We start from the raw sequence: 144,179 nt of genomic DNA, 5'->3' as shown, positions 1-144,179 counted from the left end.
TGGTGCAACAGCTCAAGCAAGTCTCCCCACCACACGATTCTTGACAAAAACTAGCATATTTTGATATTTTGATATTATTTATTGTAAATATCCTAAAAATATATGAAAACTTCTAGAACATGGTATCATGTAAAAAACGCAAGTGGCTTTTTTCAATTCAATTTTGGAGATTTAATTCAAAATAAGGATTGGCGAAATCGTGCGTATCACGATCATAGTTTAAGGAAACAAATAGCACTCCAAACGGGGAGAAAAAGGAGTGACTTGGAAGATTTCTTATCATGTGTCCTGGGGTTTTACCCCCCTCATGGAGCCAACAGAACCATCAGATTTGCGATTTGAGCATCAAGTTGCATCTTGGAAGATTCAAATTGTTGATTTTGCCAAGATCCCCTCCATAAAGAGCTCTTTTTCTTAGTCACAATTCTTCTTCTCTAATTTAGCTAGAAAAAAGAGGCATGGGGAGTAGTTGAGGAGGTTTGAGCAAGATGGAAGAGGCCCTTCTTAGGAGTGTAGAGCAAGAGGGAGGTAGAAGGATAACCCCCCCGAGAGGCTACTAGAGGGAGCTAGAGATGGGAAGAATCACAAAGAGAGAGAGAGAGAGAGAGAGAGAGAGAGAGAGAGAGAGCGAGAGAGAGAGAGAGAGAGAGAGAGAGAGAGAGAGAGAGAGAGAGAGAGAGAGAGAGAGAGAGAGAGAGAGAGAGAGAGAGAGAGAGAGAGAGAGAGAGAGAGAAGATCTCGAGAGGCTATGAGAGAGGGAATTAGAGAGGGGGCTAGAAAGGAAACAAATTAACTCAATCTCCCCCTATCTCCATCTTTAACTTGACAAGCTGCTCTCACGCTCTTCCATCCCGAAATCATTCCACCTTCTCTATCTCTAAAACCTGCTTGCGAACGATGGCTCTAAAGCAATGAGGCAAAGAGACCATGAAATCCACTGCAATTGATCAAAGAATGGGTATTGCCAAAGAAACGAGAGTACCTGAGGTTGCGGGAATCGCCACTACCAATGGAACATTGAGTGTGGCAAACGCAAGTGCAAGCAAAAGATGAAATTTCCAATGATGTCATGCCAAACCAAGTTGTTCATAACTCAGAAATATGCTATTATTTTCATATCACCCCATAAAAGAATAAGGTTTTTTATCAAGTACATAAAATGTTAGCTTTTGCATTTACACTTACACGAGATGTCAGCTTCATCTAGAGAGCATATTAATACATGCACAAACGGTTAACTGCTATCTAGGATTTGTAGATAGATTAATCGAGATTATAATTCATAGAATCATGATCGAAACAGTTGTAGGAGATTATTGCACAAAATGAATAAAGAACATTATGCACACTCGAAATTAGTAAAATAACTTGATATATTTATTGCCAAATGCAACACTGGTTAGGAGTTGATTGACACTTAAAAAGTGAAAGTCGATTTAAAGAATCTTGTAAATCATATCGTTAAATTATTGTCGCAATATTTTTCTAAGTACCAACTATAGAAAATTTTCTTATGTTGGGTAAGTTAGCTCTAAATGGGAAATTCATATCTTGCTTAACAACATTGAAAGATTTGTACTCAACACTTCTTTATGAAAAGAAGAATCCTCATTAGAATGTAAGGTTACCTTGGGTTAAGGATCTACCTTGGCTATGTGAAGCTGTGAATTGCATGATGGTGTGGTTATCATTGTTTGAAAGGACTGTTTGTGTTTTCTAGAATCTAGATCTCTAATTAAAAACATTAACAAATAGGATAAAAGGAAAGATCACGCTAGGCTACCCTCAAGCTAGTTGTGAGACCCTACTCTAAGGGGTTATGATTATTACTTTGAGGCTTTTAGACTGGCTTCGTAGTAGAAAGGTATGTTCCTCCATAGGGATAGTCTCGAGCAGTAGAAAATGTGGATGCCAAGGTGGCTCTAGCTGTAAATTTCACATTGCTCCTAGAATCTAATGAGCCCCTTCATGACCTAGGATAGAATTTTGGAACCCTAATACTAGTTACAAGGGAGAAATATTGGTGGACACAATACCCTCGTGGAATTTTGTATATTTTCTATAGGATTGAAAGGATGGAAATTGTAATAAACTTCCAATATAATAAAGTAATTTTATTCTTATTCAAGGGTTGTTTGAATTGTATGCATGTATATGAAATAAATAACATGAAGGAACCTGTGATTTAACGAATTAATTAAGAAAGGTGATTGTATATGTTTCAATAAATATAATGTAGGTAATTAAAAAACTAAATATGATACCGTCATCAAAGGAAAGTAGGTGGGTCCCCGATGGCTGTGTCCAATGGTAGGGTGGTCCCGGTTAGTTGGAAGCTTTTCTAAATCAGTGATAGAAATAGAAATATGATAAATTGACCAACTAGTTGTTAGGTAGAACTGACTTGCACTGTTTTAGGGGGCCGAAATGGGATTTTGCCTTACGGTTGGCAGGAGGGTTGATGCACTGCACTCCCCTCCATCTCCCATTTTATTTGAACCAAGTGCAATGGCAAGTCTGCTTCAATTCGAGTAATCCTATAGGAAGTGGGAACTCAAAATTAGTGATGCTAGTAGCTAGCTATTAGGAGATCCGTCTGATATTAGAAACTTGGAAATTCAAGTCAATCCTAGTGGGTTTTATTGGAACTCTTTTGTTGCGATGTAGACTTAGTAGGGCCTAAGTAACAAACCATGTGATACTCCAAGGGAGCACCATGTAGTGTCATTTTGGAAAACCTACTAATGGACTACTAAAAGGTGCACCTTGGATTGAGAGTGGCGGACACCTCACACTACTCCACCTAAAATTCATCTTGCAACTCCCCTTTCAAGAAGGCATTCTTAATATCCATTTGATGTATGATCCAACCCTTTGATGCAGCCACTACTATGATAGTCCTCCTTACAATGGCCATTTTAGTCCCCACTGGAGCAAAAGTCTCCTCATAATCAATACCAAGAGTCTACACATACCCTTTGGCTCAATAGATCCATATGAATTATTATGTAATTTATAAACCCATTTGTAGCTAATAGCTTTCTTACCTTTAGGTAAAGGAACCAACTCCCATATGTCATTATCCTTAACTATAGCCATTTTTAAATCCATACTACGATCCCAACTCAATACCCACTACATCCTCAAAATAAATGGATTCTATATCTTGTACAATCTTAGCCATGGATGCATAATGATGAACTGCATAGCTATCATATTTATTGCATTGATTTTCTTCCGCTACTTGACTTACGTACATCTGGATCACTATTAGGTGCTTTAGTATCCTCTTATGCCTTCTATACACCAAGTTTTTTAATAGACAAAATCCCAAACTCCTCATTCGAGCTTGGTTCAGAGCCATATCTGAATCAACCTCAACATGAGAGAAACCTAATGATACATTTTACATAATAAGTGATTCCCCAAAATTATATTTACCTTTTGTTTATATCTATGAGATACTTGGTGGAGTACCCTATAACCTTAATCTACTAGTCCAAGATCTATTAATGGAGCCATGAATAAGAGACTCTAATGATCTACTTAATGTATGTGATTGATGATCTATTTTTGTAACGTGTCTGCTTGTCCACCTGTGGGACACGTCTTAGCAGCCTATCGGGAAGAGAGTCTAGGAAGCGCCACCTAGCACTCGTAAGGAATGTCACAGGGTTTGCGATCTAGGTCTTCTCGAGTCTTCCCCGAAGTGGAAGTATCCGGCCGTTCCTGCTTAGGACCGACCTAAAGTCAGGGTTTTTTTCCTATCAACCAAGTCTCTAGGAAGTAGCTAGTGTCGAGCTCCAGATGAACCACTTTGTGTAGGAACAACAGAGTCAAAGTGGATTTATGCTGTACTTGGTTCATGGAGAATGGAAAATGAGAGGAATGTGAAGCTCAACCTTTCTGCCCATAAGACATAGTCCCATTCCGCTTCCCTAAAACAACATAAATCGCGATTCTAACTCTACTGACTCTAGGTCTTCACAATTTCGTTATCACGTCTTTTGAGAAAAGTTCCCAGCTAACTGGGACCACCCTTCTGTAGGACCCAAGTCACGTCCACTGCAGTTTCCTCGGGTTGTTTAGTTATCTAATTACCTATCACATTATGTTTGACATGCAAAGGTAGCTTCCTTAAACATAACTTAGGCACTATCATAAAAAAAAACAATGTCAAGAAAGTTCCTTTTTCAAATATTTGATCTTTATTTATCATAGTCTTGGAATACATCAAGTATCTTGCTCGAAGGCTATCCCAGCAATCATCAGGATTGCTACTCCAAGTTTCGCCCATAGACTACTACACGGGCCTCGAGATCCCATCTTGAATCACATCGGCCTCTTGTGCAAGGAATTTATGGCCAGAGCCTCCCCTGGTACCCAAGCATGCTCCCGCTCCAAGCAGGACCCACGGAGAGACCTCTTGCAACAGGTTCGGTCCATGTGCCAGGCATGGCTAACAATGCCCTTGGATAGGGCCAAACAGGCAGTCGGAGGTAACTAAACCTGCCTCCCCTTCCAGGCTATTAACCTAAAGCATTAAGTGTTTGGCCTTGAATTAGTTCCTTGAGCAAAGAAGTTCAAACAATGTACCTAAGTGTACAATCACGATCATTTCTGTGGTCATTCGTACGACCAACTGCTAAGGTGTGATTCCTTCTTCCCAAATACTCCCAACATTCAATCCTGGATCGTTCGTGACTTGGCGAGATTCCAAGGGCTTGGCAAGCTAGGTTGCTTGTTTACCCTTTTTCTTTGGGTTAGGGTTCATACCCTATCGACCCCAATTATCATTTCCTTAGGTTTCCTTGTACTATAGTCAAATAGATCTTGGACAACCCCATCGTCCTTGGTTGGTCAATTTGCTTCTTGGTAGTTCACAATTGCTCTAAGTTTGACAAATCAATCCCCAAGAGAGAGAGTTGTAGTAGGGCGACTACTCAACTCTTAACAAATCTGACTTGTAATTAGAACTCGCCTTCCTTGGCCTGGGATGTAGTAGTGTCATCTTATGATCTAATTGCAATAGCATATGACCTTGCAGACTTAATGCATGAGATAGGTAGCAGTATCTATCTTGAGGAATTACATCTCCAATCATATGGCAATCTTTGATTAAGGTATAGGATTGGGAAGCGCCATTAACACCAATCCAAAACCCTAGTCCCACTAGGTTGAAGATTGATTTGGCTTTAGGATTTCTTGTGAGATTTTATCATTTGGTCCTTTGATCTTTAAGATCAGAACCCTAAGATCGTGCCCTTTTCCCTTATGGACCACTTGTCCCTAGTAAGATTGTCCAATCAGACAATATGCTGAAATTATCCTCTCCAAATATCCAATGCGTAGGCCTTGATCGATAATCCAACCTAGAGTTTAACCTATCGATTTATCTTGGACTAGGGAAGCATCCTTGTTCCGTAGTCTAAGGTCGTAACGACAGTTTGCAAGCAACTTGCTTGGTCGCTTAATATCCTTTGTTTGTCGATTTTACTAGTATTTGTGTCCTAAGGCCTAGTGCCCTCTCTTACTCGCAACATAGAATGATCTAAGTACGAGAACATTGGATATACTCTGCAAGCGCCTATCTTTTCATATTGAATGTAACTATCACTTCATGCCTATTACATCCTATATGCTTTTCATCAAATAAAATATAATCCTTTTTATTTTCATACATTTACTTATGCATGCAAGTTATACTATGTACATTTACAATGATATTGAAATAAAAACATAATCTTTTCTTTTCCCATGCAAGTCACGCGAAATAGAATGTAGTTGCTTATGTGAAAAGATAAGTCTTTTATTCCTCTCCATAGCATCTATCTATTCTTTAATTAAACATCCTTCTATGAATTAACCTATTTACGGTCATCACAAGGGATTTTTATTGCACAAATGCATTGTATACAACATACTTCATTCTTGCCAACGTAAATTACCCAATGTAAACCTACCAATGCACAAGAACATCGCAATATATATATAACCTATATGCAAGATGCAACTAGGACATTATTGCATAAGTGCATCTTTTAACACATGAACCATATATTAAAAAATGCAGCAATCTTTCATCATGATGGTGCAAGAATTATAAGTACCTTGACATGCAATTTAAAACTTTTTCGAACATTCATATGATCTTTTTTTAAAAAAACAAAGCGCTCAATTATATTAAATTTCCAATGCGATTAATTCTTCCCTATGTGAATTTATACTTAATGCACCCATAGCATGCGGAAATGAAGAAGGTGAATTTGATGGAACCTAAACATCCGCAGGAGGGGTGTTATCAATTCCTATGCTTCGGGTGGGGACTCCTACACGTGCTCCTCTTGCTCCCGCGTGTGCTCCTCTTGTGTGGTGCTTTGGGGCCATCACAATTGGGATTTGGGAATAAGTCGGGCAGGTTGAGGGTGTGCTGAAATTCTCTGGAAGTTGGTAGTCCTTCCTTCCCTCAAGGGAATGCACGAATTGTGTCCTCCACGCGATCTATGGGTGAAGCACCCCTAAGAAGCTTTTAGTGGAAGCTTCTTTAATTTCTTATTTTCTGACAATGGCCTTAACAGCGTCGTGCTGAGAATGGTAATGAAGACAAAAATGATGATGATGAGGGAGACGGCGGTCCTGGGAGCCTGGTGGCATTTTAGACAGAGCAAGGGGGTGGCATTGTGTGTCAGGTGGAGCAGGGGGGGCAGCCCTAAAGACCACCAGGGGGTTTCCCTTATATAGTGGGGAGGGGGTGGTTCATGGGGGGGAGACCCCTACGGGCCGCCACCCCTACACCTGGGGGGTGCATGCCCCCTCTCCCACTCTTACTCCCTCTCTCTCTCTCGCTCCCCGATATGCTGTCGGCAGGGAGAGAGAGAGAGAGGTAAAAAAATTTGAACTAATTTTTAAAATTTTAAAAGGGGGGTTCTTATGCATGGGAAATTATATTTACATTTTGTTTATATCTATGATATACTTGGTGGAGTACCCTATAACCTTAATCTACTAGTGCAAGATCTATTAATGGAGCCATGACTAGGAGACTCTAATGTTCTACTTAATGTATGTGATTGATGATCTATTTTTGTAACGTGTATACTTGTCCACCTGTGGGACACGTCTTAGCAGCCCATCAGGAAGAGAGTCTAGGAAGCACCACCTGGCACTCACAAGGAATGTCACAGGGTTTGCGATCTAGGTCTTCCCAAGTCTGCCTCGAAGCGGAAGTATCCGACTATTCCCCGACCTGAAGTCAGGGTTTTTTTCCTATCAGCTAAGTCTCTAGGACTACAACAGAAATGAGGCATAGACGCGCACGTTAGACGCGCAAAGTCGGGCACGTCTATCAGAGCGTCTATAAATGCGTGTAAATCTGCATGTAAATAGATGCGAATTTTGCGTCTATATATCCGCGCAAAAAGACGCTAATATAGATGTGCCAGCAGATGCACGATTATTTAACCACCTAAAATTAGCAATTCACATAATTGAAAAACCAAAGTTAATAATTATTTAACCACTTAAAATTGATTCTTGAGCATGCACATGTGCACATGATAAAAACCATAGAATTAGGAATACACATTGAATCATTGAATTAAAAAAATAGAGTTAATAATTACTTTTTCATTGGTCTCTAATGAATGGCAGTTCCTCTAGTTGACAAGCCTGATATAAGTAATTAGCGGCAAGCGACAGAAACCTTACAATTAGTAGCAAGCATTGCAATATGTATCTCGTAATTTCTCTATGTACTTGAAGATGATAAAAGATACTTCCTTTTTATTATGGAAAATTCAATGCTTGCTTTAAAATTGACTATTGATTCTTGAGTATGCACGTGTGCGCATGATAAAAAGCATAGAATTAGGAATACACATTGAATCAATAAGCAAATTAAGTATGTTACAGTGAATGATCCATCTCATCTTCAATGAGATCAGCCCTTGCTAAACTATCTACTTCTAGGTCTATGTTACCAAGAGGTAACGAAACAAATAAGTCTATCCCACTATCAGATGTGTTGCTATATTGCTCAATAACTTCATCAATATCATCGACAATCACATTATTGTCTTCTTTTGCGTTTCCTTGAACATCCTCATGAGGTTCATCTTGTACTATATCATGCATATCATCCATTATGGTGTCATCATGCACATCATCATTAATTGTTGGATTGTCATCTGCTATCTCCATGTCGGTAATATTACCATATATTGGTTTTGAACGATTAGATATAGGGATGACATACCACCATCGGTTATTGTATACCATTGGATGATACACAACCTGTATTTGAAAAACAAAAGCAAAAAACTTAAGTACTTATTATATTGTGTATATGTATCACATGTATACATATAAAAAAATTAGCCTTTGCATATATACCTGCTCGCATTGTTGAGGTAGTACTAATGTGTCATTCTTGTTTTGGTGAAATTTTGTAGAGTCAATGATTACAAAACCACTTGGATGACATCTGATTGTGCAATGCTCACCATTTGTTACCACTTCTTTAAACCACTTCACATCCAGTACATATATAAAGAATCGTATGAAGTCAAGCTTCAGAATATCTTGGATCAAGCCACAATAACCTTCCATGGTACCATTGGCAGCCTCGAAGTGAGCAAGGACACCACAATCTTGGGTATTTCTCTTTTCATCTATACGTTGAGTTCGAAGATGTTTACCCTCACACCAAAGTGCATTGAATGATATGCACTAGTAGTAAAAGATAAAAGATCAAACATGTCAATTATTTATATAAAATAAAACTTATAGAAACAAATTAATTGATAGTATGTCTCACCTTTGATAAGCAACCTCGTGCGTATTCCCACTCTTCTTGAGATATATTAATTTCCTCCTCTTTTTCCATTCTCTCCATTTCCTCATGTAACCAATCTATGTCAACATGACGTGGGAGCGCATTTAGATGATCTGGAAATGAGACATTACGTCCATATCTAGTGCAAAATTCTTGTATTTTGCTTTTTCTTCTTGCCCTTGCTTCATTATATAGTGTCACCCATTTGCTCATAACATCACTATTGAGCACACAAAAACTATTTAACTTACGAAGTTCTTCCTTTGTTAGCACTTTACTCATTCCTTTTCCTTGAGGTACTATAGAGGTCATCCTCAAGTCTTCATCATCTTTCCATAGTCATGGTTGAGAGGGATCCACTTCAGCAAGATATTCAGAGATATAAACAAGGGATGATTGCACTAACCAACCCTCAGCCATGCTTCCCTCAGGCCGTGCTTTTTGTCTCACAAAATCTTTCAAGATTTTCATGAAGCGCTCAAGAAAAAACATCCACCTTACATGAACTGCCCCACAAAGTGCGATCTCATCAATCAAATGTACGAGTAAATGTAATTGAGTAGTCAAAATGGATCGAGGAAAAATTTCCTCCACCAAACAAACCACCTCAACAGATAATACTCGAGCATCTTGCAATGTGTTTGGATCAATTTCCTTCGAGCTCACGTATCTGTCAAGATGTATTTGAGAATTGTTTATTTTTGTGTAGAAATTCAAAGATATATAATGAAAAAATACAATGTATACACACCTCACAAGCTCTCCCATCTTGTAAATGATATCACGTACATCTTTGGAGGCACAATGGGATATGCTAGTAGGAAGTATGAACTGAATGTAAACAATATTCATAGATCAAATGATTAGTTGAGGAAAAAGTCATCATACCCTAAAGTTTACACATAGTTACTCCACTAATTACTATATTCATGGTTAGAGATACCCTTACTTGAATCATTTTGTGCCAATCGTGGGACTTCAAACCAGATAGTTGCTCCACACCTCTTTTCTTTTTCTTTATGAAGGCTCCCTTGAGACATCTCATACATCCTGTGGGTGTTCGAAAGCTATATATTTGTTCCTTCACTATTTTTTCCTCGTTCTTTGACAACATCCAAGGTGCATAGGGTAGCTCAATCTTTCCTCTGGGTCCAATGCGTGGCCAGACTCGTCTCATGCGACCAATGTTACGTAAATCCTCCCTTACATTAACTGAATCACGAGCCCCTATCAAGTGATCCCATAATGTAGATACAATATTTTTGAATATGTGCATGGGGTCCAATAGGTGATTGATCTTGAGTTCAGTCCAGTACGGAAGACGAAAGAATATAGAGAACCTAACAAAAAAACAATATATTATGTAAACAATTCATCATGCTAAATACTTTAAAGTCAATCGAGAGAAATGCACTTCTTACCGACTCATGCCGAGTGGAGGGTGGCTGTCGGCATTAATCCATCTCTCCTTCCAATCTCGAATGGTTAGAGATTGTGGAGTAATTCCATTAGTAGGGAGAACATATTTGGGATGGTCAATAGGAAGAAATCGATGATGATTGTCGTAGATAACCTTCTTTAAACGTGCCGGCCTAGAGGAAACTAGAGAGGGACTGCAAATAGGACATGCATGATATCCTGACGTGGTTAAACCTGAAAAAACAAGTGAATTAATAAAATGCAATTGATTCAAGTCTTGAATTTCAAATATAGAGTTATATACATATACCTGAACTCTCCGTATCCTGGAAAGTTGTGCATGGTCCACAACAACATGGCCTTCAATGTGAAATCTCTAGAGGATGCAGATGCACTTGTATCTTGCACCTCAATACCTTCCCATAACATTTCTAACTCTTCAATCAAAGGCTCTAAGTAAATGTCCATGTTTTCTACCTTGTGCTTTCCAGGAATCAGAAGGGACAACATCACATGTCCCTTTTTAATTGGCATGGATGGAGGAATATTATAGTTCACCAATACCACTGGCCATACACTGTATGATGTGCTTTTGATGCCAAATGGATTGATTCCATCCATACCTAAACCAAATCTCAAATTTCTTGGCTCTTCTTTGAAAACGGGCCACAAATTATCTATATGTTGCCATGCGGGTGTGTCTGCAGGGATCCTCCATTTTCCGTCACTTGAATTATGACTAGCATGCCATGACATGAGCTTTCCAATAGACTTACACTTGAACATAAGTTTTATACGTGGAACAATCGGAAAATTTCGCAAAACCTTACGAGGCACATCCATTGACTTCATCTCCACTTCGTATCTTGATTCGCCATAAACAGGACACTCTCGTGCGAACTCATGAATCCCATGAAATAAGACATAATCATTGACACATGCATGGATCTTGACATAATCGAGGCCTCCCAGAGATGTCAAGTAATGTCTTGCTTGCTCTCTCTTAGTTGGCAATTTGTTTCCTTTTGAAAGCATTTGTGATAATAACCTACATATATTTTTAAAAGTGAGTTAAAAAACCACCAACATATATTTCTGTCTGATTTCAAAATAGAATTAACAATTAATATTATGATTCATATATAAGCCAAACTAAATTGATACCTACTTCAATAACGCATCCAAACTGACATTACTCCATCCATAAATTGTTTGCAAGTTAAGTATCTCGAGGGACGCACGAAGAACGGAGTACGTACAACCTTCATACAACGGAGTAGATGATGCTACATATAGTGGATCATCTGGCTTTGTAGAGTGACCTTCTCCCTGAACCGGTTGCGAAAATAGATGGTGTACCATGTTGTCCAAAATCTCATCCTCTATGACCTGATGGGGTATTTCATGAGGGCTACTATCATGGTCGTCAGTCTCTACTCTTCTTGAAGACTCTACCTCCTCGCGTCGACGTTTTGCAGCCTCTCGACACCCGGGAGGGAGCATCTGAGGATGTGGCACCGCATCCTGCTCAACCACAAAAGGGAGTTTCATGTACGTTGATATATAATTCCCGTAACATAGACATGCAATCTTAGTGGTAAAAAAAAACTATGAATACCGGTGATTTTTCTCGGTCCCATTCTCCATACAAGCTGAGGTATGATATTGCAATTTGACGTGCTCGAAAAATACACCCTCGACAATGATCACACATGCATTTAATTTTTCATTGTAGCCATGCATCTCGATTATGAAGACACACTGTTTCATCCTCACTTGAGGATGTGCTCATTGACTCACCAGCTTGCACCGCACTAGGTGATGAAAACGTCGACATGATTAGACCTAATTCATGACAACATCAAAATATTTGTCATTCATATGTTTACATAAGATCTTAATTTTAAATACACAAAAATCATCATAAATACATTAAAACTTATGATAAGAATTCACTATCAAAACTTATCTTAAAAACAAAAAATTATGATAAATCCTAAATGCACGTCTATATTCTGTTTAACTACGCGTCTATATTTGCGTCTATACTCGCGTCTACCTAAACAATAGACGCACATATACACACGAAAATAGACGCACACATCAAAATTCAAACCATACTTAAATCATTTCTTTTCAAACTGCGCCTTTCCTTTCCTGCATTTTTTGCGGTTCTGAAGCTTGAGTTTAGCCGACATGCAGTCTCTTCATGCCTCACCTAGTCTCTTCATGCCTCACCTCCTCATGACTCACCTCTTCTTTCATTTCAAACACACAAGAAGGGAAAAAGGAAAGCCAAGGGGGAAGAAAGAGAGAACAAGAAAGAGGAGAACAAGAAGAAGCAGCAAGCAAGCAAACAAGCATCAAGGGAGGGCAACTTACCAAGGAGAGGAAGAAGGAGAAGGAGAAGCGCCACCACCCGCCACACCAAACACCCAAGGTGAGTCTCTCTCTCTCTCTCTCTCTCCCTCTCTCTGCTTTGTCTGTGTATTTAGGATTTGTGATTCCATTATGTATTGCATTTTGTAAATCATCAATGGGGGTCATCGGCCTAAAATCGGCCGACCGAGCGCGTCTGCTAGCGCGTCTACATCTCAGTGTAGATGTAGACATAGATGCAAAAAAATGTTTCCTCTCAGAGCGTCTGAGGGCGCGTCTTAGAGCGCGTGTGCTGGTGCGTGTGCTCTGCAGTGTACATGCGATGATACACGCGTTGCACAAAAGGTTGACCTGCAGTCTACACGCGATTATACACGCGCATTGACATGGGAGGCACGTCTGGTAGTGCGTTTGTGCTGCATGTTAGATGCGCAGATAGACGGGCTGGATAGAAATTGACCTGGGATGCGCGTCTGGCAACGCGTCTGTGCTGCATGTTAGATGCACAGATAGATGCGCTAGACAGAAAGTTCACTCTAGAGCGCGTCTGGGAGCGCGTCTAACCTGCAATGTAGACGCGGGGATACACGCGCCAGGTCTCCCAGTTCTAATATTAAACAATATATTTTTGCAATGATGAATGTGACCAATCCCATGTTTGTGTTTATCGATTTTCTTGTTTAAGAGAAGCATTAGCACTTAAGTGTTATGCTCAATGTCTAAAGAAAGCTCTTTGAAAATGTAGGTAATATATGATTTTTTGTATGCAAACAAATTTGTCTTTTTCCTATGTTTTTTTTGCAGATGTCGTATCCTGGTTCATCTAGCAATGACCCAGATGTGGATCGCATGAATGATACATTGGCCTCCTTTGGCAAGGGGTCAATGCATTTTTTGGAGGTTTTCCTAGTAGGGAAGACTTCATGGGAGAGATGACCAGACACCTTGGCCGCTCTCCCACAGCGGACGAGGTGTTCAGTGTCATGTCTGGGACGCCTCTGGCATCTTTGCCTGGCACTACTTCCCAGACTCCACATGCAGGTACTCCACATACAGGTACTCCATATGCAGGTACTCCATATGCAGGTACTCCACGTGCTCCACGTGCATCGGCTGAAGCACAAGCATCTGCAGAAGCACGTGCATCTGCAGAAGCTCGTGCGTCCAGCGAGGCAGAGGGCAATCGACAGAGAGGGAGGAGGGAGAGTCGAGGGGGAGGATAAGGGTTGTGTGGGGGTTGCCTAGGAGGTGGCAAGAGATCACCCTCACCAGTAGATCATGTAGAGGAGGTTGTACGCCATTACTATAGAGTTACAGATGCTGGTGGCATCTTTCATGATGATGAGGGAAGGGATGTAATGGCGTACATGAGGAGCATCGTGCATGCGACGTATAAAGATTGTTTCATTGTCTTCAAAAATCAGAAAAGCGGCTTGTGGCAGGAGGTGTTGAGGGCAGTCCATAGGAGGTACCCAAATCCTGAGGGTCAGCGATTCTCGGATGATTGGGGACGTACAAAAGTGAGGGATATGCTTCACAACAAAAGATCCCACCTCATGACACGGGCCAGGGACTCACTGTGGAGGCTGGAGGAGGGGCGTGGAGCCTACAGCCAACCACCTATGTGCCACCGCGTAGAGTGTGGAAGAAAGCCAAGAAGAAAGCAATTTAGACATGCTCTCTGGTTTTGCGCGTTTATCAGCGCGTCTAAATTGCAGATAATTCACGTTTATTCGTGCGTCTATAATGCAGACTACACGCGCTTATATACGCGCTTCATAATTCAAATTAAAAAAAGAAATTAAATATCTTTTTAAAAAAAGGACATTTTTTGTTTTTTGTTCGCGTCTATCAATGCTTGTAAAAGCGCGTCTACCAGCGTGTCTATATGCGCGTGTATATGTGTGTCTATTGCGCGTCTATTTGTGCGTGTAAATTCGTTGATACATGTGATTATAGACGCGGAATGATAGACGCGCAAATAGACGGGTGGATAGACGCGCTCGTAAGTTTTTCTCTGTATTCAAAAATCGCGTCTAAATGTGCTTCTATGAGGCCTTTTTGTTGTAGTGTAGGAAGTAGCTAGCGTCGAGCTCCAAATGAACCACTTTGCATAGGAACAATAGAGTCGAAGCGGATTTATGTTGTACTTGGTTCATGGAGAATGGAAAACGAGAGGGATGCGAAGCTCAACCTTTTTGCCCATAAGGCACAGTCCCATTCCGCTCCCCTAAAACAGCATAAATTGGGATTCTAACTCTATTGACTCTAGGTCTTCACAGTTTCGTTATCACATCTTTTGGGAAAAGTTCCCAACTAACCGGGACCACCCTTCCGTAGGATGGATGCAAGTCACGTCCATCGCACTTTCCTCGGGTTGCTTAGTTATCTAATTACCTACCACATTATGTTTGACATGCAAAGGCAGCTACTTTAATTAACCAATTTAAACATAGGTTCACTACAACATATACATGCTATAACGACGTTTTCTTTGTATATGAAAAATATCCCCGTCGTCGCTATTAGCGTCGCTACAAAACCGTCACTATTTGCTGTTAGATATGATCAATGCCCCACCCTCATTAGGTGCTACCAATGATCCATGGTGCTCAAAGTTGTATGGCCCCCATTATGAGGAGAAGCCAAATGTGAGCCCGGACATTGGTTGAGTCCTGACTTGTATATCAGATGAGGTCTATGTGACCGGATGGCAAAAAGGTGACTGTTGTGGGTCTAATCTTTGGGTTAGACGGAGTGGTTATGCTGGTAGCAACTCGAGGCACATTGCATTGAGTTGCGTGGTAAGGGAGTTAAAAGGGGCCCCTATTGTGGGGTCCGGGGGCCGCGGAAGCGGCCCCTGGCTGGGGGGTCCCAGGGGGGCCAGCGGCCCCCCTGGCGGGGGTCCGGGGGCAGCGCCCCCGGCCCGATGGTAAAGGGAATATTCCCTGGAATATTCCCTGGCCGACTAGTGGAGGCTCATATGGTAGGTTGGTCAGCAGGCCGACCTAACGACCTTCGCGGGCTATAAAAGCTAAACCCCTTCGCAGCCATCTCACACTCATCTTTCACCCAGTCAGAGTTGTTGTTCCAGCTAGCCTTAAGCTCTTCACCTATCTTCTGTCTAGATCGCCATCTAAGCTTCATTCATTGGAAGCGCACGGGTGGACAGAGCCATCTTTGTATCAGTTGTTTGGAGTTAAAGAATTTTACTGATTCTCCTCTTATCTGTTGTGTACTCTCTATCTCTTTCTCAGATTCTGTTCGCTGCGCCGTGTAATATTTTACATGGTATCAGAGCCCAGGGGGCTCTAGAGATCGGAGAGCGTGCAAGAGGCAAAGGCTTCAACAGCAAAGAGAAACGATGTCGACTCCGGGAAGCAGTTCTGGCGCATCAGGAAGCGGTGCAGGAGGTGGTGCTGCTGTACCGGCTATTCAAACACTGAGGATTCGTCCACCAACCTTCAGCGAAGGCAAGTTAGATGGTACAAACTACACCTTGTGGAAGTTCAAAATTACAACTATCCTTGATTCTTATGAGCTTCTGGAGACTGTGCTGGGGACTGACGCAGAACCACAGCCTACCCCCGACCCATCAAATCCTAGTGTGATGATTCCTCCGAATGCAGATCTTCTACGAGCTTGGAAACGAAGGAATGCAGATGCATTGTGTGCCTTAGTTACAAGCTGTTCTGACAGTGTTTTGACTCTGATTCAGCATACAACCAAAGCGTCAGAGGCTTGGAATGTACTAAGGAGTCAGTATGAAACACGAAACCAAACAAGGATTCAAAACTTGGAGAATCAACTAGCAGCGGAGAAGTTTGCTGAAGGAGAGACGGTTGAAGCATTCATCACTCGGATTAAGAATCTGCGCGACCAGATGGCTGGCGCTGGGATACAAAAGACTAGCGAAGAGCTAGCTCGGAGGTGTCTTCGGATTTGTCCACAAAAGTTTGATGGACTAGTAACTGCCCTTAATACTCAGGTGAGACCTCAAGCTTTGACTTTTGAGGAGTTTTGTGCATTATTAATGGAGGAGGAGTTGAGGCTGAAAGCCCGAGAAGGAAGCAACAATGGAGATGCTGCATTCTCTGCCAATGCAAAAGGCAAAGGTGTTTCCTCCACCAAAAATGATGGTGACAAAAAGAAAAAGGGCGGCAAGAAGAAGTTTCAAGGAGAGTGCTTCTACTGTAAGAAGAAAGGACATGCAATTGCAGATTGTCGTGTCAAGAAGGCAGATGAAAAGAATGGTACCCTTAAAACTAAAGGGAAAGAGACAGCCAATACGGCTGAAGCAGAGTTGGAATTATTCATGGCGACCATTGAGGAAGTGTGCTCCTCGGCGCAAGAAGAATCTACCACTGACTCTTGGGTGTTGGATAGTGGGGCCTCCCGTCACATGACCAACAAGAAAGGTCTATACAGTTCTATGCAGCCTCTACAAGAATCCATCACTGTGACGGTTGGAAATGATGCTAAATGCCCTGCTGCGGGCACAGGTACTATTTCTTTTGTTGCTGCAAATGGTGAAGTCAAAAAGCTTTCAAATGTGTTGTATGTTCCCGAAATCAGGAGAAATCTCTTATCAGTTGCTGCCATAACTGATCTTGGTCATGAAGTGAGGTTCAAGAAGACAGGTGCAGAAATTATTGATAGTGCTGGCACAATTGTTGGCAAAGGAGAAAGAAGGAACAACCTGTATGAGCTAAGTGCTCTTACAGCCACCGCTGGAGTGGGCACAAGTAAGCTTTGGCATGAAAGGTTTGGACACATCGGATTTGCAGTATTGAAGGAGATGCAAAAGCAAGGTATGGTTGCTCACCTACCTACAATAACTGAATTGAAGGAACCATGTGAAGCTTGTATGATGGGCAAGCAACAGAGAAAGGCATTTCCACAAGAAAGCAAGAATAGAGCACATGCTCCTCTAGAGTTGGTGCATGCTGACTTGTGTGGTAAGATGCCTACACAGGCCTTGGGGGGATCTTCTTATTTTATGTTGATTGTCGACGACTACAGTAGGAAGATGTGGGTGTACTTCCTTCGTGATAAGGCTCAAGCTTTTGGTAAGTTTAAAGAATGGCTAATACTTGTTGAGAATGAAACAGGGAAAAGTGTGAAGAAATTTAGAACAGATGGTGGTGGTGAGTTCAACTCAAAGGAGTTTGAAGGCTTTTGCAAGAGCAAAGGGATCAAGCGTCAATTGACGACGCCTCACACACCTCAGCAGAATGGTGTTGTGGAACGCAGGAATCGTACCATTGTGGAGATGGCAAGATGCATGCTAAAGGGCAAGGGATTGCCTAACCATTTTTGGGCTGAAGCTGTTAATACTGCAGTCTACATTCTAAATCGGAGCTACACAAAGGCTCTCAAGGGAAAAACACCTCATGAGGCTTACACTGGTAAGAAACCATCTGTTTCACATTTCAGAATTTTTGGATGTGAATGTTATGCACATGTTCCAGATGAGAAGAGAAACAAGTTACAACCAAAAAGCAGAAAATGTATCTTCTTGGGTTATAGTGATGAGCAGAAGGCTTACAAGTTATATGACCAAGAGGCAAAGAAGATCATCGCGAGCCGTGATGTGGTGTTCAAGGAGGAGCCGCATACAGTGGAGGAGGAGAAGGCAAGGTCTTCCACTTTATCATCAAGCGAAGAAGTAGTCCACTATGAACCTGTCCCGAGAGCTATCCCTATCCTTAAGGAGGAGGAAGCATCATCTTCAGATGATGAGGAAAAAGTTCACCAACCTGACATCACCCCACCGGAAAAGCCATTGCCGCGCTGGGTGAAGCAGCTCTATGACCACAATAATCCTAGGCCTGCATCTGTTGAGGAGAAGGCAGACGGACCAAGGAGGTCTCAGAGAATAGAGGAGCAAAGGAGGGCTTCTGCTCACCTAGTCAACATGGCCTTGATGGTTGAGATTATGAGAGAAGTAAAGGAGCCAACTGACTTAGAAGAAGCACTTGCAGATCCATCATGGAAGGCTGCTATGCAGGCGGAGTATGACAGCATAATGAAGAATGACACTTGGGAGCTAGTGGATCGGCCAGCAAAGCGGAAGATTATTGGCACCAAGTGGATCTGGAAGGTAAAGTACAAGGCTGATGGTACCTTAGAAAAGTACAAAGCTAGACTGGTTGCCCAAGGATTTTCACAAGTTGAAGGGTTTGATTTTCAAGAGTCATTTGCCCCAACTGCCAGAATGACCACTATTCGCACGGTACTTGCAGTGGCTGCCCACAAGAAGTGGCCAGTGTACCAAATGGATGTTAAGTCAGCGTTCTTAAATGGTGACCTCAAGGAGGAGGTGTACGTGGCTCAGCCACCAGGGTTTGAGGCCCCCCATTCTGAGAACAAAGTGTGTAAACTGAAGAAGGCATTGTATGGGCTGAAACAAGCCCCCAGAGCATGGTACCAGCGGATAGATAGGTTCTTTTTAAACCTAAACTTCAAAAGATGTGCCTCAGATGCTAACTTGTATGTTTACAGGGATGGTAAAAAGTCTGTAGTGATTGTCCTATATGTGGACGACCTTCTTATTACAGGTGACTATGAAGATATGATCAACCAAACTCGAAAGGCTTTGAGTTTTGAGTTTGAAATGACAGACTTGGGCTTGCTGCACTATTGTTTGGGGATTGAAGTCTGGCAAGAGCCAGGAAAGATCTTCATCTCTCAGAAGAAGTATGCATGGGAGATCTTGAAGGCATTTGGCATGACCGAGTGCAAGGAGATAGCTACACCTATGGAGGTGAATGTAAAGTTATCCGTTGAGGATACATCAGCACTAGCAGACATTGGGAGGTATAGGAGGTTGGTCGGCAGTCTAATCTACTTGTGTAACACCAGACCAGATATCAGTTTTGCTGTTGGTGTTTTGAGCAGGTTCTCAAACAAACCTCATGAGAGTCATTGGAAGGCTGGGATGCGGGTGCTCAGATACTTGAAGAAAACTCTTGACTATGGTATCACATACAGTTTCGGAACTTCTCTTGTGGGGAACTGTGACTCAGATTGGGCAGGAGACATTGATTCCAGGAAGTCAGTTTCTGGTTATTGTTTCTCTTTGGGTTCAGGAATTTTCTCTTGGATTAGTAAGAAGCAACCAACAGTGGCATTGTCTTCTACCGAAGCAGAGTACAAGGCAGCTTGTTTTGCTGCATGTGAGGCTGTATGGTTGAGAAGGATTCTATGGCATATGGGAGTGCAGGATGAAGAACCAACTGTGCTGAGATGTGACAATCAGAGTTGCATCGCCATTGCCAAAAATCCAGTGTTTCATGCACGCACCAAACATATAGAGATCCAGTATCACTATGTGCGTGATTTGATGGAGGATGGGATAGTGGAATTGGTCTACTGTCCAACAGAGGAGAATGGAGCAGATATCTTCACCAAAGCACTTACGAAGGATCTGCTTCAAGTTCATCTTCAGAGACTCGGCATTGGGCCGAGGAGATAGTTAACCTATGGGTGGACATTGAGGGGGGGTGTTAGATATGATCAATGCCCCACCCTCATTAGGTGCTACCAATGATCCATGGTGCTCAAAGTTGTATGGCCCCCATTATGAGGAGAAGCCAAATGTGAGCCCGGACATTGGTTGAGTCCTGACTTGTATATCAGATGAGGTCTATGTGACCGGATGGCAAAAAGGTGACTGTTGTGGGTCTAATCTTTGGGTTAGACGGAGTGGTTATGCTGGTAGCAACTCGAGGCACATTGCATTGAGTTGCGTGGTAAGGGAGTTAAAAGGGGCCCCTATTGTGGGGTCCGGGGGCCGCGGAAGCGGCCCCTGGCTGGGGGGTCCCAGGGGGGCCAGCGGCCCCCCTGGCGGGGGTCCGGGGGCAGCGCCCCCGGCCCGATGGTAAAGGGAATATTCCCTGGAATATTCCCTGGCCGACTAGTGGAGGCTCATATGGTAGGTTGGTCAGCAGGCCGACCTAACGACCTTCGCGGGCTATAAAAGCTAAACCCCTTCGCAGCCATCTCACACTCATCTTTCACCCAGTCAGAGTTGTTGTTCCAGCTAGCCTTAAGCTCTTCACCTATCTTCTGTCTAGATCGCCATCTAAGCTTCATTCATTGGAAGCGCACGGGTGGACAGAGCCATCTTTGTATCAGTTGTTTGGAGTTAAAGAATTTTACTGATTCTCCTCTTATCTGTTGTGTACTCTCTATCTCTTTCTCAGATTCTGTTCGCTGCGCCGTGTAATATTTTACATTTGCCTTGCTATTTTCGTCGCTAATACCGACGATTACAGAATTATTTTGCGATGCTAATACTGACGGTTGCAGATTATTTTTTTTTGTGGCAGAGCTGCAGATGTAGCCCTGCCATAGTTAGAGCCACACAGGGCTAAGAGACAATTCCTGCTGTCAAAGAAGTTAGACAATCGATCCCAAATAATGACAAGACTTTACAAACAAGTACTTTCATGACATTAATTAACACAAATGTGCATTGCATTGATAAAAAAAATAACAGAACTTAAATTGAGAAGTGCTACTGTGACAAAGCAAATATGTATACACCTGTATATCAATATGTGGTGAATAGCATGGAGATGTGTATATGGAGTCATGCTACAACATAGAAGTCCGAATCATATACACTTAGCTATTACATATGGAGGATAGAGGCCATAAGGCCTTACATAATACAAGATGGGGAGTAATCCTATGTAGCCTAATCTGCTCTCTACGACTCATCCGCATCAAACAACTCCTCTCGTTGTAGTGGCATACTGAAGGGAGCTTGCAACAGCAAATACATATATAATTGTGAGTACCAAATACAAACTGGCATATAATGACAGATTTCTCAAATTAGGAATGATATTTATTACTACTTACCGGTCCTCTGCGAGCATAGAGCTTCTCGATCAGGGCACTCAAGCCATGCTTCTCCCCGTATGTCACTCTAGTGCAGTCGGTCGCAATTCGTAAAACCTTGCTATGGCATACAAATATTGAAAAACAACGTACTTGAGATTCATGTTCGAAATACATACATCAACATGGATGTCATTAAATTAGAGTACTCTACCCTATTAATACTTATGAAATCTTCCAGGAATGTTGCGTGGCTGCTGCTACCAAGGTGATGCACTGATCCTGCGTCCAAGCATGCCTTTGCTGCATCCTTCTGCTGCTTCCACTTGTCTGGAGTGGATGTCACCTCATCTTGGAGATTACTCCAGTCCTCTGTATCCAGCCACTCCGGCTTCGATTTGCCCTGCTTGACTACTTCGCATGCATCAGACCACCTATGCGACTGATAGTCACGCATACGTGTCATCATCCACCCTCTTGAAAATCTATCATTCCTACAGGGCTGAGGGAACTCTCGATACAATGTATTGATTATGTACTCCTTGCTGGCATCTGGGATCTCCTTCCACTTGTCTGTAATGTTGTGCCGAAATACTTGTTGGCACAACTCATGCATCCTAGAGATGACAGATTTTCCCTCATCATTCATGTATAATTGGCCAGTGGCCTTACCTATGAGATACAAATAACCTGCAAGATTTTGCAAACGGGTACTTTCATGACATTAATACAAATGTGTTAAACACAACTTGAATTGATAAGTGCTACTGTGAAAAAGGATGCGAAAATACATACCTAGAGGAGTGGGTTTCGTGTACTTCTTGTCGGCCCTAGGAGTGATCGATGGGGTGCGTGAAGGAGTGGGAGCAGTAGACATCTGCCCGCCACCGCCAGTGAAAGACGATGTCGACTCTCTGATGGCAGTGCGAGTGGGAGAGATTGCATCTGTATCCCACAACAGGAGCTGCCTTCTCCTCGACTACGTGACTCTGAAGCAAAGCGAGACCTGCGATTGCGTCTATTGGAGACCGAAGCATTGGATCATCCAGAGTCTGTCGATCGTGCTGAGGTGGAATGGGAAAGCTGTGCATCAGCTCTATCTCTGACCTGTGCTAGCTGCTCCGGTGAGAAACGTGCTAGCATTGCGTCAATGTCGTCATCTGTAAAATCGTGACTCATCCTGCCGTCTGTGCCCAAATCCTAAACCTGCACATACAAGGAAAAATAATAATATTAGATAATGAATTGCAAGACATAATAAAACTAAGAATTAATTTGCAAGACTTCATTTTAAAATAATAATAAAAATTAGATAATACAAAACACCATACTCCAAAAACATACAAACTGTCCTAACCGATTTGCAAAAAGTGGCATTGCTGTAGTGGGAGGAACGTTTTGATCGAGTCACTTTTTTTTAGGGTTCCACAATCTTATCTTGACATAGCTCAGTATACACCGAGAGATCTATACAAAATTCTCCACAAAATGAGGAATCTGCTTTATTTTCAAAAAACCCATCCTCTATCTTCTCTATTTCCATAGGTGAGATGTCTTGGTCCTCCAGGCGGTTCATCCTAGTTTCTTGTATGCCTTCTATCATTGCCGCTATTAAAGGTGTCTCTTCTACAATCGGTATGGGGGTTCTGGCAAACATGGGGATACTCGTAGATGTCATGGGAATGACATACCACCATTGAGGTTGTTGCGGATTAGGGAAAAAGATGACCTGATCCATATTACGATTAGTATAAAAGTCCACTTTGAGATTGCTAAAGCGCGTCAAGTATTAGGGACTCTTACCTGCTCACAGTGATTTGGCAAAAAAAATGTATCACTCAAATCAGTCCACTTCTTCCTTGAGTCAATCTCAACAAAGCCACTTGGCCCTCGCTGAACAGTTGCACCTGCTCTTTCGAGGGTAACCTTGAACCATTGCACATCAAATATGGTCACGGAGAAACTTGGATAGTCCACTGCAAGGATACTCTGTAAACATCCAAAATAATCCATCTCTGCAACTACACGGTTTGGATCTGTGGCACGTCGTCGGCTTTTCTGCTCAGACATTGCCATCACTCCACAGTCCATTGTCGAGCATAACTTGTCGATGTGCTCTACTCTGAAATGTCGTCCACGTGACCATGCTGCACTATGGACCTTATACTGGGAGAAGAACAAGTATATTGGTTGCGATTTGCAGTATAGATTGTAATTTCTTGGGATTGCATACCTTGGGATTGCATCCATGCCTTGGGATTGCATCCATGTGAGAAGTCCCACTCTTCTTCAGTAACTGTTTCTCCATCTTGAGATGCTTTGGTTAGGGCCTCATGTAGCCATCTAGTGGACATGAGTAGAGGCATCTCCTCTAAGCCCTTCGGATATCGAATGGGCCATTGTCGTGTACTCCCCGTCGAAAGTAAGATCTTGCAAACTCTCGCTCAACTCGAGCATCCTCATACCCTTGCAGCCACTTCTCCATCGTAGCGCTATGAAGCATACAAAATCGGTTCACCTTAGACTCCATGGATGCGTCCATCTTCTTCTCTATTCCGTTTCCCACTAGGACATCTCCATTCAGACGATCATCCTCCTTAAGTGACCATATCAAGCCTTTGTCTTGGTCCACAGTGGACAACCACTCAAAAATGTACACCAAGGCCTCCGACACTAACCAACCTTCAGCCATGCTACCCTCAGGATGAGCCTATTGTCACACAAATCCCTTTAAGGTCTTCATGAACCGTTCAAGGAAAAACATCCATCGACTATGGACTGGACCTGCAACCTGCAATTCATCTACAATATGCACTAGAAGATGGGTTTGTATCGTGAGCATGCTAGTGGGAAGATACTTCTCCAAAAGACAAGCAATCTCTACTGCCATGCATTTCACGGATTCAATCGATGATGTCTGAATCTCTTTTTGGGAGACAAACTGAACCAACTCGGACAATTTGTAAATGGTTGTCCGTACCTCCGATGTCAGAGACCTCGCAATTGCGATCGGCAATACGAACTGTGAAAACCATGTAATTAATATTGTGTATAAACAAACGGAGATTCTAAAATCTAATATGCAGAATCATGCCATATGCAGCCTCATACCATACATACTTGATACATCTTATGCCAATCATGGGATTTGAGTCCTGTCAGTTGGTCATCCTTTGTGAATGCTGTCTTGAGAGAACGCATTAGGCCAGTTGGCATGCGAAAGGACTTGATGTTTTCCTTTACTCGTCACACTTCATTGCCAGACAAAACCCAAGGAGCGCACGGCAATTGCACTTGACCGTCGACACCACTTACATGCCAATATGGTTCCATCTTTCCCACTGCTTTCAAATCCATCCTCGCTCCTAGTGTGTTTCGCTGCCCAGTGAGGTGGTCCCATAGCAAGCTACCAATATTCTTAAAAATGTGCATGGGATCTAAAAGGTGGTTAATTTTCAATTTTTTCCAATAAGTCAGCTCATAGAAAATTGAGAAGCGTCGCATTCCACTGGGAAGCGAGTCTTGGTCCACCATCCTGTGATCAAACCATCTCAGTGCGTTCATTCTTGCAGGAGGGCGACCAAGAAATCCTTCACTCATGACATGACCCTTTGGTAAAAAAGCCCGATGTCCCTCAAATACCATCTTCTTCATAGATTTTGACATACGAGAATCCAACCTTGGTCCACATAGAGGACATGCATGGTAACCTGACGTGACTAGCCCTGCAGAACACACATGTACAATGAGGCATGTCATAACACCAACATCGCTCAAAGAAAATTAGAAAAATAAGAAAACACGCTTTACCAGAGCATTCTCCATAACCTGGAAAGTCATGCATGGTCCACATAAGAATTGCCCTTATAGTTGCGGATCGCCTACCAATATGTTTGCTCATGTCCTCCACTACAATTCCCTCCCACAACTCCTTTAGCTCATCAATTAGTGGAGAGAGGTAGACATCCATATTCTTGACTTTGTATCATCCAGGCACAAGCAAGCTAAGCAGAAGGTGTCCTTTCTTGGTGGAAAGCCATGGCGGTATATTGTAGTTAACAAGGACCACTAGCCATACACTATAGGAGGTGGAACGTAAACCAAAAGGATTTACCCCATCCATGGCAAGACCGAATCGTAGATTCCTCGCCTCCTTTGCAAAGTCAGGAAAAAGTCTCGTCAATGTGATGCCATGCTTCTGAGTCAGCTGGTGTACGCTGTACACCATCAGTGGATTGATTTTCCGCATGCCATGTAGTCAACTTTGCAAAACTCTTGGTCCGCAAAATGTGACGAACACGCGGTATCAGCAGAAAGTGCCTCAAAACCTTCTGCGGAACAATCTGTCCTTACAAGTCATTTTGATACCTGTCTGCACCGCACTTGGGACATGTGGCCAATAATTCAAACTCTCCCTGGAAGAGAACACAATCATTGGGGCAAGCATGAATGCAATTATAATCCATGCCTAGCTTTCGCAGCACTTGTCTTGCATCATCACGAGACTCAGGCATTGTGTTTTGGGTAGGCAAAATGTAAGATTTCAACGTTCTACAAATTGCAATGAAGCACATTATTAGAGTACTACATAGCACATTTTAGTAGCTTTCAATAAAGAATCATACACATCATAATATACCTAAATAGCTCTGTCACACTCGCATCGCTCCATCCATACTTTGTTTGTATGCTTAACAATGCAAGAAGTGTCTTCAAACGGGATACCCGACTCCCATCATACAATGGAATGGCAGCCTCTGCAATTAAAGGATCTTGGAATGTCCTGTAACTCGGGCTCCAAAAAAGTAGGAGGATCGTCCATGTCTCCAACATTCTCACCCATAGAAGGGGGTTGAGAGTTATCACCTTCTATGAGATAGTTAGTTATCTCGGACGACATTTGTATAGCGCGTGGACGAACCCGTCTTACTGGATGCAAGAGATCTGTGGACTGCAATGTATCGACATGGCCCTGATCCTGTAAAGGACGTTAAGGAGCTAACTTCTAAGATAACCCCAAACTGTTATACTTAAATCAATTACATGTCATATAGTAATGAGAGAGAACTTACCGCAATCTCGTAATTCAAGACTGCTTGGTCGATTATCTCAACTCAAAACTCTCCATACCATTGCACATGCTCTATGGACAAACGACGTTTCTGACGAATGGCCAATTTTCATTGCATGCATGGACAGGGGACACGTTGATTGAGCCAAGCCTCACGATCCCCACCATGTTGGTCGTGAGTGCTAGACATCTTGACTGCGATGTAATGGAATGATAATTTAATAATGATTCTATATTGTATATTGGGACCACTCCACTATATATATTTCAGGTTTTTTTTTAAATTTTCGTACCTATCTCTTTGAGTTCGGCTCTAAACTTATCTATCTTTGAGGTCGGCTCTAAATTATGCTCACACACATACATTTTTATAACAGTTAATAGATCTTCCACTATGCCTTAAAAGGCACAACTCCTTTTGAAGCTTTTATTGGTCAAACGCTAGTAGTGAGTTGTTTGAAAGTTTTTAGAAGTATTACTTATGCTCATAGAAAGAAATTAGACTCTAAATCTCTCAAACATATTCTCATGAGTAATAGTAACATCACCAAAGCATTTTACTTTTATGATCCTAGAAAAAGAAGTATTTCTACATCTAGAAATATCATTGTGGATGAATATGTAGTTTAGAAAGATCTTGCAAAAGATACAATCCAAACAAAACAAGCATCTCATTTCTCTTTCTCTACATCTCTATCTCTCTCAGTCTCTCTCTAAAATTATAATCAAGCAAAACAAGCATCCCCCTTCACACTTCTTTCCATTTCTCTTTCTTTCAACACTTCCTACCCTATATATATTGCAAAGATTGAAGAGAACCAAAACAAGAAAAAATATAAAAACACTCTCTTCCATTTCTCTCTTTCAACACTTCCTAATCTACATTGCAAATTAAAGCAACACAAAGATTGAAGAAAAACCAACACTTTCTAACCTACATTGCAAAGAATAAAAACCAACATAAGAAAAAATTTGAAAACACTCGCTTCCATTTCTCTCTCTTTCAACACTTCCTAACCTACATTGCAAAGCTACACAAAGCAACACAAAGATCAAAGAGAAACCAACACTTTCTAACCTACATTGCAAAGCAAAACAAAGATTGTAAAGAAACCAAAACAGGGCATACCGTCATGCTCTCTTCTTCTTCCACGACCTCTTCGTGTGGGCAACACTCCTCTCCTAGCGTGTGGCTCGCGGCTTGCTTCCTTGCTCACCTCCCTTGCTCTCCTCCCTCTCTTGCTCACCTCCCTTTCTCTTTCTCTCCACCTTCACCTTGCTTCTGCAGTTCGCGCACGTGTTTGAAAGAAACATTCGGGTTTCCACGAAATGTTACCAGAGTAAGTCATCGCTATTTATGTCGCTAAATAGCGACGCTAATAGCGACATTTTTAGCGACGCTAATACCGACACATTTTTTGACTTAAAATATTTCAAGGATTAGCGACGTAAATAGCGACGCCGAAAAAAAAACGTCGCTACTTAGCGTCACTATATGTGTGTACCCTTGTAGTGGTTCCTTCACGTAACTTAGGCACCGACATTTAAAAAAAACAATGTCAAGCAAGTTCCTTTTTCAAATATTTGATCTTTATTTATCATAGTCTTGGAATACATCAAGTATCTTGCCCGAAGGCTATCCCAGCAATCATCAGCATTGCTACTCCAAGTTTCACCCGTAGACCAGTACATAGGCCTCGAGATCCCATCTTGAGTCACGTCGGCCTCTTGTGCAAGATCCAGAGGCAAGGAATTTACGACCAGAGCCTCCCTTGGTACCCAAGTATCCTCCCGCTCTAAGCAACACCCACCGAGAGACCTCTCATGACCGGTTCGGTCCATGTACTCGCGCGGCTAACGATCCCCTTGGATAGTGCTAGGAAGGCAGTCGAAGGTAACTGAACTTGCCTCTCCCTCTAGGCTATTAACCTGAAGCATTAAGTGTTTGACCTTGAATTAGTTCCTTGAGCAAAGAAGTTCACACAATGTACCTAAGTGTACAATCATGATCATTTCTGTGGTTGTTTTTGTACGACTAACTACCAAGGTGTGATTCCTTCTTCCCGAATACTCCCAGCATTTGATTTTGGATTGTTTGCGACTTGGCGAGATTCCAAGGGCTTGGAAAGCTAGGTTGCTTGTTTACCCTTTTTCTTTGGGTTAGGGTTCATACCCTACCAACCCCAATTATCATTACCTTAGGTTTCCTTGTACTATAGTCAAATAGATCTTGGACAACCCCGCCATCCTTGGTTGGTCAATTTTTTTCTTGGCAGTTCACAATTGCCCTAAGTTTGACAAATCAGTCCCCAAGAGAGAGAGTTGTAGTAGGGCGACTACTCAACTCTGAACGACTCTCATTTGTAATTAGAACTCACCCTCCTTGGCGTAGGATGTAGTAGTGTCATCTTATGATTTACTTTCAATGGCATATGACCTTGCAGACTTGATGCATGCTTGAGGAATTACATCTCCAATCATATGGCAATCTTTTAAAGTATAGGATTTGGGAGCCCCATTAACCCCAATCCAAAACCCTAGTCCCACTAGGTTGAAGATTGATTTGGCTCTAGGATTTCTTGTGAGATTTTATCATTTGGTCCTTTGATCTTTAAGGCGAGAATCTAAAAATCACGTCCTTTTCCCTTATGGACCACTTGTCCTAGTAAGATTGTCCAATCAGACAATCCGAAGAGTCTTCATTAGTTTTTTAGGGATATCCTCTCCCCATTTGGACATAATGAAGGACCAAAAATGGCCAATCTTGTAGGCCTCTAATGTATTGGGTGCTAAACCCCTGAAATTATCCTCTCCAAATATCCAAGGCGTAGGCCTTGATCAATAATCCAACCTAGAGTTTAACCTATTGATTTATCTTGGACTAGGGAAGCATCCTTGTTCCGTAGTCTAAGGTCGTAATGACAGTTTGCAAGCAACTCGCTTGGTCGCTTAATATCCTTTGTTTGTCGATTTTACTAGTATTCATGTCCTAAGGCCTAGTACCCTCTCTTACTCGCAACATAGAATGATCTAAGTACAAGAACATTGGATATACTCTGCAAGTTCCTATCTTTTCATATTGAATGTAACTATCACTTCATGCCTATTGCATCCTATATGATTTTCATCAAATAAAACATAACCCTTTTTATTTTCATACATTTACTTATGCATGCAAGTTATGCTATGTACATTTACAATGATATTGAAATAAAAACATAATCTTTTCTTTTCCCATGCAAGTCACGCGAAATAGAATGCAGTTGCTTATGCGAAAATATAACTCTTTTATTCCTCTCCATAGCAACTATCTATTCTTTAATTAAACATCCTTCTATGAGTTTACCTATTTACGGTCATCACAAGGGATTTTTATTGCACAAATGCATTGGATACAACATAATTCATTCTTGCCAATGTAAATTACCCAATACAAACCTTCCAATGCACAAGAACATTGCAATATATATTTAACCTGTATGGGAGATGCAACTAGGACATTATTGCAGTGCATCTTTTACCACATGAACCATATATTCAAAAATACAACAACCTTTCATCATGATGGTGCAGGAATTATAAGTACCTTGACATGCAATTTAAAACTTTTTCGAACATTCCTATGATCTTTTTGTTTTAAAAAACAAAGCGCTCAATTATAGTAAATTTCCAATGCGATTAAGTCTTCCCTATGCAAATTTATACTTAATGCACCCATTTCATGCAAAAATGAAGAAGGTGAATTTGATGGAACCTAAACATCCGCAAGAGGGGTATTATCATTTCCTGCGCTTCGGGTGGGGACTCCTACACGTGCTCCTCTTTCTCTCACACGTGCTCCTCTTGTATGGTGCTTTGGGGCCATCGCAATTGGGATTTGGAAATAAGTTGGGCAGGTGGAGGGTGTGCTGAAATTCTCTACAAGTTGGTTGTCCTTCCTTCCCGCAAGGGAACGCACGAATTGTGTCCTCCACGCTATCTGTGGGTGAAGCACCCCTAAGAAGCTTTTAGTGGAAGCTTCTAGGAAGCTTCTTTAATTTCTTGTTTTCTAACAGTGGGCCCTGAGAGCATCGTGCTGAGAATGGTGATGAAGACGAAAATGATGATGATGAGGGAGGCGATGGACTTGGCAGCCTGGCGGCATTTCGGGCAAAGCGGGGGGGGGCTCCCCTTATATAGTGGGGAGGGGGTGGTTCATGGGGGGGAGGCCACCCCTACACCTGGGGGGTGCATGCCCCCTCTCCCACTCTTACTCCCTCTCTCTCTCTCTCCCTGACATGCGGTCGACATGGAGAGAGAGAGAGAGAGAGGTAAAAAAAAATTGAACTAATTTTTAAAATTTTCAAAGTGGGGGTTCTTATGCACAGGAAATGTTACAAATTTCTACATAGCCACACTATGATACTCATAATCTACAACTTCACTCTACATATTACTATACTAGCTACTCATTTCATAAAAAATATCCCTACTAGCTCTCAACTCACGTGCAATAAGTTATAACATCTATACCCCTTATACTCAAGAGAATATCCCACAAATACACATTTTTTTGCTTTGGGATCCAATTTATTATGCAAATTATCAAGAATATGCATATAAGCAATACATCCAAATAGTTTCAGATGAGAAAAATTTGGCTTTCTACCTATAAACTTCCATTCGGGTGTCATACCATGTAGAGCAACAATGGGTGTCCTATTCATAATGTATACAATAGTAGCAACTACTTCAACCCAATATTAATGAGACAAGTTTCTTTCTAGCATCAATGCACTATCACCTTTGCAATGTGCATGTTTTTCCACTTAGCAACTACATTTTTCTATGGAATATATCTACATGTATACTGCCTCTATATACCATTTTCTACAAAAATCTAAAAAAACTCATTGGAGAGATATTTCCCCCCTCTATTTGACTTTAGATATTTAATATACAACCATGTATCCCTCTCAAACAAAGTCTTAAAACTTTTAAAGTGAGTGAACACCTCACTTTTCTCACACATAAAGTAAACCCATAGTTTTTGGTGAGTAGGGTCATTAATAAAGGAAATATAATACTTGCAATCGCTCAAAGTTGCAATCTTTGTAGGACCCCATACATCAAAATGTATCAAATCAAATGGCTTTTTGTAATGTCTCCTTTCTCCCCCCCTCTGTGACCCTCGTGCTCCCCCGGGCCTCCTCCATAGGAACAGTCCCCCCCCTTAATTTTTTAAAATTTTTTTTTATCTCTCCCTCTCTCTCCCCTTGCCGTGTGCATGGTGGGGAGAGAGAGAGAGAGAGGTGAAGTGTGGGAGCTGGGGGCATGCAGCCCCCCAGGTGGCGGCGGACAACTGCGCCCCCCTTATAAAACCTCCCCCTCCTCCCTCGCACACAGGGCAGCGCCCCCCCTCTAGCGTCCATAGGCCACCCCTCCAACAACAGACGATGGCCCCCTCCCTGGCTCTCGGTCTGTAGCAGCGCCCCCCCTAAGGGCTCCGTCAGGGTGTTTTCCTCCTCCTCGTTCGAATGACAGCTGTGCCCCTTGTAGATAGTCTAAAGGGAGAAGAGGGAAGAGACAGAAGAGGGATAGAAGAGAGAGAATAGAGAAGGAGAAGAAGAAGAGAAGAAGAGGGAGAGAAGAGAGAAGGATAAGAATAAGGAGAAGAAGAGGGAAAAAAGAGAAGATGAAGAGAAGAAGAGAAGGAGAAGAAGGGGTAAGGAGAGAGAGAAGAGAGAAGGAGAAGAAGAAGGAGAAGAAGAGGGAAGAGAGAGAAGAGGGATAGAAGAGAGAGAATAGAGAAGGAGAAGAAGAAGAGAAGAAGAGGGAGAGAAGAGAGAAGGAGAAGAAGAAGGAGAAGAAGAGGGAAGAAAGAGAAGATGGAGAGAAGAAGAGAAGGGGTAAGGAGAGAGAGAAAAGAGAAGGAGAAGAAGGAGAAGAAGAGGGAAGAAGAGGGAAGAGAGAGAAGAGGGAGAGAAGAGAGAGAAGAAAAGGAGAAGAAGAAGAGAAGAAGAGGGAGAGAAGAGAGAAAAGAGACAAGGAGAGGAAGAAGAGAAGGAGAAGAAGAAGGGGTAAGGAGAGAGGGAAGAGAGAAGGAGAAGAAGAAGGAGAAGAAGAGGGAAGAGTGTAGGAGAAGGAGAGAAAAGGGAGAGAAGAAGAGAAGGAGAGAGAGAAGAGAGGAAGTGGAGGAGAGAAGGAGAGAAGAAGTGAAGGAAGGAGAAGGAGAAGAAGAAGAGAAGAAGTAGAGGAAGGAGAGAGAGAGAGACGAATCATATAATGTTCAGTTGAGGTTATGACATAGATTGCATCCTAAATAAGTTTATAATCAATATCAAAACTGCTCTCTTAAACATCTAAGTTGTCCTACACTATGATGTATCCATTTAGGAATCTAATACATACTTAAGAAATTTCCTACGACACAATAGTTGTTGTGATATATGTTTACCTTTGCAAACACCCACACAAAGGTGGATACACTAGGGTCTAGAGGTTATCAATGCATGAACTTCTCATTGCATATCACTTTAATGGGGCTAATAGAGTGGAAAGGTGATAAGAGTGGCTATCGCATTGGTATGCTCCAAGCGCATGAAGAGTGAATTTGATTAGAAAAATTTTGCATAGTATCACACTTAAAGATAGAAGGTTAGAAGATGTTGCATTTACTTAAAGTTGATGTCCATTTGATGACCAACAAGGAGGGTTTATTGCCATATGTTGAAAACTTAAGAACCCAACTCCAAGGACTTAGTCATTTCTTTTCCAACAATAGGTTGTCCATCAAAGGCTCTATGGTTGTGAAACTCAATGAACTAGATAGATTGTCAAGTAAGTTGCAACCGTTGAGGGCCACGCAAGACAAAATGACCTAGAAGGAACTTGTTAAATCGACCCTGTGAAGCCCTAACCCAAGGGGAAGAGCGAACTTTAGGGTAGTTGATTCATGCTAAGCATGTTGCTCGGAACTGTTGAAATGGTTTTAACGAAGGTTAGTGGATAGTTGACCCAAGTTATGCTTGGTTGTTTGGAAAGGTTGTAAAAGTGTTTTGATACATGCAAGTTAAATTCTGGTTGTGCATGCAATGGGATTGCGATGCCTTGAAGTAAGAGGTTGTGCATTCAACTATTTTTTGATGTGGTTTTGGATGCTAATCCAAGTTGTTTGTGATTGATGATTGCATGGCCGGGTCTGAGATGACTGTTACAAGGCAGAATCTTGGTAGGATAAACCTTCGGGTTTTGTTGCTGGGAGATGGAAGGATTTTTCTGCGGAGGCAGAAAGGAACACTTAATTCTCCTATATGGGTGGGAGAAAAACATTAATCTGAAGATAAGTTAAAGAAGTGTTTGATCTTGTTTTATCTTGTCTTCGTGTCTATGCCCTAAATTACGTAAAGGAACCTGTGACTAACGGGTTAATTAAGGAAGCTACTTTTATGTGTCCAACATAACATGGTAGGTAATTAGATAACTAAAACAACCCCGAGGGAAGCGTGGTGGATGTGACCAATGGGTCTATCCTACAAAAGAGTGGTCTTGGTTAGTCGAGAGCTTTCCTCAAAGGAAATGGTAATGAGAAATGTTAGGAGAAAGTCGGTCTATGACCTTACACAATGCTGACTAGGAACCCGTACATCAGGTCGATCCTAGTGGGAATGGCCGGATAAGTTCCGTTGCGGGGGCAGACTCGAGAGACCCTATTTGGTAAACCCCGTGTCATTCCTTGGGAGTACTGGGCGGCATCTTCTAGATATATCTCTTGATGGACTGCTAAGACGTGTCCCGCGATTTGAGGAGCAGAACTTTTTTTGTACATGCTTTTCATGTGGAAATGCATGTTTTACTTGCTTTTCAAATTGATATACTTTACATACTTTATGCATCCCATTAACTCTAAACTTGAAAAACCCATCCATGATCTATTTTGACTATATATCTTTCACATCTTGCACATTCACATGACCAATTCTCTAATGCCAAAATTTAATATCAGTCACAATACTTAAACCTTGTGCAAACATGGCAGCATCATGCATTCCATGTAAACTTATATCAAGAGTAAATAATCTGCTATTAGGTTTCTCTTTTGCAATCAACATGTAATCATTTTTGAGATCTTCTATATAACAACCATCATGTTTGAACTAGAATTGCAATCCCTATTCTACCATCTAATCAACAAAAACCAAATTTTTGGTAATATTTGGTCAATATAGTACATTAACCAAGTACTTAGTTTTACCATCATGCATACTCACATGAACATTTCCAACATGAGTAATGGGGTGAGCTATATCATCCCCTGTCTTCATATAGCCTAGAGACTTTGAAGTATACATGTCTCTAAACCACTCTCTATAAGAAATCATGTGGTTCAAGGCACTTGAGTCTATAAATCATACATCATTCTTTGATGAACCATCTGCTGCCATAGTCCTCGACCTCGAAAAGAGCCACGGCCTCTCCCGCCTTGGCCACACTGGCTAGAGTAAAGAACAGTGTCTCTGCTTTGAGACGTACTAGAACTTGTATTCATCCCAAGCTTGACTTCCTCATGCAGCAGCAAAGCAATCATCTCATCCCAATCAAGGGATTCAACTCTCATAGAAATAGATGTATCAAATGCTTTATACTCTTTGGCAAGTCCATTCAATGTCACTGCAATCATATCATCCTCAGACACTGAAGATCCAATGGTGGCAAGCTGATCCGCTATCTTCTTTATCTCTATAGTGTAGGCCTGAATGCTTCTGTCATTCCTAAACATGTTATTGAACTGTTGCTTTAGCTGAATCTTTATTGCATGTGTTACATTTTCATAATTCTTCATGAGTATGTCCCATGCATCCTTTGGAGAACTGCATCCAGTAATCTGTATAACCATAGCATTTAATATACATAAGGAAAACCAAAGTAACACATTGCATGCTCTCTCAGTCCATAGCTTATGAGCCCTTTTTTAATCATTTTTTAGATTCCTTTCATGCATTTCATGTTCATCCTCATCACCTATACATAAGTCCCAATAACCTCTGCCAACCAAAAAATTCTTCATACGGAACTTCCATAAAGCAAAATTTTTGTTGTCCAACTTTTCTCCCACAATTTGAGTCATATTGTCAGTGCCTTGAGCATTTTCCATAGTTGCAGCTTAGGTATTCAATGATGTTTACAACTTGTAAGTGTAACGTGTCCACCTGTTCACTCGTAGGACACGTCTAGTAGCCCATCAGGAAGAGAGTCCAGAAAGCACAGCCCGGCACTGGAATGTCACGGGGTTTGCGATCTAGGTCTTCCTGAGTTTGCCATGAAGCAGAAGCATTCCGGCCGTTCCCACTTAGGATCGACTTGAATCAAGGTTTTCCTAGTGGTCAAATTCCTAGAACAGTAGCTAGCGTCGAACCCTAGGCAAACTACTTTACGCAGAAACGTCAGGGTCGAAGCGGATTCATGCTACACTTGGTTCAAGGAGAATGGGAAATGAGAGGGATGCAAAGCTCGACCTCTCTGCCCATAAGGCATAGTCCCATTTTGTTTCCCTAAAACAACATAAATCAGGACTCTAGTATCCTAGATTCCAGGTCAATATTCCTTGATGTCAATTTCCTTCGAGAAAAGTTCCCGGCCAACCGGGACCACCCTTCCATAGGACGGACCCATGGTCACATCCATCGCACTTTCCTCAGGGTTGCTTTAGTTGTCTAATTACCTATCACATTTAGTTTGACATGCAAAAACAGCTTCCTTAATTAGCCAGTTAATCACTAGTTCCTTCACGTAATCTTAGCACTGACATAGAAAAACAATGTCAAACAAGTTTCTTTTCAACAATTGATCTTATTTATCAGTCTTTGGAATACATTATATAATCCAGCTTGAAGGCTATTCCATAATCCAGCCCGAAGGCTAATCCAGCAATCCTCAGGGATTACTAATCCAAGTTTCTGCCCGTAGACTAGTATGAGGGCCTCGAGATCCAATCCCGAGTCACGTCGGCCTCTTGTGCAAGACCTGGAGGCAAGGGATTTACGGCCAGAGCCCCCCCTAGCACCCAAGCGTCCTCCTGGTCCAAGTAGCACCCACGGAGAGACCTCTCACGGAGGGTTCGGTCCACGTACCCGGCGTGGCTAACAACCCCCTTGGTTAGGGTCACGCAGATAGTTGGGGGTAACTGATGCTGCCTCTCCCTCCAGGCCTTCAACCTGAAGCATTAATTATTTTTCAGCATTAGATTCCTTGAGCAAAGAAGTACAAACAGTGCTCCACTATACAAACACAATCAATCCAATGGTCGTTTGTTTGGCCAACTGCTAAGGTGTGAATCCTTCTCTCCGAATGCATCCAGCATTCGATCTGGGATCAATTGCGACTTGGCAAGATCCCCAAGGGTTTTATTGTTAGTTTACCCTTTTATCCTTGGGTTAGGGTTTATATCCTATTAACCCAAATTAACCAACACCTTAGGTTCCTTAAATTAAGACAGTAAATCCTGGGCAACCTCGTCGCCCCAACTTGATTGGCCAATTGCTTGCTAGGCAATACATAAGTTCCCTAACTTGGCAAATCAGCCCAAGGAAGGGTGATGTAGCAGGATGTCTACTCATTCTCTTGCAAATTAGACTTGCACTAGAACCTGCCAACCTTGTTCTAAGGAGTGGCAATTCTACCTTGTGATTTAACACAAAACCATGCGACGTTGCAACTTGTTGCATAGGAGTCGCATCTGACTTGCAGGATCATCTCTCCCATCAAACGACGTTCCTTGGTCAAGAAATACATTTGATCAAGATGTAGGGTTTGGGAGTCCTCTAGATCCAACCCAACCCTAATCCAACTAGGCCGCCTTAGGGTTTCTAAACTCAAATCGGAAGTCTAGTATTAGGCTAAACTCAAATCGGAAGTCTAGTATTAGGCCAATTTATCCTAGGGTAGAAACCCTAGATCGTTATTGTATGGGCGTCTAACTAACCCTAACACTCCATGAATGTGGGTAGGATCTTGGGAACGAAAGTCTGGGCTTGGCATCCCAAGTGCGATACTAGGTAGAATTTTTAGCGTACTAAACTCTACCTAGCGCATTGAGGTAATCACCGTTTGAGTTACACCATTGCAAGTGAATTACCTAATCGAACTAATTGTCTTGCAACAAGTAGAGATCTTTCCTTAGAGATGCCAATATTTTTCCTAAAAGAAAATAATGGCAAGACATAACATTCCATGCAAATATTGCGAATCATAGACTTTTCCCTTCTATGCAACTATAAAATGTACAATAACCATTTCTTTTCCTTGCCTAATCTATAATGATAGACAATTCATGGCTAACTCATATAAAAACCTACGTTGAATTTCCAACAAGAACTATGCTCATAACCCTTCGCTTAATGCATTGAATTCTAGCTTTAATATGAAATTTCATCCATTCCCAAATCCAACTTCGATAAACGAAGTCCATGCATGAATGATATGGAACTATTATTGATTTAATTTGTTCTTTAGTAGTTAGCAAACCTAGGATGCAATTAACATCGCATACAATATGCATGGTACATAAATCCCTTCCATGCAATGCAACTACTTGGACGACATCTACTGGACGTCAGTGATTAAATCATACGAATCACAACTAGGAGATTATTATCTAAATGCATTATGTGCTATTTCTTTTCCACAAGGAATTCAAAGATGCATTTAGACAAATCTACCTTATAACCTATGCAATATGTGTTTGGGATTTTCAACTTGGAAATGCAAGCAATTTCAAAATGCACATCATGCAACTAATTCTTGTACATTGACGACCAATTTAAAATTTCCAACATGATTAAACTTGCCTATGAGAATTGGATATGCCTACTGCATTCTTCCCATGTAAAATCAATTTTTAAGAACCTGGGCATTGAGGTTCTGTGATAACACCACATGCGAGCTCGGAGTAGAAGCTCCCGCGTGTGCGCCTCACGTCTTTAGCTTTGGAGCCATCGATGACGTAGACCCTTGACTGTGCAAACTTGCCCTTGCCCTTATGAAATATCCAAAATCCCTCCAGGATTTGACAAAATGGCCTCAAAAACTGCCTACTCCCCCCCCTTGCGCATGAATCTCTTTTACAAGACGCGGTTTACAGCACCCCAGGAAGGCATCGTAAGAACAAGGCTTATGGAAGCCTTTTAGAAGATTCTAAATTAGAAGCTTCTATACCTCTTCCCAGTACAGAATGATGTGGGGTGGGGTGGAAATGATTGGGGAGGAGGGGTGAAGGCGACGATTGAGGGAGATGAAGATGATGATTATGGCGTTGATGGTAATGGCAGGTAGAGGCGACTTGGCATGGCGTGGCGGCTAATGGCGACGGCTTGGGCAGCACAGCGGGCTTCACGGCAGTAGCAGTCGTCCCTCTCCCCTTCTCCAAGCTCTAAAGGGGGAGTCTCATAGGCTGGGGGGGGGGGGGGATAGCCACAACGTGGCTCTTGCACGCTTCCTCCTCCTTCTCATCACTCTTTTCACACTCCCTCTCCCCTTGCCATGCATCGACTGAGGGGAGGGGTTAATAAATTTTTTTGCAAAATTCTTATCCATTATCCACTTTCCTTTCCCGTGAAGGGTGTTCGTGTGTGGTCTTGCGGGTTTTTAGCCTCGGCCTCCTACGCTCGATGCGGTGAGCTATTTACTGAAGCACGTGGGGTAAGGACTTAGCCCTAACATTATTCTGTTGTGGGATATGACTTAGCACTGCTTTTGCGCGGGGTGTGTGGTGGTCAAAATTCTTTAATATTCCGTGCGGAAATATTACAGTAAGTATCTGACTCCTTTTCCTACAATTCAGGACTAGTTTTCTGCTATTTGGGACAATTTTTTGCAATTTGGGACAATTTCCTTGACAACCTGTTTGCTATAAATTGTATTCCAACAATGAAAAAACACAATCAATTGAGCTTAAACCAATCTCAAATCTAACATTCTAGGATAGTGGCAAAACATCCCAGCAATAAACTATGTCCATACAAGTATCAATGTTTGTACTATATGCAAGTAGCAATACCAAATACAACCAGCCCACTGCTATAACCAACAGTATTTTATCTATTAAAACAAGAGTATTTAGACCTCAAAAAGCCCCAAAACATCTCATTCAGTTGCCACTCTATGCAGGACTTGATACATGTCCAATCAGTCAAAATATAATGGATGTATGTCAAGTGAAGATGATAGGTAACCTTCTTGGAAACAATAACCAATCAATACCTTGGTATAACCAACAACAAATCAGTCCAAACTTTGGAATTTCAACACTCATAATATCCCAAAAATCATCTACCACTCAAGTGGTATGATCCAAGCATTTGTCACTAGCAAATAAGCATCACAGATACTTCAACCTTGTAGGTATATTATTTCCAAAATCAAGACAACAACTAGTTCACTATTTCCAGCCTGCAAATAAGCTCCAAAACTAAGCATTGAACACTCCAATATCATGTTCAAATGCATGATAATAAGGGCATATACATTATTAGGATGAAATCCACCAGTGCCCTGGAATCATTTGCTGTTTACTGCAGCCAGCCTGCACAGGTCTGTGCTAAATATCTAAAAATTTGTGAGGAATTTGAAAAAACTTTCTTCTGCAAAGTTGCAAATACGTTGAAATGGTTAGGAATCACGAGTCATTTCTCCAAAAAACATTTTTGTAGCAAGATATAGCTTCTGCAAAAAAACAGACTGTAGGCACAATCTCCTTTGATGACGTTTTCTTCAGATCTAATGACTTGATGTCAAATGGCCCACTGCCAAGCCTTCAGGCTTCAGGTGTTCAAGATCTGATACCATGTTGAAAGAGAGGGAGAGAGATAGAGTGGAGCAGAAGATGAACCTCAGCTCATTTTTGTTCTTCTTCCATTCTTCTTCCATCATACTAACTGAAAGAGACTTACACACATAGGTATGACTAACCAAGACTAACTATGGTTAAGTCACTTACTACACTAACTTATTGAATGTCACACATGTGTACAGCTATATCCAACTAATGTCGATCACACATATAAAGATAGACTAATTGAAGAGTAACGGGAGCTTGATATTCTAACAGAGGTTCCATTCATCTTGGAGGAGTGCCATGACTCCACTTGTGGAGGGCACTTTGCTGGGTGGTTGACGACACAGAAGGCCTTAAGAGTTGGATATTGGTGGCCATCCATCTTCCAAGATTCATTTGAGTATGTTAAGAGATGCGATACTTGTCAACGACATGATAATAGGGAGAATAGGAAGCAACCACTTACCTCGATTATGGCTATACTTCCATTTGAAAAGTGGAGCATCGATTTTGTGTGTCCTATTACTCCATTGTCCAATAGGCAAAAGCGATATATTATCGTGGCGAATGAATACTTTACAAAGTGGTCAAAAGCACGAGTGACAAGGAAGGACAATGTAAAAGAGACTGCAAGTTTCCTATTAGAGCAGATTATATGCCGATTTGGTTCTCCAAGAGAATTAGTATCGGACCGTGGAACCCATTTCCTAAACAAGGTGATTAAAAGCTTGATTGAAGCATGGCAAATTAAGCATAACAAGACGACTCCTTATAACCTGCAAATGGGTGGCGGTGTGGGTGTATAATATGACATTTAAACGAGCCACTCGCCACATCCCATTCAAATTAGTTTATGGAGAGGAGCGTGTCTTACCCTGTAGCATTTCCGAATCAAAAACACGCACTCTGCATACGAATCTCCTCTTAGGAGGTTAAAAGGTTAAAATAAGGGCAAATTTTATTATTATTATTATTCCCCTTATCCCCCCCAACCGACTGTCGTGCTGGAGGGGAGGGGAATAGCAAGTATGATCAAGCTCCTCGATGGAGCTTGCAGGGGGGAAGATCCCATGCGAAATGATGCGTGGGGGAGGGAGGATTCCCTCCCCTCACCTATTTAATCTGTGATAGAGGCTACAGAGGGAGGGAGGCTACTGTAGAACAAGAGGAAGACACTGTCGACTCCACCGTAAGTAGAGAGGAGGGTGGAGACGCTGCCACTGCCGTGAAAGGGAGAGGAGTGGAGACCCTGATATGCAGCAGTGAAGGAGGAAAGGGTGGTCGTGAGAAAAGGAGGAGAGAAGGCTATCAGACTGCAGTCGTTGCCATAAAGGGAAGAGAAGGCTGTACATCGCCGTGAAGGGGAGGAGAGAGTCGCAACAGTGCCGCCACTGGGATTGCCCTGCGTGCCACCATCGAACTCCACCTACACCTCCATTCCTTCCACGTGGGGTTCTGAAAGCTCCAGAATCTTTAGAAGCTTCTTGGAAGCTTCCAAGGTTGGGCCTCCTAAGCCCCCTTCCACACTACACCCCCATTCCTCTTTGTGGGTCCTCTTAGCCCTTGTCCATGTGGGCTTGGTAAAACCCCACATAAAATTTCCTTTCTAAGGGCTTATACACCCTTGCTTCCCTTTTTCTGTGGGGTCTCGATAGACCTTGTAAAAAGCCACTAAACCATTTCCTGTGGCTTTACTAAGCCTTACCTCAAAAGGTTTTAAACACCCCTCCCCGGGATTTAACCCCTTCACAAGCGGGCCCTTACACTTCCTTTCCCCCAGTCTCACTCCGGAATTTAGGACCCCGTATTCCACAAAGGCCATGTTTTTAAACTCCATTTCCGTGGATTTTCCTTTCCATACATCTCCCATAAAGCTTACCATAACCGGTTTTTTGAAAAAAAAACCCATTTTCATAGCATCCCCACAAAGTTTTAAACCCGTTTCTTTCCAAGTGATTCTCCTCAAGTTCAGTTTATCCATTGAATTTAAAAAAAAAAACATCTTTCCTATTGCAACTTCCACAAGTCTTTAAGGCCTTCTAAAGCCGATTCACAAAGGGAGTTTCGCGTACGAAGAGACGGACAAGATCATAACTCTACGTGTCCAAGGTGAAAAAGCGGAATTCGCGATGGCCCCTAAGAAGGGACAAGGCGCAACCGCAGGAGGATCGTCTCCTAACATCCACGTGGACATGCAACCACAAGTCCACGTTTTTCTTCCTAATTTTTATTTTACGTCGTTATAATTTAATCGTGAGTGGATGATTTTTGGAGATAGGATGCATTTTTCGTCTTAAATACTTTGGTTCATTTAAAAGAATTAGCTCACAACGGAAGAGTTCGGTCATTAGTATTTTCAATAAAAAGAACAAAATAAAGTGAGCAAAAGATTGATATGCATTTCTAGCAAGTAGTTTTTGTGCATTGCAATGAATTGAAATTAGATTAATATACCATATTTACAAAACAGAATTATGAAAGTACACTTTGATTAAGCATGAAAGGAATAAACCTCATGTTGCATTATTAAATATATATTTTTTGAAATGATTCTTAAAGAAAGTTATTAGCAATCGTAGGAAATTGCTAGGACTACATGAAGAAGATTTAACTAGGCAACTGGTCTAAAAACTTAATTTAATGGAAGGGTGAGTAAGTTCTGCATACGACAAATTCAAATCGAAAATGAAAGTAGAAAAAGTCTGCATGTTTTAGCACGAATCTCGTTCGCATGTTATAGAATGATTAATTGGAATTAGGCTATAACCTAATCTATGCTTGATCTTAAACCAAAAAGTTAGGATTTGTTGAAAATCAACTTATGCGTAGACAATAAGTCATGTGGTTATGGAAATGATAGCATAATTATCTTCAAGAATAGGTAGGTTAAATTGGCATAAACCTAGACACCTAAAACCACGGAGTACTCGTTTAGGAAAGGGTTAATTCAATGCAATCTGTCCCAAGGAACTGACTAGGGTTAGCACGGTGAAGACATTTACCTACTCTCACGTATTGCCAAAAAACTGAAACTCCTATACCCTAAATACTTGCCCACATTCACGGAATGTAGGGACAGTAGGACATACTTGCGAGAAGTGATCTAGGGTTTTCCTAAGAATCTCTCACTGAAAAGATGAAACTCGAAACCCTAGGACTGACAAGTCGGCCTAATGCCATTAGGAACATATTATTTCGTGACTCCATTCGATGGGTAAATAGTCCCATAGTTGATGTGACACTTGTGCAACAAGTTGTAGAGTCGCATGATCTTGTGATTTGATTCAAGGGAATGGCCAATTCCTCAGAATGAGATTGGCAGATTCTTACGCAAGTTATCTTGCATGAGGATGAATAATCATCCTGATATAGTACCTTTCTTGGGTAAGGTGACCAAGATACGAGGATTGGATATTTGTTTGGAAGAAAAAGACCAATCAATAAATTGGAATAATATATGAACTTAAGGTATTGACTAAGTCAGGTTAATAGGGTACGGCTCTAACCCAGGATCTAGGGTTAACAAATAAACCCTTGGGGATCTTGCCAAGTCACAATTGATCCTGGATCGAGTGCTAGATGCATTCGAAAAGAAGGATTCACTCCTTAGCAATTGGCCAAAATTAACGACCAATGGAATTGTTTGTGCTTGTAACAGCTTTAAGAGCACTGTTTTGCTTTGTTTGCTCGAAGAATTAAAGGATAAATGGATATCTAATGCTTCAGGTTGAAGGCCTGAAGGGAGAGGCAGTTTTAGTTACCCCCGACTGCCTGCCTGACCCTAACCAAGGGGGTTATTAACTGCGCCGGGAATGGACCGAACCCACCACGAGAGGTCTCTCCATTGAGCGCTACTTGGAGCAAGAGGACGCTTGGGTGCTAGGGGGGCTCTAGCCGTAAATCCCTCACCTTTCAGGCCCTGCACAAGAGGATAACGTGACTCGGGATTGGATCTCGAGGCCCGCATACTAGTCTACGGGTGGAATCTTGGATTGGTAATCCCTGTGGATCGTTGGATAGCCTTCACACGGATTATGGATAAGCCTACGGGCTGGACTTATGTATTTCAAAGATAAATATGATAACCTGTTAAAAAGGAACTTGTTTGACATTGTTTTTCTATGTCAAGTGCTATGATTACGTGAAGGAACTAGTGCCTAATGGGTTAATTAAGGAAGCTGATTGACACATGTCCAACTAAATGTGTTAGGTAATTAAATAACTAAAACAACCTGAGGAAAGTGCGGAGGATGTGGCCATAGGTCCGTCCTACGGATGGGTGGTCCCGGTTGGCTGGGAACTTTTCTCAAATCATGGTGGACAACCAGAAGATTGTCAAAGAATACGAATAGCAAGAGCGTTGACCTAGAGTCTAAGTTATAGATGGTCCTGATTTACGCTGTTTTAGGGTAACGGAATGGGAATATGCCTTATGGCAGAGAGGTTGAGCTTTGCATCCCTCTCGTTTTCCATTCTTCTTGAACTAAGCGTAGCGTGAATCCACTTTGGACCTGGCATTTCTGTGTAAAGTAGTTCGCTCGGGTTCGACGCTAGTTGCCGTTAGGAAATGACCAATAGGGAAAACACTAAATCAGGTCGGTTCTAAGTGGGAACGGCCGGAATACTTCCGTTATGTGGCAGACGTGGAAAGTCCTAGATCGTAAACCCTATAACATTCCATGGGAGTGCAGGGCAGAGCTTTCTAGACATCCTTTCCAATGGACTGCTAAGATGTGTCCTGAAGATAACAAATGGACACGTTACAGTTGGTATCAGAGTGAACCAACAAAGGATTTCTTTTTATGAAATCTTAATGATATAAAGTAAAGCAAATGTTGCTGTTCCGAACATTTCCTTACTTTTAATACTGTCTTGCAGAATTACGAAGCATGGAACATGTTCTTAGTGTTCCGCGTCATGTTTATGACTGCAATGCATTCCCCGGATTATCAACAAAGGGTTGGGATGATGAACATCCTAGAGCGAATCTATAATCCATTACCTTTGTACATGGAATGAAGATGGACGGGTACCTTAGGAATCTACTATATAGCTGCCCACCGGTTTGCATACCTACAGATCAACCTAAAGAGGATCAAGTGGTTTGAAGACCTAAAAGTCGTGAAGTTGTTCATTTTTGTGGAAGCTCACGTAAATTCGACTTTACATATTCGAGGTCGGAGGGTTGATCTGAACTCATATGTATATGAGGAAGTGACTCGTATAATCCCTGCCGACAGATCAAGGTCAAGGTGTACAGGGAGTAGAGTTTAAAAATAAGGTTAATCTTAATAAGATTAAACCTTATTATTTCTAAGTATGCTAATATAGAGAAATTCATTGCATGTCCATGCTGGGGATGATTTGAGACCTGCAAAAGAGCTTAAAAGCTGGTTGATGGGTCGGTTAATTCCTTATTTGGAGCACCCATATCTGGAGCAGAGATACCATCAGGGGAAACTTATCTGGTGGAGCAAAGGATACAAAGTGATTGAGCAAGAAGACTAAACCTTTGTGTGGGAGATCAAAGTCTTCTACCATCACTGCTTACAACTGTTGAAGACAAGTATCCGTGTTGAGTTCAATGACGAAGGTGGGATGGAGCCGTCAGTTCATCCTCTCAACATGCTAAACTTTGATTAGCATAATTACAAATAGAGGAGTTCGTGATGGCAGGCTGTGTAAACCCATTGTGGACGTATACATTATATTTTGATGGATCGTCCAGGGGCCCTAATAAAAAAGGGAGTGTTGGAGTAGAAATCCGAGATCCTCGACGAAGAGTTACGATGAAGTTAGCTGCTTATCTCGGGTAGGATTCACTAACAATATGGCGGAGTATAAAGCCTTGATTATGGAACTGCATATTGCCAAACAAGGTGGTATTTGTCGGTTGTTAGTAAAAGGGGATTCCCAATTGATCCTGAATCAATGTAAACAGTTGGGTTATCATCGCAGGAAATGTTGTATTCCGAAAGGGCTATGCCCATATAAATACAATAAGACTTCTTTTTATCAATGTTTGTTTGTGCATGAGAATTGATAAAAAGTTAAGTGGTTAGATTACTTGGTTGATAGCTGAAATGGAAACGAAATATAAATCACAGCGTTTAACGAGTAATAACTTTAAGAAATCTTTATTCAGGCACAACCCCAGGTACAGAATCCCAGTTTGCCTCCTACATCAAGTACTGCTGTAATCTAGGAGAAGAAGTTTCTTCTCAAGCAGATTAAGCCACCCGAATTTGAGGGAGAGGCAAGTCCGTCCAAATAGATGCTGAAATTTGGATTGAATCCATGGAGGATTACTTTGAAGCAGCCGGTACTGTACCCGCCAACCAGGCTATGCTGGCCAAGCTAAAGCTTACCGGCGAAGCCAGGCTTTGGTGGAAGCAATGGTGCAGAGATCAAGGGATCGCAGAAGGATCCGTTACCTGGGAGAAGCTAAAGAAAGCCGTGCAGGGAAGATACATACCACCTACATATCGCACGCAGAAAATGAATGAGTTCTACGAGCTAAAACAACTGGGACTCAATCTTGATTCATACTATAAATTTGTCTCACTTCTTAAGTATGTGCCACAGATGGACATGACACAGCAGGTGTCAAAATTTTGTGCTGGTTTAAACCCACCAGTGAATACCCGTCTCGAATCTATGCGCCCATCGGATCTACAGGATGCTCTCATTCGAGCTGCGCCTATAATTCAGGAGGTGCAGGCTAGACCAAGGGGTAACAAAAATTGGTCTTATAATGACCCGAAAAGAGGAGCATTCAGGCCTCAGATGAAGAGAGTTCAAGGTCAGAATCAGGGACAAAGAAAGAAAGCAAGGACTAATAATGTCAACAACTTTGTCCCTACTCAAAGCAATGGCTGAAACCTCCATTGTTTCCACTGCAACGAGCCCGGTCATTTCAAGAGGCAATGTCCCAAGCTTGGAGGAGGACATCGCCAAGCACCTTTCCAAGGAACTGGCCGCGGTTAGGGAGCCGCTGTCGTATTGCTGCGCATCCGAGGTGTGAAATCCACCCAAAAGTTGTGTGTGTGGGATTTGATACTTTGTACATACTTAGTTATTATGTTTGCATCTTTATTCAGCATGGTAATATAGTAAAGAGAGGCTAGAAAAGGATACTGTTGTTGGCAGTGCGTTGGTTGGTATGTATGCCATGTGAGGTTTATTTGCGGAAGCACAAAAAGTGTTTGACAAGCATCAACTTTGTAGCATAATCTTGTGGAATGCTGCATTATCTTGGCTTGAAGATGACAAGGGGTTTTGTTTGCTTGTATTGTGATGATCAAGGAAAAGAATTCCAAAGTTTGGAGGAAGTTTGAAAGCATATGATATGAAAGAGCCATTGTAAGCTATGATATGAAGATGAGGGCTTGAATGCTTTTTTAGAGCCAATGATGGAAGGAGCTTTTTCAAATGGGCTTTTTGGGGGGAAGAAAGGAATCAGAGTGTCATCGTAATGACAGAGGAGTAAGAGCTTATGGAACATCTTCCAGATCGTGATTTTCCAACTGGTGGCAAAAGTCTTGGCTCTCTTGGTATTATTGAGGCATACAGAAGTGGTAAAGGTAAACTGAAAATACAGGGAAAAAGCTGGCAAGGTCCGAACTAAGTGATAGTATTGACAGTGAACAGGGAAGCGAGGTCATTAGTCCTTATGCTGTAAACAATTTCAAAATAGCAGATGCTCTAAGGCAGAAGTGAAAAGAGGCCAATCGTGAGTCTACAAGGCGATCGAGACAACGTAAACAAGCAAGAGGGATTTGGAGGCCTGCTGGCTGGACGTGTATCTTGACACATTTTCTCTGCTCAAGTCTTGTGGTTTTTGGTGGAAAGCATTTGGCATCCCGTATTTCTGAAAAAACTGCTGCATATTGTGGTGACTTTGTTTTTCTTGCTTTTTCAGTCCATTCACTATTATCTGGAGCAGATGGGTAGTCTGTTATTCTTTTTTTCCTTCTTCTCGGAGTTCATCTATATTGAGATCCATTACTGACGTAATGTTATTTATGAAGGAATGTGCTAAAAATAGACCAGATCAGAACAAATCATCACTTAGAGGATGGAAGTCCCCATAACTTGGAAATTTTTGGCGGTTTGAGGGAGTCTGTCCGATGCATTATTACAGCAAAAAGCTGAAAAAGAAAGTCAGCTTCGTCAGGGGTTTGGTGAATTTCATACAGATTCCTACAACTGTCATGGCATAGGTTTGGTGGTTTCATCTCACAGAAATCAATGAGAGCCATACTTTCTTAATAGTTGTCAAGTGTTCGAGATTGCTATGCAAGTCGACTCATCAGTTGGAGGAAAAACAGGGCGGATCTCTGCAACTTGGAAGAAGAGCTACAGAAGAGAAAGGGGAGATTTTGCGCCAAACGAGAAGCTCTACTGAAGGACCAATAACGAACATTGAAGATGATGCAGCAGATGTGACCGCAACGACGATGATTGACAAGAGAAAAAGGTTCGGAGCAGACAAGAGGAACATGATAGACATGAGCAGAGCATATTCAAAAATCGGACGCAATGATGAGGAAGCACAGACCCTAGCAATGTGGGACTGAATTGAAGCAAGGATGATGAAACTGTGAAGTAAAAAAAAGAGCTCGTCGAATTCTCCAAAGGTCGATGGCTAGAGTGAAAGTAACTAAGGAGTTGTGCCCCTGCGGATGCGAACAGAAGTGGAAAGGATGATAAGGCACCCTACTATTACTGTTTTAGATCATGAATACAAAAATTGCAGCAGCAGGAAATCTAGCATGTGAAAGGATAAATGCTGAAGTAGAGAGGTGTTGTCTCGGCATCAATAGCCTGTTTGTGTGACTCTTATGACGCGTGGGTGTTTTTTTGGAGATATTTTGTTAGAAGTTGAAGGTAGCAGCTCCCTGGAAGTTGCAACATCGGACATCGGCTGATTTGGAGATAACATCGTTATGATGCGCCATAAGGCAACGGCAATTGATGCAGCTGAACACTCGAGGACCATCCATGAATTTCCTCTAAAGAAGTCTGTACAAACAAAAACGTTTTTTTTCTGATGGCAAAACGGTTATTAGACTGGCTGCCCAAATTTCATCAATAGCCTGTGCATTAGCCCAAAAGAAAGAGGAGAAAAAGCAGAGGTGACCCATTCATGTTTTTTTTTTTTTGTCTTCCTTGCGGATACTTGCATGTATCAGAAAGCAACCAGACATTGAAGGATATTGGAGTGCTTTGAAGAAAACTTGGATTTGGGATGAACTTTATCGAACCAGAAATTTCAGACCTGCTTTCAAGTATGGGCTGTTTCCAGGGTTGACAATTTCTGCATTTGAGCACTACATCTCCAAAGGAAAGTTACCTTGGATTCTAATAAGAGCTTATATACATGGCATGGATCAATTGCATAGATCACATGTGGTTTTGTTATGATGTTTCTCTATGCTCACAGTGATAACTTGGCAGTAATACAATTGTTACTTGGCATCATATTTGTTTTGATTATTTGCTTCGCTTGATCTTCCGTCTTGGAATTTTTCAAGAACCTCTGTGGTTGCGACTTTGCTTTCAAAAACCCTTCAACACCGCTACTCGAGGTAGAGGAAGAACCGCCTGTGTTGCCAATAGGCAGATGTGCGAAGAAGAAGAAGATCTGACCATGGAAGCAGAGTTTGAAAGGGCGACAGTCCATGCCGCTCTTCACAAGAAAGGGCCAAATCGCCAGTTCTCGGTGATTTAGACACTGTCAGACTATCAAGGTAAAAGTTTCAAGACCTTGATTGATTGTGGCAGTACACATTCCTTTATTTCACCAGCTTGTGTAAAAAGATTAAGAATAGCCACAGTAGAAGCACCTATTTTGCTTGTGGAATTGGCAAATGGTCGTGAGATTACTTGTACCAGGAAAACTGCTAAGGTGGAATTCTTTCTGGGAGGAAAGATGACTTCGATCAAATTCAGAGTCATGAATTTAGGTATCCATGAGTGTCTACTCGAAATGGATTGGCTTAAAGCTAATGACGCCCACATTCATTATGGAAAGGGCCAAATTTCCTTTCGAAACTCTGAAAGGGAATTAGTCACAACTCAAGGAGAGGCTAGAAGTCCAAAAATTCAATTGGCCAAGGCATCTCGAATTATAAAGGGAGTCAAAAAAGGACTACCTGTCGACTTAATTAAGCTCAACAAGTTAGATCAGAAGCAAGAGTCTAGTGAAGTACCTTCTTGGCTAAAGGAATACGCGGATCTATTTCCTGAAGAACTAATAGAACTCTCGCCTCAAAGAGAAGTGGATCATGAGATTAAGCTAGTACTAGGAGTTGAGCCAATTGCAAAGAGACCTTATAGGATGTCTATACCGGAAGCAATTGAGCTGAAGGAACAACGCAATCAACTGCTAGATCAGGGCTATATCCATCCTAGCAGCTCACCATGGGGAGCTCCAGTACTATTCCAGAAAAAGAAAGACGGAACACTTTGTCTATGTATTGATTACAGAGGGTTGAATCAATCAACGGTCAAGAACAAATACCCTATTCCTAGAATAGATGAGCTTCTTGATCGTCTTCAGGTAGCTGTCCAATTTTTGACAACTGGAGCTTTGTAAATCAGTGCGAAGATCTTCTCCAAGATTGATCTCAGGTCTGGCTACTATCAGATAAGAATCAAGGACGAAGATATTCCAATGACGGCCTTCAACACAAGATATGGGCACTTTGAGTTCCTAGTTATGTCATTCGGCCTTACGAATGCGCCTGCCACCTTCAACAGGTTAATGTAGGATATCTTTAGGCCATATCTTGATGACTTCGTGCTCATCTTCTTTGACGACACTCTAGTCTATTCTAAACAGGAAGAAGATCATGCATTCTTCAAATGTTAGATTGAATATCTAGGATTCATCGTATCAGCAGAAGGATTCTCAGTGGACCTAGCCAAGGTCAGGGATGTGCTAGAATGGCCAATATCAACAACTGTCAAAGAAATACGTAGTTTTCTTGGATTGATAGGATGGTATAGGGTCTTCATAAAAAACTATGCTTTGATTGCAGCACCTCTGACGGACTTATTGAAGAAGCAAACATCCATTGCATGGTCAACTCCCGAACAAACCAGCTTTGGTAGACTGAAGCAAAGTTTGGTATCAACACCTATCCTAAAACTTCCAGACCTCAATAAGGAGTTCCAGGTAGTAACTGATGCTAGCACACTTGCCTTAGGATGTGTGCTCATGCAAGAAAGTCATCCTGTAGCATACTCTTCAAGGAAGTTGAAGAGTCATGAGAAGAATTATGCTACCCATGATTTGGAATTGTTAGCTGTCATCCATGCTCTAAAGCTTTGGAGACACTACCTATTGGGTAACAAGTTTACTCTAGTGACTGATCATAAGAGTCTCAAGTGGATCTTTACCCAGAACGAGCTCAACATGAGGCAACGTCGGTAGATTGAAGTGCTGGAAAAGTATGACTTTGAAATCAAGTACTGACCAGGAAAAGAGAATGTAGTTGCCGATGCACTCAGTCGCAAGGCATTACTTAATTCTCTAATCTTGCAAAATCCATCAATAGCTAGATCTCTAGCTACAAAGGTGTCTATGCCAAACAATCCAATACTTGAGTTAGCTGGAGAGGAAGCATGCCATGATCCGGCCTATCAAAAGATGCTAAGGGAGATCTCTATCAAGGATCAGGACCAAAAGCTGCGAGCTAAGTATCATGAATTTTCTATCAATAGTGGACTTGTCTACTATATAACAAGGCTATGTATACTGGCAAGCCAGTCACTTAAGCAGAAGATATTGTGGGAAGCTCATGATTCCCCTTTCTCAGGACATCCTGGCTATGCGAAGACTCTCAATGCAGTTAGGAAGAGCTACCATTGGGAGAGGCTTAAAGGTGACGTTCTCAAATATGTCACCGAGTGTTTGTCTTGTCAACGTATCAAAGCCAAACATGTCAAAATGCCAAGGAAGTTACAACCACTTGACATTCCCCAAATGAAATGGGAATTCATCAATATGGATTTTGTTGTTGGCCTACCCCAAGTCCAGGGAGGATACAACTCCATCATGGTTGTGGTTGACATGCTAACTAAAGTTGCACATCTTATTCCAGTAAAGACAAACTATAAAGCCTCAGACATTGCAAGATTGTTTATCAAGGAGATATTCAAGCTACATGGGCTACCAAGAAGAATCATTAGTGATCGTGATTTTCTCTTCACATCACACTTTTGGAGAGCCATCTTTGAAGCCATTGGGACTCAACTCTGTTTTAGCACAGCTTACCATCCCTAAACGGATGGCCAAATAGAGTGAGTCAATCAAGTCATCAAGGATATGCTTAGGACACACTGCTGTTGTGAGCCAAAAAGGTGGATTCAATACTTGCCTTTGGTTGAATTTGCCTACAATGCTTCTTACCAACAAAGCATTCGGATGACCCCTTTTCAAGCATTGTATGGCCATGACTGTCAAAGTCCCCTAAACTTCTCAGATCCAACCTTGAGGGTTGAAGCTTCAAGGCAGATGTTGGAAGAGATGGATGATCAAATAAAGTAAATAAGACAGGACATCCAAGCCGCCAAGGATAGACAGAAGGCATACGCAAATTTGAAGCGTCAAGATAGAGTCTTCGAAGAAGGAGACATGGTCTTCATTCACGTACGCCTAAAGAAGAGTTCCCTATCCTTAGGAGATTGCAAGAAGCTAAGTCCAAGTTATTGTGGACCATACAAGATTCTTAAGTGCCTAGGACCTAATGCTTATAGACTGCAACTCCCTAAGAACCTAAAGGTTCATAAGGTATTCCATATCAACCTATTGAAGAAGTATGTACCTAATCCTAACCATGTACTTGATGATCAACAAGTTATAATGCCTAGTCAAGGAGTCCTTGAACTAAGGCCTGACAGGATCTTAGATGTTAGGAAGAGACAACTGAGATCCAGAACCTTGAGAGAATGCCTCGTCCAGTAGAAAGATCATCCCGAAGAGGATGCCACTTGGATAGATGAAAGCACCCGCAACCATCAATATCCCCAGTTTATCTCGAGATGAGGACATCTCGATTCCTCCAGGGGGAGAGAATGTAACATTTCTGAATCAAAAACATGCATTCTACATACGAATCTCCTCTTAAGAGGTTAAAAGGTTAAAATAAGGGAAAATTTTATTATTATTATTATTCCCCTTATCCCCCCAGCCAACTATCGTGCTGGAGGGGAGGGGAATAGCAAGTATGATCAAGCTCCTCGATGGAGCTTGCAGGGGGGAAGATCCCATGCGAAATGACACGTGGGGGAGGGAGGATTCCCTCCCCTCACCTATTTAATCTGTGATAGAGGCTACAGAGGGAGGGAGGTTGATGTAGAACAATAGGAAGACCCTGACTCCACCGTAAGTAGAGAGGAGGGTGGAGACGCTGCCGCTGCCGTGAAAGGGAGAGGAGTGGAGTGGAGACCCTGCTATGCAGCCGTGAAGGAGGAAAGGGTGGTCGTGAGAAAAGGAGGAGAGAAGGCCGTCAGACTAAGTCGCTGCCAATAGGACGGAAGGTATCTAGGTCCTTGACCAAGTCATATTTCTTTATTGGATCCACTGGCTTTTCCAACCAACTAAGGAATGGTGCTATACCCACTTTCATTTTTCTTCTCTTTTCAAGCAATGATTGCATCACCGTTTCTTTTATCATGGGAGATACATCCACCACTTTTGTCTCCTAGACCTATGGTTCCACATCTATAACGGTCTCTATATCCTTCTATGGCATTGGACTACTCTATACTATATTGCTCTATGGCTCTATTTGGGAGCTTGAACTTCACAACTTTGGTAGGGGGAATGTTCTCTTTTGGAACTCTTGGTTCTCTTTTCTTGGCTTGCATAACTATGATAGCTTCTAGTTCTACCAAATTAGAGGCAGGTTCTTAGATCTTTTGTTGCAGTTATCAATGGCGTTGGCCTTCATAAGGGCTATAGTAGGACAATCTTTGGCAGTGTGGCCTTCTCCTTTGCATTGCAGGGCTTGTAGTCCACTGACCTTCCAAGGTTTGGATATTTTGGGGAGATATGACCCTTCTCTTCACATCTGTAGCATTCCACTTTTAATCTCTCTCCACCACTAGATTGTTTTCCTCTGTAGCTTTGGGCAAGAAATCTCATTGGGCTAAAATTAGAATCAAAATCTTTGGGATTTAGGCTGATATCTTGGATTGTCATCTTGGATTGAACCTTGCTTCCTCATCTTTCTTCCTTATATCATGCATCTCTTTCGAGAGTAGATATCCTTTGTGTGGTTCTTTCTTAAGCAATAGGAATAGAAAGCTCTAGGAATAGTTGGTTTTTGGGTACATTCAATGGCTAAATGTCCCACCTGATGGCACATTCCACACCATGTGTTCAACAATATCACATCTCTTCTGCCTCTTGCAGTATTGGATATGCTATAATGGTATTCACTTTCAATGTCTCTAGCTATTCTGTAATCATATCCATCAGCTTTTCTTGATGCTTGCAAGTGAATTGGACAAATAGTCGTTCAAATTTTCTCCAATTGGAATGCTCATAGTAGGGTTTTGGAAAGTCTCTGCAATGACTACATAGAGTAGTTGGGTTGGTGCAAAGGGTTCTCTATTTTTATTCTGATTCAAAGCTCTTATTAGGACTGTTGGTTGGGTTGTTGGTTCTAGTTGGTAGGGTTCCCCTATCGTTGTTGAGTCTCCAATGGGGGAACTATTTGACACCACTACTGTTTTGGTTGAACTATCATTTAAGGCATTGTTGTCTATGGCCACTATGGATTCAATATATTGTATTGTAGCATTGTTTGCATCTGAGGGCATGGTTAGGAAATAGTCCCTAGGAGTGCATTTGGTGGGTATACCATTCCTAGCATGGGAGGAGGTAAGACTCCTCTTCCTGAGGTAATCAACAACCTTGCTTCAACTTCATCATACAATCTTGCACCTTCCACTATAGCTTATAGATTGACTAGTCTTCTCAACTCCACAAACTTACAAACTTCTAATTGTAGGCCTCTAAGAAAAAATCCCCTCTAGGTGTCTTCATCCAAGTTATGGTTGTTCCATCTCTTGAGTATATGGATTCCATTCTAGGAACATATGCTTCCACCTATTCTCCAAAGGACTGACTTAAGTTCATGAACTCCTCTTTCATCGTCCACCTATTCTCTAGAGGACTTAAGTTCATGAACTCCTCTCTTATTGACTCTTCAAAATCTTTGCACCTAAATTTGGTGAGAAAAGCCACCTTTAGGCCATCTTATGCGCCAAAAGTTCATGTCGCTTGTCTCTCATACCACTAAACATTGTGTCTTTGAAAGTTTCAAGGAATATTTCCAATCAATGCTCTAGTATTCTTGTATTATTGGCTATATACACTACCACAAACTTGGCTACATGAAGATTAGGGTGTTCATTGTATTCTCCCTTAAAAATTGGCAAGAAGATTACATTCATTGGCCTGTCATCAATATTTTCAAGATGGATCTTTCTTGGAAGGGGACCTTGGTTCACCATTGGCAATAAGACTACATTCGTTGGCATGTCATCAATATTTCCAAGATGGATTTTGCATGGAAGGGGACCTTGGTTCACCATTGGGTAAATAGTGCTGCGAGGCTGTCAAAGGAGGCTTCTGTTAGATATGATCAATGCCCCACCCTCATTAGGTGCTACCAATGATCCATGATGCTCAAAGTTGTAAGGCCCCCATTATGAGGAGAAGCCAAATGTGAGCCCGGACATTGGTTGAGTCCTGACTTGTATATCAGATGAGGTCTATGTGACCGGATGGCAAAAAGGTGACTGTTGTGGGTCTAATCTTTGGGTTAGACGGAGTGGTTAAGCTGGTAGCAACTCGAGGCACATTGCATTGAGTTGCGTGGTAAGGGAGGGGGTCCCAGGGGGGCCAGCGGCCCCCCTGGCGGGGGTCCGGGGGCAGCGCCCCCGGCCCGATGGTAAAGGGAATATTCCCTGGAATATTCCCTGGCCGACTAGTGGAGGCTCATATGGTAGGTCGGTCAGCAGGCCGACCTAACGACCTTCGCGGGCTATAAAAGCTAAACCCCTTCGCAGCCATCTCACACTCATCTTTCACCCAGTCAGAGTTGTTGTTCCAGCTAGCCTTAAGCTCTTCACCTATCTTCTGTCTAGATCGCCATCTAAGCTTCATTCATTGGAAGCGCACGGGTGGACAGAGCCATCTTTGTATCAGTTGTTTGGAGTTAAAGAATTTTACTGATTCTCCTCTTATCTGTTGTGTACTCTCTATCTCTTTCTCAGATTCTGTTCGCTGCGCCGTGTAATATTTTACATGGTATCAGAGCCCAGGGGGCTCTAGAGATCGGAGAGCGTGCAAGAGGCAAAGGCTTCAACAGCAAAGAGAAACGATGTCGACTCCGGGAAGCAGTTCTGGCGCATCAGGAAGCGGTGCAGGAGGTGGTGCTGCTGTACCGGCTATTCAAACACTGAGGATTCGTCCACCAACCTTCAGCGAAGGCAAGTTAGATGGTACAAACTACACCTTGTGGAAGTTCAAAATTACTACTATCCTTGATTCTTATGAGCTTCTGGAGACTGTGCTGGGGACTGACGCAGAACCACAGCCTACCCCCGACCCATCAAATCCTAGTGTGATGATTCCTCCGAATGCAGATCTTCTACGAGCTTGGAAACGAAGGAATGCAGATGCATTGTGTGCCTTAGTTACAAGCTGTTCTGACAGTGTTTTGACTCTGATTCAGCATACAACCAAAGCGTCAGAGGCTTGGAATGTACTAAGGAGTCAGTATGAAACACGAAACCAAACAAGGATTCAAAACTTGGAGAATCAACTAGCAGCGGAGAAGTTTGCTGAAGGAGAGACGGTTGAAGCATTCATCACTCGGATTAAGAATCTGCGCGACCAGATGGCTGGCGCTGGGATACAAAAGACTAGCGAAGAGCTAGCTCGGAGGTGTCTTCGGATTTGTCCACAAAAGTTTGATGGACTAGTAACTGCCCTTAATACTCAGGTGAGACCTCAAGCTTTGACTTTTGAGGAGTTTTGTGCATTATTAATGGAGGAGGAGTTGAGGCTGAAAGCCCGAGAAGGAAGCAACAATGGAGATGCTGCATTCTCTGCCAATGCAAAAGGCAAAGGTGTTTCCTCCACCAAAAATGATGGTGACAAAAAGAAAAAGGGCGGCAAGAAGAAGTTTCAAGGAGAGTGCTTCTACTGTAAGAAGAAAGGACATGCAATTGCAGATTGTCGTGTCAAGAAGGCAGATGAAAAGAATGGTACCCTTAAAACTAAAGGGAAAGAGACAGCCAATACGGCTGAAGCAGAGTTGGAATTATTCATGGCGACCATTGAGGAAGTGTGCTCCTCGGCGCAAGAAGAATCTACCACTGACTCTTGGGTGTTGGATAGTGGGGCCTCCCGTCACATGACCAACAAGAAAGGTCTATACAGTTCTATGCAGCCTCTACAAGAATCCATCACTGTGACGGTTGGAAATGATGCTAAATGCCCTGCTGCGGGCACAGGTACTATTTCTTTTGTTGCTGCAAATGGTGAAGTCAAAAAGCTTTCAAATGTGTTGTATGTTCCCGAAATCAGGAGAAATCTCTTATCAGTTGCTGCCATAACTGATCTTGGTCATGAAGTGAGGTTCAAGAAGACAGGTGCAGAAATTATTGATAGTGCTGGCACAATTGTTGGCAAAGGAGAAAGAAGGAACAACCTGTATGAGCTAAGTGCTCTTACAGCCACCGCTGGAGTGGGCACAAGTAAGCTTTGGCATGAAAGGTTTGGACACATCGGATTTGCAGTATTGAAGGAGATGCAAAAGCAAGGTATGGTTGCTCACCTACCTACAATAACTGAATTGAAGGAACCATGTGAAGCTTGTATGATGGGCAAGCAACAGAGAAAGGCATTTCCACAAGAAAGCAAGAATAGAGCACATGCTCCTCTAGAGTTGGTGCATGCTGACTTGTGTGGTAAGATGCCTACACAGGCCTTGGGGGGATCTTCTTATTTTATGTTGATTGTCGACGACTACAGTAGGAAGATGTGGGTGTACTTCCTTCGTGATAAGGCTCAAGCTTTTGGTAAGTTTAAAGAATGGCTAATACTTGTTGAGAATGAAACAGGGAAAAGTGTGAAGAAATTTAGAACAGATGGTGGTGGTGAGTTCAACTCAAAGGAGTTTGAAGGCTTTTGCAAGAGCAAAGGGATCAAGCGTCAATTGACGACGCCTCACACACCTCAGCAGAATGGTGTTGTGGAACGCAGGAATCGTACCATTGTGGAGATGGCAAGATGCATGCTAAAGGGCAAGGGATTGCCTAACCATTTTTGGGCTGAAGCTGTTAATACTGCAGTCTACATTCTAAATCGGAGCTACACAAAGGCTCTCAAGGGAAAAACACCTCATGAGGCTTACACTGGTAAGAAACCATCTGTTTCACATTTCAGAATTTTTGGATGTGAATGTTATGCACATGTTCCAGATGAGAAGAGAAACAAGTTACAACCAAAAAGCAGAAAATGTATCTTCTTGGGTTATAGTGATGAGCAGAAGGCTTACAAGTTATATGACCAAGAGGCAAAGAAGATCATCGCGAGCCGTGATGTGGTGTTCAAGGAGGAGCCGCATACAGTGGAGGAGGAGAAGGCAAGGTCTTCCACTTTATCATCAAGCGAAGAAGTAGTCCACTATGAACCTGTCCCGAGAGCTATCCCTATCCTTAAGGAGGAGGAAGCATCATCTTCAGATGATGAGGAAAAAGTTCACCAACCTGACATCACCCCACCGGAAAAGCCATTGCCGCGCTGGGTGAAGCAGCTCTATGACCACAATAATCCTATGCCTGCATCTGTTGAGGAGAAGGCAGACGGACCAAGGAGGTCTCAGAGAATAGAGGAGCAAAGGAGGGCTTCTGCTCACATAGTCAACATGGCCTTGATGGTTGAGATTATGAGAGAAGTAAAGGAGCCAACTGACTTAGAAGAAGCACTTGCAGATCCATCATGGAAGGCTGCTATGCAGGCGGAGTATGACAGCATAATGAAGAATGACACTTGGGAGCTAGTGGATCGGCCAGCAAAGCGGAAGATTATTGGCACCAAGTGGATCTGGAAGGTAAAGTACAAGGCTGATGGTACCTTAGAAAAGTACAAAGCTAGACTGGTTGCCCAAGGATTTTCACAAGTTGAAGGGTTTGATTTTCAAGAGTCATTTGCCCCAACTGCCAGAATGACCACTATTCGCACGGTACTTGCAGTGGCTGCCCACAAGAAGTGGCCAGTGTACCAAATGGATGTTAAGTCAGCGTTCTTAAATGGTGACCTCAAGGAGGAGGTGTACGTGGCTCAGCCACCAGGGTTTGAGGCCCCCCATTCTGAGAACAAAGTGTGTAAACTAAAGAAGGCATTGTATGGGCTGAAACAAGCCCCCAGAGCATGGTACCAGCGGATAGATAGGTTCTTTTTAAACCTAAACTTCAAAAGATGTGCCTCAGATGCTAACTTGTATGTTTACAGGGATGGTAAAAAGTCTGTAGTGATTGTCCTATATGTGGACGACCTTCTTATTACAGGTGACTATGAAGATATGATCAACCAAACTCGAAAGGCTTTGAGTTTTGAGTTTGAAATGACAGACTTGGGCTTGCTGCACTATTGTTTGGGGATTGAAGTCTGGCAAGAGCCAGGAAAGATCTTCATCTCTCAGAAGAAGTATGCATGGGAGATCTTGAAGGCATTTGGCATGACCGAGTGCAAGGAGATAGCTACACCTATGGAGGTGAATGTAAAGTTATCCGTTGAGGATACATCAGCACTAGCAGACATTGGGAGGTATAGGAGGTTGGTCGGCAGTCTAATCTACTTGTGTAACACCAGACCAGATATCAGTTTTGCTGTTGGTGTTTTGAGCAGGTTCTCAAACAAACCTCATGAGAGTCATTGGAATGCTGGGATGCGGGTGCTCAGATACTTGAAGAAAACTCTTGACTATGGTATCACATACAGTTTCGGAACTTCTCTTGTGGGGAACTGTGACTCAGATTGGGCAGGAGACATTGATTCCAGGAAGTCAGTTTCTGGTTATTGTTTCTCTTTGGGTTCAGGAATTTTCTCTTGGATTAGTAAGAAGCAACCAACAGTGGCATTGTCTTCTACCGAAGCAGAGTACAAGGCAGCTTGTTTTGCTGCATGTGAGGCCGTATGGTTGAGAAGGATTCTATGGCATATGGGAGTGCAGGATGAAGAACCAACTGTGCTGAGATGTGACAATCAGAGTTGCATCGCCATTGCCAAAAATCCAGTGTTTCATGCACGCACCAAACATATAGAGATCCAGTATCACTATGTGCGTGATTTGATGGAGGATGGGATAGTGGAATTGGTCTACTGTCCAACAGAGGAGAATGGAGCAGATATCTTCACCAAAGCACTTACGAAGGATCTGCTTCAAGTTCATCTTCAGAGACTCGGCATTGGGCCGAGGAGATAGTTCACCTATGGGTGGACATTGAGGGGGGGTGTTAGATATGATCAATGCCCCACCCTCATTAGGTGCTACCAATGATCCATGATGCTCAAAGTTGTAAGGCCCCCATTATGAGGAGAAGCCAAATGTGAGCCCGGACATTGGTTGAGTCCTGACTTGTATATCAGATGAGGTCTATGTGACCGGATGGCAAAAAGGTGACTGTTGTGGGTCTAATCTTTGGGTTAGACGGAGTGGTTAAGCTGGTAGCAACTCGAGGCACATTGCATTGAGTTGCGTGGTAAGGGAGTTAAAAGGGGCCCCTATTGTGGGGTCCGGGGGCCGCGGAAGCGGCCCCTGGCTGGGGGGTCCCAGGGGGGCCAGCGGCCCCCCTGGCGGGGGTCCGGGGGCAGCGCCCCCGGCCCGATGGTAAAGGGAATATTCCCTGGAATATTCCCTGGCCGACTAGTGGAGGCTCATATGGTAGGTCGGTCAGCAGGCCGACCTAACAACCTTCGCGGGCTATAAAAGCTAAACCCCTTCGCAGCCATCTCACACTCATCTTTCACCCAGTCAGAGTTGTTGTTCCAGCTAGCCTTAAGCTCTTCACCTATCTTCTGTCTAGATCGCCATCTAAGCTTCATTCATTGGAAGCGCACGGGTGGACAGAGCCATCTTTGTATCAGTTGTTTGGAGTTAAAGAATTTTACTGATTCTCCTCTTATCTGTTGTGTACTCTCTATCTCTTTCTCAGATTCTGTTCGCTGCGCCGTGTAATATTTTACAGCTTCTGACTAGCTTATTCTTGGCTTTGATTTTTCTTTCTCTCTTCTCATGTATCTCTGGATTCATTCTAGTGCTTGCCTCTTGATTGCGTCATTCATCAAGGAGTTGGCTCCACCCAACTTGTTTGTACTCAATAGAAGGGAATTAGAAGGGCTTTAGTCTTTAGAGGACTCTCTAGCCAATATTTCTTCTACTTCCTTCTTTTCAGCATCTTTGAATTCAGCTTTCATTCCATTGTACAAGGGAAGATATTCAAGTCAAGCCACAGCTCATGCCATCTAGGGTTCTAGCAAATCACAGCAAGCTTCTTGCTCTTGTTTAATGAGGGGCTCTATGTTGGAGATCCGCCTCTGTGAGACAGCACGTAGGATCTAATTCGTGTCGGAGATAGGTTCAATTTCTATATTGCTCTCTTGGAGTTGTCTTGTCTCATTTATGCACACAACACTCCATGTGCTTTGTTGTTAAAAAGTTCAAGCAGGAAGAAAGGAGAGACTTGGCAAGCTTGGCAGGAGAAGATGTGGATCACTCGGTTCATGGTTTCGGTGTCTTTTGTGTGGCGATGGGGCTTACGATTGCTCCCATCAACAACAATAGCAATAGCCCTGGCAATCATGGAGGCCCAAGCTCTTTCGTTGCTTCTGAAGTAGCTCTTCGCCTTGCTTATCTCCTCAGTTTCGCAACAGCTTGGGGTGCTTCTTTATGGGTCACCTTCATAGGCGGAATCATCATGTTCAAACATCTTCCTCGACATCAGTTTGGAAATCTACAATCAAAAATGTTTCCAGTGTACTTCAGCATGGTTGCGGTTTGTGTTGCAGATTGTGTAACAGATTTCTACTGGCTGCATCCTTTGAAAATGTCGTCTTCAAAAGAAAAGCTTCAGCTCGTTGATCAAGCACATTGTTTTTTTGAGGAATTGAAGGCCAAGGGCATAAAACAAGGATGTTATGCATACTGCATATTGATCTCAGCATACTCAAAGCTGGGGAGAGCTGACATAGTGAGTCATTGGTACAAGAAATCTATCGTTTTCCAAAAGCGTCCCTGGATCTGCCATTTTTCAACAACCTTCTTCGAACATATGCTGAGTTGGGCCAAATGGATGCCATGTCAGACACACTAAATATGATGGAAGAAGAAAATGTGGCACCAGATCGTGCAACTTACAACATCCTGATTAGTTTTTTCAGTAAAGAGGAACTATTTGATGTAGCAAAAGAGACCCTCCAGGATTTACTTGTCAAAAAATCGTGCCCAAACTTGAATTGTCTGCACCACACTCAAACAATCAATACCAATGTAATGTGATGAGCCATGAGACCAAGCTAAATAGACCCCACAAATCATGTACTCCAAAATCTATGTCATGTATGACAAAAGAGAGCTTGTCAAGTCATAGCAATGTACCCATCTTAAACTCACTGAGAAAGAAAACCAAAAGGACCTCACCAAAAAAAAAAAGAGAGACTGGAGCACAAGAAGATTATGAAGAACAAGAAGATTAAAGACATCATTGAAGGGTGCCAAAGAAGCACAAAGAAGATGAAGAAGATACTTTTTGTTGCTGACAACAAAGAATTTCCCATAGTGGATGTAAAAACCCTACCAAAGATGTAAAGTTTCAAGCTTTAACTTGACTAGGCTGCCTATGAGCTAGTCTCCCAGGCCATGTCATCACGAAGGGGGGGCAAAAGCCAGCAAGTGTAGGAACTTATCATTTGAGGGGGGGTGTTGAGAATAGCAAATGATGCTTGGTATGTATGCCCATAGAGGCTAAATGTGTGCCCAAAAGAGGCTTCCCCATAAGTATCTTTGTATGAGAGATATGACAAAGATATATGCTCTAGAAGCTCTAGGAAGAGATGTCCAAAATCCCATATGCACAGTGAGGTACAATGGTACTATCCAAAAAGCTATAAAGGCATGTACTTGGTTGACACTCATTTCAAGGAGAATAGTACTTTCAGTTTGAGTCACTCAAGATTGTGTTTATGAGTCCAAGCTAATCTATCTTGGAACCTAATTCACTTGAGTTACAATCTCTTCTCTCTATCATGTATCGGTTCTATGATTTGCATCCACCATAGCAAACTAACTCTAGATCTGTGTTTCTCAACATTCCCAACCCTAAGGTCAAGGTAGCACAATTCAGAGGAAGGTCCAAACAAGATGTAGATTGCCATGTGACCCACTTTGAGACCAAGTGGCAAGTAGGTATCAAGTCCTATACAATGATCTAATTAAATTGCAACAATTTGCAACAACACTGGAAGATAAAGCCATGAGTTTGTTTAGCCAATATGGTATACTACAATTTCCAACATTTGATGATCTCAATGTAGCATTTTTACAAATATTCATAAGAGAGAAGACTCCCACTGGTTAGGGTCAATCCAAAAAATATGTTAGTTCAAGATTATGCTAAAAATTTCAGAAACTTGGTTGAAAGATTGTAGGGAAATGAAAGACCTACTAATGAAATGTTGGCTAGATACTTCTTGAAAGGATTGAGGAAGGGCTTGAATATTGCTATAGAAAGTATTGACATTGTAGATGGTTTCAATGAGCTTGTTAATACTATAGCTAGGGTTGAAAAGGGGCTTGGTATGACCAAGTCCCAAAGTAGTTGTGCTGATAGTTCTAACTTAGAAGAAGGATCATCTACAACAATAGAATTTGAGTAGGGAAGTGATTCAGAGAAATCATCATAAAGTGATGAAGAAGAAGATAAAAGAAAGAGAAGAAATAAAATTAAGAAGAAGAAACCAAAGGAAAAGCAACCCAAGGAAGAGGATTTGATGAGCTAGTTAAAAAGCATTGGGTATTTTGTCATAGCACCAATAGGGGAAGTTGTTTTGCCAAATTTGTGAGAAAGGACACAACACTATGGTCCAACCCTAAGAATAAAGGTTAGCCCACACCTAATGCAGGTAAAGGAAGAGCTAATGTGGGAGCCAATCAAGTAGCCCCATTCAGAGGGCAAACCAACATTTCAAAGACCACCTTGGAGAGATCAAGATAATAATACGAGAAGACCACTAGGTATCATGCCTTTGTGTGTATTGTGGTGCACAGATCAATTATGCATTGTGGGTAAAGCATAGAGAGGAAAGAGGAATGATTGGTATAAGATATAATCAGGGTGACCTGTCAATGAGATAGCAACAACAACAATAGAATCAGCAAACTAGCTCAAGCAAATGTGATCTCAATTGATATAACACATCACTAGGAACATGAGAGTGAGTCTCAACCAAAACAGAGCAACAAAAGAAGGAGTATAAGGAGGAATGGTCTTGTGATTGTAATAATTGTCTTGAAGTGAATGAAATAGAGGTGATGGCTATTACTAGGTCAAAAGAAAAAGGACCCATAGATTGGAAGGAGAAAAATGAATCAAGGATCACGTTCAGAAACATGTTGAGCAAGAATAGAAGAAGAAAGCAATGGATGAAGTGGAGTTGGATGATTAGATTGACTAGTAGAAGGAACCATCTGAATCAAGATTGCAATAAAACAAGAAAAGGATTGGTTTGAGGTACTTATTCATTATCCTTTAGAGTTGTCTCATTAGACCAATTGTTGTGTTTGGTACCAGATTTCAAGGAGAGATTGTTGAAAATACTTCAAGGCCATGATGAGAAAATGCTGACTAACCACAAAGTTGAAGCATCAATACATAACACAGACCTGTTAGATGTGGATCTCATAGTTCTTGCCCATCAAGGATAAATTTTAGGGTAGGCTATTTGAAGAAGTATTGTTGGATGGCCCCAATACCTTTTTAGGTTAAGATGGAAGATCAAAGAATGATGCAACCCTTGGGAATATTGAAGCAACATGCTATTGAGTATTCATGCATGACTTTTCAGACAATGCGAGGATATGTGGCTTAGTTGTCTACAGTTCTAGCAACCAACTATTTCTCTTTGGATTGTTCCTATCTTTGTGGACTGTGAGGATATGTGGCTTGGTTGTCTATAGTTCTAAAAAGCCCCTATTTCTCTAGGTTGGATCATTCATCATCCTCTTTCTCGTTCTAACATCATAATAGGCAAGGCTTGTAATCCATCAGGTTTGGGTGAGCTTCTTCATCATAGCAAACAAAGAGGCTAGTATACTCATCATTTGTCAATTCCTCTATAAAATGAACATGTGCATAACTTGGGGGATGAGTAATGATTAGGCTTAGTGGTCTAGCAATTTCAAAGGGATTGATTTAAGCTCTTTGTTCCAATTTTCATTGCTTGTGGGAAGTTAGCAAGGCTAGAGACTGTAGTCATCTTAGATAGTTAAACATCAGTTATATTAGGGATAGCCATAGTTGGGATTTGGTAATGGGAGTCTATCCAGAGCTCCATAGTAGGTGGCTTCATACCCAAAGCCTCCAGAGTTAGTATAGGTGGTTGTTGGCCTCAAGCACTGTGAAGGGAGATGGTCTCCACCATAACATATACACAACCTATTTTGTCACTAAGTTTAGGGTAGCTTTAGGTTCTCTACCATTTTCAAGAGCTCTTTTTGTGGTTTCTGCACATTATCCATAAGGTCTTCCGTATCATTTACGTTAAGCTTGTCATGGCTTAGTTGTGGTTCTTGTTATCTATATCTTTCTTATCTTTCCTTCTTTCATGATGTAGGTTATCAATGTGGATTGCTTCATCATGCACATAATTGATGCTAAAGAGGTTGACAACTAAGTTTTCTTCCAAGGTTTCATAAATCTTTTCATCATAAATTTCTTTGATGAATTCTATAGTTACAGCCTTGCTAATGAGTCTCTTAGCAACAATAACTAGTATGCATTTAAGGAGGCTTATTTCTTTGGAGACATAGTCTTGCATGTTCCCATCCTCTTTTTGCTCAATGTTCATGAGGAAAATGATGAGATTTCACCATAATTACTGGTGCGCAGATCGGATGATGTATGTGTACGTAGAGAGTGTGGGAAGGTCCCCAAGAACAAACAACTCTACTTTTTGCTCAAATTTCAAGAGAGAAGACTTGCACAACATGAAGCAAGAAGACCAATTGGGTACAATCTCCCCCCATGCCTTGTGTGAGCGCTCCACAAAGCATGTATTTAATATATTATTCATCTCCAAGCTCAAAAATAGCCCAAATTTACAATTAGAACGCTTTAACTTTTGTGTTTTCTTTTGTCTAAATAAAGAATAAAGCGCTTGGGCACCCCAAGAGTCGGGTTGTGCCCAAATACAATGACCAATAATGAATATTCAAATCGTGCGCCCATGCACATACAAAATAATAAATATATGTCAAGTGCTTTAATAAATAATCATGTCAAAATAAATATTGGCACCACGTCTAAGATGTGCGCCCATAAAAAATGATAATTTCTTCTAAATGACTTGAATACACATTATCACCCAGTGCTTCCCAACACCACCGGCACCTACTCTACACATCAACTGAAGCATTCACAATTGTTAGAAAATAATAAAATTAAATCGAAAAAAGTGAATATCTAGTAGTCTTCAGCTACAAAATAAATAAATAGGTTGGAACTCTATCCTAACCTTAATTTAATACGAGTGCGCACTCTAAACTCATAAACGTCCATTAATGTAAATATGTATTTTGCAAAATCACCCGCTATGGAATCTCCCACTTGCACATTAAATTAGCGAGATGCCCGAAAAGGACAGACGTCCCCATCGACTTTTCACATAAGGAATCCACCTTGTATACGAGCCTCGAAAAATGAAGATAATTTTATAGAATCCACCGCAAAATCTCATAGAATCCACCGTGGAATATGCCAGGAAAAACTCATGGAATCCACCGTGGAATATGCCTCATGGCATCATACCCTCGGGGTGGGAAAGCAATTGTTCTCAATTTCTATTAGCTCAATGTGGAGCAAGTAGTGAAGGGTAAGCACTTAGGTCACGAGCGTGCATCCATTGGGCCTCTTCAATGGGCCTCTTCAACAGGATGATTTTTAAATTTCACCAAATATCTAGAATATCTACGGTCAATTCTAGTGGTCATAAAGTTAATATCTAAAATAGTCTCAAATTCAAGGATTTCAGTTTCTTCTTCTAACAAAGGAGGATTTTCATAGACAGGGTGGACAAGTAATTGGCCTTGAAAGGTCATAACAAACTGATATGAAAAGTGTTGTGTATTTTCCAGTGTTTGGAAAGTTCTAATTTAAAGTCATTGTCATTGATTTTGTGAATGATTTTGAAAGGTCCATAAAATCTAAGAGCTAACTTTACAACAAGGTGTTTCTCAGTACTTTGTAGTCTTCGCTTTTCAATTCGTAACCAAACATAATCATCAACTGTGAAATTCATAGCTTTTCTTTTTTTGTTTGCTTGTTTAGTATATGATTGCTGGGCTTTCGCAATCATACCTTTAACTTCATCGAAAATAGTAGCATGCATGTGGGCAATATCATCAGCAGCTTTAACTTTGTTTGACAATGAAGTAAGAGGTGTAGACAATCTATATCCATAAAATATTTCAAAAGGTGATTTTCATGTAGCTGTATGTGGTGTGTTATTGTATGCAAAATGAAGTAAATGCAAGTGTGTATCCCAGGTTTGTGGTTTTGAAATTGTGTATGTACGTAAAAGATCCAACATTGTGTTGTTTGTAGCTTCTGTTTGTCCATTTGTTTCAGGATGAAATGTAGATGAAAAACCAATATTTGTTCCTAAGTTAGTAAACAAAGTAGTCCAAAAATTATTGTAGAATCTAGAATCACGATCAAAAATAATAACTTTTGGTAAACCATGGTTAGTGAAAACAGTTTTCAGAAACAATTGAGCAGCTTGAGATGCAGTTAATGCTTTCTTGCATGGAATGAAATATGTCTATTTTCTAAATCAATTTACAATAGTCCAAATCATATCGTGATTAGCTTGGGTGTTAGGCAGACCAGTAATAAAATCCATTGAAATATGCTCCCATGGTCTTTCAAGGATTGGTAAAGGCATTAACAAACCATATTGCTTACCATGGTGTCGCTTAACTATTTGACAAATTAAACACTTGGATACAAAGTTAGAAACATCAAATTCCATCTGTGGCCATTAAAAATCTTCAATCAAAGTACGTAAAGTGCAAATAATACCTCTATGGCCTTGATATGGGAGACAATAAATTTCGTGCAACACAAATGATCTAAAGGGAACAGTTACACATAACATTTTCTCATAAAACATAAATCCATCAGTATAAGACAATGAATCAATTAGAATCCACTTCTTGTTAATTAATTTATTCCAATCAGCTTGAAAACTGGGGTCTTGGTCATATGTATCTTTCATAAGGATAAGAGAAAAAAAAATATCACAAAGATATTATGAATAGTTGGTCTTCTACTCAAGGCATTGGTAACAAAATTTTCTTTTTCGGGTTGATATTGGATAAGTGGATGAAAACTTTGAATAAAAGCAGCCCATGTAATGTGTCGGTCAGATATTTGTGGCTGATTAAGGAGATGTTTAATACTTTGTTGGTCAGTTTTAATCATGAATTAAGATCCCATTAAATAGTGTTTTCATTGACGTAAAGCTTGTACTACAGCTAGCAATTCTTTATCGTAGGTAGAATACTTGAGTTTAGAGGGTTTAAGCTTGCAGCTAGAGTAGGCCATGGGATGGGAATCTTGCATAAGGATAGCTCCTATTCCAAATCCACTAGCGTCAGTGACTACTAGGAAAAATGGTCTATTAAAGTCAGGGAGTTGCAATACAGGAGCATGTGTTAAGGCATGTTTCAGTAAATCAAAAGACTTTTGCTAATTTTCAGACCAATGATACACAATACCTTTCTTTAATAATTTTGTCAAAGATAATGCAAGCAATGAAAAATTTCTCATAATTTTTTTGTAAAAGCTAGCAAGACCTAAGAAAGAACGTGTCATGCGCATTTTTAGGTATCGACCAATTCAAAATTGCTTCTATCTTTTTAGGGTCAACTTTAATACCTTCAGATGAAATAATATGTCCTAAGTATTCAATTTGTGTTTGGAAAAATTCACTCTTTTCAGGATTAGCATATAATTGATTCTCTTTCAGTAAATTAAACACCAAAGATGAATGTTCATAATGCTCGTTCTCATTCTTACTGAAAACCAATATGCCATCAAAGAAAACAATGACACAATACTGATGCTTCAAAAATATGTGATTCATCATACGAATAAATGTAGCTAGTGCATTAGTTAATCCAAAAGGTATAACAAGGAATTCATAATGTTCAATTGAGTTCTAAATGCAGTTTTGAAAATGTCAGATATGTCCAGTCGTACTTGATGGTATCTAGATTTAAGATCTATTTTGCTAAATATTGCAGCCCCTTGTAGTTTGTCCATAAGATCGTCTACCCTAGGGATCGGATATCAATTTTTTACAATGATTTTATTTAGGGCACAATAATCAATGCACATCCTATAAGTGTTGTTTTTATTCTTAGCTAATAGGATAGGTGCACCAAATGGAGAACTACTGGGCCTAATAAGTCCTCAAGTTAACAATTCTTCAACTTGAGTTTGAATTTCTTTCTATTCAATTTGATTATGTCGATAAGGTGCTTTACATGGTGGTTGAGATCTTGGAATTATGTCTATTTTATGATCTTCAGGACGTGTGGGTGGTAAATCAGGTAGTAAGTTAGTAGCAAAGCAATATTTAAATTGTGAAAGAAATTGTGTGTGCCTAGGATGCATCTTATTTTCCTTAACTTCAATTTCATTCACCCAGACTAAGTAGGATTTTCTACTTTTTCTTAATGCACGTTTAGCCTGTGTACAACTAAGCAATGGAAAATTATCAAAAGTGTGCATACCATGGAATGTGATTTGTTTCCCATGAGGATGAATCTTCATTGAATGCGTGGAATAATCTATATTGGGATTATACTGATGATGCCAAGGCATTCCTAAAATAATTTCCCTAGATTACAGAAGCATAACTAAGAAATTTCTACGTTCAACATAATCACCAATTTTAATTTCTAAGTCATGCACTTCTTGTGTTCTATTGTATCTAGTGCCTAAGAATGCAGCCTTGATGCAATAATGAGTAGAAACAGTATGTAAATTCAATTCTTTGACCAATTTTGCAAAAATAAAATCGTGTGTACTCCCATCATCATGTAAAACAGTCTTTTCTTTAGCATGCACAAGACATTTCATCGTTAATAAAGAATGGAGATTTGGTATACCTGGTAAAGTATGTGAAGTAGTGCCATTATCATCATCGTTTTCCGTGAAATCTGGCATTTCTTCATGGTCTTCATCTTCAGTCGCTCCCAAGTAGTTGATGTGAATAGTTGGCTTTTTGGATTGACAATTTGCTGCTAAATGTCCAAGTTGATGGCATCTATAACAGACTATGGATTTGGCTTTAGACACATTATTGGTAATAGCGGGAAGTTTAGAAATGTTGGGATTTGGCTAAAGAGATGTCTTAGGATTTCGATTTGTGTTTGATGATAAAGTAGGGGGTCATGTCCAAGATTTACCAAATGAAGATAGAACAAAGCGATTTTGATTGTATCTTCTAAAATTAGAATTGAATTGCTTTATATCGAAGTCCGTTAGTTGGGAATTGTTGTGGTCACTTCTCTCGTCCTCAAATTTTGTCTTCAGCATCATGGGCCAAGGAAATTGCATCTTCGAGAGTTGTTGGCTTGAACATGTTAACTTCCGCATAGAAGTGACCAAGCAAACAAGACAAAAACTTGCGCTTATGGGTCGCTTCAGGGACATCTTTGAGCATTCAAAGTTGCAATAAAGCATTCAAAAAATGCTCAGTATATTGGAAAATAGGCTCGTGATCTCTTTGTTGCAGAAGATCACACTATTTGATTGCTTTTTCATGGAATTAGGGAAAATTTTGCAAAAATTTCTTTTGGAAAGTCTCCCAAGTAGTAGGACAATCAATGCTTTTGTGGACAATAGTCCACCATAGAGATGCTTGATGGGACCTAAAATGGGATGGCACTAGCCGGACCTCATACTCATAACAGACAAACACACCCCCACGGCCTCGCAGACTAGGAGTATCTGTCTACTGCTAAAGGACAATCTGCCCTAAAGCCTAATCTATGTGTTTATAGTTTTGTAGATTTGTAGTCCAATGTTTCCCTTTTTGTAAACTCCTCAGAGGGAGAACCCATACACATTGGCAATAAATACCACGATCACATATATGGAGGCAACCTCTCGATAGAAACACCGCGGCCCCACTGCAGCTCTCCTACATCGTAGGGATTAGCCCCTTGATGCGCTGCTCAACATATAAAACAAATGAACACACTCCCTCTTCATTTCAAATCCAGGAGATATACCATGTGTCCTTACTTAACCGTCCCTTAGCAAACCGACCCTCTATCCTATGGCAAGGGATAACCTTACGCTCTCAATCGTGGGTCAAATTCCTAAGAAAACAAGTGCTATGCAGTCCAGGAGCTTTTCTGTTGATAGCATGAACTATGCATAGTGCATAATGTGAATAGTTTAGTGCACAAACAGAAGAAAATCAGCATTGTGCATCGTGCGAAACCATTCTTTTCATGATTTCCATGCTAGCGTTTCTGCAATGAGAAAAGACACCGAGCCTTACGCTCATGCTGCCTTTTCCTTTATTTTAAAACGATGTCCTATAGGCATGATGTAACACATAAACCACATTTTAGTTTATGTTTTGACGCTCAACCTCCCCTCTCACCCTGTGGTTTAATGTTTTGCATTTGTTGATAGGTGAAAGGGTTGTTTTATGTGTATTTCCTTACTAAGAAAGCAATAAACATGAACGGAAACATAGAAACGAGGGTAAACCGAGGCCAAACTCATGATTTACCTTCATTATACGCTGCACAAACACACATGTAATTTTTTGGAATTTTCCTTTTACTGTTTCCTAATTTTCTCCCATTTAAAACCCATTTTTCACCATTTTTGGTATTTTTCCTCTATTTTCTTCAATAAAAAATCACTAGAAATTAAGATTGATTGTGGGCTGCTGCAGGACTCTGGGTCAGCCCTCATTCAATGTCCAGCATCTTCACAATCAGCAATCTTCATGTCTACATCGACTCGGAAGCAATTCGGTCCCAACCGGACAATCTTTCCTTCACCGTTCTTCATTTCCTCTTGAATGCAGGAACAACCCTTTAAAGGAGAGAGAGGGAGGAGAGAAAAAGACTAGATCTGGTTCTCTTCATTCAGTCCATCATTCCACGAGCGAAGGACGGCGATAAGACCATCAAGAGGGAGAAGATTAGGGGTAACATCGGTCAGATGGGTTGTATTCAACCCCATGATTGATCCACCAAGAATGGAGCCCAAAAATCGGCGCAGTTTCAGGCGTCCTTTTCTCCATGAAAATGTCACGTTTTTTTCCTTCATGTTGGTTAAAATTTTTTGGGGGGGGGTCAAGGCTCCGAAAGGGCACACCCAATTTTGGCCACAAACTTGTCCACCTCTTCGAATCTTGACCGTTTCTTGGCCATTTCCCCGTCCGGCATCCGATTCGTGCTCTGAAAAATCCTGGGCGTCCTGCTTGACATCCCTCATTGACTGGAAACTCCTGACATCCCGCACGGCAGTCTGAAAAATTATCAAAAATCCACAAGTGTCGCTTGGACGCCTTTTAAAAGCCGTCTTTCACTTGGTGCTTAAAATCGTCCTAGCTGGAGCCGCCACCTTCGATGTTAAATATTTTCCCCCTAAAATCTAGATTTTTTGGAAAATTTTAGGCACATCCTGGGCTCAAAACTCGGCTCTCATTGGCGACCATGGGATAGGGCGATGTCGTACTACTGCGCATCGGAGGTGTGGAATCCACCAAAAAGTTTTGTGTGCGACATTTGTTACTTTGTACATAGTTGTTGTGTTTGAATTTTTGTTCTGCGTGGGCAGTATAGTGGAGAGGGGTTTGGAGCAAGAGGAACTTATTTGTAATGCTCTAGTTGGCATGTATGCCAAGTATGGAAATCTACCAGATGTTGATGCACAAAAGTGTAGTTTTCTTTCAGATATGTTTCTCTGAACATGCAGATTTTAATCAGACGAGTACCATTCTGAATGAGTTGAGACTACCTACCATTATTCTAGTTCATGGAGAGGAGACATTGAGAAGGCTATGGTTCTTGTAGAGGCAAATTATGAGGCCTTGATGGCTCAATTAGAGCAACGTTCAAAAGGGTTGGAATAGGCTACAATGCTTGATGTTTTGATTCAATTATCTATTGGTTTACTAGATCCAAAAGCTATCCAACAAATGCTTGACCAGATGAAGGATGTACTATTGGAATTTGGACTCCTTCAGCCAATGGCTGATATGTTTTGGGAGCATTTGGGTAGTTCTTATCTTGCCCTTGGCCACAATGAAAATTCCTTGATTTGATACCAAAGAAGCATTGAGATACAAGAGACTGTGTTAGCATATTGCCACTCTTGGATTGCACTGAGGATTTGAGACTTTATTTTGATGAGCTGAAAGCCCTCCAGAAAATGGTGGAGGATAAAATTAGGGGAGAAGGCTTTCAAGCAGGGCATTGTCAGCAGGAATGAAGTGGTTGTCTACTCAAAGGCAAGGTTTCTTGCATTTGATTACAGGGAATCTATCGATCCTTACACATACATAGATGAGACATACATCAAGACCAAGCTTTTTGAACGTGATGAGTTTGTTGATGAGACATACATAGATAAGACATACATCAAGACCAAGCCTATAGCAGGAAAAAGAATCAAGATTTTCATGAAAAGAGATGATGAGGATTATGCATTGGAAGAATTTGCAAGAGAAGAGCAACGAGAAGAAACTCTAGTAGAAAAGATAGATAAAATGATAGATAATCTTGCTGATATATCGGAAATACACAATGAAGAGATTGATCTGTTCGTGGATCTTGACGACAATGATCATGGGTAGTTGGCCCATCTGGAGGATGCGCAGGATCCGAGGGGGTGGATGTCGTACTGCTGCGCATCCGAGGTGTGGAATCCACCAAAAAGTTGCATGTGTGACATTTGTTACTTTGTACATACTTAGTTGTTGTGTTTGCATTTTTGTTCTGCGTGGGCAATATAGTGGAGAGGGGTTTGGAGCAAGAGGAACTTATTTGTAATGCTCTAGTTGGCATGTATGCCAAGTATGGAAACCTACCGGATGTTGAAGCACAAAAGTGTAGTTTTCTTTCAGATATGTTTCTCTGCACATGCAGATTTTAATCAGACGAGTACGATTCTGAATGAGTTGAGACTACCTAAGATTATTCTAGTTCATGGAGAGGAGACATTGAGAAGGCTATGGTTCTTGTAGAGGCAAATTATGAGGCCTTGATGGCTTAATTAGAGCAAGGTTCAAAAGGGTTGGAATAGGCTGCAATGCTTGATGTTTTGATTCAATTATCTATTGGTTTACAAGATCCAAAAGCTATCCAACAAATGCTTGACCAGATGAAGGATGTACCATTGGAATTTGGACTCCTTTAGCCAATGGCTGATATGTTTTGGGAGCATTTGGGTAGTTCTTATCTTGCCCTTGGCCAAGATGAAAATTCCTTGATTTGATACCAAAGAAGCATTGAGATACAAGAGACTGTGTTAGCGTATTGCCACTCTTGGATTGCACTGAGGATTTGAGACTTTATTTTGATGAGCTGAAAGCCCTCTAGAAAATGATGGAGGATAAAATTAGGGGAGAAGGCTTTCAAGCAGGGCATTGTCAGCAGTAATGAAGTGGTTGTCTACTCAAAGGCAAGGTTTCTTGCATTTGATTACAGGGAATCTATCGATCCTTACACATACATAGATGAGACATACATCAAGACCAAGCTTTTTGAACGTGATGAGTTTGTTGATGAGACATACATAGATGAGACATACATCAAGACCAAGCCTATAGCAGGAAAAAGAATCAAGATTTTCATGAAAAGAGATGATGAGGATTATGCATTGGAAGAATTTGCAAGAGAAGAGCAATGAGAAGAAACTCTAGTAGAAAAGACAGATAAAATGATAGATAATCTTGCTGATATATCGGAAATACACAATGAAGAGATTGATCTGTTCGTGGATCTTGACGACAATGATCATGGGTAGTTGGCCCATCTGGAGGATGCGCAGGATTCGAGGGGGTGGATGTCGTACTGCTGCGCATCCGAGGTGTGGAATCCACCAAAAAGTTGCATGTGTGACATTTGTTACTTTGTACATACTTAGTTGTTGTGTTTGCATTTTTGTTCTGCGTGGGCAATATAGTGGAGAGGGGTTTGGAGCAAGAGGAACTTATTTGTAATGCTCTAGTTGGCATGTATGCCAAGTATGGAAACCTACCAGATGTTGAAGCACAAAAGTGTAGTTTTCTTTCAGATATGTTTCTCTGCACATGCAGATTTTAATCAGACGAATACGATTCTGAATGAGTTGAGACTACCTAAGATTATTCTAGTTCATGGAGAGGAGACATTGAGAAGGCTATGGTTCTTGTAGAGGCAAATTATGAGGCCTTGATGGCTTAATTAGAGCAAGGTTCAAAAGGGTTGGAATAGGCTGCAATGCTTGATGTTTTGATTCAATTATCTATTGGTTTACAAGATCCAAAAGCTATCCAACAAATGCTTGACCAGATGAAGGATGTACCATTGGAATTTGGACTCCTTCAGCCAATGGCTGATATGTTTTGGGAGCATTTGGATAGTTCTTATCTTGCCCTTGGCCAAGATGAAAATTCCTTGATTTGATACCAAAGAAGCATTGAGATACAAGAGACTGTGTTAGCGTATTGCCACTCTTGGATTGCACTGAGGATTTGAGACTTTATTTTGATGAGCTGAAAGCCCTCTAGAAAATGATGGAGGATAAAATTAGGGGAGAAGGCTTTCAAGCAGGGCATTGTCAGCAGGAATGAAGTGGTTGTCTACTCAAAGGCAAGGTTTCTTGCATTTGATTACAGGGAATCTATCGATCCTTACACATACATAGATGAGACATACATCAAGACCAAGCTTTTTGAACGTGATGAGTTTGTTGGTGGATGCCACTGCCTCACACCTGCATATCTGAAGAATCAGCTAGAATTGAGTAGGAGGAACATGGGACTCTTTGTTGAGAAATTATGAATCCCGAAACTTAGAATGTGTCTGGGGACTCGGAAGGGAAGTGTAAATAGAGCAATGATAGTGGAAAGACCATATCTAGAAGTCAGTCCAAAGAGAATAATGGAATTATTTCAGTTCCTAGAGAAAAGGGACTAGTAACCAGTGAATAGCGCATAGTTGAAGAAGAGTCAGAGGAGGAGCTTTTGAATTTCAAAAGGATAGTTATGTGCTGAAATGCCTCAGCCTTGGTGATGTGAGGCATGAAACCAGAGACAAGACAACATGGGACTGGATTGACCATGGGGATAAACTTCATTGACTGTGCATCAAACTTCCGCATTATGCGCAGTGAGCTTCTTATTTGGCCAGTGTTTGCACTTTTCTGGGAGGCATGTTGTCCGGTTGGGGGAAGAAAAAGCAAGAAAAACAGGAGGCTCTGGAAGGAGAGAATTTTTCTATGGGAAGATCTCATTCTAGTTTGAGACGGAGCTCATCACATCGCAGCCATGATAACCCCACAATTCTACATCCTCTGACAAGATGTTTTCTTCCTCGCGCAGAGGTCACAGTGGCAATAGTAGTTTGATTGAAAGAGGAGGCTATGGAACTTTGCTGGAGTATGGCAGAATTATAAGTGGCAATTAAAGAGCGTGAGGTGTCCACAAGCTATGGAAATACAAGCAGAATGTCATACATGCTCAAGGCTTTCATCAAACTCTGCGAAAGCAATCCTTCGGTTCTTCAGGATCCTTCTCTTCGCTTCTTCCGGAACTACCTCGAGAAGCTTGATGCAAAAGTACTACCAACTGCTTACTCCAAATCGAGTTCTGCTCTGCACAACAATTTAAAGCTCACAGGTTGCTAAATCACAGCAATAAGGATGGATTCAGCTCTCCTTTGGAGTTCAGTACTGCCGCTCATGCCAATCCTTCCTTTGTTGACAGCGTTGCTTCAAAGGGCATACACATAGCTTCCCTCTCCCTTAGAATTTTCTTGCCCAAGTATGCTCTTCCACAGGAATATGTACAGAGAGGCTTATTTGGACACCTACCCAAGGTTTTCAAGACTTTGAACCAAATATAATGCAGGGATTCAGCACAAGAGCTCACCTGAATGCATGTCATAGCAGCTATGGTGTGCAGCTCAGGATATGGATGGAGTGAGTGGCAGATAAAGAATAGGGCTTACTTCAACTCTTCAGTTTTTGCTTCATGCCAGGGCTAGAGGCTTTTTGAGATTCATTATCTGAATAGATTGAAAGCTTGATGCAAAAGTACTACCAACTGCTTACTCCAAATCGAGTTCTGCTCTACACAACGATTTAAAGCTCACAGGTTGCTAAATCACAGCAATAAGGATGGATTCAGCTCTCCTTTGGAGTTCAGTAACGCCGCTCGTGCCAATCCTTCCTTTGTTGACGGCGTTTCTTCAAAGGGCATACACATAGCTTCGCTCTCCCTTAGAATTTTCTTGCCCGAGTATGCTCTTCCACAGGAATATGGACACAGAGGCTTATTTGGACACCTACCCAAGGTTTTCAAGATTGTGAACCAAATATAATGCAGGGATTCAGCACAAGAGCTCACCAAAATGCACATCATAGCAGCTATGGTGTGCAACTCAAGATATGGATGCACTGAGTGGCACATAAAGAATAGGGCTTACTTCAACTCTTCAGTTTTTGCTTCATGCCAGGGCAAGAGGCTTTTTGAGATTCATTATCTGAACAGATTGAAAGCTCACAATGTTTCCACCATGTGGTACATAATAAACAAATTTTTTAATCACTGACGGGGATCAGATTGCAATATTGTCCTAACAACTGCAACTGTGAGCATGTATAGTAACCGTAGTTGCATAATTGAAGCTCATCTGGAATTCCAAAACTTTACCGGTGCGAGATGCCATCTCATGGAATGCTATGATTTCTGCTTACACACAGTGTGGTAAGGGCGAGATGCCTTTGTTTGTATGTTATGATGCTGCAAGAGGGAGTTTTACCCAACAAAGCCACCTTCAGACGTGGAATATGCAGAGAGTACTACAGAGAGTTTAAGTTATGTGTAGGATTCTTTCCTTGTTATGCATTCAGAGACTACAATTTCTATGAGAGATGAGTAGATAGCTTAGATCACTCAGCAAGAGACAGAGTTTGCTATTATATGTCAGCATACTGAGACATAGGCTGTGATTTTAGGGTTTCCAAAGTTATTGACGGCTGATATCTGTCAGGCGAAAGAGTCGAGGACTGATATATATCGGTCAAGAGTTTCAGAGAGCGCCGAAATATTTAGCTGATTGAATAGTGGATTCTGCAGATTTTTCTGGCACAATATTAGTGCTTTTGCTGCTCACAAATCCTCTCATCTTGCTTATTTGTATGATTGATCTTCTATCCTGAAATTACTCAAGGTCCTCTGTGGTCGCGACTTTGCTTTTGAAAACTCTTCGACATCTTTGGTGAACCCGATGTGAAAGCGTCGCATTTGAATTTCAGGATGGGAGATACTTCAGCATCAATTTTAGCCTCTTCTACGATTCCTGCTTTGTCCTCTACTTCAGCTCCATCATTGATTGCTGCTTCAAGTACTTCAACGGATGATTTAAAGAAAATTTTGTAGAATATGTCTATGTATATGTAGCTTCAAAATGAGTAGACACAATTGTACATGCAACAGCAGCAGCAGCAGTTGCATCAACAACAGTTGTCTCAGCAAAGGCAACTATATTCGGAGGAAGAGAATGCAATTAGCGCGACTAAGGTGATTGAAGTAGTTGAGAATGAAAAGAAGCTATTTGATAGCCGTAATGTATTGGCTTATTTGAAGATGTATGAGATCAAGATGGGATTTTTTGGAGTACTAATAGGACTTATGAGTAAATATTTCCTTCACCTTGTTACACTCGCCTTGAGGGTAAAAGTGACTGATCTTTTCCTTCAAAATTCTCATTGGAAAGATTTTAAGAAGGACTTGAAAGAGGAGTATTTTCTTGAGGACTTTGGGATGGCTACTCGGCGGTCATTCCGAGAGTGGGTCTACATGCCAAACAAAGGTTTAGCTGCTTCAGAATTAATACGAGAATTTGAAGAGAGGTATAGTCAGCTTGATGCTATTGAATAAAAGGCATTGGATGTTGAGAAAGTTGAGCTTTTCTTGCAAGCTGTAGATCCTACTCTTCAGGAAGAATTAGGAGAGCTTCTTGAGGATCGCACGAAGCCTATGGGTCTTAAAACGGATTGGCAAGGCACCCAAGATGCGGTCTCGACTTTGACCAAGAGGAGGATATGGAAGAGCTGCCCTACAGAATGGATCCATGACACCGACGCCGTCTTCTGCTCCTATGTCTGCTTCTACCCCTGTTATTTCTTCTCTTCCTCATCTAGTTACTTGGCCTATGCCAGTGCCTACTATTTCTACTCCTCCTGTTCCTCCTATTCCAAGACCGATGACGGCTCCTTCTGCTCCAAAACCATCCACTCCGTTGGTTCCTTCCTCTCTTGACAACACAATCAAAGGCATAACGGATTTGACACTGGAGTCAGTTAAAGCAGAATTGGTGGGAAAATTGAAAGAACAGTTTGCTTCGACTATGCCTACTATTCCTTCTAGTGCTCCTACTGCACCTAAGAGTGCTCCTAGTGCACCTAGGAGAGATCGAAGATGTATTTGGTGTGATAGTACGGACCATCAACATTGCAGGGATTGTGAATCTTTTCAAGATGCAAGGAGGAAGAATTTGGTATTTTGGGAACAAGATGGCAAGATCTGGTTGACTGAAGCAGGAGCACCGCTTGCTACCAATTTTGGGAAAGGCAGAATGAAGAAATTAGTAGATGACATGGCTACGCGTACTTCTTATGTGGCAGCTAGAGGAGATACTTCTGCATATAGAGTCCAGATTGAGAAAGGTTCAGAGAGTCAGTCAACATTATGGACCTATGCTATGGAGACGGCCAACAAGGGAAAAATTCAGCAGACTGTTTTGACTAATGCAGGTATTTTAGAGGATGATGAGCATATAGATGGGATGTATGATAGTATGGTTTGTGCAGATACGATGACAGAGATAGAAAATATGCTGAAAACTTATATGCAGAGTTGTCACAGTAATGTATCAGTGCAGTCCCTGGACATGTTTCATGAAATTTTAGATTTTGTGTCACAGATAGAGTCAGAGGCTGAGGTGACTCAGCAAAAAGTATTGAGAGCTGAAGAAATTCAGCAAACAGAGTTTCTGGCTGATTATGATCAGCCTACAGAGACACAGAGGGCTGAAAACTTTTAGCCAACAGAGTTTATTGCTGAAATATTTCAGCATCCAGAGTTTAGGGCTGTTCCTATGCAGTCCATAGAGCAGAGGGCTGAGGATATTCAGCCACCACCAGAGTGCAAAATTGCTGATTTCCAGCAAGATTTGAGTAATGCAGAGGATCATAATGAAGCCAGGGTTGACACAAAATACAAGACTGTGGATAAGAAGGTGAAGCCGGTAGTTGTATCGCTTCCATCTGACAGTGATCAGCAAATAGAGAGGGCTGCCAAACAGCCAATTTTGAGGAATCCAGAGCATATAGGCCATAAATTTTCAGCAGAGACTCTTGCTAAATTAAAAATTGGAAATGGTGATTTCTTGGTATCCTCAGAGAAGAAATGCTTTCAGGATATGCTTGAGCGACATGGAAGGTGATTTGCTTTCTTCTCGCATGAGATTGGATGTGTGAATCCGGATATTGTTGCCCCTATGGTGATCTTTATATTCCTCATATTCCATGGAACCTCCGACCTATTCCAGTGCCTAGGGCACAATTGCCAAAACTAGTTGACTTGTTGAATGAGAAAATCAAGATGGGAATCCTAGAGCCTTCATCTGTACCATACTCAAATAGGTGGTTTACGGTTCCAAAGAAGAATGGTACTCTGTGATTTATACACGACATGCAGCCAGTAAATAGAGTTACTATCAGGAATGTTGGTATAGGTCCAGTTGCGGATGAGTTTGCAGAAGCATTTACTGGACGTGCCATCTATTCTTTAGGTGATTTGTATTCAGGATATGATTAGTTTCAGCTGGCTTTGGAAAGTAGGGACATAACCACTATGAGAACTCCTATTGGGCTTGTCAGGATGTGTACCTTGCCTCAAGGTGCCACTAATTCTGTTGCAAATATGATGAATGCTATGCTTAAGGTCCTTCAAGAGTACATACCTCAGCTTACCATGCCTTTCTTGGATGATGTGCCCATTAAGGGGTGTGCAGAAGAAGAGAAGAATGAGAGTCTAAATGAGCAGGGATGCAGATACTTTGTGGCTGATCATATTTTAGCTTGTGAAAAGATTTTGGCCAGGTTAGAAGAAGTGACCTTGACACTATTAGGGCAAAAATCTATTTTTGGAGTAAATGAGGTTGTCATTGTTGGACATATGTGTGGGTATTATGGCAGGAAACCTTCACCTGAGAAGGTGGATGCTATAGGTAAAATTACGAAGTATTATGGCAAGAAACCTTCACCTGAGAAGGTGGATGCTATAGGCAAAATTACGGAGTATTGTTCTACCACTTCAGAGGCACGGAGATTCATTGGAGCACGTGTGTTTTATATGATTTGGATACCCCATTTTGCACACATAGCGGATTGTTTATATCAGCTGCTTCGAAAGGGGCAGTAATTTTATTGGGATGAGAGCCATACTAGATCCATGCAGAAATTGAAGAAGTTATTGCAGATTGCTCCTACTCTCAGGAAAGCGGATTATAATTGTGGCAGGCCTATTGTATTGACAGTTGACACTAGTCCAATTGGCATAGGTTGGGCTGTGGGTCAAGATGATGTAGATGGAAACATGTATGCTATTCGGTTTGGGGCGAAAGTCCTAAACGAGAGACAGAGGAGGTATCCACAAATCAAGAGGGAATTATTGGGAATTCTTACGGCTCTCAAATGTGACAAGGAGAACTTTATTGGAGCCTCAGTTGTGGTAGAGACAGATTGCTTGCCATTGATAGGTATGATTACAAGTTGCTCTACTCCGGATATAGCTATGATGAGATGGATTGCATACATCAAGTCATTAAATCCAGAATTTAAACACATAGCAGGGAAGGATAATCTAGTGGTGGATATGTTGTCTAGATCCAGATATGATAATGAGGAGACACTACTTGCAGAAGAGGATGATGCAGAAATTTCAGTCGCTATGGTTGACCATGTTTGCCATGTCTATGATATTGTGGCTTTCATAGAAAGAACTCTATGTTGGAGATTGGTTGCAGATTGGCAAGTACCTTAGTACACTAAGCAAAAGAGATGAATGGACAGATGAAGAGTTCAAGAAGATCAGAAGGAAAGCCTATGGTTATTTTCTCAAGGACAGATTTCTTTGGAAGCACCCAAAGAAAAGAGGTGGATTACCCTTGCGGGATGTCTGCGATAAAGAGACCCAGTTACAGGTGATGAGGGAGTTTCATGAGAGTCCTTGGGCTAGTCATAGAGGAGTGTGGGCTACTTATGAGAAAATCAAGGAAAAATATCGGTGGAAAGGCATGTACAGAGATGTTTCTCACTTTGTAGAGACTGTCAGATGTATTCCGTAGTGCGTCATTGAGATGAGCCTCATCCGACCTATCCGCTATGCATTCATTATAAGTGGGTAGTTGACTTGGTTACTATGCCTATGGGTCTGTGGCAGATGAGATATATTGTTTTGGCTAGAGAGGATCTTACCAATCATGTTGAGGGCAGACCTTTGAGAACGAAGACCACTAGTGCAGTGTGTAAGTTCTTATTGGAAGAAATTTTCTGTAGGTATGGTTGTGTGGGTAAGATCACTGCAGATTGCGGTGAATTGGATATAGATGAAGAGCTAGGGATTTTTTCTCTCAACTAGGAATCAAGTTGGCTCTAACTACAGCATACAATCCAAAGGGAAATGGGAAGAGTGAGACAGGGCATCCGCCGATAGTGAAAGCATTAGCCAAAGCATGCAGAGGATGGATTGAAGAATGGCCGAGACTTCTACCATTTGCTTTGTGGGCTGATTGTACGACTCATAGTGTTACCACAGGATATATGCTCGCAGAGCTGATGTATGGTCAAAAACCGGTTATGCTGACTGAGACTTGTGCTTTGACTTGGTCAGTTTTACCTTGGCAGGAGGATTTGATGAGAGAGGAGCTCTTAGCTCTTCGGATCTGATAGTTGGAGAGAAGACCAAAGGATATTCAGCTAGCTATTGACAGGTTGAAGGTTGCTAGACTTAGAAATAATGACAGGTTTGACAGCAGGCATCGCTTACGGCCTAGAGCAATAGAAGAGGGAGACTGGGTATTAGTCTTTGATAGCAGCCTTGAAAATCATCATACTGCACTTCAAAAGATGGTTTGGGCCGTACATAGTTAGACATGTCTTTGATAATGCAACATATGAGCTGACAAAATTGGATGGGACAGTGCTTACAGTGCCTATAGCAGGAAAAAGAATCAAGATTTTCATGAAAAGAGATGATGAGGATTACGCATTGGAAGAATTTGCAAGAGAAGAGCAATGAGAAGAAACTCTAGTAGAAAAGACAGATAAAATGATAGATAATCTTGCTGATATATCGGAAATACACAATGAAGAGATTGATCTGTTCGTGGATCTTGACGACAATGATCATGGGTAGTTGGCCCATCTGGAGGATGCGCAGGATTCGAGGGGGTGGATGTCGTACTGCTGCGCATCCGAGGTGTGGAATCCACCAAAAAGTTGCATGTGTGACATTTGTTACTTTGTACATACTTAGTTGTTGTGTTTGCATTTTTGTTCTGCTTGGGCAATATAGTGGAGAGGGGTTTGGAGCAAGAGGAACTTATTTGTAATGCTCTAGTTGGCATGTATGCCAAGTATGGAAACCTACCAGATGTTGAAGCACAAAAGTGTAGTTTTCTTTCAGATATGTTTCTTTGCACATGCAGATTTTTATAACAGACAAACACACCCTCATGGCCTCGCGGACCAGGAGTGTCTGTCTACTGTTAAAGGACAAACTGCCCTAAAGCCTAATCTATGCGTTTATAGTTTTGTAGTTTTGTAGTACAACGTTTCCCTTTCTATAAACTCCTCAGAGGGAGAACCCATACACATTGGCAATAAATACCACGATCACATACATGGAGGCAACCTCTCGGTAGAAACACCACGGCCCCACTGCAGCTCTCCTACATCGCAGTGATTAGCCCCTTGATGCGTTGCTCAACATATAAAACAAATGAACACACTCCACTCTTCATTTCGAATCCAGGAGATATACCATGTGTCCTTACTTAACAATCCCTTAGGAAACTGACCCTCTATCCTATGGCAAGGGATAACGTTACGCTCTCAATCGTGGGTCAAATTCCTAAGAAAACAAGTGCTATGTAGTCCAGGAGCTTTTTTGTTGATACCATGAACTATGCATAGTGCATAATGTGAATGGTTTAGTGCACAAACAGAAGAAAATCAGCATTGTGCATCGTGCGAAACCATTCTTTTCATGATTTCCATGCTAGCGTTTCTACAATGAGAAAAGACACCGAGCCTTACGCTCATGCTACCTTTCCCTTTATTTTAAAACAACGTCCTATAGGCATGTTTTGACGCTCAACCTCCCCTCTCACCCTGCCGTTTAATGTTTTGCATTCGTTGATAGGTGAAAGGGTCATTTTATGTGTGTTTCCTTACAAAGAAAGCGATAAACATGAACGGAAACATAGAAACGAGGGTAAACCGAGGCTAACCTTGTGCTTTACCTTCATTATATGCTGCACAAACACACAAGTAATTTTCTGTAATTTTCCTTTTACCGTTTCCTAATTTTCTCCCATTTAAAACCCATTTTTCACCATTTTTGTTATTTTTCCTCTATTTTCTTCAATAAAAAATGACTAGAAATTAATATTGATTGTGGGTTGTGGCCCTTAGGTTCCTTGACAAAAAAATTTCAGGTTTTGTAGGCGTTATGTCTCATATTTCCCATTTATTTTGCAAAAACCCCCTTTTTACCCCTTAAACGCGTGTTTTTCGGGTTTTATAATATTAATTTCAGCCATATCGCTTATGATTTTCTAATTTTCAGATTATAAACTGTTGACACTCATAGAAAACAACATCATAATGAATATTCAGCCCATGGGAACAATGTTTCATCAATCAAATGGCATAAAAACTCATTTTTCTTCATAAAAAATTGAATTACCGCTTAGGTTTCGTGTTTTCAGGATTTCAATTTTGCTGCATGACTGCGGGTCAGCCCTAATTCAATGTCCAACATTTTCACAATCAGCAATCTTCATGTCTACGTCAACCCGGAAGCAATCCAGTCCCAACCAGACAATCTTTCCTTCACCGTTCTTCATTTCCTCTTGCACGCAGGAACAACCCTTTAAAGGAGAGAGAGGGAGGAGAGACAAAGACTAGATCTGGTTCTCTTCATTTAGTCCATCATTCCATGAGCGAAGGACGGCGATAAGACCCATCAAGAGGGAGAAGATCAGGGGTAACATCGGTCAGATGGGTTGTATTCAACTCCCATGATTGATCCACCAAGAATGGAGCGCAAAAATTGGCACAGTTTCAGGCGTCTTCTTCTCCACGAAAATGTCACGTTTTTTTCCTTCATGTTGGTTAAATTTTTTGGAGGGGGTCAAGGCTCCCAAAGGGCACATCCAATTTTGGCCACAAACTTGTCCACCTCTTCGAATCTTCTTGGCCATTTCCCCGTCCGGCATCCGATTCGTGCTCTGAAAAACCTTGGGCATCCGGCTTGACATCTCGCATTGACTGGCAACTCCTGACATCCCGCACGGCAGTTTGAAAAATTATCAAAAATCCACAAATGTCGCTTGGGTGCCTTTTAAAAGCCGTCTTTCACTTAGTGCTTAAAATCATCCTAGCTGGAGCCACCACCTTCGACGTTAAATATTTTTTTCCTAAATTATGGATTTTTTGGCAAATTTTAGGCACATCTCGGGCTCAAAACTCCGCTCTCAATGCTCTATCCACTAAACGATTAGTGACACACTTAATTTTGTCTTTTTTGGCATACTGTTCTTCATGGAAATAATCATTAAATTGACTAATAAAAGCAAGTACAGTCTTTCCATCATGTGACCCATTGAAAGTACAAAATTTGAAATTTATTTTACTTATCTTGGTTTATTTCCGAATATATTGCGCTTCAAGTGTCGCATCGATCTTACGTCGTATAATATCTTCAGATTGCGGTCCATCTTGATCAGTAGTAGATCATTGTAGACTAGGCGATTGGGCTTGCAAAGTTTGACGTGCTCTTCATTCCTCTTGAAGTTGCATCATAATTAGGTCCAGTTTTTGTTCCATCGTTGGTTCCGGTAGATCACCCTTGGCCATAAAATCTTCCATATTTTGGTTAGTCATCTTGCAAAATTTCAAACAAGCTCACACACTCGAATTCCTGTTAGCGGCATGAGCGTAGCTCAAGTTACAAGGCTTGCTTTTTTTTTAGTGGCTTTTTATGATCTTTTTTCTTCACAGCTACGTAAATTGATGTCAGTCTTCTTCCAAGTGGATACATCTTCCGTATAATCTGTGTGTAATTCTCTACTTGCTGGAGTTTGTCTCTATCACAACGCAGGTATGAATAGAGGCTTACAGAGAGGTAGGAAACAAATTTGGGATTGACTCAATTTGAACACCCACTACGAAGGAATTTATTAATGAAGCTTCTAAGCTTTACCAAAGCTTAGCTTGAAGTTTTGTGAATAAAAAGCTTATCCAATCGTGATCAAATCTTCAAGACGGTGGCATCCGTTTGTTGACGTTAGCAGCAATCAGTTCGTCCTTCTGCCTCAGACGATTAAAAGTGAGAGTTTAAGCCTATTATAAAGGTTATTAATCTTTATAATGAAATTAATTCAAAATTGCTTATATGTTATTCTCAGAAAAAAGAACGACTTGATGAAGGAGCTTGGGAGGCGGTCCTCCACCATCAAAGACTGGTCCTTCGTGATCCAACTGTGTAGTAGGGGGTTCTTCACCGCCAGGAACGAGCTGGTATTGATGGATTGTCACGAGACTGACCGTAGAGCTCAATCATTCCAGGAGCATCGCCTTCGTGCGAGATGGTAAGCGATTGGAAGCCCTCAATCTCAGCTTTGCTTTGATACCACTGGTGCGCAGATCGGATGTTGTATGCGTATGTAATGAGCACCGAAAGGTCCCCAAGAACAAAGAACTCTCTTGCACGACATAAAGCAAGAAGATCAATTAGGTACAATCTCCCCCCATGCCTTGTGTGAGTGCTCTACAAAGCATGTATTTAATATATTATTCATCCCCAAGCTAAAAAATAACCCAAATTTACAATTAGCATGCTTTAGCTTTTGTGTTTGCTTTTGTCCAAATAAAGAATAAAGTGGTTGGGGTGTCCCAAGAGTCGGACTGTACCCAAATATAATGACCAATAATGAATATTTAAATCCTACGCCCATACGTATACAAAATAATAAATATATGTTAAATTATTTAATAAATAAGCGTATCAAAATAAATATTTGCACCACGCCTAAGACGTGCGCCCATCAAAAATGATAATTTCTTCTAAATAACTTGAATACATGCTATCACCCAGTGATTCCCAGTGCCACCGCCGCCTGCTTTACACATCAACTGAAGCATTCACAATTGTTAGAAAATAATAAAATTAAACTGACAAAAGTGAATACCTAGCAGTCTTCAGCTACAAAATAAATAAATAGGTTGGAACTCTATCCTAACCTTAGTTTAATATGAGTGTGCACTCTAAACTCATAAACATCCATTAATTTAAATATGTATTTTACGAAATCACCCATTATAGAATCACCTGCTTGCACATTAAGTTAATGAGATGTCTGAAAAGGACATGTGTCCCCAATCGACTTTTCGCACAAGGAATCCACCTTGTGTACGAGCCCCGGCAAATAAATATAATTTTACGGAATCCACCACAAAACCTCACGGAATCCACTGTGGAATATGCCAAGAAAAACCTCATGGAATCCACCGTGGAATATGCATCCTGGCATCAATTACACTACAAGATATAGGCCTTATACCGACGTTAGAAGCGACGAAAATGTAAATAACAAAATTTGTCCTTGTCGTCACAAAAAGTGTCGTTATTGGCGATGCCATAGAACAATCAGTATTAGCATTATTATCAGCATCGCTATTTGTATTGGTATTAATGTCACATTTGGAATGCTGATACGGACGCAAATAACGACATTGATAACGACGCTGATACTGACGCTGATAATGACACTGATACCGACGCTAATAATATCGTTATTAGCATCGTTATCAGCGTCGCTATTTGCATTGGTATGAGCATTGCGACACAAATAACGACGCTGATAACGACACTATGTGACGCTAATAAGGATGCTAATAACAACCTGTGCAGGTAATTTTGCGATGATAATAGCAACGGTAACAGGAAAAAAAAATTTGTGGCTATAGTGCAGTGTGCTTTATTTGGGCCATACAAAATAGTTTATGCACTGTATACAATGCTCGTGTAAATAAAAACAAAGTGTACTTAAATCATAACACTGATACATGAAATAAATACATGATCACATAATGAAAGCTACTAGTACAATCATGGCAAGATATCACTACTATAGAAAATGTCTATACAGATCAGGCGACAAAAAAAAGGGTGTGTGAGCTCTAGGGATCCAAGGGCGAGTTATATATCCTTGCCATCCGAAAGCTCGTCTCGCCGCAAAGAAGCATCGAACGGACTCTGCAAAAAAAGAAACAACTACACATCAGTCCATCATACAATAATGCATTCTAATTAAACATGGTAACTACGGACAAGAAAGATGAGTGGCTTACAGGGCCGCCACATCTATACAATCAGTCGATCAATACAATGAGACCGTGCCTCTCTACATATCGAGTCTCAAGGCTGGTTGGATCGCGATTTGTAATGGAGTGCTGCAAAGAAAACAAAATACTAACTGTTAGAAACATGATTGTTAGTACAAAGGATATTACAAAAAAATAAGCAAGGAAAACAAAAGAAAAACTTACAAAGTCCTCCAGATATGTCCAGTGGCTGCTACTCCCAAGATGATGGACCACTTCGGCCTCTAATCGTGCCCTTGCCACCTCGCGCTGCTGACTCCAACGTCTTGGAGAATCTGTAGCCTCCTCCCTTAGTCGGCGCTAGTTCACATCTAGCCACTTGGGCTTTGTAGCCCCACTCTTGAGTGCCTTGCGTGTGTCTGATCGTCTGTGTGACATATATGCATGCATGCAGTCCATCATCCAGCTTGTGGAAAATCTATTTGCTATGGCTGGAACCAGAAACTCCTTATACAAGGATGCTACTATGTAGTCCTTGCTCCCCTTCGGTATGTTTTTCCAATGGTCTTCTTCATGGTTCTGACCTTCGAGAGTCTAATTGTTGCCCACACAATGGACATGCATGATAACCTGAGGTAACCAGACCTATTCCAACACCTCTATTGTAATGTCTCCTTTCCCTGTGACCCCCATGCTCCCCCGAGCCTCCTCCATAGGAACAATCCCTCCCCTTAATTTTTTTTAAAATTTTTTTATCTCTCCCTCTCTCTCCCCCTGCCATGTGCATGGCGGGGGGGAGAGAGAGAGAGAGGGGTTGAAGTGTGGGAACTGGGGGGCATGCAGCCCCCCATGTGGCGACGGACAGCTGGGCCCCCTATAAAACTCCCCCCTCCTCCCTCGCACACAGGGCAGTGGCCCCCCTCCAACGTCCACAGACAGACAATGGCCCCCTCTCTGGCTCTAGGTCTGTAGCAGCACCCCACCTGAGGGCTCCGTCATGGTGTTTTTCCCCTCCTCATTCGAATGACAACTGCGCCCCCCATGGACAGTTTGAAGGGAGAAGAGGAAAGAGAGAGAAGAGGGAGAGAAGAGAGAAGGAGAAGAAGAAGAGAAGAAGAGGGACAGAAGAGAGAGAAGAGATAAGGAGAAGAAGGAAAAGAAGAGGGAAGAGAGAGAAGAGGGAGAGAAGAAGAGAAGGAGAAGGGGTAAGGAGAGAGAGAAGAGAGAAGGAGAAGAAGAGGGAAGAGAGAGAAGAGAGAGAAGAGAGAAGGAGAAAAAGAAGAGAAGAAGAGGGAGAGAAGAGAGAGAAGAGAGAAGGAGAGGAAGAAGAGAAGGAGAAGAAGAAGGGGTAAGGAGAGAGGGAAGAGAGAAGGAGAAGAAGAGGGAAGAGAGTAGGAGAAGGAGAGAAAAGGGAGAGAAGAAGAGAAGGAGAGAGAGAAGAGAGGAAGGGGAGGAGAGAAGGAGAGAAGAAGTGAAGGAAGGAGAAGGAGAAGAAGAAGAGAAGAAGTAGAGGAAGAAGAGAGAGAGAGAGAGAGAGAGAGAGAGAGAGAGAGAGAGAGAGAGAGGTGGAAGTTAGGGATTATCTCCAGCCAAGGCGATTTTCAGAATCACGAACACTATCAGACTTTCATCTCCCTCATCGGTTGGGTGACCACTTGCGAGCCGCCCTTGAACAAAGCCACCACATCAAGGACCCAGGGTGAAGGATCGTGTGTGCAAGATGGCTCCAAAGGGAAATCTTACTAAGAGTACTAGCGTGGAAGCTGCGGTTGAAGATAGAAATGCTAGTGGAGTCAATGATTTATGGATACCAAGTAGAAAGAAGGGGCTTTAGGATGTGGTTTTACATGAAGAGAAAATGAAGAACGGAGACCACTAGGAACATCAATAAAAGATAATTGAGCTCACACCAAAAATAATATAATAGACATGCGGCTTAAAAATAAAATTAAAAAAATATAACAAGATATAGAAACTGGTAATGATATCCCAAAATTGGAAGTACCAAATGTGGTAACATAGAAGGGGTTGCTCTTAACAAAGCTTGGTGATGAAGAATTGAGATCTATCGCATAGATGCTTCACCACCTCTTCACTCATATAACAAGCCTAACTTAAGGTCCCAAAATGGTTTGTATTAGAAAAGGAAAAATGAGCAATAGAATTACAAGGAGGGCTGTATGCATAATTTAATCTATAAGCATGATTTATCACTTGAAATGAAAGGAATTTCTAATCTATTTCCGCACAGGATGCAAACTTATTAAGGCTTAGTACGGGTCATATAATGTTCAATTGAGGTTATGACATAGATTGCATCCTAAATACGTTTATAATCAATATCAAAACTGCTCTCTTAAACATCTAAGTTATCCTACACTATGATGTATCCATTTAGGAATCTAATACATACTTAAGAAATTTCCTACGACACAATAGTTGTTGTGATATATGTTTACCTTTGCAAACACCCACACAAAGGTGGATACACTAGGGTCTAGAGGTTATCATTGCATGAACTTCTCACTGCATATCACGTTAATGGGGCTAATAGAGTGGAAAGGTCATAAGACTGGCTATTGCATTGGTATGCTCCAAGCACATGAGGAGTGAATTTGACTAGAAAAATTCTGCATAGTATCACACTTAAAGATAGAAGGTTACAAGATGTTGCATTTACTTAAAGTTGATGTCCAACTGATGACCAACAAGGAGGGTTTATTTCCATACCTTGAAAACTTAAGCACCCAACTCCAAGGACTTAGTCATTTCTTTTCCAACAAAGGATTGTCCAACAAAGGCTCTATGGTTGTGAAACTCAATGAACTAGACAGATTGTCAAGTAAGTCGCAACTGTCGAGGGCCGCGCATGACAAAAGGACCTAGAAGGAACTCGTTAAATTGACCCTGCGAAGCCCTAACCCAAGGGGGAGAGCAAACTTTAGGGTAGTTGATTCATGGTAAGCATGTTGCTCGGAACTATTGAAATGGTTTTAACGAAGGTTGGTGGATAGTTGACCCAAGTTATGCTTGGTTGTTTGGAAAGGTTGTAAAAGTGTTTTGATATAGTTGTGTATGCAATGGGATTGCGATGCCTTGAAGTAAGAGGTTGTGCATTCAACTGTTTGTTGATGTGGATTTGGATGCTAATCCAAGTTGTTTGTGATTGATGATTGCATGGCCAGGTCAGAGATGACTAATTGCCATGGAAATAAAAGGGATATTTTCCCTAGTAATTGTTATTAACCTGGTTGCTTCAGCTGTGGTTGATTTCCTAAAGGGATAATTAAGGAAGGATGGCGCTAGCTACCCCCCGTGAACCGCCAAACCCTAACCAAGGGGGTTGTGAATCCGTGCCAAGAATGTGGACCGATGATGCCAGGAGGCATATTCCACGGTGGATTCCGTGAGGTTTTACGGTGGATTCCGTAAACTTAGATGACCGGGGCTCATACGCAAAGAGGATTCTTTGTGCGAGAAGTTGATGGGGACGCCTGTCCTTTTCGGGCGTTTCATTAATTTAGTGTGTACATGGGTGATTCCATAGCGGGTGATTCCACAAAATGCATATTAAATTAATAAACGTTTATGAGTTTAGAGTGCGCACTCGTAATAAATTAAGGTTAGGATTTATTTCTAACCAGTTGATTTATTTATGTAGCTGAAGACTGCTAGGTATTCACTTTTGTCGGTTTAATTGTGTTATTTTACTAACGATTGTGAATGCTTCAGTTGATGTGTAGAGATAGCAGCAGTGGCGGAGGAAAGCATTGGAGTCTAGCGGGTTTTCGACTCTTGGACTAGATTTTGATAGGCGCCACGCCTATATTTTGCTATGTCTATTGAGACATCGATTATTTATTATTATTTTGTATGCGCTTATGTGCCTGGATATGTTATTTCTATTTGGACATTGAGATTGGGCGTGCCAGACTCTATGGGCACCGTCCATTAGCTTTATTTTCCTATTTTTGTAGAAAGCAAACTCAAAAGCTAAAAGCTTGTCATATTTTTGTAATTGGGCTATTATTGAGCATGAAGATTGAAAATATACATAAAATACATGCTTTGTGAAGCACTCACACAAGGCATGGGGGAGATTGAACCCAATTTGTCTCTTGTCTCTTGTCGTGCTTGCTTTTACATGGGTTTTTGTGCTAAAAAGTAGAGTACTTTGTTCTTGGGGACCTTCCGGGATTCACCACGTGAGCTATCTGCGTCCGATCTGCGCATCAGTGGTATCAGAGTAGAGCAGAGATCAAGAGCTTCCAATCGCTACCAATCTCGGGCGAAGGCGGAGCTCCAAGGACAAACGGCCTCTACAGTCAACCTCGTCGCGAACCGTCGATACAGGCAGACTTCTGGCGATCAAGAACCCCTGTTTCCACTGTCAGATCGCGAAGGACCAGGCTCTGCAGGCGGAGGACTACGGAATCATCTCCATCAATAAGTCGTTGAAAACCAGTGAGAAAGCTCTTAATCTTCTTTACTCAAAGCTTAATTACAAAGCTTTAAAAGCTTAAAAGAAGCTTTAGCTTCTTCAAAATCATCTTGAAGCATCAGAAGATAGGTCCGAAATTTCCGCGTCAACAAAAAAACGCCCCCCCCCTCACGAAAAAAAACGGCGGCCTCTGCTAGTCCTCCTTAAGCTCTTAATCACTTAAGCTTAAGCTTAATCATTTAAGCTTAAGGCTTCTTGCAAGTTATGCAGGTCAGATAAATTGGCAAACTTCGGGTCTCGCACTTCTGAAGTCAAGTTCCGTAAGTCGACTCTAATCAAGTTCTGCAAGTTTTGCAAGTCGGCCTAAGTCCAGCAAGTCAACAACTCTGCAAGTCTGTTAAGTCTGCAACTCTGCAAGTCAGACTAAATCAGAACTGACTAGTGCTTAAAACTCATAGAAGACTTGTTCGTATGCAAAAACTCTGAACTGGAAAGTTGTTCGCAGCAAGCTGTTCTACCTATCTACAAGTTCGTTGAAGTAGTTTCAGCAAACGGAGACAGAAATATTGCAGAATTTCTGAAAATTGAAGAAGAAAATGCCCAAAAATACATAGCCTTGTAACCCCAAATTTGAGCTACGCTCATCCCGCTAACTGATTTTGAGTGAGAAAGGTTTGTTGAGTTTTACAGGATGACTACCCCACATATGGATGATCCTATGGCTGAAGACGATCTACCCGAGCCTACCATGGAACAAAAGCTGGATCTTATCATGTTACAATTGGAAGAAGAGCGAAGAGCTAGGCAAGCCTTGCAAGTGCAATTGACAAAGCTACAAGGAGCGTCCACTGACAAAGAAGAACCTCAAACTGAAGATTTGATTCGCCGTACCATCAACGCCACTCTTGAAGCACAAACCATTCGCAAGGAATCCAAGATAAGTAAACGAAGTTTCAAGTTTCGCACTTTCAATGGCATAAGAGAAGGAAAGACTGTTTTATCATTCATTAGTCAGTTTGATGACTATTTCCATGAGGAAACTTATTCCGAGAAAGATAAAATCAAGTGTGTTACTAATCATCTGATAGACAGAGCATCACTTTGGTGGACTGTAGTCCGCAAGAGCATAGAATGTCCTGCTACATGGGAAGATTTCAAGAAGAAGTTCATGCAAAATTTCCTACCACCGCAATTTCATGAGAAGGCTATCAAGCAATGGGATTTACTTCAACAGCGCGATCGTGAGCCTATTCCACAGTATACAGAGCGTTTTTGGAATGCACTCCTACAGCTACGCATGCTTGAAGATGTACCAGAGACGACACATAAGTGGAAGTATATGTCTGGACTTCTTGGACATTACTACGCTGAAGTGAATATGTTCAAGCCTGCTACCCTTGAAGACGCCATCTCCTTAGCCCACGACACTGAAGATAAGTTACGCGGAAGAGATCGACGACCACAGCTATTTCAAGCAAATGGTAATTATGGATCTAAACAATTCAATTCCAATTTCAGAAGGTTTAATCCAGGTCGTTTCTCATCACCATCTTTCCGCAAGAATTGGCCTAAACCACCTGCATTACCATCCACTGTCAATCCAAATCCTAAGCCTATTCCACAAGCAAATCCAAATATACCCATACTCCCAGCCATTGCAAATAATGTGACCAAAGCCAAGCCAATCGTATGCTACAAGTGTCACTAGCCAGGGCATCTCGCAGCAAATTGTCATTCAAAGAAGCCACCAGCACATATCAACTACCTTGGAGCTATGGACGAAGACGAGCATGAGGATATGCCGGATTTCACTGAAGAAGAAGATGATATTACTACTACTTCCGACACTTTACCAGGTATGCCTACTTCACATTCATTGTTGACTATGAAATGTATGGTGCATGGAAAAGAAAGAACTATATTGCATGATGACGGTAGTACCCATGACTTTATTTCAACAAAATTGGTAAAGGAATTAAAATTGCATACTGTACCTACGCATTATCGCATAAAAGCTGCATTTTTAGGCACTAGGTACAATGGCACACGAGAAGTTCAAGATTTAGAAATTCAAATTGGTCCATATATTGAAAGAAGAAATTTCTTAGTTGTCCCATTACAGTCTAGCGACATTATTCTAGGAATGCCATGGAGACACCAACATAATCCCAATATAGATTATTCCACACACACAATGAATATTAATTTTCAAGGAAAATCTATTACATTATTTGGTATGCATGCATCTCATATTTTTCCACTGCTTTCGCATACTCAAGCAAAACGTGCACTACGCAAGAATACTAAATCATATCTCATTTGGGTGAATGAATTGCACGCAAAGGAAAATCATATGCACCCTAGGCATAAGGAATTTCTCGCATATTTTAAGGACTGTTTTGCAGAAGATCTACCACCAGGTTTACCACCATCACGTCCAGAAGACCATAAGATTGATCTAATACCTGGCACACAACCACCTTGCAAAGCCCCATATAGGCACAATCAAATAGAGCAAAAAGAAATCCATAGTCAAGTTGAAGAATTACTAAATAGAGGCTTAATTCGACCTAGCAGTTCTCCATTCGGTGCACCTGTGCTCTTAGTCAAGAAAAAGAATAATACTTATCGGATGTGTATTGACTACCAAGCATTAAACAAGATCACTGTAAAGAATAGGTAACCTATACCTAGAGTTGATGACCTTATGGACAAACTGCAAGGATCTTCTATATTTAGTAAAATTGACCTTAAGTCTGGATATCATCAGGTGAGGCTAGATAGATCCGACATATTTAAGACTGCATTCAGGACACAGTTTGGCCATTACGAATTCTTAGTTATGCCATTCGGATTAACTAATGCACCTGCTACTTTCAGTAGAATGATGAACCGTATTTTTCTAAAATATCAATATTGTGTGATTGTTTTCTTTGATGATATTTTAGTATTCAGTCAAAGTGAAAAAGAGCATTATGAGCATTTATCATTAGTTTTTCAATTACTGAAAGAAAATCAATTGTTTGCAAATCCTGACAAGAGTGAATTCTTTAAGACGGAAATAGAATATCTAGGTCATATTGTATCAAAAGAAGGAATAAAAGTTGATCCTACGAAAATTGATGCAATATTGCATTGGCCTGTTCCTAAAAATGTACATGAAATACGCTCATTTCTTGGTCTTGCTAGTTTCTATAGGAAGTTTGTACGTAATTTTTCATTACTTGCTTTACCATTGACCAAACTTCTTAAGAAAGGAATTGTTTATCAATGGACTGAAAATAAGCATAAATCCTTTGACTTACTCAAACGTGCATTAACCAATGCCCCTGTTCTACAATTGCCTGACTTTAACAGACCATTCTTTTTAGTTGTGACCGATGCTAGCGGATCAGGAATAGGAGCCGTGCTAATGCAAGACAACCATCCAATAGCATATTCTAGTTCTAAGCTGAAACCCTCTGAGCTTAAATATTCCACTTATGACAAGGAACTCTTAGCAGTTGTACAAGCATTAAAACAATGGAAGCATTATTTAATGGGTTCAGAATTCATGATAAAGACCGACCAGCAAAGCATTAGACATCTACTTAGCCAACCCCAAATTTCTGACCGTCATATCAAATGGGCTTCATTCATTCAAAGTTTCCATCCTATCATTCAATACCAACCTGGAAAAGAAAATGTAGTTGCTGATGCATTGAGTAGAAGACCTGCAATTCATAATATTTCTATCATATCTTTTGATTCTTTGATTGCCATGAAAGACACATACCACCAGGATATTACTTTTCATTCTGATTGGCAAAAATTAGTTCAAAATAATTTCATTCCTGTTGATTCATTGTCATATAATGATGGATTCATGTTCTTTGAAAAGAGACTGTGTGTTACTATTCCATTCCGATCTTTTGTTTTGAATGAAATTCATTGTCCCCCATATCAAGGTCATAGAGGTATCATTTCTACATTACGCATGTTAACTGAAGATTTTTATTGGCCGCATATGGATGCAGATGTATCTAATTTTGTTTCTGAATGTTTGATTTGTCAAAGAATAAAGAGACATCATGGTAAACAGTATGGGTTATTAATGCCTTTATCTATTCCATCTAAACCTTGGGAACATATATCTATGGATTTCATTACTGGCTTACCAAATACTAAATCTAACCATGACATGATTTGGACAATTGTAGATAGATTTAGTAAGCAAGCATATTTTATTGCATGTAAGAAAACTTTAACAGCATCACAAGCCGCACAGTTATTTTTGAAAACTATTTTTACTAACCATGGATTGCCGAAAGTGATTATTTCAGATAGAGATTCTAGATTTTGTAATAATTTTTGGATTACACTGTTTGCAAATCTAGGCACAAAGATTGATTTCTCATCTGCATTTCATCCAGAAATGAATGGACAAACAGAAGCCACAAATAGCACCATTCTAGATCTTTTACGTGCATACACTATCTCTAAACCTCAGACTTGGGATACTCATTTACATTTATTACAGTTTGATTACAATAATACACCGCACACATCTACAAAGAAAGCACCTTTTGAAGTTATTTATGGATATACATTATCTACACCTGTTGCATCTTTGTCTAATAGAATTCAGAGTGCTGATGATATTGCTGTTATGGATAACACTATTTTTGATGAGGTAAAGGATATGATTGCTAAAGCCCAACAATCATATACCAAACAAGCCAACAAGAAAATACAAGCCATGAATTTCAAAGTTGATGATTATGTTTGGCTTAGAATAGAAAAGCGTAGACTGCAAAGTGTAGATAGACATCCAGTTGTCAAATTAGCTCCTAGATTCTACGGACCATTTAGAATCATTCATAAGATTAATGACAATGCTTTCAAGTTAGAACTGCCATCTCATTGGAAAATTCATAATACATTTCATATTAGTTTATTGAGACCATTTAGAGGCCAATTACCTATCCACCCTGTCTATGAAAACCCACCTTTACTAGAAGAAGAAACTGAAATACTTGAACCAGAAGCCATCATAGACACTGACTACATGACCACTAGAACTGGCCGAAGGTATTCTAGATATCTAGTAAAATTTAAGAACCACCCTGTAGAGGAAGCACAATGGATGCACGCTAGAGACCTAAATGCTTTCCCCACTCTGTTAGCTCCACATTGAGCTAATAGCAATTGAGGTCAATTGCTATCCCACCCCGGGGGTATGATGCCAGGAGGCATATTCCACGGTGGATTCCGTGAGGTTTTACGGTGGATTCCGTAAACTTAGATGACCGGGGCTCATAAGCAAAGAGGATTCTTTGTGCGAGAAGTTGATGGGGACGCCTGTCCTTTTCAGGCGTTTCATTAATTTAGTGTGTACATGGGTGATTCCATAGCGGATGATTCCGCAAAATGCATATTAAATTAATAAACGTTTATGAGTTTAGAGTGCGCACTCGTAATAAATTAAGGTTAGGATTTATTTCTAACCAGTTGATTTATTTATGTAGCTGAAGACTGCTAGGTATTCACTTTTGTCGGTTTAATTGTGTTATTTTACTAACGATTGTGAATGCTTCAGTTGATGTGTAGAGATAGCAGCAGTGGCGGAGGAAAGCATTGGAGTCTAGCGGGTTTTCGACTCTTGGACTAGATTTTGATAGGCGCCACGCCTATATTTTGTTATGTCTATTGAGACATCGATTATTTATTATTATTTTGTATGCGCTTATGCGCCTGGATATGTTATTTCTATTTGGACATTGAGATTGGGCGTGCCAGACTCTATGGGCACCGTCCATTAGCTTTATTTTCCTATTTTTGTAGAAAGCAAACTCAAAAGCTAAAAGCTTGTCATATTTTTGTAATTGGGCTATTATTGAGCATGAAGATTGGAAATATACATAAAATACATGCTTTGTGAAGCGCTCACACAAGGCATGGGGGAGATTGAACCCAATTTGTCTCTTGTCTCTTGTCGTGCTTGCTTTTACATGGGTTTTTGTGCTAAAAAGTAGAGTACTTTGTTCTTGGGGACCTTCCGGGATTCACCACGTGAGCTATCTGCGTCCGATCTGCGCACCAACTGAACCCACTACGAGAGGTCTCTCCATGGAAATTACTTGGCGTAGGAGGATGCTTGGGTGCCAATGGGGGCTTTGGCCATAAATCCCAATGCCTCCGGGCCCTAACAAGTGTTCTACATGACTCGAGATGGGATCTCAAGGCCTTGATACTAGTTACAGGGCGGAATCTTGGTAGGATAAACCTTCGGGTTTTGTTGCCGAGAGAAGGAAGGATTTTTCTGCGGAGGCAGAAAGGAACACTTAATTCTCCTGTATGGGCGGGAGACAAACATTAATCTGAAGATAAGTTAAAGAAGCATTTGATCTTGTTTTATATTGTCTTTTTGTCTGTGCCCTAAATTACGTAAAGAAACCTGTGACTAACGGGTTAATTAAGGAAGGTGCTTTTATGTGTCAAACATAACGTGGTAGATAATTAGATAACTAAAACAACCCCGAGGGAAGCGTGATGGATGTGACCAATGGTCTATCCTATGGAAGGGTGGTCTTGGTTAGCTGAGAGCTTTCCTCAAAGGAAATGGTAACGAGAAATGTTAGGAGAAAGTCGGTCTATGACCTTAGACAATGTTGACTAGGAACCCGGACTTCAAGTCTATCCTAGTGGGAACGGCCGAATAAGTTCCGTTGCAGGGGTAGACTCGAGAGACCCTAGTTGTTAAACCCCCTGTCATTCCTTAGGAGTTCCGGGTGGCGTCTTCTAGATATATCTCTCGATGGAGTGCTAAGACGTGTCCCACGATTTGAGGAGCGGGCACATTATATCTATCCAGTGAATAAAAACTTGAACAAGATAAAATATACATATTACCAACGAGAACAGAAGCCTATTTACCTGAGCACTCTCCGAATCCCGAAAAGTCATGTATTGTCCACATGAGAACGGCTCGAATATTAGCGGACCGTCGACCATCCTGGTTGCTCATATCTTGCATGGTGACCCCCTCCTCCCACAAAATCTTAAGCTCATCGACTGATGGACGAAGATACATGTCCATATTTTTGACTTTGTAGCGGCTGGGGACAAGTAAGCTAAGGATGAGATGTCCTTTCTTCGTAGAAAGCCATGGAGGGATATTATAGTTGACAAGGACTATAGGCCACACACTGTAAGAAGTTGAGCGCAGACCGAATGGGTTCACACCATCCATTGCAAGACCGAACCGAAGATTCCTTGGCTCTCGGGCAAAGCCTAGGAAGGTAGAGTCAATGTGGCTCCATGCGCGTGAATCCACTGATATTCGTTGAACTCCATTTGTGGACCTATTCTACGCATGCCACATTGTCAAGCTCGCCATGGCGGACATACAAAACATGTGGTTTATGCGGAGGATAAGCGAAAAGTATCTACGAACTTTTTGAGGGATGGTTTGCCCTTGCAAGTCCTGTCGATACATATGAGCACCACACTTTGGACATGTCTCCATAGTCTCGTATTCTCCTCGAAACAGTATGCAATCGTTGATACATGCATGGATGCTGTTGTAGTCCATGCCAAGCTTTTGTAAAACATGACGTGCATCATCACAAGATAGGCATGGTATTTACAAGTGGTAATATATGATATTTCAACAACCTGAAAAAAAAACATAAAATACCTTGAAAAAGCACAAATGTTTTTAATGTTAGTGCCGAAAAAAATCAAGGAAGCGTATGTAAAAGGTACCTGAACAACTCGGTCACATTCGCATCGCTCCACCCATATTTTGCTTGCACACTTATGGGTGCAAGCAGTGTCTTCAGGCGAGATACCCGGCACCCATCATATAATGGTATGGATGCTTCCTCTCTAAGTGGATCAGAAGTCTCGACATCCATAGGAATCAATGCATCGATCATTGCCTCCATCTCATGCTCCATGTAACATTCCCGATTTCTAAGCACGCGTTCTTCACATGAACCTCCTCTTAGTAGGAGGTCATGAGGATAAAATTGAAAATTATGGCAAATTTTTTTTTTAATTCTCATTTTTTCCCCAGCCAACTGTCGGGATGGAGGAAAGGGGAATAGCAATAGTGAATAAGCTCCTTGCTGGAGCTTGCAGAAGGGAGAAGGCCATGCCAATGGCCACGTGGAGGGAGGTACCTCTCCCTCACGCCTATAAAACCAGGGCCTCTGGTAGTCATGAAAAGGAGGAGGAAGGCTGTGAGAAAGGAACCGACACCCTGCTGACGCTGCCGTTGACAGAGGAGGAGGCATCGAGACGCTACCGTGAGTTGGGAGAGGCCATATCACTGCCAGTCATGAGGGAGGTGGGAGCCATGTGTTGCTGGGAGGAGGGAGGTGGTGCATAACACTGCCTGGCCAAGTGAAGGAGAGGGGAGACTGCCTCCGTAGCCACCGGAACACTGCCATCACCTTGCGCCAGCTGCCGCTGGGAGTACACCTTCCGCCACCTTTCCCTTCCTCCACGTGGGCCTTCATTTACCCCATAAGCTTTAGAAGCTTCTTGGGGGAGGCTTCTAAAGCCTCCTTGGAAGCCCCCCTTCCTGTGGCTTCTTAAGCCTTCTTTTAGAGGGTTTTCATAAACCCCCTTTTTCCACCCCCCCCTCCCTGGGATTTAAAACCCTCCCCGTGGGTTTTTTTTTTCCCCCACATAATGCTTTAGGGTCCTTTAAGCCTTTTTATATTGCAAAGTCCCTCAAAGGTTTATCTTAATCTCGGGGTCCCTTAGAACCCCTTTTATTGGCCTTCACAAACACTTTTTTTCCCCCTTTTTCATTTCACCTAAGGCCCTTTAAAACCCCATCTAACCCCGGAGTTAAGCCCTTCTTCCCCCCTTGGGTTCCCCACAAAACTTCCACTAGCCCGAGTTCTAAAACTCTTCCCGTGGGCCTTCCCTATTGCCCTCTCAAGCGGGTTCTTGTTAACCCGGGATCTTTTAAAAATTCCCTTTGCCTACACAAAGCAAATATTTTACAGCCCTTCTTCCTTGAAGTTTAAGGAGGAATCCTATAAAGCCTTTTAAAGCCGACTCCGAAAGATGGTGCAAGCGGTCACAAAGGGAGTTCGCATTCGAAGAAGATCGGCCAACATCATAAATTTGTATCCAACGCGGAAAGGCCGAATTCGCGATGGCTCCTAAGAAAGCACAAGGCGCAACCGCAGGAGGATCGTCTCCTAACATCCATGTGGACAGCTCACCACAAGTCCATGTTCTTCTTCCTAAATTTGATTAACGTTGTAATATTTCAATTATGCATGGATCATTTGAGGAATAAGGATGCATGTTTTTTTGATTGAAAATACTTTGGCTAATAGATCACAATTGAGGGATTCGATCATTAGTATTTTTCAATAAAATGAACAAAATAAAGTGAGTATAAGATTTCTATGCATTTCTAGCAAGTCGTTTTTATGCATTGCAAAGTAATGAAATTAGATTAAATAATGTCCATTTTTACAAAACCGAATTATGATAGTACACTTCGATTAAGCATGGAAGGAATAAACCGCATATCACATTATTGAACATCTTTTTCGAAATGATTCTTAAAGAAAGTTACTAGCAACTGTAGGAAATTGCTAGGGCTGCATGAAGAAGATTTAACTCTAGGCAAGTGGCCTAAAAACTTAAATCAACAAAAAGGTGTGTAAGTTCAGCATACGACAAATGCATTCGGAAAAGAAAGTAGAAAAAGGCTGCATGTTAAAACATAAAATCCTAAAGCTTAGTAGCATGAATCTTGTTTGCATGTTATAGGATGATCAATTGGAATTATGCTATAACTTAACCTATGCTTTGATCTTAACCTGAAAAGTTAGGGTTTGTAAATCAACTTATACGTAGACAATGAATCATGTGGTTACGGAAATGGTAGCGTAATTATTTTCAAAAATAGACAAGTTAAATTGATTTAAACCTAAACACCTAAAATAGTGAGGTACTCGTTCAGGAAGGGTTAATTCAATGCAACATATCCCAAAGAGCTAACTAGGGTTAGCACGTTGAGGACATTACCTAATCGCTCTTATTGCTAAAGTTGAAACTCTTAAACCTAAAGACTTGGCCACATTCATGGAATGTAGGGACAATAGGACGTACTTGCGAGAGACGATCTAGGGCTTCTACGCTAAGGATCTCTCGCTGAAAACAGATGAAACTCGGCTTGAACTTGGAACCCTAGGACCGACAATGTCGGCTTAATGCAATCAGGAATGTATTGTCATATCTAATCATGATTTTGTTGTTATAAGACTCCACTTGATGGGTAAATAGTCCCATAGTTTGATGCGACACTTGTGCAACAAATTGTAGAGTCGCATGATCTTGTGATTTGATCACAAGGGAATGGCCAATTCCTCGGAATGAGATTGGAAAATTCTTACGCAAGTTTATCTTGCAAGAGGATGAATAATTTTCTTGATATAGTACCTTTCTTGGGTAAAGTGACCAAGAATACGGGGATTAGATATTTGCTTGGAAGCAAAGGACCAATCAGTAAATTGAAACAACATATTTACTGCTAATAGCACTTAAGGTATTGGTTAAATAGGATTTATAGGGTACAGCCCTAACCCAAGGATAAGGGTTAACAAAGAAACCCTTGGGGATCTTACCAAGTCGCAATTGATCCCAGATCAAGTGCTGGATGCATTCGGAAAGAAGGATTCACTCCTTAGTAGTTGGCCAAATAACGACCAATGGAAATGATTGTGCTTGTAACAATTTTAAGAGCACTGTTTTGCTTTGTTTGCTCAAAGAATTAAAGGATGAAAAGATATCTAATGCTTCAGGTTTAACGCCTAAAGGGAGAGGAAACTTCAGTTACCCTCGACTGCCTGCCTGACCCTAACCAAGGGGATTGTTTACCACGCCGGGAAGGTGTACCAAACCCACCGTGAGAGATCTCTCCATTGAGCACTACTTGGAGCAGGAGGACGCTTGGGTGCGAGAGGGGGCTCTGGCCGTAAATCCCTCGCCTTCCGGGCCCTACACAAGAGGCCAACATGACTCGGGATTGGATCTCGAGGCCCGCATACTAGTTTACGGGCGGAATCTTGGATTAGTAATCCCTGTGGATTGCTGGACTTTATGTATTTCAAAGATAAATATGATAACCTGTTGAAAAGGAGCTTGTTTAACATTGCTTTTCTATGTCAACTGCTATGATTACGTGAAGGAACCAGTGTCTAACGGGCTAATTAAGGAAGCTGATTGATACATGTCAAACTAAATGTGTTAGGTAATTAAATAACTAAAACAACCTGAGGAAAGTATGGAGGATGCGGCCATGGGTCCATCCTACGGATGGGTGGTCACGGTTGGCCGGGAACTTTTCTTAATCATGATGGACAGCAAGAAGATATTTCAAAAGACACGAACAGCAAGGGCGTTGACCTAGAGTCTAAGTTATAATAATCCCGATTTATGCTATTTTAGGGGAACGGAATGGGACTATGCCTTATGGCAGAGAGGTCGAGCCTTGCATCCCTCTCGTTTCCCATTCTCCTTGAACCAAGTGCAGTGTGAATCCACTTCGGACCTGGCATTTTTGTGTAAAGTAGTTTGCTCGGGTTCGACGCCAGTTGTCGTTTAGGAAATGACCAATAGGGAAGACCCTGATTCAGGTCGGTCCTAAGTGGGAACGACCATAATACTTCTGCTACGTGACAGATGCGGAAAGATGTAGATCGCAAACCCTGTAACATTCCATGGGAGTGCCGGGCGGAGCTTTCTAGACATCCTTTCCGGTGGACTGCTAAGACGTGTCCTGAAGACAACAGGTGGACACGTTACAGTTGGTATTAGAGCCAACCAACGAAGGATTTGTTTTTATGAAATCTTAATAAGATGAAGTAAAGAAAATGTTGTTGTTCCAAACATTTCCTTACTTTTAATACTGACTTGCAGAATTATGAAGCATGGAACAAGTTGTTAGTGTTTCGAGTCATGTTTATGACTGCGATGCATTCCCCGGATTATGAACAAAGGGTTGGAGTGATGAACATCCTAGAGCGTATTTATAATCCACCGCCTTTGTACATGGAACGAAGATGGACAGGTGCCTCAGGAATCTACTATATAGCTGCCCACCAGTTTGCATACCTTCAAACCAACCTAAAGAGGATCAAGTGGTTGGAAGACCTGAAAGTCGTGAAGCTGTTCATTTCTATGGAGGCTCACGTAAATTCAACTTTACATATTCGAGGTCGGAGGGTTGAGCTGAACTCAGTGACCCGTGTAATCCCAGCCGACAGGATCAAGGTATTGGGGCGCCATGAGAAGAATGGGTTCCAAAGGAAAGGATACCCTGATCTTCCAATGACTTACCGATTCCTGAAGATCCATGACCTGAAACATACTATTATTGATGGACCTAAAAACGGGCCGGCACTGGCTCATGCACTAGCCGGACCTCGTCACTATGCACAAGACAACCCCTCGGCCTCGCGGCCAGGAGCGTCTATCAAAATCTCTGCCTTCCTAAACATTGCGTTTGTAATACGTTGTAGTCCAAGTGATCCTAACCCAATATTGCTCCTCAGAGGGAGTCCCTTTCACATGGCCAAAAGGCTCGAATCACATACACATGGGGTTCCTCCTACGGCTGAATGCCGTCAACCCTCTGCGACTCTCCTACACCTTGGGGATTGGCCCCTCGATGCGTCGCTCAACATTTAGACATTTCGCACAAACGTCACTCAAGGTACCAAATAAACGTATCCAGGAATGTACCATTGTCCTTACTTGACTTCCCCTATAACCCTCGACTAGCCTACAGCATAGGAACCTCACGCTCTCAACGGTGGGTCAAGGGCCTACTGAAAACAATTGCTATGCATATCCAGGAGCTAACTCTGATACTTTTAATTTCCTCTAAATGATCATGCAAAGAGGTGGATGCCTAGTGCTCAAACATTTTAAAAACCAGCAGCGTGCAAGTGCAAAACATCTCTTTCATGCTTTTCTTTCTAACCGCTTTGTGCTTCGCTGCAACACCTAGCACCGAAGTGATCTTCGTGCTACTAGGTTTTAATTTTTATCATTATTATTCCGTCCTAGATGCAATGCATATAAAATCAGCAAATTATTCCTCATGCTCAGCGGCATTTAACCATTTTTTCCACAACTCTACCCTTCCCCGTTGATAGTGCATCATTATATTCATTTCTTTCAGGGTTTCCTTGTCATTTTATGTGGAGAAAGGAAGGAAACACGCACTAAAACATATAAACAAGGCTGAACTGAAGCACAACTTCATGCCCCAGCCTTGCTATACATCAACAAACATAAATCCTATTTTTCTATATTTTTCGTAGCCCCAAATGTATTTTTCCCCTATTTTTCAAGGGTTTTTTTATCATTTTCCCCCATTTTCTTCATTTTCTTGTATTTTTTAAATTGCTGAAAATGAAAACCAGTTTGTGGGCTGTGGCCCTTAGTTCATTTGCCACAAAATTGAAAGATTAGTTGATGTGTATCGACGATTTTCCCCATTTATATGCCCAAAACCCTTGTTTTTCCCCATTTTTCATAGTTTTCGGGTTTCTTGACATTATTTCGAGCCATGAAATGCATGTTTTTCATAATTTCTGGTTATAAACAGCAAGAACTCAGAAGAATCAGCAGCACAATCAAATCTTAGTCCATATGAACGGCATTCCATCAATCAAAAGCATAAAACACTAAATTTTCTTTGTAATTTTTTTGGTTTACCGCTTAAACGCGTGTTTCGGGTTTTTTTCCATGGCTGTAGATTTGGAAAACAGCAACACTTCATGTCCAGCAACATCACAAATCACCATTTTCAGCCCATGTAGCAATCCGGTCCATGCCGGACAAGTTTCCATCATTCTTTCTTCATTGCTCCTTCCCACACATGAACTGCCTCTTAGAAGAGAGAGAGGGAGGAGAGAGAAAGACTAGATTTCCATCTCAGCATTCAGGCCATCAATTGAGGAGCGGAGAATGGCGATAAGATCGGCCTATAGAGAGGATTGAAGCCCCAATGTCGATTGGGTAGGGTATTCACAGCCAGCATGTTGCCTCCATCCACCCCATAGCGCATTTTTCGGCCGTTGACAGGCGCCATGCTTCCACGTTTTTTCCTCTCCTTTCTTGCCCACGATTTGTACTACATTTTAATGTTACATCCCCCCCCCCAAGGGTCATGACCACTTGACCAAAGTTTGGTCCACCTTTTCAAATCTTGACCACTTTGTGGCCTTTTCCCCGTCCGGACTCGGAATCGAGCTCTGAAAAATCCTGGGCGTCCGGCTTAGCATCCCGCATTGGCCAGTAGCTTGTGTGAACCCGCACGACTGTCTGAAAAATTATGAAAAATCAACAAGTGTCGCTCGGGCGCCTTTAAAGCACTTTGGCGCTTAAAATCGTCCTAGATCGAGCCGCCGCCTTTGACGGTGAATATTTTTCCCTTGATCTTCATAATTTTTAGCTATTTTTAAGCACTTCCCGTCACCTAAATTCCGCTCTCATTGGCGACCACGGGATAGGGCGACTTAGCCCGTCGAATCCACGAACATATCTGCACATAAACAATCAAAGAAGCATCAAACTGATACAAACCAATTATCATCATAAAACTCAGCACAATGCTCCCCCTACCCCGAGACAGAACCAAGGCATGACATCCACAAGGAGTAGGCCTAGCATCATCTAATAGAAGATCCGAAGCAAGTCACTAACCAGCTGCTCCAACACAGCCAAACAAAAAGGACTATCAAAGAGGTTGCCCTAAGTGGTAGTCTGAACTACTGACCAACTAAAGACAACGCAACTAGGAGCTCCTACAAGGCGAGGACTCCTATAGCCTGAGCAAAGGATATTTTCTTTCAGTCCATTTCTTCTTTTAGGATTTTTATTGGATGAACATACTTGGGCATGTAAAAAGGAGGGAGCTGAGCGTAGTGACCCAAGGAGAACAGGGCATCGGTCTCGGACCTGTCTCGGCACCCAAGAACCTACCAGGCCCTTGCAAGGCGACACTTAATCCTTTTCTAACGCTCACTTTTATTTTCGCTCCAACCTTCCTGGTTTTGATATTATTTTTCCAGCAAGAAGCCACCCCTAGGAAGACAAGGTATCGGCCCCGGGTCTGACTCGTCCCCAGGAACCTACCAGGCCTTCGCAAGGCGATGATCAACTGCTTATATATTTTCATGTCTTTTCTCCTCTTCTTTGATAGGGGTTAGAACCCCTTTTTACACACCTTCGCATTTATATTCATCTTTTAGGATATTCAGGATTTCTTAACATCATTATTATTATCTTCTAGCAGGCTTCTCTAACTGCCTCACTACTAACAAGAACTCCTAGAACGGCTGCCTAGCAGGTTAGCAGGACAGGGCCACTAGGACTTCCTTCTAAAACAGGTCTTTCAATGTCTAACAATGTCTTTACAGGAGGCAATGACTACTCCGACCTCCCTCAAACATACGTAGCCTAAACCTGGGACTTCATGCCTTGGTTGCCGGTCCCAAAAAAAAATAGATCCCCTTGACAAGTACAAATACACATATAACAGGAAAGAAAGGTACTCGTAAAGGAGAAATATCACCTGGAGTGGCCACAAGAAGCTTCCATCGCAGCAAAGGCTCCTCCAGGCTCCACAAAATTCCACAACCCGCGAAACCTGTCCAGCACAACACTAAACAAAAACCCAATTAAACGCACCCGCACTAGACAGGGAAATGGCCCTCTTGGCCTAATGAAATCAGACATGACTTTGCTACAAAACTGAATCGGCCCTCTTGGCCTAATGAAATAAACCAATACTATGCAGAACATCCACCTGGAAACAACCATGATAGACATCAAAGCATACCATTCCCAGGGGAACAAAGGCTCGTAGCCCTAAACTAGGTGCATTAAATTATGACCTATCCCCCCTGCGTATATCGCAAGAGGTGTTCGCATCACATGTCGTCGAATCAGTCTGTGGGTCCCTGATAATAAAGGTAGATGCGTCTCGCTTACCCTCTGCATCACCCAAATCAACCATCGTCTGCCAAAGAGGGCATGTTCAGAAAGCATACCCCACAAACGACCAGGTCCTGTCTCACCATCAATAGATATATCGGGACAAGGGCCACAATTAAAGAAGAGGTCCTCTTCATACGCAAGATTAGCCAAAGAATCGGCAAACTGATTCCAACTCCTCGGGATCAGCTGAAAAGACACTCTATCAAATTCGTCTAGCAGGGCTATGGCAGTGTGATGGTACATACAAAGGATGGGGTTTCGTACCATGTACGTCCCATTGAGTTGATTTAAAACCAACTGAGAGTCCCCTTTTATCAACAACTGGCGGATACCACCCTTCTTTGCAATATTCAAACCCATGATCAGGGCTTTGTATTCTGCCATATTATTGGTAAAATTCGCCCCGAGATAAGCAGCTAACTTCATGACAATGCGTCGTCGGGGGTCGCGGATGACAACTCCTACACTTCCTTTTTTGCATGCACCCCTGGACGCCCCATCAAAGTACAAGGTGTACGTCCATAAAGGGTTTACACATCCTACCATCCTGAACTCTACTCGTAAGTATGGTAATCGAAATTCAGCATATTCAACGGGTGGACTGTAGGCTCCATCCCGCCATCATCATTGAATTCGACAGGGATGCTCGTCAAAATTTGTAGGCAGTGATGGCAGAAGACCTTGATTTCCCAAATAAATGTCCCGCCTTCTTGCTCAATCACCTTGTATCCTTTGCTCCACCAAATGAGCTTTCCCTGATGATACCTCTGTTCCAAATATGGGTGTTCTAAATAAGGGATCAGACGACCCATCAACCTCTATCACGATTTCCTTGCAGATGTTTGATCAATCTTGCCTAGACCTGCAAAGCAGTCATAGCATTAGTGCAATCAGAAGTAATAAGGTTTAATCTTATTAAGATTAACCTTATTTTTAAATTCTATCCCCTCAAGGTCAGCTAACAACACTGTAGATTTATTCTTTCCTATTCTAACGATCCTATAGGGCCCATCCCATTTGGGTTCTAGTTTGCCTGGGAATAATTCACGTCGTGCGTCATAATACAGAACAAGCTGTCCTTTCTTGAAGGTGTATTTCTTGGCTTTGAGGTCATGTAGCTTCTTCATTCGGCGCTTTGCCACTTCTTGGTGCAATAAGCTCTGCAACTTAAGCTCATCTAAATGTGCCAGTGTCGTCAAGCGCTCAAAAAGAGCGTCTTCATCACTCAAAGAATGATTGATGGCAAACCGAATAGTCGGCAGCTCAATCTCTAAAGGCAAGACACACTCCTCCCCATATACTAACTTGAACGGGGTATGGCCAGTGGCTCGTTTGAAGGTCGTATTATAGGCCCACACTGCCACGTATAACTTTTTATCCCAATCTCGTTTCTTTTCTGATACAATTTTGGACAAGATGCCCACAAGCTGCTTGTTGGTACTTTCAACTTGCCCATTGGCTTGCGGATTATATGGGGTTGTCTTGTTATGCTTGATATTCCACAACTCTGTCAAACCTTTAATAACCTTATTCAGGAAATGGGTTCCGCGGTCCGACACTAATTCTTTCGGTGGACCAAACCAGCATATTATCTGCTCTAAAAGGAAACTAGCAGTTTCTTTAGCATCATCTTTCCTTGTTGCACGTGCTTCTGACCACTTTGTGAAGTAGTCAGTTGCTACAATGATGTATCGCTTTTGCGTAGTCGACGACGGAGTAATAGGACCCACAAAGTCGATTCCCCACTTCTCAAATGGAAGTATCGCCATAATAGGGGTGAGTGGTCGTTTTCTATTCTCTCGACTATCATGTCGTTGGCAAATATCGCATCGCTTAACATACGCAAATGCATCCTGGAAGATGGCAGGCCACCAATAACCTGCTCTCAAAGCCTTTTGTGCTGTAAGCCGTCCAGCGAAATGGCCACCGCAAGCAGAATCATGGCACTCTTCCAAAATGAATGGCACCTCGTCAGGCATCACACATCGGCGATAGATGTCATCAACCCCTTGCCGATATAATGTACCTGCGATCAAGGCAAACTTTAACGCTTGCTGCTTAATTTTCCTTTTCTCAGCCTTAGATAATTCGGATCCCGCCTCTCCTGTTGATAAATAATGCGTTATTGCAGCATACCAGGAGGGAATAGATGCCGTATCTATTTTAAATATCATCTCCATGTCACTACCTTCAGCCACAGATTCTTTCGGCTCCCCAAAGTCCACTAGACACTCCACGATGCCTTGCAACCTTGGTGGCTTACTCTTGATTTCATAATCAAATTCCTGCAAAGTGATCAACCACTTCGCTAAACGATCAGGCGGCTGTAACTTATTCATCAATAGTCGAAGTCCCTCCGCCTTCGTATAAAGCACGACTTTCTCATAGAGAATGTAATGCCTGAACTTCTTGGTCCCAAAGACCATCGCTAGACATAATTTCTCCATGTAGGTGTAATTGAGTTCGGATACCCCCAGCTTCCGACTAGCAAAAGCAATCGGGTGGTACCACTTCTCTTCCCAAATTTGGGCTAAACAGCAGCTGATACTATACATGGTGGCTGCTGAAAATATATAGAACACCTCACCTCTTTTAGGTGCTTTTAAAACGGGCGCTCTTGCTAGCTCTTGTTTCACATCCTCGAATGCTACCTTACAAGGGTCACCCCATACAAACGAACAGCTAAAGGACAATAAATTTGTAAGCGGCAACGTTCTTTCTGCTAAGGCGTTAATGAATCTACGGTAGTAACCAACCGAAGACAGAAAGCTATGAACCTCTTTCGGAGTGCGTGGTGGACCCATGGCAACTATAACTTTCACCTTCTCGGGGTCTGTCGCAATTCCTACCGAACTGACCACATGGCCCAGCAATAGCCCATAAGGTACTCCAAAAGCACACTTCCGTGGGTTTAGGGCGATGCAAAATTGTCTACAGCGCTCAAAGCATTTTCTCAAAATGATCAACTTCCTTTCTCTCACGGTGGCAGCCCCTAAGTCATCAATAAACACCCTCAACTCTTCAGGGGATATGTCACCGAATGTCTTATCGGCTGTTCGTTGCCACGAACCAGGCGCATTGCATAAACCAAAAGCCATCACGTGGTAAGCAAAAGTGCCAAATACAGTGATAAAAGTTGTTTTCAACTTGTCCTCTTCTGCAATTGCCATTTGGTTATATCCTGCAAAGCAATCCATAAATGAATATATCTCCCTACCCGCTAATTGATCCAAAATCTGGTCAATAAATGGCAATGGGTAGTAGTCCTTAACTGTCTGCTTATTCAGCTCTCTAAAGTCTACACATAAACGGATCTGATTATTCTTCTTCTTTCTAATCACAACTGGCGAACACCATTCCATGTGTTGTACAGGAAAAATCAAACCCGCTTTTCGAAGCTTCTGCAACTCCTCAAACAGCCCGTCCCTCAATTCGAAAGGCATACGCCTTACTTTCTGCCGTACAGGACGACTGCCCTCTTTCAACGGAATTGTATGAACAGCAAGACTAGGAGGAATGCCTCTCAACTCATCATAACTCCAGGCAAAGATATCACGGAATTCCTGGATCAAGGCCACATAGTCCTCCCTTTCTGCTGTGCTGAGCATAGAGCCTAATTTGATTGGCCGCGAATCATCAGGCGTACCAAGGTCTAGCTCGATAACATCTGCATCTCTTATACGATCTTGGGCCTCTATCGGCTCGTTCAAAGTGATCTGATAGATGTCCTCTGTGGTGGATCCCTCTTTAGACTCATCACTCGATGATGTCTCACTAGCAGATAAATCTTCTAATGTCTCCAATTCTGTAGAAGATAGAGGAGCTCTCTCACTCTGCGGGGACTCAGGATAAGCATCAACCACCACACGCTGGGCACCTCTGCCAAATATTAATCGACCGGCGGGTATATCCACTTGGCAATCCGCTTGCAAGATCCAAGGTCGGCCAAGTAATACTTGGTAACTTGGCCGCCCTGCAAAACGAATCACCCTAAAGTCCAACAGGCATTCTACATTTGCAACAGTGACATGGACCTTAGTAATGCAGCCTTCCGGCTGTCTCAAACTGTCATCTGCCATTCTGAGAATTGTGGAAGTATCTTTCTGAATCGCAAGACCTAACCTTTCCATCAGTTCAGAACTCATAATGTTAACAGATGATCCCGTGTCGACAATGGCATAATCTACTAATATCCCATCGACATAGGCTGCAACCCTTGGGCAATGCTTCTCAGCATGCTCGAACCAGTCATCACCAACTCGCGCAATACCCAAAGGTTCTACAATATACCCGATACGTAGAATCTTTCTAAATTCCTTGCGTACTCCTGGGGAAAGCTTAATAAGCTGTAAAAGATTCACATCCGGCTTGACTTCGCAAAGAGAGCTCGCCAAATCGAATTCATGATAGTTCGATAGAGCTCGCTTTTCACGCCAAACCATCCGCTCTTTAGGTCGCTGCACTGGCTTTATTGCCTCTTTCTTAACTTTCACCTTCTTCTTTGGTGCTTCCTTATCGGCTTTACTCTCTACGGGCTTCAAAGGTCCCCCTTCTAGGGCAGGATCCAAAACTTGCGTTCCTTTGTCGCCTTGTTTAGGGTTTCCGTCGACAGGTTTATCCATGTCGGCTTCTCTACCCTTTTTACCTCTTGTAAGGACAGCTCGTAGATTAGAGGTTTCAGCATCATTAACGCGTACAGCCTCAATCAAACTAACCCCACTACCACTTGGTAGCTCTTCCACTGTAGTCTTTGGTCGTTGAAGTATTTGTTTAGGCCCATTTTCTGGCTGGGAATCATTTCCTTGAGCACGATGATTGACAGGCCCTGGTTGCCGACTTCCTCGCTGGAGGGAACTGATCTTACTCCAGCAAGTAGCTGCTAAATGGCCAGATTTTCCGCAAATGTCGCACTTAACATTTGGGAAATTTCTTGGATAGTGCTGCCCGCCACACCATTTGCAACTAAACCTCGACGGTGCACCCTCCTCTGGGTATCTACTTCCTATTAAATTTTGTTGTTTTTTAAGGAAGTTGACATCAACAGCTATTTGTCGATACTGCTCCGTAATCATGTCGGTATAATGCTTCATCATGTCCTTAACCTCGCCAAGAACATTGGAAGAACTCGACTCATAGCCTTGGTCATTACTATGTCGTTCAATCGGCCTAACAATTCGATTAGGCACAGGCTGTTGAGCTGCAGGCATGGTGTTAGAATTGACCGCCTGGCCTCCACCATTTGGAGCCATTTGACTGCCCGTAGGCATCGACATGCTAGGGGGAGCTGGTAATAAAGGCACATTCTGCATCATGTTCCCTCTCCCATTAGGGTTAGCCATCGCTATCCCTTGGCCACTACTGCCATTGGCTATTGCCATATTGTTTCCCAATACTAGACCCATGTTCGAATTGCCTCTAGAAGCATAGGCTGCTTGTAGTCGGGATTCCACCTCTTGTGCTCGTGTAATGGCAGTATCTATATCCCCCAAGGGGACACTACTCAACTGCAATTGGATATTAAAGTCCAAACCATGTAGGAAATATTGCAATTGGGCAGCTGCGGGGATAGGGATAGAGGTGTCCAACTTACGGAAGACCTCTTTTATCTTCTTCGCATAAGCACAAATATCCTCGTGTGGATCTTGGCGGGTCACGTTGAGTACACGCAACCAATATTGCCCACCCCTTTCAGGGGCAAACTCCCTTCGAAAAGCTCCATAAAATGCATCAATGTTCAATATGGTTCCGGCTTCTAAACCATGATACCATATAGCGGCTCTTCCTTTGAGAGTCATATTGAAGAACATCATTAAATGTCCTTCTTCTTGAATGCGATAGTTAAACATCAGCTTTTGAAACTCCCTAATGTGGAGTTCCGCATCTTCCTCAACTAGCCCATTAAAAATGGGTAGCGGGTAACCTAGAGCCGGCAAATCCGTCGTTCCTGCTGGAATTGCAATAGGCTGCGCCATGACGAGGATTGGATTTGCACTAGGAATAGGGACCGGTGGGGTTACACCTCCCGTACTTGACGTGGACTGGCTTATAGAAGGAAGGGGAGCACTAGAGCTTCCACCTTCTCCTAACTTATTGCTCGTGGTACTAAGACCACTAGATCCACTCCCTCGTAAGGGTTCAGCACCGCTACGCTTAGGGGAATATCTCCTAAAAATTTCAGCACGTCGCCTAGCTCTTTCGTCTCTTTCTTGCTTTTGGATTTCTGCTAGACGATGCTTATCAATAAATAACGGATCAATCTCAGTATCCTTTGGCATAAACTGCTAGTTGGTCCTTAAACAACCAGGATTCGAGAACCGCCACTTTTAAGCAGCTCCCGGCAGACGCACCACTGATGGACCTAAAAACGGGCCGGCACTGGCTCATGCACTAGCCGGACCTCGTCACTATGCACAAGACAACCCCTCGGCCTCGCGGCCAGGAGCGTCTATCAAAATCTCTGCCTTCCTAAACATTGCGTTTGTAATACGTTGTAGTCCAAGTGATCCTAACCCAATATTGCTCCTCAGAGGGAGTCCCTTTCACATGGCCAAAAGGCTCGAATCACATACACATGGGGTTCCTCCTACGGCTGAATGCCGTCAACCCTCTGCGACTCTCCTACACCTTGGGGATTGGCCCCTCGATGCGTCGCTCAACATTTAGACATTTCGCACAAACGTCACTCAAGGTACCAAATAAACGTATCCAGGAATGTACCATTGTCCTTACTTGACTTCCCCTATAACCCTCGACTAGCCTACAGCATAGGAACCTCACGCTCTCAACGGTGGGTCAAGGGCCTACTGAAAACAATTGCTATGCATATCCAGGAGCTAACTCTGATACTTTTAATTTCCTCTAAATGATCATGCAAAGAGGTGGATGCCTAGTGCTCAAACATTTTAAAAACCAGCAGCGTGCAAGTGCAAAACATCTCTTTCATGCTTTTCTTTCTAACCGCTTTGTGCTTCGCTGCAACACCTAGCACCGAAGTGATCTTCGTGCTACTAGGTTTTAATTTTTATCATTATTATTCCGTCCTAGATGCAATGCATATAAAATCAGCAAATTATTCCTCATGCTCAGCGGCATTTAACCATTTTTTCCACAACTCTACCCTTCCCCGTTGATAGTGCATCATTATATTCATTTCTTTCAGGGTTTCCTTGTCATTTTATGTGGAGAAAGGAAGGAAACACGCACTAAAACATATAAACAAGGCTGAACTGAAGCACAACTTCATGCCCCAGCCTTGCTATACATCAACAAACATAAATCCTATTTTTCTATATTTTTCGTAGCCCCAAATGTATTTTTCCCCTATTTTTCAAGGGTTTTTTTATCATTTTCCCCCATTTTCTTCATTTTCTTGTATTTTTTAAATTGCTGAAAATGAAAACCAGTTTGTGGGCTGTGGCCCTTAGTTCATTTGCCACAAAATTGAAAGATTAGTTGATGTGTATCGACGATTTTCCCCATTTATATGCCCAAAACCCTTGTTTTTCCCCATTTTTCATAGTTTTCGGGTTTCTTGACATTATTTCGAGCCATGAAATGCATGTTTTTCATAATTTCTGGTTATAAACAGCAAGAACTCAGAAGAATCAGCAGCACAATCAAATCTTAGTCCATATGAACGGCATTCCATCAATCAAAAGCATAAAACACTAAATTTTCTTTGTAATTTTTTTGGTTTACCGCTTAAACGCGTGTTTCGGGTTTTTTTCCATGGCTGTAGATTTGGAAAACAGCAACACTTCATGTCCAGCAACATCACAAATCACCATTTTCAACCCATGTAGCAATCCGGTCCATGCCGGACAAGTTTCCATCATTCTTTCTTCATTGCTCCTTCCCACACATGAACTGCCTCTTAGAAGAGAGAGAGGGAGGAGAGAGAAAGACTAGATTTCCATCTCAGCATTCAGGCCATCAATTGAGGAGCGGAGAATGGCGATAAGATCGGCCTACAGAGAGGATTGAAGCCCCAATGTCGATTGGGTAGGGTATTCACAGCCAGCATGTTGCCTCCATCCACCCCATAGCGCATTTTTCGGCCGTTGACAGGCGCCATGCTTCCACGTTTTTTCCTCTCCTTTCTTGCCCACGATTTGTACTACATTTTAATGTTACATCCCCCCCCCCCAAGGGTCATGACCACTTGACCAAAGTTTGGTCCACCTTTTCAAATCTTGACCACTTTGTGGCCTTTTCCCCGTCCGGACTCGGAATCGAGCTCTGAAAAATCCTAGGCGTCCGGCTTAGCATCCCGCATTGGCCAGTAGCTTGTGTCAACCCGCACGACTGTCTGAAAAATTATGAAAAATCAACAAGTGTCGCTCGGGCGCCTTTAAAGCACTTTGGCGCTTAAAATCGTCCTAGATCGAGCCGCCGCCTTTGACGGTGAATATTTTTCCCTTGATCTTCATAATTTTTAGCTATTTTTAAGCACTTCCCGTCACCTAAATTTCGCTCTCAATTATCCAGTTCCTGTAGATAAATATAATACAACATTATTCTTCCCAAACTAAATGTAAACAGTTGGCTTATCATCACAAGAAATGTTGTATTCCGAAAGGGCTATGCCCATATAAATGCAATAAGACTTCTTTTTATCAATGTCTCTTTTGTTCATGAGAATTGATAAGAAGTCAAATGGAGATGAAATATAAATCGTAACGATTAACGAGTAATAACGTTAAGAAACCTTTATCCAGGCACAATCCCAGGTACAGATCCCCAGTTTGCCTCCTACATCAAGTACTGCTATAATCTAAGAGAAGAAGTTTCTTCTCAAGCATATTAAGCCGTCCGAATTTGATGGGAGAGGCAGGTCCGTCCAAGCAGATGCTGAAATTTGGATTGAATCCATGGAGGATTACTTTGAAGTAGCCGGTGTATTGCACCCACCAACCAGGCTATGCTTGCCAAGTTGAAGCTCACCGGCAAAGCCAGGCTTTGGTGGAAGCAATGGTGCAGAGATCAAGGGATCACAGAAGGATCCGCTACCTGGGAGAAGCTGAAGAAAGCCGTGCAGGGAAGATACTACCACCTGCATATCGCACGCAGAAAATGAATGAGTTCTACGAGCTAAAATAGCTGGCACTCACTCTTGACGCATACTACTCTAAATTTGTCTCACTTCTTAAGTATGCACCACAGATGGACATGACATAGCAGGTGTCAAAATTTTGTGCTGGTTTAAATCCACTAGTAAATACCCATCTCGAATCTATGCATCCATCAGATCTTCAGGACTCACTCATTCGAGCTGCCCCTATAATTCAAGAGGTGCATGCTAGACCAAGAGGTAACAAAACTTGGTCTTATAATGACCCGAACAGAGGAGCATTTAGGCCTCAAATGAAGAGAGTTCAAGGTCAGAATTAGGGACAAAGAAAGAAAGCAAGGACTAATAATGTCAACAACTTTGTTCCTACTCAAAGCAATGGCCAAAACCTCCGTTTTTTCCACTGCAACGAGCCCGGTCATTTCAAGAGGCAATGTCCCAAGCTTGGAGGAGGACATCGCCAAGCACCTTTCCAAGAAACTAGCCATGGCCAGGGAGCCGCTACCTGAGGCAGATGAAGAACCGCCTGCGTTGCCAATAGGCAAATATGCGAAGAAGAAGAAGATCCGACCATGGAAACAGAGTTTGAAAGGGCGACAGTCCATGCCGCTCTTCACAAGAAAGGGTCGAATCGCCAGTTATCGGTGATTCAGACATCGTCAAACTATCAAGGTAAAGGTTTCAAGACCTTGATTGATTGTGGCAGTACACATTCCTTTATCTCACCAATTTGTGCAAAAAGATTAGGAATAGCCACAGTAGAAGCACCTATCTTGCTTGTGGAATTGGCAAATGGTCGTGAGGTTACTTGTACTAGGCAAACTGCTAAGGTGGAATTCTTTCTGGGAGGAAAGACGACTTTGGTCAAATTCAGAGTCATGAATTTAGGCATCCATGAGTGTCTACTTGGAATGGATTGGCTTAAAACTAATGATGCCCATATTCATTGTGGAAAGGGCCAAATTTCCTTTCGGAACTCTGAAGGGGATTTAGTCTCAACTCAAAGTGAGGCTGTAGTGCCAAAAATTCAATTGGCCAAGGCATCTTGGATTATAAAGGGAGTCAGAAAAGGACTACCTATCTACTTGATTAAGCTCAATAAGTTAGATCAGAAGCAGGAGTCTAGTGAAGGACCTTCTTGGCTAAAGGAATACGCGGACATATTTCTTGAAGAGTTAACAGAACTCCCGTCTCAAAGAGAAGTAGATCATGAGATCAAGCTAGTGCCAAGAGCTGCACCAATTGCAAAGAGACCTTATAGAATGTCCATCCCGTAAGCAATTGAGCTGAAGGAACAACTCAAGCAACTGCTAGATGAGGGCTACATTCGTCCTAGCAGTTCACCATGGGGAGCTCCAGTATTGTTCCAGAAAAAGAAAGATGGAAGCTTCGACTGTGTATTGATTACAGAGGGTTGAATCAATCAACTGTCAAGAACAAATACCCTATTCCTAGAATAGATGAGCTTCTTGATTGTCTTCAAGGTGTGAAGATATTCTCCAAGATTGATCTCAGGTCTGGTTACTATCAGATAAGGATCAAGGAAGAAGATATCCCAAAGACGGCCTTCAACACAAGATATGGACACTTTGAGTTCCTAGTTATGTCATTCGGGCTTAGGAAAGCGCCTGCCACCTTCAACAGGTTAATGCAGGATATCTTAAGGCCATATCTTGATGACTTCGTACTCGTCTTCTTTGACGACACTTTAGTCTATTCCAGCAGGAGGAAGATCATGAACCCCAACTTCGGATTTGTCCTTGAGACAATGAGGGCACATAAGCTGTATGCTAAGATGAAGAAGTGTGCATTCTTCAAACGTTAGATTGAATACCTGGGATTCATCATATCAGCGGAAAGAATCTCAGTGGACCCAACCAGGGTTAGAGATGTGCTAGAATGGCCAATACCAACAACTGTCAAAGAAATACACAGTTTTCTTGGATTGACAGGATGGTATAGGGTCTTCATCAAAAACTATGCTTTGATTGTAGCACCTCTGACGGACTTACTGAAGAAGAAAACTTCCATTGCATGGTCAACTCCCGAACAAACTAGCTTTGATAGATTGAAGCAAAGTTTGGTATCAGCACCTATCCTAAAACTTCTAGACCTCAATAAGGAGTTCGAGGTAATAATAGATGCTAGCACGGTTGCCTTAGGTTGTGTGCTCATGCAGGAAGGTCATCCTGTAGCATACTCTTCAAGGAAACTAAAGAGCCATGAGAAGAATTATGCTACCCATGATCTAGAATTGTTAGCTGTCATCCATGCTCTAAAGCTTTGGAGACACTACTTGTTGGGTAACAAGTTTACTCTAGTGACTGATCATAAGAGTCTCAAGTGGATCCTTACCCAGAACAAACTCAACATGAGGCAACGTCGGTGGATTGAAGTGCTGGAGGAGTATGATTTTGAAATCAAATACCGACCAGGAAAAGAGAATGTAGTTGCCGATGCACTCAGTCGCAAGGCATTCCTTAATTCTCTAATCTTACAAAATCCATCAACAGCTAGATCTCTAGCTACAAAGGTGTCCATGCCAAACAACCCAATACTTGAGTTAGCTAGAGAGGAAGCATGCCATGATCCAGCCTATCAAAAGATGCTAAGGGAGATCTCTATCAAGGATCAGGACCAAAAGCTACAGGCTAAGTATCATGAATTCTCTATCAATAGTGGACTTGTCTACTATAGGACGAGAGTATGTATACTGACAAGCCAGACACTTAAGCAGAAGATATTGTGGGAAGCTCATGATTCCCCTTTCTCAGGACATCCTGGCTATGCCAAGACTCTTGTAGTTAGGAAGAGATACTATTGGGAGAGGCTTAAAGGTGACGTTCTTAAATATGTCATTGAATGTTTGTCTTGTCAATGTATCAAAGCCGAACATGTCAAGATGCCAGGGAAGTTACAACCACTTGACATTCCCCAAATGAAATGGGAATTCATCAGTATGGACTTTGTTGTTGGCCTACCCCAAGTTCAAGGAGGATACAACTCCATCATGGTTTTGGCTGACATGATGACTAAGGTTGCACACCTTATTCCAGTAAAGACAAACTATAAAGCCTCACACATTGCAAGATTGTTTATCAAGGAGATATTCAAGCTACATGGGCTACCCAGAAGAATCGTTAGTGACCGTGATTCTCTCTTCACATCACACTTCTGGAGAGCCATCTTTGAAGCCATTGGGACTCAACTCTGTTTTAGCACAGCTTACCATCCCCAAACTGATGGTGGTCAAACGGATCGAGTCAATCAAGTTATCGAGGATATGCTTAGGGCACACTGCTGTCGTGAGCCAAAAAGGTGGATTCAATACTTGCCTTTGGTTGAATTTGCCTACAATGCTTCTTATCAACAAAGCATTCAGATGACCCCTTTTCAGGCATTGTATGGTCATGACTGTTGAAGTCCTCTAAACTTCTCAGATCCAACCCTGAGGGTTGAAGCTTCAAGGCAAACGTTGGAAGAGATGGATGACCAAATAAAGTCAATAAGACACAACATCCAAGCTGCCAAGGATAGACAGAAGGCATACGCGGATTTGAAGCGTCAAGATAGAATCTTCGAGGAAGGAGATATGGTCTTCATTCGCATACATCCAAAGAAGAGTTCTCTATCCTTAGGGAATTGCAAATAGCTAAGTCCAAGGTATTGTGGACCATACAAGATCCTTAAGTGCCTAGGACCTAATGCTTATAGACTGCAACTCCCTGAGAACCTAAAGGTTCATAATGTATTCCATATCAGCCTATTGAAGAAGTACTAATCCTAACCATGTACTTGATGACCAACAAGTTGTAATGCCTAGTCAATGAGTCCTTGAACTAAGGCATGACAGGATCTTAGATATTAGGGAGAGACAACTGGGATCCAGAAATCTTGAGAGAATGCCTCGTCCAGTGGAAAGATTATCCCGAGGAGGATGCCACTTGGATATATGAAAGCACTCTCAAGCATCAATATCCTCAGTTTATCTCGAGATGAGGACATCTCGATTCCTCCAAGGGGGAGAGAATGTAACATTCCCGATTTCTAAGCACGCGTTCTTCACATGAACCTCCTCTTAATAGGGGGTCATGAGGATAATAAATTGAAAATTATGGCAAATTTTTATTATTATTTCCTTTTTTCCCCAGTCAACTATTGGGCTGGAGGAAAGGGGAATAGAAAGAGTGAATAAGATCCTTGCTGGAGCTTGCAGAAGGGAGAAGGCCATGCCAATGGCCGCGTGGAGGGAGGTACCTCTCCCTCACGCCTATAAAACCAGGGCCTCTGGTAGTCGTGAAAAGGAGGAGGAAGGCTGTGAGAAAGGAGCCGACACCCTACTGACACTATCGTTGAGAGAGGAGGAGGCATCAAGACACTACCGTGAGCTGGGAGAGGCCATATCACCGCCAATCGTGACGGAGGTGGGAGCCGTGTGTTGCTGGGAGGAGGGAGGTGCTGGATAACACTGCCTGGCCAAGTGAAAGAGAGGGGAGACTGCCTCCGTAGCCACCGGAATGCTGCCATCACCTTGCGCCAGCTGCCACTGTCGCTGTTCTAGGAGTACACCAGCCGCCTCCTTTCCCTTCCTCCACGTGGGCCTCCATTTACCCTAGAAGCTTTAGAAGCTTCTTGGGGGAAGCTTCTAAATCCTCCTTGGAAGCCCCCCTTCCTGTGGCTTCTTAAGCCATCTTTTAGAGGGTTTTCATAAACCCCCTTTTTCCAACCCCCTCCCCGGGATTTAAAACCCTCCCTGCGGATTTTTTTTCCCCCCACATAATGCTTTAGGGTCCTTTAAGCCTTTTTATATTGCAAAGTCCCTCAAAGGTTTATCTTAATCTCGGGGTCCCTTAGAACCCCTTTTATTGGCCTTCACAAACACTTTTTTTTCCCTTTTTCATTTCACCTAAGGCCCTTTAAAAACCCATCTAACCCCGAAGTTAAGCCCTTCTTCCCCCCTTGGGTTCCCCACAAAACTTCCACTAGCCCGAGTTCTAAAACCCTTCTCGTGGGCCTTTCCTATTGCCCTCTCAAGCGGGTTCTTGTTAACCCGCGATCTTTTAAAAATTCCCTTTGCCTTCACAAAGCAAATATTTTACACCCCTTCTTCCTTGAAGTTTAAGGAGGAATCCTATAAAGCCTTTTAAAGCCGACTCCGAAAGATGGTGCAAACAGTGATAAAGGGAGTTCACATTCGAAGAAGATCGGCCAACATCATAAATCTACGTCCAAGGCGGAAAGGCCAAATTCGCGATGGCTCCTAAGAAAGCACAAGGCGCAACCGCAGGAGGATCGTCTCCTAACATCCATGTGGACATTTAACCACAAGTCCAGGTTCTTCTTCCTAAATTTGATTAATGTCGTAATATTTCAATTATGCATGGATCATTTGAGGAATAAGGATGCATGTTTTTTCGATTGAAAATACTTTGGCTAATAGATCACAATTGAGGGATTCACTCATTAGTATTTTTCAATAAAACAAACAAAATAAAGTGAGCATAAGATTTCTATGCATTTCTAGCAAGTCGTTTTTATTCATTGCAAAGTAATGAAATTAGATTAATTAATGTCCATATTTACAAAACCGAATTATGATAGTACACTTCGACTAAGCATGGAAGGAATAAACCGCATATCGCATTATTGAACATCTTTTTCGAAATGATTCTTAAAGAAAGTTACTAGCAACTGTAGGAAATTGCTAGGGTTGCATGAAGAAGATTCAACTCTAGGCAAGTGGCCTAAAAACTTAAATCAACGAAAAGGTGTGTAAGTTCAGCGTACGAAAAATTCATTCAGAAAAGAAAGTAGAAAAAAGCTGCATGTTAAAACATAAAATCCTAAAGCTTAGTAGCATGAATCTTGTTTGCATGTTATAGGATGATCAATTGGAATTATGCTATAACTTAACCTATGCTTTGATCTTAACTCGAAAAGTTAGGTTTTGTAAATCAACTTATACGTAGACAATGAATCATGTGGTTACGAAAATGGTAGCGTAATTATTTTCAAAAATAGACAAGTTAAATTGATTTAAACCTAAACACCTAAAACAGTGAGGTACTCGTTTAGGAAGGGTTAATTCAATGCAACATATCCCAAAGAGCTAACTAGGGTTAGCACGTTGAGGACATTACCTAATCGCTCTTATTGCTAAAGTTGAAACTCTTAAACCTAAAGACTTGGCCACATTCATGGAATGTAGGGACAATAGGATGTACTTGCGAGAGATGATCTAGGGCTTCTACCCGAAGGATCTCTCACTAAAAACAGATGAAACTCGGTTTGAACTTGGAACCCTAGGACCGACAATGTCGGCCTAATGCAATCAGGAACGGATTGTCATATCTAATCATGATTTCGTGGTTATAAGACTCCACTTGATGGGTAAATAGTCCTATAGTTTGATGCGACACTTGTGCAACAAATTGCAGAGTCGCATGATCTTGTGATTTGATCACAAGGGAATGGCCAATTCCTTGGAATGAGATTGGCAGATTCTTACGTAAGTTTATCTTGCAAGAGGATGAATAATTGTCCTGATATAGTACCTTTCTTGGGTAAAGTGACCAAGAATACGGGGATTAGATATTTGCTTGGAAGCAAAGGACCAATCAGTAAATTGAAACAACATATTTACTACTAATAGCATTTAAGGTATTGGTTAAATCGGGTTAATAGGGTACGGCCCTAACCCAGGATATACGGTTAACAAATAAACCCTTGGGGATCTTGCCAAGTTGCAATTCATCCCGGATCGAGTGCTGGATGCATTCGGAAAGAAGGATTCACTCCTTAGCAATTGGCCAAATAACGACCAATGGAAATGATTGTGCTTGTAATAGTTTTAAGAGCACTATTTTGCTTTGTTTGCTCAAAGAATTAAAGGATGAAAAGATATCTAATGCTTCAGATTGAAGGCCTGAAGGGAGAGGCAACTTTAGTTACCCCTGACTGCATGCCTGACCCTAACCAAGGGGGTTGTTAACCACGCCGGAAAGATGGACCAAACCCACTGCAAGAGGTCTCTCCATTGAGCGCTACGTGGAGCAGGAGGACGCTTGGGTGCCAGAGGGGGCTCTGGCCGTAAATCCCTTGCCTTCCGGGCCCTACACAAGAGGCCGACGTGACTTGGGATTGGATCTCGAGACCCGCATACTAGTCTACGGGTGGAATCTTAGATTAGTAATCCCTATGGATTGCTGGATAGCCTTCGGGCAGATTATGGATAAGCCTAGGGGCTGGACTTTATGTATTTCAAAGATAAATATGATAACCTGTTGAAAAGGAACTTGTTTGACATTGCTTTTCTATGTCAAGTGCTATGATTATGTGAAGGAACCAATGCCTAACGGGCTAATTAAGGAAGCTGATTGATACATGTCCAACTAAATGTGTTAGGTAAATAAATAACTAAAACAACCTGAGAAAACTGCAGAGGATGTGGCCATGGGTCCCTATCCTACAGACGGGTGGTCCCGGTTGGCCGGAAACTTTTCTCAATCATGATGGACAGCAAGAAGATTGTTCAAAAGACACAATCAGCAAGGGCGCTGACCTAGAGTCTAAGTTATAATAATCCCGATTTACACTTTTTTAGGGGAACGGAATGGGACTATGCCTTATGGCAGAGAGGTCGAGCCTTGCATCCCTCTCGTTTCCCATTCTCCTTGAACCAAGTGCAGCATGAATCCGCTTCGGACCTGGCATTTCTGCGTAAAGTAGTTCGCTTGGGTTCGACGCCAGTTGTCGTTTAGGAAATGACCAATAGGGAAGACCCTGATTTAGGTCGGTCCTAAGTGGGAATAGCTAGAATACTTCCGTTACGTGGCAGATGCAAAAAGTCCTAGATTGTAAACCCCGTAACATTCCATGGGAGTGCCGGGTGAAGATTTCTAAACATCCTTTCCGATGGACTGCTAAGACGTGTCCTGAAGACAATAGGTGGACATGTTACACTCCAAGATTGTATGCAGGTCGGGAAGGCTACCTGTCTCCTCTGGTATTGACGGTATAGATTAGGTAGTACCTTCCAAGTGGTGGATTGGCTCAGGTACTCCATCCATCGCACGCCCACGAACTCTTCTAATTGGCCGCAAAGGGTGCACTCCTCCTTGGGATGAGATATCACCTCCCTGGATAGAAAATTTGCTAACCACACCCAATCTTCTTGTATATGGTATTCAATTAGCTTGCGAGTACAATGCATGATTGATATTAACTTTTCTTACCATTTGCTGAAAATCCAAGATCTCCTAATCAATGATTTCAAATTGAAACTCTCTAAAGTGTTGTACGTGTTCTATAGACAATCGACATTTTCGTCTAATTTCGAGCTTGCATTGAGAGCAAGGACATGGGACACGTTGATTAAGATATGCCTCACGATCTTGAACAACAAGACCTTCATCGTTTTTCATTTTGTCTACATTACGACAAACAATTTGTTTTTGTTATCATTCTTTTTTAAAAAAAAATTGTTTGAGAAGGGATTTCTTTGTAAAGTCTCCACCCACCCACCCACATATTAACATATATATGTTGGAGTGTTTCTCGTCTCATGGTGTTGCACCAGACCTCGCCATCACTCTCTCTTTGTTTTTTATCCATTCATTATCTCCTCTCCTTCCATCTCTCTCTCTCTTTTTCTCTTTCTTTATTATGCTATACGTTTATTCCCTCTCTCTTGTTTCTTCTTCTTTTTTCTCCTCCTCCCCCTCTCTCATTTTCTTTAACGATCATGACTACGACTACGACAAAAACCACGACCACGACCATGACCACAACCACGACCACGACCACGACCATGACCATGACCATGACCACGACCACGACCACGACCATGAATATGACTATGACTATGATTACAATGACCACGACCACGACCATGACTATGACCACGACCACGACTACCACTACCACTACTACTACCACGACTATGACCATGACTATGACCACCACATCTACCACTACCACTACCACGACTATGACCACTATAATAAACAAGAAAAGAAGAAAAAAAAAAACAACAACTACTATTACTACTACTACTACTACAATAAACAAGAAAAGAAGAAAAAACTGCTACTACTACTACTACTACAATAACAAAAAACAAGAAAACTAAACAACAATAAACAAGAAAAGAAAAAAAACTACTACTACTACTGCAACAACAAACAACAAGAATTAATTTCCTTATCTCTCTTCCTCTCCCTCTCTCATTTCCTCTCCCTCCCTCACCCTCTCCCTCTCTTTCTCTCTTTTCCTATTAGGTTTAATGTTTTTTCTCTCTCCTCTCCCTCTCTCATTTCCTTTTCTCTCTTTCTCTCCCTCTCTCATTTCCTCTCCCTCCCTCACCCTCACCGTCTCTTTTTCTCTTTCCCTATCAGGTTTAATGTTTTTTCTCTCGTTTTTTCTTTTTCTCTCTCCTCTTCCTCCCTCACCCTCGCCCTCTCTTTCTCTCTTTCCCTATTATGATTAATGTTTTTTCTCTCTCCTCTCCCTCTCTCATTTCCTTTTCCCTCTCTCATTTCCTTTTCTCTCTTCCTCTCCCTCTCTCATTTCCTCTCCCTCTCATTTCCTCTCCCTCCCTCTCCCTCTCCCTCTCTCATTTTCTCTCCCTCCCTTTCTCTCTTTCCCTATTATGTTTAATGTTTTTTCTCTCTCCCTCTCCCTCTCCCTTTCCCTATTATGTTGAATGTTTCCCTCTCTTTCCTCTCCCTCTCCCTCTCCCTCTCCCTCTCCCTCTCCCTCTCCCTCTCCCTCTCTTTCTCCCTTTCCCTATTATGTTTAATGTTTTTTCTCTCTTCCTCTCCCTCTCTCAAATCCTTTCCCTCCCCTCTCTTTCTCTCCCCCTCCCTCTCCCTCTCCCTCTCTTTCTCTCTTTTCCTATTATGTTTAATGTTTTCCTCTCCCTCTCCCTCTCCCTCTCTCATTTCCTCTCCCTCTCTCATTTCCCTATTATGTTTAATGTCTCCCTCCCTCTCCCTTTTCCTCTCCCTCTCCCTCTCCCTCTCTCATTTTCTCTCCCTCCCCCTCCCCCTCTCCCTCTCTTTCTCTCTCCGTCCCTCTTCCTCTCCCTCTCTCATTTCCTCTCCCTCCCTCTCCCATTTCCTCCCTCTCCCTCTCTTTCTCTCTCATTTCCTCTCCCTCTCTTAATACACACGAATTATACAAAAAACAAGTAAAAGAGAGAGAGAAAACACAAAAGCAAAGCAAGAATGGACAATGCACTCATCGTAAAGGCTCGAAGAATGGTTTGGCAGCTCCTCTTTGCGACGATGGCTCCTCTTCGCCATCCATACACCTCCTCCTCTTTTTCGCAAACGGCGGCGGCGGCAATAGCAGCGGCGGCGGTGAGAAGCCTTCTTTCTCCCTCTTTCTCTCTTTCTCTCCCTCTCAAATGCAAGATGTTCGCTCTCCCTCTCGCTCTCTCTTTCATGAATGTGCGCAAATTGATGTGCTTGGGTTTTGGCCCGCATTTTTTTCATCTGGGTACCGTCGCTATTTGCATCGCTATTAGCGTCGCAAATGCGATGCTAATAGTCACGCAAATAGCGACGCCGCTATTTCTCATCGCAAATGGCCGTTTCTATACCCTCATATCCTTGTAGTGTTAGCTTCTGTGAAGTGCTTGAAAAGAGATCCTTGAGTAGGATGAATGAGGATTTCTTAGTGGTATCCTACCCCATGAAATTGGTTTTTCTGTTCTCTCGACAACAAAGCATGTATCTCTATGGTGAGTGTGTTATTTTTTGCGAGCTTTTGATTTCATGATTTTGTAATTGAAATTGATTTTTCGAGCTTTTTCAAGATTGCAACAAGACATATAGTATCCAAAATTGAGGAAGCTTCTAGAAATTTTCTAAGTTTGCTATACCCAAGACTTTTGCATCACCCAAAAAGAGCGCAATATCTAGAAAGAGTATGGGAAACCTTCCTCCAATGAGCAATGGAGAACTTTTGTATCTCCCAAAAAGAGTACAATATCTAGAAATTTTCCAAGTTTGTTAAACCCTAATCTTCTTGCAATAAAAAAGGACATGCCACACCCTACTGATATGAGCATGAGACGAGTGGGCCAAAACAATGAATGAGTTATGCTTATTTTTGGGCTTTCCACATGATAGTGTCAAGAATTTTGTGGTGGAGGAGGTTGCTCAAGATGCTGCGCTGAACACACACAGAATGCACAAAGAGAAACTCACTCAAGAGACAAGAAGAGAGATGGAGGCCAAAACGTTTTCTTGCTGATTTCTTCTTCTTCTTCCACACACTTTACAATGTACACAAAGTATAGATAAGATACAACATAAAAGGAAAGTGACCTACTAAGTCAAACAATGCATAACCGACCACACTAGTCGACTGGCGCTATAACTATGCCAACTGTAAATAGGTGTAACGACCTGAATATAATAAGTAATGAGTCAGTGGCCATGTGAGATGCATAATGACCACCGACATGCTAAGTGTAGACGTGTGGACCCATCTAACCAGGCGGTCCATCATCAATGTCCGCATGTGTTGAGCTTGTCATCTCAACACTCCCCCTCAAGCTCAACTGCATCTCTGCAACTCCAAGTAAGCTTCGAAACTTTTGAAGCTTCTCTGTACCCAATGCCTTCGTGAAGATGTCAGCTATCTGATCCTGTGTGCTGACATACACCAAGTCAATCTCACCTGCTAGTACCTTCTCTCTCACAAAGTGGTAGTATACCTCGATATGTTTTGTCCTGGCATGGAACACAGGGTTCCTAGCCAACTGTATACTGCTCATGTTGTCACAATAAATGACAACTGGACCTTCCACCTGCACATCCAAATCAGCCAATAGCTTTTGCAGCCATACTACCTCACATGCTGCAACAGCAGCACCTCTATACTCAGCCTCTGTACTCGACAAAGCAACTGTAGATTGCTTTTTGCTGCTCCATGCAACTGCTGCACTACCAAGAGAGAACATGTATCCACTGGTAGATCTTCTATCAGACATACTACCAGCCCAATCTGCATTTGTGTATCCAAATACATGTACATCTGTACCTGCCTCATAGAAAAGTCCATAATGTAATGTGGACTTCACATATCTCAATATGCGTCTGACTGCATCCAAATGTGGCTTTCTAGGTACTTGCATAAACTGACTCACAAGACCAACAGCGTAGCTCAAGTCTGGCCTTGTAATGGTCATGTAGATCAAACTCCCCACTATCCTCCTGAACATAGTAGGGTCTTCTATCTCATCCCCAACATCAGCACTCAGCTTTACATTCTGCTCCAACGGGACTGAAAGTGGTTTGCATGCAGTCATACCATACTTGGACAACATATCCAAGCCATACTGTCTTTGGGACAGCCATATACCATCATCACATCTGATCACCTCAATGCCAAGGAAGTACCTTAGCTCACCTAAATCCTTCATCTCAAACTTCATCTTCAAAAAGCCCTTGACTTCAGCAATTCCACTATCACTATCACCTGTAATAATCAAGTCATCCACATAGATGACTATGATGACCAAACCTGCATCTCCCTTTCTCACATAAAGTGAGTGATCAGCATCAGAAACATAAAAGCCAATATTGAAAAGATACTCTCTAATCTTGTCAGACCATGCTCTAGGTGCTTGCTTGAGCCCATAGAGTGCCTTCTTCAACCTGCACACATACGTGGGATGCTCTAAATCTTCATAACCTGCTGGTGGCTGATCCATATACACTTCTTCCTGCAAATCACCATGCAAGAAGGCATTCTTTACATCCATTTGCTGCAACCTCCAACCTTTGGCTGCTGCCAAAGCAATCACACATCTGACAGTTGCCATCCTAGCAACTGGACTGAAGGTTTCATCATAATCTATGCCATATGTCTGGGCATAGCCTTTTGCAACCAGCCTAGCTTTGTACCTGCTAATAGAACCATCTGCATTGTGCTTAATCTTATAAACCCACTTACATCCAATAGCTTTCTTTCCTTTCGGCAATGATACTAGATCCCAAGTCTTATTGGCCTCTAATGCAGCCATCTCCTCATCCATTGCTGCATCCCAATGAGCATGACCAACAGCCTCCTCAAAACATGTGGGCTCAACATCCTCAACTAGTTTCACCATATAAGCATAATGGTGAGCTGCATAACCTTCAAAACCAAATCTTTTAACAGGGTATCTCACCCTGCTAGACCTGCGTACCACTGGATCACTCAATGGAGTCTTTGCATTAATGCGTGCTCTTTGCACACCTGGAGTCCTCACTGAAGGAATGCCAAGCTCATCATCCAAGCTCTCTGAGCCACTGGAGTCTCCATCAAGAATTGCATCAATGCTTTCTGACACCTTATTCTTTCCTTTGTCTTTACCTGTAGTGCTACTAGATGCACCCGAAGATGTAGAGGTACTCCTTAGTCTCCCAGACCAAGGACTACCAGATGATGTCTCTGGTCCACTAAGAGTTCGTGATTCTTGCTTTTCAGCCTGCACATGAGTGTCATGATCATCATCATCATCCAATGCATCACCACTAGATGCATACCAACTGCTCATTTCATCAAAGATGACATCCCTGCTCACTCTGAACTTACATGTGACAGGGTTGTAACAGCGATACCCTTTCTGCTCTAAAGAGTATCCAATAAAGACACACTTTTCAGCCTTTGGATCCAGTTTCTTCCGCAACTCATCTAGCACATGAACATACGTAATGCAGCCAAATACTTTCAAGTGTGAAACATCAGGCTTCTTACCTGTAAAACATTCTTCGGGGGTCATACCATGAACTGCAGCTGTGGGAGTTCTATTCATAATATAAACAGCAGTATGAACAGCCTCAGACCAAAAATGCTTAGGCATATTCTTTTCAGCCATCAAGGCGCGTACAACTTCTGCAATATGCCTATTTTTCCTTTCTGCAACCCCATTTTGCTGTGGGGTATACCTGCATGTGAACTGTCTTTTTATCCCATGAGACCTCAGAAAATCACTGAACTCATTGGAGAGGTACTCTCCCCCTCCATCTGACCTCAAGCACTTTACTTTCAAGCCTGTTTCTCTTTCAATTGCAGCCTTGAAAGTTCTAAAGTGCTCAAAAGCTTCACTCTTTTCCTTCATAAAATATAACCACAGCTTTCTAGAACAATCATCAATGAATGTGACAAAGTATGAACTGCCTCCAAGAGATACATTTTGTGTAGGCCCCCAAATGTCTGTATGCACAACATCAAGGATATTTCTGCTTACATCTCTGTCATGTGAAAAGGGTTGTCTTGCCTGCTTACCAAACTGACATGCTTCACATACCTTCTGAAATTCTGCAACTTTAAAAGTAGGCAAACCTGTAACCAACCCTTTGGACTGCATTAATTTCAGCCTTTGTACATTTGCATGTCCAATGCGTTTGTGCCAAATTTCAATGTCTGCAACAACACCTTTTCCTTTGGCATACATAGCCGCATTCATAGTAGGAATTCCAGCATCTAGAGTGAACATACGTCCAACTCTACTTCCCTTTGCTACCAACCTGCACTTGTCATTGAAGTCTTCTACAAAGCAGCCCTTTGCATTAAATCTGACTTGCAGCCCTTGCTCTACCATTTGACCGACTGACACCAAGTTCTTTGTAATAGATGGCACATGCAATACATCTGAAAGACTCTTTGTCTTACCATCATGCAAGGACAAGGGAACTTTTCCAATGTGTGAAATTGGGTGGCATGAGTCATCACCCGTCTGCACATAACCTGCATTCTGCAAATCCTGCATCTCTCCAAACCATTCTGCATGGCTGGTCATATGATTGGATGCACCTGAATCAACATACCAAACATCTTCATGTGTTCCCTTTCCTGTAACAGCATTTAGCATATGCTGCATAACGAACAAACATTCATTTTTGTCTTCATTTTGTCGTGAAGACGATGCATAGTTTCCTTGCTGCAACTTACCACTGCGGATATCATCTCTCTTAGCATAACATTGGGCTGCAATATGACCTGTTTTGCCACAGTAGTGGCACACAATACCAGAGTTGTTAGAACCTCTATTCTGCCATCCACCTCTTCCTCTAAAGCTCCCCCTGCCTCTAAAGTTACCACGACCTCCTGAAACCTGCACATCGCCAAATTGCTGATTCAATCTGTTTTGCTGGTTGTCACTACCACGTCCTGTACCACGGCCTCTTGAAGAGAACCTGCCACGTCCCCTTCCTGAACTGGAGTAGAAAGCCTGGACCTGTTCACCACTTCTTTCAGATGTCTCACTCTGCATGTTGATTTCTTCAGTGATCATTAGAGAGACCAACTCATCGAAATCTGGAAATGGCTTTCTAACATATACAGAAGTTACAAAAGACTTCCAAGCCTTTTCATTGTTAAGTCCACCCAAGGTAAACGACACCAAATCATCATCATCGGGCATTGCATCAATCGTTGCCAATGCATCTGCAATGCTTCTTACCTTCAGTGCATACTCATTGATAGACATCTTCCCTTTCTTTAATGTATTCAACTCTTGCTTGAGTTGAATCTTTCGTGCCTTTGTATTTACAGAAAACATACTTTCAAGTATGGTCCAAGCTGCATATGAATTCTTTGCATTTCTAATGTGTCCCAGCATATTATTGTCAATTACTACAGACAACCAATACATGACCTTTTTATCCTTTGCATTCCATTCTTTCTGTGCCTTTGTCTCTTCTGCAGTTGGAGGATCACTCATCTCCGGCTCCTTTTCTTCACCTGAAACGAACTCGTAGAGGCCTTTTCCAATAAGGAAGTTCGTGACACGGAACTTCCATGAAGGGTAGTTGTTCTTGTCGAGCTTCTCAATGATGGGGCTTCCACTGTTCTCTGCCATTATCACAAAATTAATACCAAACAGCAATCAAATCTTCTGCAACCCTTGACCTGAAGTGCACAGCAATACACCGGACAGCCTTTTTCACTGTCTGCTCAATAATACATGCAATTTGCAACCAGTTTGCAGATAAACCTTATGTTTACTCACTGGTAAACACCTTTGAACTTACAGATCTGAAATCTGTAACCTGCGCACCCACGTTCGGTCAATACAGTCGAAGTCACAATGTACCATGAAACTGTTGTCCGCAACCTTGCGGCTCTAAAAGGGGCCCTGAAACGGCCTCAGATGCCCAAAATTACTGCGGGATAGCCCTAAAGGGCATATCTGCAGAATACATAGTGCTCTTCGCGCACACCAAATCTCACTGCAATCTGAGATTTTTGCTCTGCCCTGCTTCCAGTGCCTCCACAGGCACTATCGAAGAGAAAGAGTTGAAGGATGGGAGAGCTTCTTACCCGTGGCTTGCTTGCTCAAACCTTGCTTCTTCTCCTTCACTTCAACCTTCGAAATCAGCCTCTCTCAATGGCGCGGCTCTGATACCATGTCAAGAATCGCGTGGTGGAGGAGGTTGCTCAAGATGCTGCGCCGAACACACACAGAATGCACAAAGAGAAACTCACTCAAGAGACAAGAAGAGAGATGGAGGCCAAAACGTTTTCTTGCTGATTTCTTCTTCTTCTTCCACACACTTTACAATGTACACAAAGTATAGATAAGATACAACATAAAAGGAAAGTGACCTACTAAGTCAAACAATGCATAACCGACCACACTAGTCGACTGGCGCTATAACTATGCCAACTGTAAATAGGTGTAACGACCTGAATATAATAAGTAATGAGTCAGTGGCCATGTGAGATGCATAATGACCACCGACGTGCTAAGTGTAGATGTGTGGACCCATCTAACCAGGCGGTCCATCATCAATGTCTGCATGTGTTGAGCTTGTCATCTCAACAGATAGGGCATATCTTACGTGATTTTCCTAACACAAAGGAAAGGTCAGTGGGAGTTAGTGCACGCTGATATATAACCAGTGCTCCTCAGGTTGAAGGCCAAGTATGTGCACGTACACATAATGCATATGTTTGCATGCAAGAAATGCATTTTCAATAGATTTTCTTCTTTGAAAATCAGGACAAGTGCACCTAAGCTCTTCTTTGATGTGCAAATCATAAAAACTCTCTATCAAGACTGAATTTCACTATCTCCTCAAAGAAGGTTGCAACCATGCAAGCAACTGCCTCTATTCTCTTTTGTGGGTCTTTGGAAATTCCATGCCTCCACTTGTGTCTCCTCCCACTTGAACCACCCTCTATAGAAGTAAGAGTTTTTCTCTTCTCATTCTTTGATGGTGTCGCAAAGTAGGCAAACTTGAAACCAACATGTTTTAGACTACTACACTCTTCCTTTGATATATTTGTACCTATATTAACTAGCGACAAAAAAGGAACTGTTGGTGATACTATCACTTGTTTCTACATAGCGTTTGTATGCTTCACGTCATGTTTGAAAAACCATATCCATTGTGCAATGGTCTTGTCCTTATAGGCTCTCTCAGACCAAAAGCATGGTGCGACTAGCCCCACTTGCCGACTTAGAAACTTATTTCTACAACTCTTTCTACCCTCCATACCAAAACATTTTCTCACACAGTTAGGTGGCATCCTTCGTAAAGCCCACTCCTATGCCACTTCTACCTCTTCTACATAAGTCGATGTTCCTGCATTTGGCAGAATTACTCCAATTCCCAAGGACTTGATTGATATCTCTTCATTCTCCTCAGCATTCTAAATATATATCTCTTCCAACTCACCATCATCAAACTGCATACTTCATGGCCTGCCCCTTTTTTTACATTGCCTTGACTCAATCACGTATCCCGACTTGTGGGAACTTATAGCTACTCTAGTTCCCTTATTTTTTCTATGCACAGTCTCCATATCACCTTGCATTGTGGGCTCCTCATACAAAGGATTTCCTACTACAACACCTCTTGCAATGCAAGCACAATAGAGGCATGATTTGGGAATTTCCTTTTGCTAGTATTAGCCATCAAAGAGTCCATTGGAGGCCCATATCTAATATACCTACCCATGATATAGCCCAACCTCTTTGCATATTAGATATATGCATTCAAAAAATCAATAACACATGCATCATAGAGTGATATCTTTCAGTTTCCACCTTCACCTACTAACCATCTAGCATGGACGCTTTTCCACAAGTTTATGCTTGGAATCTAAGCATGTTCCTAGGGACTTTTGTTATCCTATACAATCAAATCCAAGAACAAAGTAAGTAGCTCTCTCCATTAGTACATTGTGTAGAAATTCTTTTAATAAGCTAAGAAAAACAACAAACATATATGAGATTCAATTCCTCCCCAATGCGCAATTTTTTGATGCCACCATTTTAACCACCTATCCAAAGCCTTATATTATCCTTGTTTACATTTTGTGCCCACCAATCTTGGATAGCAGAGGCATGAAGTGATGCCTGTTAACTTGTCATTGCTAGCCTCCATGCTTCACACATTTCAATGTGATGCATTTGTTTATCTATAGTGACTAATTTCTTGGTATGCCTTTGTAAACTTTGATCCCAATTAAAAATACAAGAGTGCTCTCTCCCTTCAATTATGTTATGCTATCCTCCATTGTATACAACCCTTACTGCCAACCAATTTTCACTTGCCTCATCGGATATGAATCTAGCAAAGTGAGGAGGATCATGACCACATCAAATCATGACAAAACTCAGATTTTCCCAAAATAAGATTTGAGACTCTTCATCCTCCTCTTTAATTCACATATTGCAATCACGTGCAAAGCTCTCATGCTAGTTGAAGATTGATACATTAGAATAGTATTTGCTAGCAACAATTCAATTTTAATGTAAGCTATCATAATGTTATCACACACCCAAGATCATAAACAGAAGAAGACATTGTTGCCCATCCATCAACCCTGTGGGTGTGATCGAAGTGCACCCATGCACTTCATAGATCTTCGGTTCCTTGATGATGGTCCCTTAGTGGACATTTTAAACAAGAATCACTTCTCCTTGGCATCACCTTGCCCAGGAAATCTACTTCCATGGAAAAATGGAAAGACACAAGGTCTTTGCAAAAGAAGTATGTTGTCATACCCATCACCAATGACAACCTAAACTTGATTAGCTCTCCCTTGTGAAACAATACCTTTGAACTTGTGTGTTTGCTAGATGGTTATTTCAAATGCACGGCATACAACATTAGTACAAAGTAATGTTACACAAGATTACCCTTTATTCTGCACTAGTGGTTGGCATCATTTCTTCTAAAAAATGGTTAAGATCCACCTCAGTTGCCTCTAATTCATCTTCTTTTATCAAAGATTCAAACCACATCTGCCCAGAAACTGGCATTTGTATTTTTTTGTGGGCCTCTCTTTTTGATTTTTAGGAATGTTCTGACTGAAAGGGAGAGAAGGATCGACTCGAGAGCTATGGCGGGAGAGCAAGAGCAAGAAAGAGAGAGACAAGAAATGGGAACTCCAATAGTCACAAAGTGTGATCGGGCCTTCCTTTATTCAAATTGTCACTAAAAGAATAAAAAATAAAGTGACGGTGACAGGCGCCAGCCACCTGCAGTGTGCAGTGGTGGTGGCTGTCAGTGTAGTAATACACGGGCGGCTAGGCGGAGGCGCCTTTACCCCCAACAACCTCCCACTTAAAGGCAAATCTGCCCTAGTGAGGAGTGAAAAGAAAAAGAAAAAAGACAATACAACATGTACGCATGTACAACAGGATGAGAAAAGACGTCATCTCATCCCACGCCCATCAACCTCCTGAGGAAGGCAAAGCGCTTTGTAGAGAGGCTTTTCATGAGCATATCTGCAGGATTCTGGTCAGTCAAGATCTTGACAAGGTCAACAAACTTGTCCTCAATGACCCCACATATGAAGTGATACCTCACCTCAATGTGTTTTGTCTTCGCATGGAAGACCCCCACTGAATAGCACTCATAGAATCCGAATGCAGTGTAGGGATAGCATCAATACCAAGGTCAGTAACCAAACGACCCAACCAAATGGCCTCCTTGCAAGCCTCCATGGTTGCAACATACTCGGCCTCTGTAGGAAAAAGGGCTGTGCATTTCTGCATGTCCTGCTTAATCAGAGTCAGTGTATCCTACGACTCCTATATCTTGGCTGCCATAGCATATGCACATATTTGCAGTGCCCTTCAGGTACCTCATGATACCCTTCACGGCATCCCAATGCTTCTTGCCAGGTATAGCTATATAGCGTGCCGCAACACCAACTACAAAGGCAATATTTGGACGAGTGGCTATCATGGCATACATAAGATTGCCCAATGCGGATGCATAGGGAATCTTGGCCATCTCGGTCCTTCGCTCATCTGTCTATGGACAATCAGCCTATGATACCTTCACATAAGAAGGCAATGGAAAGCCAATAGGCTTTATGTCTTGCATGCGGAAGCGCTCAAGGACTTTATGAATGTACTCCCTCTATGACAAGTAGAGGAGACCCTGATGCATGTCGCGTCTAATGCGCATACCAAGTATGTGAGTAGCCTATCCTAGATCTTTCATCTCAAAGCTCTTCTTGAGCTGAGCCTTAAGAGCATCTAGCTCATCATCAGCTTTCCTTGCTATCAGCATATCATCCACATAGAGTATCAAAATCAATAAAGAACCATCACGGGCTTTCTTCGTGTAAAGACACGGATCCATAGCACTCCTACTATAGCCCTGTGATTGCATAAAGGCATCAAACTTATGATACCACTCCCTAGGTGCATGTTTCAAGCCATAAAGACTTTTCTTCAATTTGCACATTAGGTGCTCCGTGCCAAGTTTTGCAAAGCCCTTAGGCTGCTCCATATAAATCCTATGATACAAGTCCCCATGTAAGAAAGTCGTCTTGACATCCATCTGATATAAATCCAAGTCAAGCTTAGCAACCAAAGCCAAGACTAAGCGTAGGGTGGTCATCTTAACCATAGGAGAAAAGACCTCATCAAAGTCCACACCATGCTCTTGCTTAAAACCCTTTGCTACCAATCTAGCCTTGTATGTCGGCTTGGGGTATCCAGGGGTACTTTTTAGCTTGTACACCCACTTGCATGGCAAATCCTTCTTGCCCGTAGGCAAGGAAACCAAACCCAAAGTGTCATTCTTATGCAAGGAGTCTATCTCAGACTGCATAGCCCTCTCCTAGGAGTGACTGTCACCCCTGCACATAGCCTCATCATAAGTGAAAGGCTCTCCTGCATCTATAACCAAGACATAATGCATCGAGGGCTGAAATCTATCAGGTGGACGTCTGTCTCTAGTAGACCGTCTCATGGCAAGCTTTGCTGCCTGCCCAACTACCTGTCCAACACCCTCACCATGAGCATTTGCTCTCCAACTGGCTGTGCAGGAGCTCTCGAATCCTCCTGAAATATGACCCTGTGGATCTCAACAACTCTCTCAAGCTTGCGATGCATCTTGTCTTCATGGAAGACTACATCATGACTGCGGATGATTTTTTGTGCCTGCGGATCCGAGAGACAGTAACCCATCTCACCTGCATCCCCATAACCAAGGAAAATGCATTTGACACTCTTAGGATCCAGCTTACTTGTCTTGTCCCTGGGCACATGGCAAAATTCCTCACATGTAAAGACACGGAGATGCGCATAAGAGGGAGGTTTTCCAATCCATACCTCCTCTGCAACCTGGAAATCCAAGCCACTAGAAGGTGATCTGTTTATGACATGCACAGATGTACTAACTGCCTTAGCCCAAAAGCTCTGTCGTATGCCTGCGTGGCTAAGCATACTACGTACACGCTCCTGGATGGTTCTATTCATCCACTCAGCCAAACCATTCTAGGGGGGGTGTAGGGGGTGGTCAACTGATGCTTAATATCCCTCTCATCACTTAACTGCTCAAAAGTGCGTGAGACATACTCACCCCCATTATTTGTCCTTAGGCATTTTAGCCTATATCCAAACTGGTTCTCAACCAATGCAAGCCATCTCCAAAACAAAACCAAGACATCGAATTTCATCTTAATGGGATAAGCCCAAACTTTTCGTGAAAAATCATCTATGAACGTAACAAAATACTTTCCACCACCCATAGACTGACAAGGCATGGGTCCACAGACATCCAAATGTACCAATGCCAAGGGCTCACTCATGCGTGGCCTATCAGACTTCTTATGCATAGACCTAGTCTGCCTACCATAAAGACAATGCTCACGTGAATCAAAACATGCATAATCAAGGGGCGGTAAGTACTGCAAACCAGAAAGCATTTTCATTCCCTTCAAAGACATATGGCCCAAACAGGCATGCCAAAGAGATACATGTGGGATAGAACCCACAGATAAAACATGATCAAGGGAAGAAGCTGATACAATCAAGGGATAGAGACTGCCAGCCTTGGCACCTCTCACAATCACAAGTCTGCCACGAGTGATCTTCCATGCAGAGTCTCCAAAACATACATGATATCCTGTGTCATCAAGCTGTCCAACTGACATGAGATTGCGTGTCAAAGCAGGTACATGACATACATCCTGCATAATAAAACTGCTGCCAGAAGGAAACTACAGTCTAACATCACCAATGCCCACAATATCAAGAGAGTTGTCATCACCCAAGCGCGCAGAACCCGAAACAGTACGGTATGAATAAAACCACTCTCGGCAACAAGCTGTCACATGAAAGGATGCACCTGAGTCCAAGAGCCAACACTGTGCATACATAGAGTGTATCTCTGTCATCTACGAAGCACTACAAGAAGCTGTTAGGATATAATCATCATCATCAACATCCTCAGGCTGCATAACATTGATCTCTTTAATTTTAACACTAGACTTTGCAGGCACTGTGCTATGATCAGAAGACTTATCCTGCACTTTGTCTTTTCTCTTATCTTTGCGCCTTTCATTGCGTAGTTCATGGCATTGTGACCTAATATGGACCTTTTTCCCACAATGGTGATAAGTAACATCTGCATTCCTACCACGGGAATTGCTACGTGACTTCCCATGAGACTTGGACCGAGATTTCTGAGAATCCCATCCATGGCCATTGCCACTGCCATGCTTTCCATATCCATCATTCCTGCCTCTAAATATCATAGCATGCAACACACGAGAGGCATCCAAATTCTTACGGTGAACCTCTTCCTACAGAAGAGCACTCTCAACATCAGATAATTTCAAGGTAGCAGTAGAGGCACATAATGCAGTGCGGAATACATCCCATGACTCATTAAGAGTACCAAGCAAGAAAAGAGGAGTGACATCCTCTGCAAAAGTAATGTCCTGCAAAGTCAAGTTCTTGAGTATGGCATGGAACTCACTCAAGTGAGCAGACATAGTCACATTCTCCTTCATGCGCAGATCCATAAGCTGCTTCAGCCAATACATCTGACTCGCTGGACTTTTCTTGTCATAGAGATTGTTGATTTTATCCCACAACTGCCATGCACTCTGTTCTTCCTCAAATACATTGTAGTGAACCTGTTTTGTGAGTGATAATACAATAGTGGACTTGCATAACTCATCAATCTCAAGCCATTCCTCATCTGGCATAGTTGCAGGTAGATGCCTGCTCAACCTCAAAGGTTTGATCTACGATTTCTGCACCAACACCTGCCAAATTTGGCTCTTTCAATAAGAGTAATTTGTACCATCAAGCTTACTGATGTTGAAAATAGCATGATCAGTGGACGAACTTGCCATAATGCAAGCTGGAAGACTGTAGACAGTTCAAAACTGCTTGCTGTTTACTGTAGAAAATGACTAAAAATCACCAAAAATCGAGAGAAAATGGCAAGAAAAGTGTAACCAAAGCTACTGCCCACCAAGTACTAGTGAAAGTATATCATTTCAAAATGTTTCATCATGAAAAATCGATGTCAGTCCATACATATATGCTTGCTGTAATAAATTACAGATTTCAATAAATGAGAGCTAACAGTACCAAAATCGGATCCCAAGGCAATCAAATACTGCCAAGACCAAAGCCGGCATCATGTGGGTATAACATAAGCATATGAAGGTCGATAAGCATGAATCCAACACCCAAGCATGTCATACAAACATCTGCCAGTGAGTAGGCACACCCCCCAAATAACGGGGCAAAGTGTTCCTGCCACTATCAAAACTTGACACAAGTAGGTGTCAGCTCACAAAGATATGGATCCAAATCTGAGACTTAGCTCATAAGCATACAGTGAACCAAGACATATAAACCATGCATCATCCCATAGGGTAAGAAATCCCAAAGTCTCAAGTGTCTATAACTGCTCAATAGCATGTAACTGCTCACTGCATAAAAGCACCGCCTCCTCAATGTCTGATAAGAATTCAAGAATGCTCCCACTGGGACAAAAGCTATATGTACGAGTTCAAGAGCTCAAACCAAGGCAAAACACAGTGCCAATGACATAAGTCCAAGACAATACATCAATAGTACATCCCGAACATGTAGGCGGTAGAGCATCTGTATGTAGCATCCATAAGCATGTAAGACATCAAGTACATCCCAATCCAAACTCTGACAAGCCAAATAACATCCAAGACAGCTCCAGATAATCCAAAATGCATCCAAGGTAGAGCTTCAATGAGCACTCAAGCTCAACGTATGCATAGGGTAATGAACTGGGACATGAGCATCAAGCCGTAGGCAACGGAACGGGTATGCATAAACCCAAGGCATATACCAGTGTCAAGCATGAACCATGTCAATGATTGCGTAATGTCAAAGCTCTTCCAAAAGCATCCGGAATGAAATCCAATCTCGAAGTCGTACCCCGAAGCTCAATACTTCATGGCATATATCCAAGACATAGGCCGGAACCAATAGGCATAATCCAAGGCATGTGTAATAGCTTCAGCCCGCTTTTATCACAGCATGAAATGATTGTAAAAACTGAGAAATTTCAGTCCCAAATCAGTGCCAAAATGATGGCATAACATGTGCAATCCATCCCCAAGTTGATCGGCATCCAATAGGCATCAAACCGGTTGACTATGTATGCCTAGACAAGCATAGCATTTACTATCAATGTAGCATCAACATAACATGACTGTGAACTGCTATAAATAGTCCCAAACAGTGTTTGAATCAGCCCCAAATCAATGTCCCATTCTCAAGCCTTCAAGAACAAGCCA

This window comes from Lygodium microphyllum, chromosome 15 (assembly GCF_053477565.2).
Source record: "Lygodium microphyllum isolate KBCC chromosome 15, Lygodium_microphyllum_v1.1.10, whole genome shotgun sequence".
Classification (NCBI taxonomy): domain Eukaryota; kingdom Viridiplantae; phylum Streptophyta; class Polypodiopsida; order Schizaeales; family Lygodiaceae; genus Lygodium; species Lygodium microphyllum.
The sequence above is the reverse complement of the archived record's forward strand: the minus strand, read 5'-3'. Positions refer to the sequence as shown.